The sequence below is a fragment of the Arachis hypogaea genome, chromosome 13 (assembly GCF_003086295.3).
Source record: "Arachis hypogaea cultivar Tifrunner chromosome 13, arahy.Tifrunner.gnm2.J5K5, whole genome shotgun sequence".
Taxonomy (NCBI): Eukaryota; Viridiplantae; Streptophyta; class Magnoliopsida; order Fabales; family Fabaceae; genus Arachis; species Arachis hypogaea.
The window spans coordinates 27,640,688-27,775,774 of NC_092048.1; the positions used below are offsets into that span (position 1 = coordinate 27,640,688).

The 135,087-nt window shown below is 34.7% G+C and overlaps 12 protein-coding genes, 3 long non-coding RNA genes and 1 other non-coding gene across 21 annotated transcripts; 9 read left to right on the forward strand and 7 right to left on the reverse strand.

Annotated features, from left to right (window-relative positions):
- Positions 1-4,644: 4,644 nt before the first annotated feature.
- LOC112733174 (protein FAR1-RELATED SEQUENCE 9-like) lies at positions 4,645-5,640 on the reverse strand. The gene has a single exon (XM_025782044.1). The coding sequence runs from the start codon at positions 5,638-5,640 to the stop codon at positions 4,645-4,647; it is 996 nt and encodes a 331-aa protein (XP_025637829.1).
- A 13,970-nt stretch (positions 5,641-19,610) lies between these two features.
- Positions 19,611-19,718, reverse strand: LOC112739481 (small nucleolar RNA R71). Its single transcript, XR_003170418.1, has one exon. It is a non-coding gene; the product is annotated as a small nucleolar RNA R71 (small nucleolar RNA).
- Positions 19,719-26,597: 6,879 nt separating this feature from the next.
- Positions 26,598-30,022, forward strand: LOC140177514 (uncharacterized). Its single transcript, XM_072210632.1, has 2 exons — positions 26,598-26,822; positions 29,618-30,022. The coding sequence occupies exons 1-2, from the start codon at positions 26,598-26,600 to the stop codon at positions 30,020-30,022; spliced, it is 630 nt and encodes a 209-aa protein (XP_072066733.1).
- Positions 30,023-38,835: 8,813 nt separating this feature from the next.
- LOC112737828 (formin-like protein 5) lies at positions 38,836-45,469 on the forward strand. 2 transcript variants are annotated; one of them, XM_025787957.3, is made up of 7 exons: positions 38,836-39,807; positions 40,806-41,580; positions 41,667-42,459; positions 42,548-42,750; positions 43,199-43,434; positions 44,258-45,092; positions 45,196-45,469. In XM_025787957.3, exons 1-6 carry the CDS (start codon positions 39,643-39,645, stop codon positions 45,074-45,076), a joined length of 2,991 nt encoding a protein of 996 aa, XP_025643742.1. In that variant the 5' UTR covers positions 38,836-39,642; the 3' UTR covers positions 45,077-45,092; positions 45,196-45,469. The 2 variants fall into 2 exon arrangements, with proteins under 2 accessions (XP_025643742.1, XP_025643743.1); XM_025787958.3 differs by having other exon boundaries at positions 45,276-45,469.
- Positions 45,470-48,407: 2,938 nt separating this feature from the next.
- LOC112737829 (uncharacterized) lies at positions 48,408-49,474 on the reverse strand. The gene is made up of 3 exons (XR_011869513.1): positions 49,321-49,474; positions 48,955-49,021; positions 48,408-48,856 (listed from the first exon to the last, which is right to left on the reverse strand). It is a non-coding gene; the product is annotated as an uncharacterized lncRNA (long non-coding RNA).
- A 1,408-nt stretch (positions 49,475-50,882) lies between these two features.
- LOC112735839 (probable CCR4-associated factor 1 homolog 11) lies at positions 50,883-52,386 on the forward strand. The gene is made up of 2 exons (XM_072210633.1): positions 50,883-51,286; positions 51,390-52,386. Exon 2 carries the CDS (start codon positions 51,397-51,399, stop codon positions 52,384-52,386), a length of 990 nt encoding a protein of 329 aa, XP_072066734.1. The 5' UTR covers positions 50,883-51,286; positions 51,390-51,396.
- Positions 52,387-52,964: 578 nt separating this feature from the next.
- Positions 52,965-57,367, reverse strand: LOC112737832 (uncharacterized). Of its 2 annotated transcripts, none has more exons than XM_025787962.3 (7): positions 56,774-57,367; positions 56,608-56,684; positions 56,195-56,262; positions 55,151-55,236; positions 54,689-54,846; positions 53,627-54,504; positions 52,965-53,502 (listed from the first exon to the last, which is right to left on the reverse strand). In XM_025787962.3, the coding sequence occupies exons 1-6, from the start codon at positions 56,883-56,885 to the stop codon at positions 54,493-54,495; spliced, it is 513 nt and encodes a 170-aa protein (XP_025643747.1). In that variant the 5' UTR covers positions 56,886-57,367; the 3' UTR covers positions 52,965-53,502; positions 53,627-54,492. The 2 variants fall into 2 exon arrangements, with proteins under 2 accessions (XP_025643747.1, XP_025643745.1); XM_025787960.3 differs by having other exon boundaries at positions 53,627-54,589.
- Positions 57,141-57,953, forward strand: LOC140177900 (uncharacterized). Its single transcript, XR_011869514.1, has 2 exons — positions 57,141-57,276; positions 57,360-57,953. It is a non-coding gene; the product is annotated as an uncharacterized lncRNA (long non-coding RNA).
- A 1,410-nt stretch (positions 57,954-59,363) lies between these two features.
- On the forward strand, positions 59,364-60,327 carry LOC114924968 (probable CCR4-associated factor 1 homolog 11). Its single transcript, XM_029291211.1, has 2 exons — positions 59,364-59,796; positions 59,897-60,327. Exons 1-2 carry the CDS (start codon positions 59,364-59,366, stop codon positions 60,325-60,327), a joined length of 864 nt encoding a protein of 287 aa, XP_029147044.1.
- A 1,047-nt stretch (positions 60,328-61,374) lies between these two features.
- On the reverse strand, positions 61,375-62,593 carry LOC112737834 (probable histone H2A.1). Its single transcript, XM_025787964.2, has 2 exons — positions 62,295-62,593; positions 61,375-61,798 (listed from the first exon to the last, which is right to left on the reverse strand). Exons 1-2 carry the CDS (start codon positions 62,481-62,483, stop codon positions 61,583-61,585), a joined length of 405 nt encoding a protein of 134 aa, XP_025643749.1. The 5' UTR covers positions 62,484-62,593; the 3' UTR covers positions 61,375-61,582.
- Positions 62,594-71,221: 8,628 nt separating this feature from the next.
- Positions 71,222-76,596, forward strand: LOC112737835 (uncharacterized). Of its 2 annotated transcripts, XR_003812999.2 has the most exons (4): positions 71,222-71,778; positions 74,398-74,959; positions 75,058-75,133; positions 75,232-76,596. It is a non-coding gene; the product is annotated as an uncharacterized lncRNA (long non-coding RNA). The 2 variants fall into 2 exon arrangements; XR_003812998.2 differs by having other exon boundaries at positions 71,222-74,959.
- Positions 76,597-78,909: 2,313 nt separating this feature from the next.
- On the forward strand, positions 78,910-80,333 carry LOC112733181 (protein MAIN-LIKE 1-like). The gene is made up of 2 exons (XM_025782052.2): positions 78,910-79,343; positions 79,449-80,333. Exons 1-2 carry the CDS (start codon positions 79,260-79,262, stop codon positions 80,208-80,210), a joined length of 846 nt encoding a protein of 281 aa, XP_025637837.1. The 5' UTR covers positions 78,910-79,259; the 3' UTR covers positions 80,211-80,333.
- A 7,187-nt stretch (positions 80,334-87,520) lies between these two features.
- Positions 87,521-87,895, forward strand: LOC114924969 (uncharacterized mitochondrial protein AtMg00820-like). The gene has a single exon (XM_029291212.1). It carries the CDS (start codon positions 87,521-87,523, stop codon positions 87,893-87,895), a length of 375 nt encoding a protein of 124 aa, XP_029147045.1.
- A 3,887-nt stretch (positions 87,896-91,782) lies between these two features.
- LOC112735841 (sugar carrier protein C-like) lies at positions 91,783-93,510 on the forward strand. The gene has a single exon (XM_025785315.2). It carries the CDS (start codon positions 91,783-91,785, stop codon positions 93,331-93,333), a length of 1,551 nt encoding a protein of 516 aa, XP_025641100.1. The 3' UTR covers positions 93,334-93,510.
- A 746-nt stretch (positions 93,511-94,256) lies between these two features.
- LOC112737836 (exosome complex component RRP41-like) lies at positions 94,257-99,435 on the reverse strand. 3 transcript variants are annotated; one of them, XR_003169105.3, is made up of 9 exons: positions 98,916-99,435; positions 98,278-98,356; positions 98,052-98,154; positions 97,842-97,962; positions 97,049-97,137; positions 96,709-96,858; positions 96,438-96,530; positions 94,696-94,746; positions 94,257-94,528 (listed from the first exon to the last, which is right to left on the reverse strand). XR_003169105.3 is itself a non-coding variant. In XM_025787965.3 (8 exons), the coding sequence occupies exons 1-7, from the start codon at positions 99,046-99,048 to the stop codon at positions 96,441-96,443; spliced, it is 765 nt and encodes a 254-aa protein (XP_025643750.1). In that variant the 5' UTR covers positions 99,049-99,434; the 3' UTR covers positions 94,257-94,528; positions 96,438-96,440. The 3 variants fall into 3 exon arrangements, 2 of the variants coding, with proteins under 2 accessions (XP_025643750.1, XP_025643751.1); XM_025787965.3 differs by lacking the exon at positions 94,696-94,746 and having other exon boundaries at positions 98,916-99,434; XM_025787966.3 differs by lacking the exons at positions 94,257-94,528; positions 94,696-94,746 and adding an exon at positions 95,865-96,133 and having other exon boundaries at positions 98,916-99,434.
- Positions 99,436-121,651: 22,216 nt separating this feature from the next.
- On the reverse strand, positions 121,652-122,864 carry LOC112737837 (probable histone H2A.1). The gene is made up of 2 exons (XM_025787967.2): positions 122,556-122,864; positions 121,652-122,072 (listed from the first exon to the last, which is right to left on the reverse strand). The coding sequence occupies exons 1-2, from the start codon at positions 122,742-122,744 to the stop codon at positions 121,857-121,859; spliced, it is 405 nt and encodes a 134-aa protein (XP_025643752.1). The 5' UTR covers positions 122,745-122,864; the 3' UTR covers positions 121,652-121,856.
- Positions 122,865-135,087: the final 12,223 nt, after the last annotated feature.

Sequence of the window (135,087 nt, forward strand, 5' to 3'; positions counted from 1 at the left end):
AAAAAATTACCGTTCAATCCCAGGTGGAATTAGAAAGCCAAAGATCGAGTCTAAATCATCCAATAAATCCAAGGCGTCTTATGCACTGAGCCAATCCACAAGTGGCTATAGAAGACCTGTTTATTTATTTTCTATTACGGACATAATTATCACTTAGACACCAATCTTTAATTATCTAGTCTCTTATGAGTACTGCTAATTAACCATATAGTTGTGTATTGCTAATACTTTTGTGTCAAACATTCATAGTCAATGCATTGTAAATTTATGTCAACTCCAACCATGCATCTTTTGGAAGATCAGATAAAGGCCTGTGCATATGCATTTTCAGCCTCACTGGATCCATTGTAAGATAATATGATATTATATTTGTTGTCACCGAATGAGGACCAATCTAATGTGTTTTTGGTTGTTAACTGATACAGGGAAGAACTTGTGGTAACAGATACAATTAGAGCAACTAGATCAGACTTTGAACATTTCATACCTGACAGACCCATTACTGATAAGGTACACAAATAATCTATTCATTAATTTACATTTGATTTTTCGCACAAACGAGTACTATATTTGGATTATGGTTCAGATTCTTGAATTAGCAGCATTGAGATGCACTGATGACCAATCTGATGTAAGTTTCAAGACAATGTGGCAACTTTCACCGAGATTTGTGGTATGTTATATAACCCCTAATAAGATAATTTTACTGATTATAAGTTATAAATGTAACGCTGATATAGAACCATGCTTTATCATGCACTAACAGTTATATTGGTTTGTATTAATGAATTGGTGGATGTCTTCAGCAAGATAAATTTAAAGAAGAAGATGGAACATTATATTTATAAATTTATGCAACCTACTTCTGATTTAAAATTTGTAAGATTTTTTTTGGATATTCGTGGTTGGATGTAGTTTTTCATCATTAACAAACATAACTCACGGGCAAATTTTATAGTCTAGATATATGTTCCTATTCAAGAGGGTGACCACTGGTATCTAATGGTAATTTCGATTTGCGATCGCACAATCTATCACTTGGATACCCATTTTAATGATGACAGAATTCACCATCGTGAACGTGTTATCAAGGCACTAGTAAGGATTTGAAATAATTTTACTAAGCTTATCTACTGATATTTTGTTTTTATTATCTAACTAGTTAAATGAAATTAGGCAAACGTACTGGAGCAAGTCATCAAGTTGAACTTTTACAAAGACGATGGCATTTAAGAGTATAATAAACAATTTTATGACTACAAAATTACAAGGCCAGAAGATATACCTCAATGTAGTTCAAGCTTGAACTCTGCAACTTGGGTGATGAAGTGGATGGATATGACTTTTGAGTTTAAACCAAATGGTAACAATAAGGTGCGCATTTATAAAACAACTCTCTAATATTTACTTACCATTTTTTGAACTAATTTATAGTGAATAAATTGCAACTTGAGGATCACAATATTCGCATGATAACTGCTGTGCATTTACTCCAGAGTCGGATCAACCATAAGAAGTCACAAATTATAGCGTCGGCCAATGAGTTTTCGAATATGCACACAAACCATGAGATGTAAAGATTATAGTAGTAATCTAGATAAAACTTAATACTTTGGTTATTGCCTATTTATTTGTTATGTTTGGTGGGTGTACTTCTTTAGTTATTTTTCAATGACTTCTTAAATAGATATTTATCGTTTTGTGGCTTTTACAATTTTTCTCTATTTCTATGCACTATATAGATATTTTAGTTTAAAAAAATCATATTATTTTGATGAAGTAATGTTATTTTTATTTATTATTTCAGCAACAATGGCATACAAATATTATGTCTTGTGAATTATATTTTATTTTATGTAATTAATTTATGTAAAAAAAATTTCAGATCTTTTTATTTATTTGCATTCTATTTTGTAGTTTTCATTTGATCAAGATTTGACCTCTCTATTTTCATTAAATTTTATATATATTGCTAATAGAAAAATAAATCTAGATAACAGTGACCATAAAAACAAAAGATCATGATTACTATATATTGCAGTGTAAAAAGAGATACTTTCTTAAAAGTCAGAGTATCCATTTTTAGGTAATTTATTTCGAATCATCAAAGTCTTCGTTTCTATACCATTGCCCACTCAACAATGCTACCCATTGACCATGAGTGGGAATAGATTGCAATTGCAATATATTTATATTCTTAATGTGAACACTTCGTGGCCCATGAATTATCTTCAATCAAAATATACAAACATGATTAATAATATATATTTTAAATAAGCATGTTCATGGAAGGTCAAAATTCAAAACCCAATTAATAAGCTTTTAATTTGCAATAATGGTAATGAATACGTACACGCCGCAGAAAATCAGTTTGGTTCGGTTCGGTTCGATTTTTTCAATCATTTGGAAAATGTAAAATTCTATCCATTCTGACCTAATAAAATTAAGCCATAATACGAACATATGAATCATAGTATGAAAAACTTAAGCTGTAAAGAAATTGACTAAATCATAGCAATAAGAATAAGGATGGTGGAAAGCAACAACTATTATCAATCAATCACTACTTCTATAATGTATATATATCAGGTGATTTAAAACTCTGTCTTCCAAAAATTAAAACAATATAAATTAGAACACTAAATCACAAATTCAAATTAGATAATGAACCTGACTCAGAAAAACCAAGAAGCAATAAGAAAAGCAAAAAGGGACTGAATCAGAAATAGAACCAAAATGAATAAAAAATACAACCAAACTAATTTAAAAAATTTTTATGTGGTGCACCAATTCCACAAATTCTTCCACTTTCACCTTCTCCTTTCCTGTATTATCATTGAGTAAACAAAAAGTTCAGAATCAACTCTAAGTCAAAATTACCCTAAATCAAAACAGAACAAAAAGTTCTGAATTAAAAAACAAAATCAGAATCAACAACTCAACCATAGAATCAAGAACAAGCCAACCAAGTGTTACTACAAATTAGAATCAATAAGACTGAACCAAAACTAAATAAAATAGAATCAGAACAAAAAAAAAAAAACAAAACCTGAGGCTTAGGGAAGAACTTTCTATGTCAGAGACTTCCTTTGAGCTTGAACATTGAACATTGAATAATGAATAGTTAACAACAGAACAACAATCAGAGCAAGTTCAGTAAATCAACAATAACTAAATGAACCATAATCAGAAGCAATTTCAGTAAATCAACAAGAATTAAATTAAACAATGAAGAACAATCAGCAACAAATATACATTGAAATTATACATTGAACAACAAAACAAAATTAATACCAATTACAAATACTTTGAAGGTAGAACAGAAATTATTCAAACAAAAGCGTAAATTCAAACAAATTAAAAATTATTAACCATTACTAGAAATACAAACAAAAATACACTAAACGTAGAAGTTAGAACATAAATTATTCAAACAAAAGTAGAAATTCAAACAAAATAAAATTATTAACAATTACCGAAAATTTGAACAATAATACACTGCTTATAGAACAGAAATCATTCAAATTAATCCCTGAACGTCGCTACTGGGTGGCTGGGAGTGGCTGGGTTCACCGGTTTGCGCTAATGGGAGGGGTTGAACGTCGCTTTTGGGTGGCTGGTCCGGCGATGCTGGGAGGCGTTGGGTTTGCTGGTTCGTGCTGCTAGGAGAGGCTGAATGTCGTTGCTGGGTGGCTGGTCCAGCGCTCCTGGGAGGCGCTGATGGGAGGAGCTGGGAGGCGCTGATGGGAGGAGCTAGGAGGCGCTGGTTCGGCGGAATTAGGAGGGGCTGCGAGGCGTTGGGAGGGGCTGTGGTAATGGGGCTTATGTGAGAGTGTGGCTGCGCTAGGTTAGGAGTCAGGAATGTTAGGGGATTAGGTTATCTGATGAGTGATGGGGGTGGGGTGGGGTAATGGTCTAATAGTTTTTTTGGGTTTTCTATTTGACCGGTTCGGTTCGGTTCAAGTTTTTAGTGGCAAAACCGAAAATCGAACCGAACCGCAAAAAATAGCAAAACATAATTTTTTCGGTTTTGTTCGGTTTTCGGTTTTTTTTATTCGATTAGTCGGTTTTGTTCGGTCTGGATCGGTTTTGAACACCCCTAGTCAATGAGAGACATGGTGAAAAAAAAAAGTTTAAGTGATAACACTTTTTTTTCGTATTTAAATTACTTTTAGTCAGAGGGAAGGAAGAGGCCGCGGAGGTGCCGACAACAACAGACGGCGCCGGTAGAACCCTAATTTACAGACTTTGAAGATTTGCTTTTCTGATTCTGATTCTGAATGAGGAACGAAGGGGGGAGGGAGTTAGGGGAAGGGGGGTTGACGTGTTACGCGTTTGGTGTTGTTTTTAATCAAACCGGCGTCCTTTTTAAGAACCGATCGGATATCACGGTCCGGTCAAACCGGCCGATTTAACAGTTTTCAACGGTTTTAAATACTGGACCAGACCATTTACATTGCCGATTTGACCGATTTTTTTACCCTTTTCGCAAACCGATCTTTAGTTGACAATTATTTCATCTAAAAAGCATACGCACGACTATTGGAAGAATATATACAATTTCATTAATATAGTGCAAAAAAATAAATAAATACAAATATGGAACTGATTCATTCCGCAAAAATATTAAGTATATGGAGGTGGCTAACTATCACTATCTAACTCAGCCGTCGGTTCTGGATATATGTCGCCATCATCCGAACCATTAGCTTCATCTTCAATAACGTTGTTGTCAATGTCCTTTTGCCAAGGACATGTTGTCTTCTTATGTCCTTCCATTTGACAAACACTACAATGTTGCAGCTTTTTCCTAAATGGTTGTCCTGAGCCTACACCGCTTTGATGCACATACGGATTGCTACTTTTAGCTACACCTGACTGAGGTTGATTAGTGCCTTCGTCTGCAGCCTTGTAAGATGAGTACAATCCCATAATTAGGTCACGTGTCTCTTCATATCTCTCTGGTACTTTAGCAGTAACAACAGCCAATTGTTTAGAAAATTTCATCAAGGCACTTTGACGACTAATAACAACAGCATCCCTAGTGAACCCACTTGGATCATTGAGTGCTGATTTAACCTTTTTTGTCCATCTATCCAATACTAATGACCGGAGAATCTCACAAATGTCTCTGTCAACCAGAACTTTCACAATATGTTCACAGGGAATTCCAAATGACTCCATTCTTAAACAGGTACACATGAAGATCATTTTTTCTTGACAAAAATCAACGGTCCACATAAAATCGGGCCTCCCATGCTTACACATAATGTACTTTATGCAATCATCGTTATTCTCTATGTTTAGCACCCGCATTGATCCAGCTCTAGAGAAAAATGGCTGAAAGAAAAGAAATATCTCATGAGTGTATAACTCAGCAGCATATCTCTCTAGCAGCTCTATACAAGTCTGCATGACGGACACCCCACGTGTAGATTCATAATCAGCATTAAATTCTTTAAAGCGCAAGTGTGCAACACACCTTTGAAAATGCTCTACAAAACTTTTCAAATCATACCGCGACCCCACATACCTTGCCACAACTGAGTGTAAACCTTCACATCTTGAGGTAGTTCTAAAGCCAGCAAAGAATTTTCCTCTTATATATGCAGTAGCCCACATATGCTTCGCTTCGTACATGTTGATCACCCACGGCTTATCCTCAAGGCCAAATTATTCAATAAGCTGAACCCAGTTACGCTTAAACACGGGAATCTCGTAGTCTCCCAACATGATTTTTCTGAATTTAGATGTAAACGATGGATTTTCAACATTGCTAGTTGCATTTCGAATAAGGTGCCAAGCGCATAATCTATGTCTGACTTCGGGAAATACATCTCTTACTACATTCCTAATCGCCATGGCCCATCAGTTATTATTGAGGTCGGGGTCTTGCCCTTCATTGCAAACATGAGCTGACGCAGGAGCCAAATATATGTATCAGTAGTTTCGTCCACAATTAACGCAGCAGCAAAAACAATTGTTTGGTTGTGGTGGTTAACCCCGCTGAATATGACTAATGGACAACTATACTTGTTCTTCTTGTACGTAGCATCAAAAGCAATAACATCCCCGAAGAGTCGGTAGTCTAGTTGGCTAATCCCATCAAACCAGAACAAGTTACGTAACAAACCTCTTGAATCATGACATGCCTTGAAATATAATTGTGGATCCTTCAACCGCATAGCCTCCAACTTCTTCAACACTCGTGCTACATCACTAGGAATTTGACGCCTTTGCCGAGCAATCTCATTGTACATATCTCTGGGACCATAGCCAACAAATTCATACCCGCCTGCTTGACTAGCTAGTAGACCAAATATCTGTGAAGTGCTAATCCCTGACTTTAGCATGTTCATCATTTGCATAATATCTGCCTCTGACATTTTTCTGTGGGTAGGCAACATAGCACTGAATTGTGTATCCAACAGATCATGGTTGTGTTCGTAAGAGAAATAAAAGATATGCCACCTTCCAGTTTCTGGTACAAATTTAACATCCATTCGAGCTTCACATCCAGTTCTTTTTCACTAAATTTTAAAGTTGTAATGTCTTGCACGGAGTCAACCGCATAAGCAGCTTCAAGGATATCTTCTGACTGATCAGATTCAGAAAAATACGCTCCCTCAGTAAATTCATCTCCGAAATCTTGTTCGAATTCATTCTGTTCATCCATCATATCTTGGTCACTTACTAGCTCTTCTTGTTGGTTAAAGTCATCGTCCTCCTGGTATTGCACATTCATCTCAGTGTCCGTAAATATACCTGACATCTTAAAAATGTCCAATTAAAAAAAAATCAGTACACTCCGTCTTATAACATTACATAAAATAGATAGATTCTAATATTGCTAGCAGGGACGGATCCAGAGATTTTAATATGGAGGTGCCAATTTTTATATAATTTTTTTAATCTATAAAATAATTAACAAATAGTTATTGGAGTTAGTTTTTTAACAGATTTATTAAGATACATATAATTATAATTTTTTTCCACAATTTTATTTTTAATATGATAATTACATAAATAAAATATAACAATATCAATTGTACATTATAAATTTATAAAATACCATATAATTTATAACGAGATTTGCTAAAAATTATCCCATATCTTATTAATTAAAATTCATTCTTTCAAAAGTTTTAAAAAATTTGAAAATAAATTATAAATTATTAATTATTTGAAAGACATGGTACCCTTATAGAATATAAGATATACGATATCTTTATAAAATTTTTCTTTTACCAATGTAAATTTAGAAGAAGAATTAATATTTTTTACAAGAAAATAATATCTACAGTACATAATATGATTACCAAAATATAACTACTTAAGTTATTATTAATATAAAAATATGAATGTTAAATATATTAATATAAAAAAACAAATGATTTTTTTTAAAAAAATAAATATAAAAATTATTATATAAAAACTAATTTGAAAGGTACAAAGACTTGAGGGTATGATATTAAATTAGTTAGGTAAAAATATTAGTGAATTAAACAATTAAGACATAGATCTATTACATAGTGAAAAATAATACATATAAAACTATTAAATTACATAATATTTTTTTATTTTTTAAATATAAATCTTATATATAAGTATAGTTTCTTAAAATTTTGGGGAGTCCAGGCCACTACTCGTCCCCTCTAGGTCCGTCCCTGATTGCTAGCTAATTAATAATAAAAAATAATAACATCTATTTATTTTTTTAGTATTTCTCAATGTCTGTGAATTAATAAAAAATAAAAAAATATTTTTTCATTACACAATTAATTTTATGAATAAAGTATCGAAACGAATAATTGCAAAATTAGAGATTCTATTCACTGACCTCGATTTTGTAATCAAAACGATAGATTGTTTTCTGAACACTACAATGAAAAAAAATTATTGGACCTTTGCTGATTGCTGCAACGGTGATTGTCAATTAACGATGAACAAATAGTGGATATTAAATAGACGGATAAAAAATGAAAAAAAAATGGATATTGAGTAGATGGATGTTTAAAAGAAAAACAATGAAATTTTTTATAATCAAAGAGAATAATACACTATTTCAATGGTGGGATTGAATAATTGGTGATGGATTATTCACCAATTTATAATGTTTTTTTTTTTTGAAAGGAAAAGCTCAACACAACAAGTGGAGCATAGAATAACAACCAGACACAATTATAAAAAGGAGTACGTTATAAAAATACTAAATAATCCCCGCTGTCATCTTCGGCATTGCCATCAACAACAGTAGGGATCCACACCTATCCACTCCTTGTAGTGTATGGAGGACTGGTAGATGATCTCTTTAACCCCTTTTCCTTTATTCTGAAAAATCCGTCTATTCCTTTCCAACCAAACGTTCCAGATAATGGTACAGAAACATACCATCCACCTCTTGCGCTCCTGTTTACTAGTTGATAACTCAGTCCAACTTTGAAAATGCTCCTTTAGCGTTCCCGGGCACGACCAAGGTCTTTCAACAAGAGAGAGCCAAGCACACCACACCTGCCAGGAGAATCCACAACCAAGAAATAAGTGATATCCAGATTCAATACTTTCATTACACAGCACACAGACAGTATCCTCCTGGTTAATCACTCCCAGTCGACTCAGCCTCTCCTTCGTATTAACCCTTCCAGTCAGGACAAACCATATGAACAATTCAACTCTAGATGGGACTAAACCTTTCCAAACTGTCCTAGTAAAGCTGTAGCTCGCTATATCCTCTGGAAGCATTTCCACCTGCATAGCCTGCACAAAGGAGTTAGTAGAAAATACACCTTGTTTATCAAATTTCCACACAACTCTGTCCTCCCTCCCATATACTAAATTAACCAGTCTTAATGTTTCATGCAACTGGTTGACTAAGTCCAACTCCCATTGGAATAGCACTCGCCTCCATTGGAAGTTCCATCTCCACTCTAACCCGTCCCAGAACCCACAATCCCCTATGACGGATCCTCTTTGGTTTGAAACTGAGAAAAGCCTTGGAAAAAGATCTTTCAGGGTCCCACCACGTAACCATAGATCCTCCCAGAACCGAGTTCCTCTTCCGTCCCCAATCTCCATAGACAGTCCGTTGATCATTTTCTGTTTCAGTCGTTGATCCTTGAACTGTAACTGGCATATATCCTTCCATGGCCCCCCTCGGGTAGGTAGCACCTGAGATGACAGCATCACCTTGGGGTTGAGGTTGTTACATGAGCATACTACCTTCTTCCATAAGGGGCAATCCTCCCTCGAAAACCGCCACCACCACTTAAAGAGCAGGGCTGTGTTACGCACCATGGCATCACCAACACCTAGCCCTCCGAACTTTTTGGGGGTCTGAACCACCTCCCACCTAACCATGGCCATACCAAGTCTACCATCCTCCTTACTCCATAGGAACCTTCTCTGTAGGGAGATCAGTTTTTCGGCAACAGTCTTTGGCATCTTATACAAACTCAAATAATAGACTGGCAGGCTATTCAAAACAGACTTAATCAGTACCAGCTTACCAGCTTTACTTAGGGTCTTGGACTTCCACATGCTCAGTTTCTGCTCCACCTTGTCTATAATGGGCTTCCAAGTCTTCACCAATCTCGGGTTCGCTCCTAACTGGATCCCCAAGTATTTCACCGGAAGGGAGTCCACCTTACAGCCCAGCACTCGAGACATACGTTGTATCCACTGACCGTCACAATTTACAGGAATCAGGCTAGACTTATCAAAATTAATAGTCAGACCTGACATGAGCTCAAAGCAACGCAAGATCCTCTTGTAGTTCTTTATGGTTTCTTCTTCCGGTGGACAGAACAGGACAGTATCATCCGCAAACTGAAGATGTGACAGCTCGACATGATCTCTACCCACCAATAACGGCGAAAGTCGCCCATTTCTCACCGCCTCCCTGAACATCCGATGCATGACTTCAGCAACCAGAACAAATAGGAATGGAGACAATGGATCCCCCTGTCGCAAGCCTCTTTCCATCTTGAATGGCTTTGATGGCGAACCATTTATCAACACTGACATACTGCTCGTACTTACGCACTCCATAATCCAATTCCTCCACCTTTGGCCAAACCCCATCTTTTGCAGCACAAGATCCACAAAGCTCCATCTGACTTTATCATATGCTTTCTGGAAATCTAGCTTTATTATTACCCCTTCCTTCTTTGTCGCTTTCATCCATTGAACAGTTTCGCAAGCAATAAGGGCCCCGTCATGAATCTTACGTCCTTTGATAAAGGCACTCTGAGTCTCACCAACCAGTCGTGGCATGATTGCTCGATTGAATATTAAGGAAAAGATTAGATTAGAGTATCTAAATCAAAATAAAACCTTAATAAAGGAAGATAGAATTTTAAAGATAAGATAGATGAATAACAAGATAATTTCTAAAAACGATAACAAGATTGAAATAGGCGTAATACATCGCGTTCTAATCGATTGAATTCTCATGCCAATCGATTGATATGGAATTCACATACACAACCAATCGATTGAATTTGGCAAATTCATATTGTTTGGGTAAATTCAATTGATTGAGTAACAAAAGCAATCGATTGTTTTGGTGAGACCCCAGGTTGTTTTCAAGCATTCAATCGATTGGAGATTATAAACAATCGATTGAATTACAAAAATTCACTTTTTATTCATCGTTCAATCGATTGGGTCATATGACCAATCGATTGATTTATGCGAAAACCATGCTACCTTGCAATTTTCAATCGATTGTTTTGTGATAAACTATAATCCAATCGATTGAGTTATAATTCAATCGATTATTTTGATAATCCAATTGATTGGTTTTCAAGGAAACACGATTTTATGGTTCATCACGAACGTCATGAATCAAATATAAACTTTTAATCCATTCGAATGGCCAAAAGCTTTATTACGATCAATGGAAGATCTAATTCGTTATTGTTTTTGTTTTTGATTATTAACAAACATAATAAATGATTGATAAAATAATAATTTATAAAATAAAAAACAGTTTTTATAATTAAATAAAAATATATAGAGTTAATTTGTAATTAAAATTAGTTAAAAGACTATGTAGCAGTTGTTAAAAAAATTTTAAAAATATATTTTATTATGGGACCATCGAATCCTTAGCCTACTAGGAGCTCATGTTTACTATCTGTTTTCAGTTGAAGCGTACATTTGTATTGATATTGGTACTTAAGAACACATTTATCTAATCTCTTTTAGAAGTTGCATGTAATGAATTTATTAATCATTAAGAGAATTCGACGAGTGTATATATTTTTTTTTAAAATGTTATTTGTATATTAATATTAGCTATTAAAATTAATTATTATGTATTTATGTATAAATATATGTATAATTTAATTTATTTTTAATATATATTTTATATTTTAATGTATATTCTATATTAATAGTTGATTTTAATAGTTGATAAAATATACATTTAGCATGATTGATTTTTTTATAGGTTATAACATATATATACTATAGAGTATTAATTATTAAAGAAATAAATTACTAGAAATCTTAGACTATTATCTTATTTATCATATATACTAATTATTAGACTCTCAAATCTAATCATGCATAGTCACATTTAAAATTTAAAGTATATGAATCAATTATTTTATTTAACTTATTATAAGAATTTGAATATTCAACTCATTTTGACAAAGATATAAGCTTTACCACGAAAAAGTAGGCACTGGATTCGATGGTCCCAAAATGTTTGGACCATTAAATGGTCTTATAACAAAACATGTTTTTTAAGTTTTTTTTAACAATTGTTAAATAGTCATTTTCTAATTTTAATTACAAATTAACCCCATATATTTTATTTAATTATAAAAAATATTTTTATTTTATAAATTATTATTTTATCATTCATCTATTATGTTTATTAACAATCAAAATAAAAAACAATAACGAATTAGATCTTCCATTAATCGTAATAAACTTTTTGGCCATTTCAATCGATTAAAAGTTTATATTTGATCCGTGACGTTCGTCCAGGGCTGTGAAATCGTGTTTCTTTGAAAATCAATCGATTGGATTATCAAAACAATCGATTGAATTTCAGGTTTCCCATAACTCAATCGATTAGACTACAAGTTATCACAAAACAATCGATTGAAAATTGTAAGGCAGCATAGTTTTCGCAAAAATCAATCGATTGGTCATATTACCCAATCGATTGAACGATGACTAAAATGTTAGTTTTTTAAAATTCAATCGATTGCTTATACTACCCAATCGATTGAAATTCAGTCTCGATTGGTCATATTACCAATAGATTGAAATCATCAAAGCAATCTGTTTTAGTTAATTCAATCGATTGGTTCTGTTATTCCCTCAATAAATTCATCTCCAAAATCTTGTTCAGATTAATATTATTTATCCATCATATCTTGGTCACATATTAGCTCTTTTTGTTGGTTAATGTCATCGTCCTCATAGTATTATTCATCCATCTCAATGTCCGTAAATATACCTGACATCTTCAAAATTTACCAATGAAAAAATTCCAGTACACTTCCTATAATACTAAAATCATTTTTACTTATTATTTAAAAAAATATCATTTTCCAAAATTCCATTTTTCAACTTTAATTTTTCAAATACGATTTTTTTTTTATTTAGGGCGAGTTAGCCGCACTTTATATCTTTTTATAGAGTTTGTCTAACCCCGGCGAATGTCACTCGAATTTTTTTCAAAACCATCAAAACTCAAAATTTTAAGCCATTATCATCGTCTAGTACGTAGGAGTACACAAAAATATACCGATAACAAGCATGACTTTTTCAACATTAACGGCAACAATTATCATCGTTTCCAGAAATATACAGATACACGGGAATAAGACATATTTAACCAGGATTTTTTCTCATTATAAATTAAAAAAAAACCTATTATTCTTCCAATATTCTTGTGTACTCTATGTACTCTGGAGACGATGATAATGGTTGTCCTTGTCTATTGTGAAGTTTAAGAACTTGAGTTAGCCATTTTTTTTAGAACTTGAAGTGAAGTTCGTCGGGGTTAGACAAACTCTATAAAAATTATAGTGCGACAAACTTGCTTTGCATAAAAAAACTCGTATTTGGAAAATTAAAGTTAAAAATGGGATTTTTGAAAATAATAATTTACTGAGGGGGTTAGAGAACCAATCGATTGAATTAACTAAACCCAAATTGCTTTGATGATTTCAATCGATTGGGTAATATGACCAATCGATTGAATAAGAAAAATCTCATATGCCTTGCAAAATTCAATCGATTGTGTATCAATTTCAATCGATTGAAGTTTGGGAAGCCTGAATTTCAATCGATTGGTTTGTGCATTCAATCGATTGAATTTTTAACAAAAATGATTTTTCCAACTCAATACGTATGTAATTGGATCAATGATAAAATTATAATCGATTAAGATTGTAAAATATTTATTATCATTAATGGAAGATCTAATTTATTATTGTTTCAGTTTTTTATTCTCAATAAACATGATAGATAAATGATAAAAAAAATAATTTATACAATAAAAAATAAATTTTATAATTAAATAATATATAAAGGATTAATTTATAATTAAAATTAAATAAGGACTATTTAATAGTTATTAAAAAACTTAAAAAAATATATTTTATTATAAAACCATTTAATGGTCCAAACGTTCTGGGACCATCGAATCCTTTGCCGAAAAAGTATAATATTCTTCCGTTTGACCAATATTGATTGGGTTTTATTATTTAAAAAATAATTTTAAAAATATCTCTCGAGTTAAACAACCATAGCGATAAATTACAATCTAAAAATAATTTAGCATAAAACAAATTACTCTGGTTGACAAACTATACTGAATCGGAAGTGAATTCTAGATTATAATGTGTCTAACACTCACACAATCACATAATCAATCGTTCTTGCAACATTAATTAAACAAGTGTACAAAGTATAGTACATATACAATACAACATTATAATGATGAGGCCTGATACACATATAAGTTTTTTTTGGCTTACAAGTTTTATAAGTTGGCACAAGCCTAACAAAAAATACGCATTATACTCCCACATTCAAGAGTAAATAAACGCACGTTATTCAACCACTTCCTGTTTCCAAAGCGCGCTACTCACCATGCATTATAAACGACTCTTCTTCTTCTTCCTCCATGAAAACGAGTTTCTTGCCAAATTTAAAGATAATGGAACTTCAAAAATACACCCAAACGATTACAGAAATACACTCAAACGATTACAGAAATACACCCAAAGGATTACAGAAATACACCCAAACAGTTACAGGAATTCACCCAAACGATTATAGAAATACACGCAAAGGATTACAGAAATACACCCAAAGGATTACAAAAACTACACCCAAAGGATTTAAGAAATACACCCAAAATTCGTTGAAGTATACCTTATGCATAATTCAGAACTCTTTCTCTTTCTCTTTCTCCTCCTCATCTTCTGCTGCTTCTTCTTCTTCAAAAACGATTTCAGAGCTTGATGTCAAAAAACAATGGAAAATCGAGAATAACGAAGAAAGAAAACAGAGAGAAAAGCACGTAAATGAAGAAGGAGAAAGAGAAGGTAAGAAACAAAAGAAAAGAAGAAGAAGAAGAAGAAGAAGAAGAAGAAGAAGAAGAAGAAGAAGAAGAAGAAGAAGAAGAAGAAGAGGAAGAAGAACGTGCAGCAAGAAGAAGAAGAAGGTGCAGTGAAAACGTGCAGTAACGGTTGAAGAAGGAGAAAGAGAAGGCAAGAAACGAAAGAAAAGAAGAAGAAGAAGAGGAAGAGGAAGAAGAACGGCCAGCAAGAAGAAGAAGAAGGTGCAGTGAAAACGTGCAGTAATGGTTGAAGAAGGAGAAAGAGAAGGCAAAAAACGAAAGAAAAGAAGAAAAAGAAGAAGAAGAGGAAGAGGAAGAAGAATGTGTGCAAGAAGAAGAAAAAGATGCACTTGTAAAGACTTGTATAAAAAAACGATTGTATGTGGAGAATTTCTCTATAATGACACGAATACTCCTAGTGTTCCTTTAATGCTATTATGTGTTTATTGATTTTCGTTATGTCTTGTAATTTGACGTCAAAACGATATCATCTAGTCTGAATGAGCAAAGATAAATAAATTTTTATTTGATAATGATAACATGATTAACGATATAGATGATGGAAAGGTCTCATTATCTCATAAAAAAATAAGATCAGAATTTAAAATCTCCTTTTTAAAAAATAGCATTATCTGCTCATGTTCTGATCTAATACTATAGTCAAGACCTAAGTAAGCTAAAAAAGGCCCAATCTAAAGGTTGCTTTTACCGCTTACCCGGTTCGACCTAAGCTGGCAGATAACACTTATTCAAATAAGTAACTGTCCCCCTAAAATTTCTCGCCCACTTCTAGAAGAGATATGTCAAAAACCCTAAGATAAAGGGACGGTTATCCACCTTCATAAGTGGAACTACTCTAACGGTGGTTATTGGATCATCACCTATAAATACCCTGACATTCTCAGGTAAACCTAAGTCCAATACACTCTAAACCTGCTTCATCCTTTGCTGACTTAGGCATCGGAGTGTCTTTGCAGGTACCACCCCCCATATCTTCACATACGCAACTCGGACGGCGGCTCACAGATATAAAGCAAGTCGGAGACCACCCCACTCTAAAGTTTTGGTCTTTCATTCAAGCCCAATCCATCTATTTCAGGTTACCCCTGATGAACGGATAATTTATACACTTTTTGGCACTATTTTTATATAGTTTTTAGTATGTTTTAGTTAGTTTTTATTATATTTTTATTAGTTTTTATTTAAAAATCATATTTCTGGACTTTACTATGAGTTTGTGTGTTTTTCTGTGATTTCAGGTATTTTCTGGCTAAAATTGAGGGACTTGAGCAAAAATCTGATTCAGAGGCTGAAAAAGGACTGCAGATGCTGTTGGATTCTGACCTCCCTACACTTGAAGTAGATTTTCTGGAGATGCAGAAGCCCAATTGATGCACTCTCAATTGCGTTGGAAAGTAGACATCCTGAGCTTTCCAGAAATATATAATAGTTTATACTTTGTTTGAGATTTGATGGCCCAAACTAGCGTTCCAAGTCAGCATAAAAATTCTGGCGTAAAACGCCCAAACTGGCACCAGAATTGGAGTTAAACTCCCAAACTGGAACCAGAGCTGGCGTTTAACTCCAAGAGAAGCCTATGCACGAAAATGCTTCAATGCTCAGCCCAAGCAAACACCAAGTGGGCCCCGAAAGTAGATTTCTACGCCATTTACTCATTTCTGTAAACCCTAGACTACTAGTTCTCTATAAATAGGACCTTTTACTATTGTATTTTGATCGAAGAATCTTTGATTAGTCTTATGCTATCTTAGACCATGGGGGCTGGCCTCACGGCCATGCCTAGACCTTGTTCTTATGTATTTTCCACGGTGGAGTTTCTACACACCATAGATTAAGGTGTGGAGCTCTGCTGTTCCTCATGAATTAATGCAAAGTACTACTGTTTTTCTATTCAATTCATGCGTATTCTTGTTCTAAGATATTCATTCGCACCCAAGAACATGATGAATGTGATGATCAAGTGACACTCATCACCATTCTCACCTTATGAACGCGTGCCTGACAAACACTTCCGTTCTACATGAAAACAAGCTTGAATGCATATCTCTTGGATATCTAATATAGGGGACCGAGTCCGAGATATTAGAGTCTTCGTGGTATAAGCTAGATCAATTGGCAACATTCTTGAGATCCGGAACGTCTAAACATTGTCTGTGATATTCTGAGTAGGATCTGGAATGGGATGACTGTGACGAGCTTCAAACTCGCGAGTGCTGGGCGTAGTGACAGACGCAAAAGGATCAATGGATCCTATTCCTGCATAAGTGAGAACCGACAGATGATTAGTCGTGCGGTGACAGCGCAATTTGGACCATTTTCACTGAGAGAACGGATGGTAACCATTGACAACGGTGATCCTCCAACATACAGCTTGCTATGGAAAGGAGTATGAATGATTGGATGAAAGCAATAGGAAAGCAGAGGTTCAGGAGGAACAAAGCATCTTCATACGCTTATCTGAAATTCCTACCAATGAATTGCATAAGTATCTCTATCCTATTTTATGTTTTATTTATCTTTTAATTATCAATTCTCCATAACCATATGAATCCTCCTGAATGAGATTTACAAGATGACCATAGCTTGCTTCGAGCCGACAATCTCCGTGGGATCGACCCTTACTCACGTAAGGTATTACTTGGACGACCCAGTGCATTTGCTGGTCAGCTGCACGGAGTTCTGTGAAAAGTGTGCGATCACGATTTTGTGTACCAAGTTTTTGGCGCCATTGCCAGGGATGTTTCGAGTTTGGACAACTGACGGTTCATCTTGTTGCTTAGATTGGGTAATTTTATTTTATGTTTAAGCTTTTTTATTTTTTCGAAAAATTCAAAAAAATGTATTTTTCCTTCAAAATTTTTAAGAATGAATTCTAGAGTTTCATGATGATCTGTTGAAGTCTGGCTGGCTGTGAAGCCATGTCTAATCTCTTGGATCGAGGTTTCAACTTATCATCACAATAGCTTGTCTTGCTGTTGAATGTAATGATCTGCTAAAGCTTGGCTGGCCATTGGCCATATCTAGTGTTTTGGACTGAAGCTTTCACTGAAAGCTTGGCTGGCTAGTGAGCCATGTCTAATTCCTGGACCGGAGTTTTAGACTAACATTGCATGATTCCTGGAATTCTCATTAAGAATTTTGAATTCCCTATTTTCTTTTTCCAAATAATTTTCGAAAAATACCAAAAAAAAATTTAATAAAATCATAAAAATAAAAAATAGTTTGTGTTTCTTGTTTGAGTCTAGTGTCAATTTCTAAGTTTGGTGTCTTGCATATTTTTAATTTCCTTGCATTTTTCGAAAACATATGCATGTATTCTTCATGATCTTCAAGTTGTTCTTGATGACTTCCTTGCTCTTATCTTTAAATTCTCTTGTTTAGTGTCTTTTGTTGTTTCTCACATGCATTCTCAATTTGTTAGTGTCTCTAATATGAAAATTTCTAAGTTTGGTGTCTTGCATGCATTGTTTATTTGATCTTAGTTTTCCATGATTAGTTTCATTTTGTTGTTTCTCATCATTAAAAATTCAAAAAAAATTTCAAAATTATGTCTTTTCAAAGTCAATAATACAGAGAATTGAAGATTCAGAACATACAGCAGAAGAATCACAGAGAAAAAGCTGGGCGTTCAAAACGCCCAATGAGGAAGGAAAACTGGCGTTTAAACGCCAGCCAGGGTACTTGGCTGGGCGTTAAATGCCCAAAAAGGTAGTATTTTGGGCGTTAAACGCCAGAATGGATACCATTTTGGGCGTTTAACGCCAGGACAGCACAAGGGAGGTAAGTTAATTTTTAATTCAAATCTTTTTCAAATTTTCATAATTTTTCAAAATTAAATCTTTTTCAAATCATATCTTTTCAATCATATCTTTTTCAAAATCAAATCTTTTCCATTTTTTCCTCACTATTTTCGAAATCCTTGCTAACAATTAATGATTTGATTCAAAAATTTCAAGTTTGTTACTTTCTTGTTAAGAAAGGTTTAATATTTGAATCATATCTTTTAAATTTCTTGTTAGCCAAGTCATTAATTTTAAAAATCAAATTTTTTTAAATTATTTTTCAATCATATCCTCTCAATCATATCTTCTCAACCACATCTTTTTCAAAATAATTTTCAATCATATCTTTTTAATTTCTAAGTTCAAATCTTTTTCAAAATCACTTTCTCAATTTTTATTTTTTGAAAACTATCAACCATTTTTTCAAAATTTTTTTTAATTATTTCAAAATCTTTTTAAATTTATTTTTGAAAATTCTCTCCCCCCTTTTCACCTCCTTCTATTTAAAGACTAACACTCCTCCTCTATTAGCAATTCAAACTCTCTCCCGTTGTAAGTTCGAATTCTCCTCTCTACCTCCTCCTTCTATTCTTCCTTTCTTCTGACACCTCAAGGAATCTCTATACTGTGATATAGAGGATTCCATACTTTCTTGTTCTCTTCTCTTTCATATGAGCATGAACAAAGACAAAGGAATTCTTGTTGAAGCTGATCCTGAACCTGAAAAGACCTTGAAGAGAAGAAAGCTAAGAGAAGCTAAAGCACAACTCTCTGGAAATGACCTAACAGAAATTTTCGAAAAAGAAGAAGACATGGCAACCGAAAATAACAACAATGCCAATAATGCAAGGAAAGTGCTTGGTGACTTTACTGCACCTACTCCCGATTTCTATGGGAGAAGCATCTCTATTCCTGCCATCGGAGCAAACAACTTTGAGCTTAAGCCTCAATTGGTTTCTCTGATGCAACAGAATTGCAAGTTTCATGGACTTCCATTGGAAGATCCTCATCAGTTTTTGGCTGAATTCTTGCAAATCTGTGACACTGTTAAGACCAATGGAGTTGATCCCGAGGTCTACAAGCTTATGCTTTTTTCCTTTGCTATAAGAGACAGAGCTAGAATATGGTTGGACTCACAACCTAAAGAAAGCCTGAACTCTTGGGAAAAGATGATGAATGCCTTCTTGGCAAAGTTCTTTCCACCTCAAAAACTGAGTAAGCTTAGAGTGGAAGTCCAAACCTTCAGACAGAAGGAAGGTGAATCCCTCTATGAAGCTTGGGAAAGATACAAGAAACTGATCAGAAGGTGTCCTTCTGACATGCTTTCAGAGTGGAGCATCATAGGTATCTTCTATGATGGTCTGTCTGAACTGTCCAAGATGTCATTGGACAGCTCTGCTGGAGGATCTCTTCATCTGAAGAAGACGCCTGCAGAAGCTCAGGAACTCATTGAAATGGTTGCAAATAACCAATTCATGTACACTTCTGAAAGAAATCCTGTGAACAATGGGACAACTCAGAAGAAAGGAGTTCTTGAAATTGATACTCTGAATACTATATTGGCTCAGAATAAAATATTGACTCAACAAGTCAATATGATTTCTCAAAGTCTGTCTGGAATGCAAGCTACAACAGGCAGTACTAAAGAAGCTTCCTCTAAAGAAGAAGCTTATGATACTGAGAACCCAGCAATGGAAGAAGTGAATTACATGGGAGAACCCTATGAAAACACCTATAATCCTTTATGGAGAAATCATCCAAATCTCTCATGGAAGGACCAACAGAGGCCTCAACAAGGCTTCAACAACAATAATGGTGGAAGAAATAGGTTTAGCAATAGCAAGCCTTTTCCATCATCTTCTCAGCAACAGACAGAGAATTCTAAGCAGAGCCACTCTGACTTAGCAACCATAATCTCTGATCTAACTAAGACCACTCAAAGTTTCATGACTGAAACAAGGTCCTCCATTAGAAATTTGGAGGCACAAGTGGGTAAGCTAAGTAAGAGAATTACTGAAACTCCTCCTATTACTCTCCCAAGCAATACAGAAGAGAATCCAAAGAGAGAGTGCAAGGCCATAAACACGTCCCACATGGCCGAATGCATAGAGGAAGGAAAGGCAGTGATTTCCACTAAGGAAGACCTTAATGGACGTCCACTAGCCTCCAAGGAGTTCCCTAATGAGGAACCATGGGAATCTGAGGCTCATACAGAGACCATAGAGATTTCATTCAATCTGCTTCTGCCATTCATGAGCTCTGATGAGTATTCTTCCTCTGACGAGGATGAAGATGTTACTGAAGAGCAAGTTGCTAAGTACCTTGGAGCAATCATGAAGCTAAATGCCAAGTTATTTGGTAATGAGACTTGGGAGGATGAACCCCCCTTGCTCACTAAAGAACTGGATGACTTGACTAGGCAAACATTACCTCAGAAGAAACCGGATCCCAAAAAGTTTTCAATACCTTGTACCATAGGCACCATGACCTTTGAGAAGGCTCTGTGTGACTTAGGGTCAAGTATAAACCTCATGCCACTCTCTGTAATGGAGAAACTAGGGATCCTTGAGGTGCAAGCTGCAAGAATCTCACTAGAAATGGCAGACAATTTAAGGAAACAGGCTTATGGACTGGTAGAGGATGTTCTGGTGAAGGTTGAAGGCCACTACATCCCTGTTGACTTCATAATCATTAACACTGGGAAGAGTATGGATGAATCCATCATCCTTGGCAGACTCTTTCTAGCCACAGCAAAAGCTGTGATTAATGTTGACAGAGGAGAATTGGTCCTTCAAGTGAATGAGGACTACCTTGTGTTTAAGGCTCAAGGATCTCCCTCTGTAACAATGGAGAGGAAGCATGAAAAGCTTCTCTCAATGCAGAGTCAAACAAAGCCCCCACATTCAACCTCTAAGTTTGGTGTTGGGAGGCCATCATCATGCTCTGATTCTCTGTGAGGCTCTCTAAGAGCTCACTGTCAAGCTATTGACATTAAAGAAGCGCTTGTTGGGAGGCAACCCAATTTTATTTAATTATATCTATTTATTTTCTATTGTTATTTTATGTTTTCTCTAGGTTGATGATCATGTGGAGTCACAAAAACAATTGAAAAAGCAAAAACAGAATGAAAAATAGCATTAGAAATAGCACACCCTGGAGGAGGAACTTACTGGCGTTTAAACGCCAGTAAGGGTAGCAGAATGGGCGTTAAACGACCAATCTGGCACCATTCTGGGTGTTTAACGCCAGAAATGGGCACCAGACTGGCATTTAACGCCAGAAAGGGGGCACAGAGCTGGCGTTTAACGTCAGAAAAGGGAGAAAAGCTGGCGTTTAACGCCAGAAAGGGAAGAAAAGCTGGCGTTAAACGCCAGAAATGGGTAGCAACCTGGCGTTTAACGCCAGGATTGGCACTCAAAGGGGCGTTTACACGCCAACATGGTGCAGGGATGAGAAATCCTTGACACCTCAGGATCTGTGGACCCCACAGAATCCCCACTACCTTAACTCTCTCTCTCCTCTTCACACCTTTCTATAACTCTCTTCCCCATACACCCTTAACCAATCACCTCAATACCCCTTCCCCAAAAACCCCTCACCTATCAAATCCTACCCTCTTCTCCATAATCTCTTCACCAACCCACATACATCCTTCATTAAACCCCACCTACCTCACCATTCAAATTCAAACCACTTCCCTCCCAAACCCACCCACACATGGCCGAAACCCATCTCTCTCCACTCCTATATAAACCCCTCTTCACTCCCTCATTTCCACATATCACAAACACTACTTCTCACCCTTGGCCGAACCACTAAACCCCCTCCATCTCCTCTATTTCTTCTTCTTCTTCTACTCTTTTCTTCCTTCTTTTGCTCGAGGACGAGCAACCATTCTAAGTTTGGTGTGGGAAAAGCTAAAGCTTTTTATTTTTCTATAACCATTTATGGCACCAAAGGCCGGAAAAATCTCTAGAAAGAGGAAAGGAAAGGCAATTGCTTCCACCTCCGAGTCATGCGAGATGGAGAGATTCATCTCAAAGGTGCATCAAGAACTTCTATGAAGTTGTGGCAAAGAAGAGGGTGATCCCCAAGGTCCCCTTCAAGCTCAAAAAGAGTGAATATTTGGAGATCTGACATGAGATTTGAAGAAGAGGTTGGGAAATTCTCACCAACCCCATTCAACAAGTCAGAATCTTAATAGTTCAAGAGTTCTATGCTAATGCATGGATCACCAAAAACCATGATCAAAGTGTGAACCCGGACCCAAAGAATTGGCTTACAATGGTCCGTGAAAAATACTTAGATTTTAGTCCGGAAAATGTGAGGTTAGCAATCAACTTGCCAATGATGCAAGGAGATGCACGCTCCTACACTAGAAGGGTCAACTTTGATCAAAGGTTGGACCAAGTCCTCATAGACATTTGTGAGGAGGGCACTCAATGGAGGAGAGATTCAAGAGGGAAGCCGGTTCAACTAAGAAGGCATAACCTCAAGCCAGTGGCTAGGGGATGGTTGGAGTTCATCCAACGCTCAATCATTCCTACTAGCAACCGGTCTAAAGTTACTGTAGACCGGGCTATCATGATACATAGCATCATGATTGGAGAGGAAGTAGAAGTTCATGAGGTTATATCCCTAGAACTCTACAAGGTGGCGGGTCCTCTACTTTGGCAAGGTTAGCCTTCCCTCATCTCATTTGTCACCTCTGCAATTCAGCTGGAATTGACATAAAGGATGACATCCTCATTGATGAGGACAAGCCCATCACTAAGAAAAGGATGGAGCAAACAAGAGAGCCCACTCATGGACCTCAACAAGAGCATGAGGAAATTCCTCATCATGAAATCCCTGAGATACCTCAAGGGATGCACTTTCCTCCACAAAACTATTGGGAGCAAATTAACACCTCCCTAGGAGAATTAAGTTCCAATATGGGACAACTAAGGGTGGAGCACCAAGAGCATTCCATCCTCCTCCATGAAATTAGAGAAGACCAAAGAGCCATGAGGGAGGAGTAACAAAGGCAAGGAAGATACATTGAGGAGCTTAAACACTCCATAAGATCTTCAAGAGGAAGAACAAGCCTCCATCACTAAGGTGGACCCGTTCTTTAATTTCCTTGTTCTTATTTTTCTGTTTTTCGAAAATTATGCTTTATGTTTTATTTATGTTTGTGTCTTATTACATGATCACTAGTGTCTAAGTGTCTATGCCTTAAAGTTATGAATGTCCTATGAATCATTCACCTTTCTTAAATGAAAAATGTCTTAATTGAAAAAGAAAAAGAAGTACATGAATTTCGAATTTTAAAATAGTTTAATTATTTTGATGTGGTGGCAATACTTTTATTTTCTGAATGTATGCTTGAACAATGCATATTTTTGAATTTGTTTTTTATGAATGTTAAATTTGTTGGCTCTTGAAAGAATAATGAAAAAGGAGACATGTTATTGATGATCTAAAAAATCATAAAATTGATTCTCAAAGCAAGAAAAAGCAGTGAAAAGCAAAGCTTGCAGAAAAAAATGGTGAAAAAGAAAAAAAGAAAAAGCAAGCAGAAAAAGCCAATAGCCCTTTAAACCAAAAGACAAAGGTAAAAAGGACCCAAGGCTTTGAGCATTAATGGATAGGAGGGCCCACAGGAATAAGATCCTGGCCTAAGCGGCTAAACCAAGCTGTCCCTAACCATGTGCTTGTGGCGTGAAGGTGTCAAGTGAAAAGCTTGAGACTGAGCGGTTAATGTCATGGTCCAAAACAAAAAGAGTGTGCTTAAGAGCTCTGGACACCTCTAATTGGGGACTCTAGCAAAGCTGAGTCACAATCTGAAAAGGTTCACCCAGTTATGTGTCTGTGGCATTTATGTATCTGGTGGTAATACTGGAAAACAAAATGCTTAGGGTCACGGCCAAGACTCATAAAGTAACTGTGTTCAAGAATAAACATACTTAACTAGGAGAATCAATAACACTATCTGAATTCTGAGTTCCTATAGATGTCAAAACTGTTCAGAAGCAAAAAGCTAAAAGCCCCGCTCATCTAATTAAGACTGATCTTCATAGATGTTTTCGGAATTTATTATATATTCTTTTATTTTTATCCTATTTTGTTTTTAGTTGCTTGGGGACAAGCAACAATTTAAGTTTGGTGTTGTGATGAGCGGATAATTTATACGCTTTTTAGCACTGTTTTTATATAGTTTTTAGTATGTTTTAGTTAGTTTTTATTATATTTTTATTAGTTTTTATTCAAAAATCACATTTATGGACTTTACTATGAGTTTGTGTGTTTTTCTATGATTTCAGGTATTTTCTGGCTGAAATTGAGGGACTTGAGCAAAAATCTGATTCAGAGGCTGAAAAAGAACTATAGATGCTGTTGGATTCTGACCTTCCTGCACTCGAAGTAGATTTTATGGAGCTACAGAAGCCCAATTGACACGCTCTCAATTGCGTTGGAAAGTAGACATCCTGGGCTTTCCAACAATATATAATAGTTTATCATTTGCTCGAGATTTAATGGCCCAAACTAGCGTTCTAAGTCAGCATAAAAATTATGGCGTAAAACGCCCAAACTGGCACCAGAGCTGGCGTTTAACTCCAAGAGAAGCCTATGCACGAAAATGCTTCAATGCTCAGTCCAAGCACACACCAAGTGGGCCCTGGAAGTGGATTTCTACGTCATTTACCCATTTCTGTAAACCCTAGGCTACTAGTTCTCTATAAATAGGATCTTTTACTATTGTATTTTTATCAAAGAATCTTTGATTAGTCTTATGCTATCTTAGACCATAGGGGATGGCCTCACGGCCATGCCTAGACCTTGTTCTTATGTATTTTCCACAGTGGAGTTTCTACACACCATAGATTAAGGTGTGGAGCTCTGCTGTTCCTCATGAATTAATACAAAGTACTACTGTTTTTCTATTCAATTCATGCGTATTCTTGTTCTAAGATATTCATTAGCACCCAAGAATGTGATGATCAAGTGACACTCATCACCATTCTCACCTTATGAATGCGTGCCTGACAAACACTTCCGTTCTACATGAAAACAAGCTTGAATGCATATCTTTTGGATATCTAATACAGGGGACCAAGTCCGAGATATTAGAGTCTTCGTGGTATAAGCTAGATCAATTGGCAGCATTCTTGAGATCCGAAACGTCTAAACCTTGTATGTGGTATTCTGAGTAAGATCTGGGATGGGATGATTGTGACGAGCTTCAAACTCGCGAGTGCTGGGCGTAGTGATAGATGCAAAAGGATCAATGGATCCTATTTTGGCATAAGTGAGAACCGACAGATGATTAGCCGTGCGGTGACAGCGCATTTTGGACCATTTTCACTGAGAGAACGGACAGTAGCCATTGACAACGGTGATCCTCCAACATACAGCTTGCCATGGAAAGGAGTATGAATGATTGGATGAAGGCAATAGGAAAGCAGAGGTTCAGGAGGAACAAAGCATCTTCATACGCTTATCTGAAATTCCTACCAATGAATTGCATAAGTATCTCTATCCTATTTTATGTTTTATTTATCTTTTAATTATCAATTCTCCATAACCATTTGAATCCGCCTGACTGAGATTTACAAGATGACCATAGCTTGCTTCGAGCCGACAATCTCCGTGGGATCGACCCTTACTCACGTAAGGTATTACTTGGACGACCCAATGCACTTGCTGGTCAGCTGCACGGAGTTGTGTGAAAAGTGTGCGATCACAATTTTGTGTACCAACCCCCGTAACATTGGCGCCGTTGCCGGGGACCCGGAAGATCAACTCATCATGGCGGACGACCAGAACGACAACGGACATATTGCAGTGGAGTCTGAACAAGAGCATCAAGATGCAGTCAACAATGACAGAGCCATAATATCTCTGCAAGGAGCGGATAGACAACATAGAGAAGGTCCATCAGGTGTGCAAGACTCAAAAAGAATCTCCTCTGAAGTGCACGAACCAGAGAAGGAGGGACAACCTCACTCCGCTGATCTCATGGTGCTGGGCGGCTAGAACAACTGGAACAAGAACTGGAACGACAGTGAGAAGCGGAGAGAAACCTAAGGAGAGAGGTTGAACGACGAAAAGAGATTGAAGAAAAGCTCTTAAGATTAGAATCCAATCTTCGAGGTAGGAGCTCTCGCGTTGACCGAGAAGATACCCCATTGGGGGTAGAAGATCTGTTCACTGAAGACATCATGAGGGCAAAAGTTCCAAAGAACTTCAAAAGCCCTGACATGGATCTGTACGACGGGACTATCGACTCGAAACACCACCTCAGAAACTTTAAGAGTCGGATGTATTTAGCCGACGCCTCTGATGCTACCCGCTGCAAAGCCTTTCCAACGACTTTGACAAAGGCGGCGATGAAGTGGTTCGATAGCCTCCCCCCAGGTCGGTCACCAGCTTCGAAGACCTCTCGCGTAAGTTCCTTATGCGGTTTTCAATCTAGAAAGATAAAGTTAAGCATGCACCTAGCCTATTAGGAGTAAAATAGGAGGTTAGAGAACCCTTGAGAGATTACATGGAGAGGTTCAATAAAGCATGCTTGGAAATTCAAGATCTGCCCACAAAAGCAGTAATCATGGGCCTAGTAAATGGACCCCGAGAAGGACCCTTCTCTCAGTCCATCTCTAAAAGGCATCCGACTTCTTGGAGTGATGTACAAGAAAGAGCCGAAAAGTACATCAACATGGAGGAGAACGCCAGATTATGTGAGCCAAGATGGCGATTCGGGCATCCTCATCTATCAAGAAAAAAGGAGAGGGAGCCCAAGAAGAAAGAGGAAGTCGGGCCTGAAAGGCCCAGAAGATATCATTCTTACACTGCCCTATGAGTTTTCGTAGTTGACATTTACAGGGAAATTTGCCACACTGAAAAGCTACCTCCCCCTCGGCCTATTAAAAGCAAGAAGGGGGGAGTCGTATCGAATATTTTGAATATCACAAATTATATGGGCACTCTACCAATGATTGTTACGACTTAAAAAATATAATAGAACAATTGGCGCCGTCTGTGGGGAGCGAGTAAAATAATTCCTACTCCCCTCATATTCATAAAACTTGAATTACATTCAAATTTTTTAACCAATTTCAACAATCTTATTTAAGATTTTATTTAATACATTTTATCAAATTTTAGTCTAACGTATCATATTATTTCACATGTCATAATCGATCAATGAATCAATCCGAAAACAAACTCCGCTTTCAACCAATCCGGAAAAAAAAACTCGGTTTTCAATCAATCCAAGTACAAACTCACATATCAATTTTGCTAACTTTTTCAAAGTTCACTACTTACACAAATAAAATTATATATTTTATTCACATATATTTTTGCATTTATATTTTGTGTAACTAATATTTACTGATTTATTAGTTATATTCAAACCTCAATATATGCTCTATACAATAATGACATATAACAATCATGTCAATTGAATTTTTATTTCATTATGTGCTATATTCTTATTGCTTAATGATTTCATTTATACAATTAAATGAAGGTAATAATGAGTTCAAATCTTAAAATTGGATTTCATCAAAAATCAATTGTATATCAATTGTATATAACTGTTATACTATTCACTTTATGCTATCTTATTGCTTTATTATCAAATTAAAGCATGTCCTACAAAACAAAATTCAGGTATTCACATTTGGCATGCATGACATTCATATATGTCGTCTTCTTCTCTACAATTATCAACTTTCAAGGTATATTTTTTTTTACTTTGAACTATTTTACTTTTACAATATATATTATTTAATATATGTTGCGACTTTATACCTATTCATTTTCTCAATTTATCTTATTCATGTCAGATCTTCACTATAAATTGTAAATATTCAATAACTAATTGCTTTGAGCGAGAAATTTATCAATAAGTTGTTGTGGGCCGGAAAAATTTCTAAGACAATTAACCATTATATCTTCGGATCATACAATCGATTCTGTCAATGGATATCTATCTCTGAACTTTTCAGTTCACATATAATCAAATGCTAAAATTGTTCTTAAGCAGAAAAGTATCCCCCACACAACTATCTTGATTGAATGACTCTTATCACTCAATTATTTTTTGAATAAGTGCCGACATAATAACCCGACTAAGCTTGGGGCTCACCATATCATTATTCACTTATCTTTAAATCGAGTTATAAATCATTTTACTTTCTAAGCTTAGCCTGGATTATTTGATCGGCAGACAAAGCTTGGGGACTATAACCCGTCACCTTATAACTCGGTCTTTATTGTGCATTATAAGTTATAACTCGGCCTTAATTATCATTCATTCTGTAACCAACACCTTCATTACCTACTTAATGACCATTATTCTGACTTAATGATCAACGGTCATACCATCACTCTATTCATCAACTCTATGCCTATAAAAGGCACCAATTTCTATATACACTGGACATTCTAGATAGATTTTAGATACATTCTAGATATATTCTATATACATTCTATATTCATAGAATTATTCTTATACCTCTTAAACATTTAGTGACTTGAGCGTCGGAGTATCTTTTGCAGGTATTCACCCCATTGTTCACTCCTTGCCGACGTATAACTCATCCCAACGAGAAGCTTGAAGACATTCATCGACGGACGAGCTATACACCGGCCAAACTCAGCAAGAACAGTAATTTTTTTATTTTTTATTATTAATATATTATATGATACCCTGGAGAAAGGAGATCTATCAGATACACCTATACTTTTGCACATATCTATAAATAGTAGGATTGCTATTATTTATGACGAAACTAAAAAAATAATAGAATTCAAAAATTTAATTAAATCACGATGCTTTCAGTAGGTAATACATCAATGCAAAGACATTTTACAGAGATGATGATAACATATAGCAATATTACTAACATAGTCAGTAATAATGGTAATATAATGTAGTTTGCTTTTGAATCTAAGGATATATTAATTTTTTTATAATATAAAATAATTGATGTATTATCTCTAATGATTATAGGGACAAGTACATCTAATTCAAATTTAGATACTAAAGAATTAGAAGAAGTGTGCATGGCTGAAAAAGGAAGACACCTAAGACAAAAAAATATTTTTAAAGGAATTGGCTATAAATCTTTCAAAATTTTTTGAAGAAGTTGAGGATATTATTGAAAACACAACTGTATTAGATAATTCTATACAAATTGAATACCTAGCCATATTCGATGTTCGACTTTTTCAGAATAAGCTAATAGAGGAGGAGTTAGCATATAACATAAATGAGTTGACTCATACATACTTGTATACGGAACAAAAGATGACTCATGAGCAAAGGTTAGTATTCGATGAGATACTCAATGCTGTTATTACAGACTCTGGTGGTTTTTACTTCTTTTATGGACATGGTGGGTGTGATAACACATTTATTTGGAATGGACTTTCTTCTGCTATTCGATCTAGAGAAAAGATTGTTTTAAATGTCGCATCCAGTGAAATTGCATCTTTACTCCTACCTGGTGGCAGAACGACTAATTCTAGGTTTTTAATACTCATTACAATTACTGATGAATCTACTTGTAACATCAAGAATGGAAGTTTGAAGGCTGAGCTGCTCATCCAAAGTAGCTTAATATATAATTTGGGATGAATCTCCAATGCTCAATAAAATGTGCTTTGAAGCACTTGATCGGACGCTCAGGGATCTTATGTCAGTTACCGATCAACGTAAGACACATCAACTATTTGGTGGTAAGGTTGTTGTTCTAGGAGATGATTTCAGACAGATACTTCCGGTGATTCCGAAAGGGAGTAGACACGATATATTGTCATCAGCTATTAACTCATCCCATATGTGATCATTTTGTAAGGTTCTGAAACTGCATACGAACATGAGGGTTCGAATGTCTTCTTCATATCAAGATGAAGGTGAAATGAATAGATTTGTTAATTGGATACTTGATGTTGGAAATAAAAATTTTAGTTCTGTTGTTGGTGATGAATCAGAAGTTGAAGTTAGTAAGATACTAGGTTGTCGATAATTTTTTATTAGCCTTTTGATATAAAGTTTAGTATAAAATTAACATGCTATTATTGCAGTTATATATATTCTTATTTTTCATGTCTTCCTCCTTATGGTTCAAAAATATTATAAACTTCAAACTCATCCAATTGCATTTTACTTTGAATAAAGATAAAATACCATATTCAGTACATTTATTATATAATGAAGATGATAGTGTTATACTAAACTCGAAAATTTATGATTATAAAATATTATTTTCGATTTAAAATGTCAAATTTAAATATAAGCTCGTGCATCACACGGATTTAACATTAGTATATTATTAAATCTCAATCCTCTAATCTCGCTTAACAACATTATCTTATATACGAGTGTAAGTTAGGGTTAGAGATATCTGTTTTACAGGATATATTGGGCCTAGCTGGCGTTTCATTTGGGCCTCTTCCTATTTTTTTGTTTTATACCTTCTTAAAAGTATTTTTCTGGCATGTCTTTAATTTTTTTATTGTTATGATAGTTTTATACTTACACTTTGTTTGGTATAAAGGAATTTGTGAGGAAAGAAAAGGAGAAGATGAAAACCGATGGAAAACTTATTTTTTCCCTGTTTGGATTAGCAGGGAACTTGCATGGAAAATAAAAAAGCCTACGTGGGGCCCAGTTAAAATTTTTCTGCCCAAACTTACCAAGAAAACTGGGATGAAAGTGTAAAAATGTGTAAAAGTATATATATACCCTTTCATTAATAACAAATCAAAATCCCTAATTCTTCTGAAAAGGAAAACACGTATCTCCATCTTCCCTGTTTCCCCGTCATCTTCAACAGCGACGCCAGAGCTTTCTAACGCTGTCGGCATCGCTGCAGCAGCTTCATCATCTTCGGGACAGCTCCACCGCATCTTCATTCCTGCATCCTCAAGCCAAAGGTGCGTTCTTTTTCTGTTGTAGTCGTAGTTTTTTCCAAAAATGAAATGCAAAAATCATCACAGCACATATTTTGTATTCTTCTTTTGTTTTTCAACTGAGATGTTGTTCTGATTTTAGGTTCTATGTATGATTCTAATTTTTATAGTCGAAAATTAATTCATGCATTCTTCATTGTTTTCGATTGGGTCTTTCATCCTAATTCAAAAACCCAACTGCATTCAACCTTATATTTCACTGCCAGTTTATGTTTGGTCCACAAAGAAATAATTTTAATGCATTAGAAGTTGATAAAAAATATTAATTTAAAATATTAATTAATTTTAGTAACAAATACTAACCATGTCATATTTCTCATATTTTGTTCAGTATTATAATTCACATTAGTGTGCTAGTAATAACAGAGTAATAGCTTAATACAGTAAGTATATCACAAGATGAAGATCATAATGTCTTCCTTTTTAAATATGATTTTTGATAATATTATACAACTAAAGTAACTAAGTCCAAAGTTAGGGGAGGTTCTTATCCAATTCAGTTTTATGCTCTAATTGTCACAAGAACTGCATCATAATAATTTACTATTGGATAAATACACAAGTTCTTTTAAATCTCATGGAGTGGTTCAAATATGAAAGAAAATGTTTCACCAGTGATTATGAACTCTATCTACATCATGATTAATAATGCTATGAAAAGTGGGTGTCTGAAAAATAAGTAAAAAATGCCAAAAGTTATACCTCTTGAGTGTTGTTGTATATTTAAATAATTTAAAATGAATCTTAATTAATTTACTTTAATGAAAGATTGGTGGTGAAAAATTTATGACAAATGACCGATATTTTACATGGTAGATATTAAAGTGGTGATAAGATAAAAGTTGCTTCTTCTAATTTATTTGTCAATTGTTTATGTCATAGGAAGAATTTCTATCAGTATCATTTATACATGTTTGTTTTCTAAATTTTCTTTTTTATTTGTTTCCCTTTTTGTATTGATTTGATTTTTTAATTATATGCTTAAATTGCAACCAAGTGTAGTGGTAAAAAGCTAATTATTTATTGGTCAAAAAGCAATTGCTAGATTATTATACCTGAGAGTGCAACTACATCAGTAGTGTTGAGTCCCTGTGCAAAGAGTGCTTGAAGTTGATCCAAGGTCATTGAAGAACTTGGAAGCTTTTGTGCTAAGGTTATATTTGCTGTTAAACTATCTCCTCCCTAATTGAACTTTCTCACTAGTACCTTGAGCCTTTAATAAACACATATCTACATATTTGTATCATGTCCACGCATGTGATTATCATGTTTATGTAGTATATGTACTTATTAATTTTGATCCGTTTAATAAATACCTCATGACATAATTAATATAAATATATTTGCGCGTACAAACTTGTACAAAAAAAATAATAATTTTAATAATAAGTAAATAGAGTTTTTATAGTTTAGGACAAAAATAACATGATTTCTTCTGCATTGGTTAAATTAGTTTATGACCATATTATTAAATACTTTCAGTTGCTAAGTCCACTAATTTTTTGAATAGAAAAATGTTGAAAAAATAATTTATCATGATCAACTCCTTGTGTTAAGTAATTTATATTTGTTGTGTATGCTTGTGCAGGAATCGTAATACTTGAAGATGTTTGTGAATGAATATTCTACTTAGTACAAATAGAAATAGATCATGTGTTAATATCTTTAACTGAAAAAAAAAATTTCTTCTTTGGAAATAGATGTGTATATATGGCTCTAGTTATGTGGAATTAATTTTTTTGGAAGTGGGCATATAATGATGATGTTTAATATGAAGTATTACCTTTTTTAAAAATTGGTGTGTGTGGTTAAAGTACTACTCTCCTGGAGACCTGTTCTTTGTTATTTTTTTGGTGTTTTATTATATGTTTATAAGAATTGTATATGGTTTTTCGTTGCTTGTAGTAAGAAAAAAATGCTAGCAACTTTTAACTATTTTATTTTTTTAAAGACGATTTAGTGACATTTTTCTTGCAATATAGTTTAAGAAATTAATGACGTAACCTATGTGTAATTTTTATTATTCTTTTACACAGTTATTACATGTATTTGTTTGGAAAACAAATATATATTTTTTCTTTTATCACGTTTAAAATTTTAAAAAAATATTTGAAAGATTTTTCTTATTAAAAAAATTTAAATACATTAATAAAGTATCATTTATTTTTAAATATGTAAGGGTAATAAGGTAATTTTACACTATTATAATTTTCTCTCTTCCTACTTTTCTTCTTATCCAAACAAGAGAAAATTTTTTTCTTATTTTCTTTCCATTCATTTTCTCTACATCCAAATAATATGCAAAGAAATCTAATTTTCCTTTCATTTTCTTTCCTCTCATTTTCTTTCCTCCCATTTTCTTTCCTCTCTTTTTCCATCAAACATCCAAACAAAGTGTTAGAACCGGGATCATAATAATATTCAAAAGTTTAAAGTTGTTCCAAAAATAAAAAAATACCTATATACCAAAAATAAAAAATAAAAAATAAAAGAAAATAAAAAATACCTATATATTCAAAGTTCAAACTATTTATATAACATATCCAATCTAAATTAAATATATACTATAAAGATGTACACTAGAAAAATATATATACTATAAAGATATTTGTGTTCAAAATACAAAAAGAATAACAATATTATTAAACTAATAAATATTATATAATAATTCTTTTAACTATATAATAAATTATAGAAAAAAAGATAAATTAGTCCCTGAACTTTTATTTCGTGGACAACTTCGTCTCTTAGGATTTAAAAATACAAAAACGCCCCTCACTAAAACGCATGACGAATGGGTCTTTCCGTACAAAATACTCCCTCAGAGATAATGGAGACAGCTTGTGGCACTTATTTTGCGTTGACAGGAGACCACTACCGTAACGTTGTATAGGTGTAAAGGTCGATTGATGTTAGAGACAAATTCGTTCCTAGATGAAAAAATGACGTCGTTTTGCTTATGTGCCCTATGTCTTCAAATTGAATCCAGTCGCCATTGCCGTTGTAGTTTCTGCGAAAGCTTGCGAGTGGTGGTATATCCCAGTGTAAATGTGAAGTGTATACTATATTGTACAAATTGAGGACGGTGACAAACCCCAATAGATTGTTCTTTGGATGTCCATTCTTTAAGGTAAGTTGACGATTTTGTTTTATTGAGTTTGATTATACAGATTTTTTTTATATGATTTTTGTTTTGATGATGAACATGCAGATGAAAATTTTCAGTCATTGCAAGTTCTTCTTATGGCTGGATGACCATGTTGCAATTATAGGAGCCAAAGACAAATTTATGACTAAGAATGATGTTGATGATATGAAAATGTATCTTGGGAAGAAAATAGTAGAATAGAGACTAACTGATTTGGAGAAGAAGCTATTGCATCTAGAGAGAAAGAAAAATGTTAATGTATATTGGGTTGTTGTTGTAGTGGTTAGTGTAATTTTTGCTTCCATTATTGTCAAAATCGGTTGAAAAGTGAAAAAGTAGATAAGAAAAAATGCTGTAATAAGGTATGGGATTAGTTACCATGAGTTGTATTTTTTTCAGACAAAAGTAATGTATTAAACAATGTTATATTTAGCAAAGTGATGAAAAATGTAGATGAAGCTATTGTCCTAAGCAAGTTAATGGCATAATCTGCAGAGATATGATTAAATAAGTAAAGCATATATTAATCTCATGAAAGAGATGTTAATGTTATAAAAGAAGTCTAAACATGTAGTTTGCCAAAATAAAGCATAACTTAAGCCTGCGAATCATACAATCACATTGTTTCCAAAAATAGTTGCTTGATAAATCACACTATTTTCAAAAAGATGTTAATGTCATAATTGAAGTCTAAACATGTAGTGTTAACTACTAGGCTTGTTGAGTCCTGGAGTGAGGATGAACTTAAACAGCCGTTGAGTTGCTTTGCCTTCTGATGTCAAAGTCTGTGAAGAGGCTCCTGATGTAGTTGGTTGTTGTGGAGAGGGTGGATGCTATTCAGGCTGGGTAAGTGGTCCAGATGGAGAGGGTTTGATTGTCACAGGCTTTCTCTTTATGGATTGTTTAAGTCTAAATGGCTTAGGAGTTGGCCGTGATGGAGACTGGGCTGGCGGCCTAAATGGTGCTTGCGAAGGCCTTGATGGTGTCACAAACACTACTACTAATGGTCCAGATGCTTGCTCAGACATTGGGACAGAGGTTGTATTCGGATTACCCTGCAGCAAGTTTAAAAGAATTGTGAATGTCTCGAAAACAACAAATAAAAGCCAACAAAGTCTATGAGAGGATAACTCATTAGCAAACAAATAGTCAGTAGAATGCTATTCAACATGAGGAGGGTTGGTTGCATCAGGGTTACTCTGCTCCCCAGTCTGAAATGCCATTTAGCGTTAAGAGTCTTAATGAAGCATATAATAAATTTTGACGTATAAATCCCTAATGAATTACTGTTAAGACATATAAAATCTTAAGTATATTTTAAATCGACAACTAAACCATTTAAGTTATTATCGGGAGGACAGTAACATCCCTGAGTAACTATGAACTACCTCTGTCTGGGGAGCTGACTGTGACAATAGAAGCACCACAAGTGAGAGGCATTCATTGGCATTCTTCTTTGACTTTCAGTTTGGGTTAGATGGGCCCCTTTGCACGTCTTGTAGTTATGTCCCCTCTCACCGCACTTGCTACACGTGACATAGAAACTCCTCTTTAACTTGTCACCATCAATGACAGCCTCAACTGGATCTTTCTGTCTGTTATGGACCTTGGGACGACCAATTGGCCTTTTTAATAGGGGTGGAGCAGGTCTAGTAAACTCAGACCTTATCCAGTATTCCTCACTGGTTACTAGCTAGATGAAGTGTTTGTAAGTCTTTTTAATAGACTCCATACATAGCCATGGATGCGCATAATCCTCAGGGTTATCATGTCTTTTTTTTTAACTGCAACTATAGCATGAATGCACGGTATTTCTTTACATCAAGACAAAAACAAGACAACAATAAAATGGCATAAGCAATGAACCAATCAAAAAGACATATAAACATGAAAATTCACAAGTGTGCTCATTTCTATAAGTCTTGACTTGGAAGCATTGTAATTGCTTATTGTAAGACAAGTGGGAAATTCAAGGACACTCTTCATCCTTGCAACCAATCCTAACTCTTTCTCTGTCATTCTTAATCTAAGCCAACTCCCTGGCTTCAGTAATAAAGGTATCCTTTACAACCTCTTTGAACCTCTCAATTGTAACAAATCTTGTTCCAAGTTCAAATCTTCCTTCTCCGAAACTATACTGGCCATTGAACTTAGGCCAATGATGTTTGTTTACCTCATCCTCAGATGAAATGGGTGTATACAACTCTTCAGATTCATACTCCCAAACAATGTCATCATCATCTGTATCTACATCACTGATATAGTCTAGAAGTGCTCGCCTTACAACCCTAGTTCCATTGGGCTCTCCTGCAGGCTTAGCTCTATTGGGCTGTCTTACAGGCCCACCTGTGTCGGACTCATGAGTAGGGCCATTCTTTCTTGCATTAGACTTTGTTCTCTGAGACACACGTCTTGCTTGTTTTTTGGATTGTTTCTTAGGCTGAGTCGTTCTCTTAGACCTCTCAGGCACTTGTTTCCTCTTTCCTTTGCCAGCTATAGTCCTACTGACACCATCTTCACCACTCTCACTGTTAGTTTCATAACCGAGAGGTGGAGGTGCATACAGCTCATCCTCTGCACTCTCATAACTATCATGCTCAGTCGACGACTGATCCAATTCCTCCACTTCAATTCGAATGATATCTTCTTCTACCTCAGCATTTTCCTTACCAGCACCCTCTGCAAGCCCAGGATCATCAATAGGATGATCGAAAAATATATAAAACTCATCAATGTCTTTGTTTTTCATCTTAGCTTGCCGCATCTGGTTGATTATTGCATCTCCCCTTAGTACATGCAGCCCTGACTCTATATCCTTACTCTTTGGATCCTACCAGTATGCCTCCTTGTATGCTTGATATCCAGTCTTTTGAACAATGTTATCAAATCACCGAAATTTACAAAATCCAAGTCCATCGGTGAGAACCTCTCAACTTTATCATGTAGATAAACTAACTCACCAGTAGGAACCCTTGAAAAGTAACCTCCATGATGAAAAATAGGAACCACAAAAATATTGTCCATCTGCAATGTTGTTCGTCACAAAATACTCAGATAGTGAACACCGAACCAAACTTATCTACCAGGATTAGTCCTAAACATCATTAAATCAGCACCTACCTAAACCCTAAACCCTACATAACCCATCTTTCATGTCCCTCACTAACTACATTACTCAGAAACCTCAACTAACGATATGCATAGCAAATAATGTTAGAAAGCACAAATAAAATGAGTTTCGCAATAAAAGTACTTATTACTAGTATACACGACACCTAAACTACACCTACGAAGCTTTACTAGTGCAACCTTCCACAAAAACGAAGAAATGGAAAAGATCAATTGTTGTGTTTTTTGGAGGAAAAAGATCATACATATGTATGCTAGGGTATCAGGTAATTGTGTGGGGTTCATATGGGCTTCTTTGAAATTATGTTTAAATGCAAGGACCACAATCAATGTGCTAAAACGGTGTCGTTTTAAGTGATAGAGACCTATTTGTCCTAGACCTTTTTCACAACGGACACACAAAGCTTCTTCAACGATACCATTTCGACACATAGGCATATAGCATGCCAAATAAGTGCCACATATGTTGTCTTTGTTACCTCTGAGGGAGTATTTTGCACGGAAGAACTATCTGTCATGCGTTTTGAACAGTGAAAGACGTTTTTATATTTTTAAATCTTAAGGAACGAATTTGTTCACAAAATAAAAATTCAAAAACCAATTTGTTCTTTTTTCTAAATTATATTTATTTTTAAAATATTAATATAATATATTTAGTTTAAAATAAATATATATAAAAAATTAAAAGACAGAATATATTTACTTTTTAAATAAAAAAATTTAAAAATTAAGATATAATTATTTTTAAGATAAAATAATTTTATATATTATTTTATTATAATTTAATTATTTCAACCAAATAAATAATTAAATTGATTAAATTTTTAAACCAATAAATCAATAATTAAAATAGCTCATAATCCATTCGGTTTTTATAACCTTGATATAAAAAAAAAAGGCAAGGATTGTCTACCTATGAGATTATGAGAAGTAGGCGATGACCTAAAAAATAACATTTGAAATTGAAACAAGAAATAGCATAAATTATTTTTAATATAGAAATGATCATAATGTTTTAATTGAATATTAATATTTAAAATATATTATAGTATTATAAATATATTACAAAAGATAGCATATTGGGTATTAATATTCCATTTATAAAATTTATCTATTTATAATTACACTAAATAATCTTATTTTCAACAAAAATATCAATATTTTTTTATATAAAAAAAAAAAATTAGCCAAGAAATAGCATACCCATGAGAAGAAGAGTCGAGGTAGAATAGTAGTAGCCAGCATCCAGAATCATACTCATATAGTCATATTACCTACTTTTACACCCTGAAGGACGGCTCTTTTACGCGTCTCGTCCGACTACCCTCTTGCTCTTAAGAAACTTCTTTAGACTTTAATGAGCATTCATTCTCAATATTCTTTACCATTTCTACACCTTTTCTCTTTCCCTTAAAAAATATATATATAAAAAAAAGGAGGGGGAGAAAAGGAAAACACGACATTTTCACCGTCAACGTTTCACGGTCAACAATTTTTTGGTCTTTTGAGCTGCTTCTCTTTTGGATCCTGTCATAAAACTCCTTCTTCTTGAATCTCTCAAAAGTTTGAGTTGGTATTAGCAACGAACACTTGCTTGCAACGGTTTTGTTGGGATTGTTTTGATTCTGCTACAGTTTCTCATTGTAGACGCTTTTGCCTCCGTTTCATTTATTTATTTCTGGTGAGGTTTTGATTGAAGTTCTGAATCAAAATAAGTTGAAAATTTTTGGAGAGGCAAATTCCGATTTAAAAAAAAAAAAAAAAAGAAGACGACAAGATTGGGATTTTGCTTATTTATCATTGTGCTTGATCTAGGAACTCTTGTTTTGGTCCAAGACCCTTGGTGGTGCTGGTAATTTTGGGGGTGAAGAGTTGAACTGCGTTGGCAGTGGCTAGTGAAGAATTATTGTTATTTTTTGTAATTATTATTTTGGGCTATTTATGGTTGAAGAAGGTGCAGTAGTGTTGTGCCCTTGATGAAATGAGAAGCATATCAAGCGCTTGGAATGGGAAGTCAGAGATATATGGTTGCCGCCGCAGCGACAGTTAGCTTTTGTGTACTTTTGGTTCTTCTTGTTGTAGGAACAGTTAACTTTATAGATAAGAAGGGAACACAAGGTGTTATTAGACAATTGCTTGATCCAGCATCTGAATTGCTAGATGACAACACGGTGAGATTTTATTTTTGGTTAACATATATATTTAGAATTTTGAAGCGGACACAGCATATTTCCGAAATTTTGAGGTTTTCAGTGGTTCATGTGTTTCTTACCTTGATTGTATTAACCCTGTCTATTTTGTTAGTTTGACAATTCGAATTATGATGTTAGCTGTTAAGAGTTGACATCAATTTGGGGCGGCATGACTCTGCTGCTTTGTCCTAAGTGAATTGCCAATGATAGTCTCTGATTAACCTGATCACGGTTTCATTCTCATATAGGCAGCTACAATCTATGCCTAAATCTGTGATTGCTTCGCAAAGCGGGAAGTTACATTTTGAGTGGATTTTGGGGGCTAGAGCCGCTAGAAACTGCACCAAACTCTGCTTACTCCTTTTGCGGACTATAATATCAATCTCAAAATCATTAATCAGTAATATCTATCAAGTAGACGCCATCTAGTACCTTTCCTGTTCACCGAGCTAAATATAAGTTCACACTTTTAATCCAAAACTAAGCAGCTTGGTATCTAGTAAAGATTGTACTGTTAAATCTTTATATTCTGCATAACTCTTTCCTGTGTGGCCATGTGTGGGAAAGTGTTCAAGAACAGAAAAGAGAACAAGAGTTTTCATTTCTCACTATTTTCCTGCACATCGTTGATTTCTGTTATCAAAGTGAATCACCTTGGCATTCTTGTTGTAGCTTTCGCTTGTATTCCTAGATATTAGTTGTAGAGTCTAGTCTTCCAAGTCTCTTGAGGAGCACCAGAGGTCATACATTTTCAATGTTTAACTTTGTGATACGATTGATTGACTTTTTTAACTTTCTAAATTCTCATGTAAAATGTTTTGTTAAGGTCACGCATCAGTAAATGACTCGGCTTTGGTTGCTTTATGATTATTTATTAGATTTGTGAATGTAGAAAGGTTATGATATGTGTTCAACTTCAATTGTTGCTATTTGCTATGATGACTTGAACTAAAACTTGTTATGTTTAATTACTGCAGGCAAAGGTACTATTAACAAAAAATGTAATTCATTTAAATAAAGAGGCAGAAGATCTCCATCTATGCGTTCGACAAGAATTGCCTGTTAACTTCAATACAATTGGTTCAGATATTCGACCATTAACACAAGCAGACATAAAAAATTTGATTAATCTTTGCCATTATCATTTCAAGGAAAAGTGCGTCTATTGTTTGAGAAAAAATAATCTTCTATTACTGCCATCGAGGGAAGATGATGATGATTCCAAGATTTGGCATGCTGCATATAGGGGACTGCATTTTTCTGGATCTAGTGCTTCCAGACAAAACTCGGGTCGAGTTTTGCTTCAGCAGATATCAGAAGCACCTAGTCCAGGACCTGCTGTTGGATCACCAACACCAAGTCTTGCACCATCCCCTGGACCCAATTTAGCACCCTCATCCGGACCTAGTCCAGCACCATCCCCTGGACCTGGTCTGGCCCCATCTTCTGCTCCGGTACCTGTTGATTCTAGACCTCTGCATCCTCCTTTGTCACCATTTTTTCCTAAACTGACACCACCAACAACATCAAATGCAGATGTTTCTGCTCCTCCATCATCGGACGCTAATAAAACCGAAGATAAGCATAGTAATAAGAAAACAGTTGTTATTGCTGTAGTTATAACTGCACTGGTGACATTGATAGGAGCAGCACTGCTCTTTATGTTCTGTGGTCGGTTTTCGAAGATTGGCCAAGGTAGAAAAAATGATGAGAGGCCACTTCTCAGCTTGAGCATGAGTGACTACTCTGTTGGTGTGTATCATATTCATACTGGCATTCATTTATTTATTTTTAAAGAATTGTACTAATCTTGGCGAAATTGATTTTTTATCTCACAGGTCCTTCCAGTTATGGATTTGGAAATTCAATGAAAGGGGAGAAACTTGGGTTCCAATCATCAAGTAATAATTTGGTTGACAACAAGAAGCCCCAGGTTCAAGAAAGTCAATCAATAGGAGCTTTTAGTGCTGCTTTGGGATCACCATTTGAAGTAAAAACTCATTCCCAGTGGACAGGAACCATGCCTTCTGGAATGCCTCCTTTAAAGCCTCCACCTGGCAAGCTGAATCCTCTCCCCCCTGAGCCTCCTTCGTTTAGGCCTTCCGGTAATGCTGCTGCTGCCGCTGCCCCTGCCCCTGCCCCTGCCCTGGCTACTCATGGACCACAACAGGTTGGTGTTGGTGGTGCTCCACGTCCTGGACCTCCACCACCACCACACCCAGCACCAGTTGGTGCCCAACATTCTCCTCCCTTCCCACCACCCCCAGCATTGGCTGCTGCCAGAGCTCATCCTCCACCACCACCTCCTGCACCAGTTGGGGCCAGACCTAGTCCTCCACCACCACTGCCCCCTGCATCAACAGGTGCGAAACCTAGTCCTCCTCCACCGCCCCCAGCTCCAGCTGGTGCCAAACCTGGTCCTCGCCCTCCGCCACCTCCGAAGGGTGGTATACCTCCTCCTCGCCCACCTCCAATCGGGGCTAGCAAACCAAAAGCTACAGAGAACGTTGAAGCTGGCACAAGTGAAGCTGATGCTCCTAAAGCCAAGCTAAAGCCATTTTTCTGGGATAAGGTTCAAGCCAACTCTGATCAATCAATGGTTTGGAATCAAATCAAGTCTGGATCATTCCAGTAAGAAATTAATCCAAAGGCTTTTTTTGTTGGACAAAGATAGTAGTTTATCACTAGCTGGTAATATTTCTGATGAAAAAAATTGCAGGTTTAATGAGGAGATGATAGAAACACTTTTTGGTTATAACGCTGTGGATAAAAACAATGGTCAACGAGGGAAAGAGTCTTCCGCCCAAGACCCTTCACCTCAGTATATCCAGATCATTGACAAGAAGAAAGCACAGAATTTATTAATTCTGTTGCGAGCATTGAACGTGACAATGGAAGAAGTATGTGATGCACTTTATGAAGGTGATTTTCTTGGTCCTTCAATTTTTTGTAAGAAACTGTTGATTATTGTGATAGTAATATTAGATTTTGTAGGGAACACAAGTTACACAAAACCTTGCATGGTCACACTGCTGCCCTAAAACATTATAGACAACCCGTATCATGTTGATTATTTGAATCTAGCACCGTTTTGCTGCACTTGGGGAGCATAGATTGTGGTAGTGCTGTTGTTAGGTTTTATTATTGTTCTGAAATTATTTGATTTATGCTATCATGGTTGAGTATGGAGGAGCATAGATCGTGGTAGTCTTTGTTAGTGTACAGACAACTGTTTTCTGAACAAGTGAATTGATCACTTTCTGATGCTTGCTTGGTAAATCATGATGAAATCTGTTTATCATATAGAAATGTTCACTTGTCTCTGGTTCCACTTGTATAATAGCTTTGAAATTTGTCTTTGGTTTGATAGGAAATGAGCTGCCTGCTGAGTTCCTCCAAACCTTGCTGAAGATGGCACCGACGACTGATGAACAACTTAAGCTTAGACTTTTTACTGGTGAGCTATCTCAACTTGGCCCTGCTGATCAGTTCTTGAAAGCGATGGTTGACATTCCATTTGCTTTCAAGCGAATGGAAGCACTTCTTTTCATGAGTACACTTAAAGAGGAGCTCAATTCTACTATCGAGTCTTTTGCAGTTCTAGAGGTACAATATCTAAATCATGATCATGGCATTAAAATTTTGTAGTTTTGAAGTGTTTGATTTTCCCAAATAAGATGATAAACTGATTTGAGAGGGAATATCACCCCAATAAACATGATATATTGTTATATTGTAGAAAACTATGGTGCTGTTTAGTTCATGTAGCAAACTCCACCTAGTAAGACAAGGCTTAGTTGTTAAGGTCGTTGTGTTGTATCATCAAGATATATCATTCTGTCAATCTTAGATTAGACTGGCAAAAGTAACAATGTAAACTTTGAGTAACTGGGATAGTGAGTCCTTAAACTGACTCATTTATGTCCTACATATTTTTATTTCTATAATCCAGTTGTTGAATTATTAGTTAATATGCTGATTATTTTTCTTTCAGTGGTTAGACCTATAATTTGTGGGCATTAATTAGTTCATAGTTTCACATTTTCAAGTACATTTTTCTCCCCTTCATATGAAATACTCATGCAGTACAAAATAAAGTCTGATAACTTCGTACGCAATTTTTATCATTTTTTGAGTATGTTTCCAGTTACTAATCCCATAAAGAATATGCATCCTTTAAAATGTGGTATCTAGGAGATATAAACTTTTAGTGTTCTGTTTAACTATATCAAGTTAGAAGTTAGGAGTTAGATTTATGCTGTGTGTGAATTATACAGAGACATAAACAAGAGTGTGTTCTGCGATTGCCACGCACTCACTAACCCGGCTGTTTCTCAAATTGATGCCCTCACATCTGGTTCTTTTGTGTGACCCCTTCCTTTCTTGTCCTGAAATCTGATTCTTCTTGCACCTTCATCCGATATGTCAGGTTGCTTGTAAGGAACTAAGAAACAGCCGGCTGTTCCTCAAGCTTCTTGAAGCTGTTCTCAAAACTGGCAACCGTATGAATGATGGAACATTCCGTGGTGGTGCACAAGCATTTAAGCTTGATACACTCCTGAAACTATCTGATGTAAAAGGAACAGATGGCAAGACCACACTCTTACACTTTGTGGTTCAAGAGATTATCCGTTCTGAAGGCATAAAAGCTGCCAGGCTGGCAAATGTGAGTGATCTTAAAGATAGTGAAACTGGAGATCGCTACCGTGACATTGGCCTTCAGGTGGTTTCGCACTTGAGTAGCGAACTTGAGAATGTCAAGAGAGCAGCAATTCTAGATGCTGACACCTTAACTGGAACTACTGCCAAACTTGGCCATGGTCTCATGAAAACCAAAGAGTTGTTAAACAAAGATCTGAAGAATGTGGAGGAAGATAGAGGGTTTAGTGACACAATTAGACGTTTCGTGCAGAATGCTGAGACTGATGTCGTGAGACTTCTGGAAGAAGAGAAGAGAGTCATGGCTCTGGTAAAGAGCACTGGTGATTACTTTCATGGGAAGGCCGGCAAGGACGAAGGCTTACGGTTGTTTGTAATAGTAAGAGACTTCTTAATAATGGTGGACAAGGCATGCAAGCAGGTGAGAGATGCACAGAAGAAGCCTGCGAAATCTCAAAAACAAGAGACATCTCAAGGATCATCTTCCTCAGAGACTCGTCCGCCACCTTCTGATTTTCGTCAGCGGCTCTTTCCAGCAATTGCTGAAAGGAGGATAGGTGACAGTAGTTCGGATGAAGAGAGTCCATAGATTCAAGTTGGAAGCGGTACTGAAACTATATTCCTTACTAACATGCCCTTAGATAGCATAGCATAATTAAGATTTGAACTTAGAGTCGTGGATTTTTTTTTTTTTACTTAAATTTGCAGATGGATGATTGAATGTGTTTCTTCATTGATCGTGGAAGTGGCTTGGTACTAACAATCCTCGAACAAATATTTCTGTACAGACTTGTCTGGAGGCTGGAGCTTTCACGAAGCAATGTTGTTATAAGAAATATCTTTTGTACTATCTTTATTGTTGTATCCCATTTAGAATTTGATTCCTACTTTGAGTCATTTCTAGAGCAGCAGTTGTAAAATATTGATTTTAACATTCTTTCCCCCTCAATATTCTTTATTCAATTTACTTTATGTTGATGTATATTTATGTCGTGAAAGAGTTTAATGTGTAGCACTTTACATTCTTTTTTCTGCCTTGAGAAATAATTTCTAACCATCTAGGAAAAAGGTTTCATCTTTATTAGTCATAGAGTGAAGTTTAGGCTTAATTTAACATGAGCCAGTTAAAGTATAATATGGATTTCTAACCCTCCGAAAGTGTAATATGTATACTATATTAATTAAAGAATTACATGCACTTTATAGACTAAATTTTTATAATGGTTTTTGAGATTTATAGTCTTTAGCAGTTTAGTTTTTTAGATTCAAAATTTATTATTCTGGTTTCTGAAATTCAGCTACAGGTACTATATGGTCCTTTGAACTTGAACCGAATAATGAGCTAGTTTTGACTTATCACACTAGACACAGGACTAAATGATGTTTCGTTTTGGAACTTAAACAAGGCAAAAACGATATCGTTTTAGAGAATGAGGAGATAAAATAATGTGTATCATGTAATTTTTTTTTTTTGTCTTTTTATTTTTGTCTTATTTAAACAAAATGAAATGACACCGTTTAACCCTATATCCATCGCGACAAATTAGAGGCAACTTAGTACTTTCTTTGCTAACTCAAGTAAATAATATGGTACTCAAAATTGGATCTTGAAAATCAGTATAATGATTTTTGAATTTGAAAGACTAAAATGGTAAAAACCTTGAATTTAACATCTAGAGCAACTAGAAAAATGCAACAGTATTCGTTATTGTTATTTAGTAGAAGGAAAACATAACAAAGGTATCAGATATTTGAGAGGTCTGGCAACATTTTAGGTGAAAGAAACTATGCTTGTATTGCACTAATGTCCACCAGGGTCCCATTTGTTGAAGAACAACTACTTCTCTGAGAGTTTATCACAACTATGCAGGACGGTGACTAACATTCACAAAACTCAAAATTGGCATGTACTTACCAAAAACTAGAGTCGTCTGTATTACTGTAGGGCACATATTACTGTACGATTACGATGCGTGCTCCGAATGGAAGAGGGTTCCCGGAGCAGTGAGCTTAGTACCGAAGCCTTTAATTGACGGCTGCTAAGGAGGCAGTCTTGGTCGACCATCCTGAGTGTGACACTTCATTCCCGGCTTTGGTTTTGACCACATAAGATTGGGCTTCCAATTTCATAGGCGCTGATAACTCTGGTCTGAACACCATCGGGGCTAGAAAACCTTTACCACGAGTGGCTTGCCATAGAGGCTGGAGTTGTCTGCTTTGTGTATCGACTTGTCTTGATCCGCTGAGTTTCCTTCCAAAAGTCGATTACCATTCTGACTATATCAGCCGTCTTTGGGTCCCCGAAAGTGAATTCCCACTTTCTTAGACCATGCGTCATGGGGATGATGAACTCTAATGACCCCAACCCCAGCTGCCGCCGAAGCATTGCTGGTGCATAACTGATGCCGCCCCAAAGCCCTAATAATAATATGACCCAGGGGTAATCCCCGCAACGGTACAGGATTGGTACTTGTGCCAGCCATGGTGCTCTCCAGACTATTTGATCATCAGTCAAGTTTTGGAAGAAAGAAATCCATTGTGCTTTGCCCATGGTTTTATCCCGAAATGAATAGGTTTAGCCTTCTTCGTACAGAACATTAAATCTACGAGGGGGAGGAATTTCTCATACTCGAAAGAGAAAGAATAGTATAAGAAGGGGACGCATCAGGAGGGGCTGGTGCACGTTAATCAGAACTTGCTAAAATAAATATTTATTAGCTGAAGTGACATCCCTATCAGATAATATATAATAGTAATACATAGTAATCGGCTGGGCTACTTTCCCCATGAATGGAACCCAGGTCGGCCACAACTCCTATCAAAAATCATAAGCAACTCCGCGGCTATTATGCCACCCCCAGATTTAGCATGGTGCGAAATTCCATTTCTGGGAACCCTTATTTTGGGACGCGGGATAGACCCCCGAGCCTGAGGCGTAACCAAACTTCGGCACCGCTGTGGTAAGGATCCCGAATTAATGAGAAAACTATCAAATCCTGTCATTTAAATCTGCGCACAGGTCGCTCCATAAACGAGAAAGGGCTTTTTTTGGGGTAAGCCCTTTGCTTTGACGAGATGTAGCTTTGCTTTCCCTTCAAGGCGAAATATGGAGTCACAGAGCCATTCATTCTCCCTCATAATTTAGGCTGCGAGCTCATGCCCAAATTGACGAGGAGATGTACGGAATGAGGATTTCCACTATCCATTATCTAAAGCAACTTTAACTTGATAAATATTAATTAAACATTTTCTGACGCTTTTGAATTTTAATATGGAGGCATAGCTGGTGCTAGATGCTGATATGGGGAGGAGGGGTGCTTAACATTGGGGTGGTGTCAGAAAAAATAGAACTTGGACCGTGGACGCAATTCGGACCGTGTGAGTTCCTGCTGGCAAAGCGGACCGTTCAATTTGTTGTTACTCCTATCCACGTGTCGTTGTCCAGGTGCACCCGGTGCCTATTTAACACAGCCAACCTCCTCTATTGCATGCGTACCCAGGAATTTCATTTTCTCTTTCTTCCCCAGCCAGCTTCGAAGCCTTCATCTTCTTCCTCCCTCAACCATTTCTATTTCATCTGTTTGAACTAAAAAACTCAAATGTCAAAGAAATCGCAGGGTCCGATTTGTTCAATGAGAAATTACAGGGTCCGATTTCCATTATGTGAGTTTCATCTCCTTTAAGCAAAACGGACCATCCGATTTGCATATAAATTTTTGGAAACAAAGAACACGGAGAGTCCGATTTCTCCATACCAACTCTGATAAAAAAGCTGTCCCACATAACGGTGTAAAACTTCCATCTTCCATAATCCTGCAAAACACCTACACCCCCTCCATAACCAAAAAAATCAGCCATTTTCTTAATACAGTACTACACGTGAACAAATTAAAACACCCAAAAGAAAATTTCATGAGATAAAAGCAAGCTACCAAAATTGTTATTTCGTAGCAGTACAGGCTCAACCGAACAAAATTTTTCTTACAATAATGAAGAATCCTAATTTCTAACTATTTTATACAACACTCGGCAATATGATCTTTGCTATATACAAAGAATTGTGATCTATGTAAAATATATCAATAAAGAAAAAGGACAATTTTAAATTCTAATTACATACAAATATGAATGGGACTAGGTTTTATTCCATAATTGCTTCAATAAACCCTCCATTGATTCAATCTTTTGACTGAGTTCTTTAGCAATGGTAAGTTGCTGCCCAGAAAACTCTGAAATACCAAAATCGCTGATTAAGGCATTGATCTTTTCCTGTGAATCTGCAACTGCTTCCTCGAACAAAGTTAATGTCGGTTCCATCGTCGATTTGTGCAAACTTTTGTTTACCAGCTTCGGTGATGGACAAAATCCTCTATTGTAAGCACGATAATGCAAACGGAAAAAAATCTTCAATAATATTTATACCAAGGGTCCCAAATTAATTATAAGCACGACCTGAAACATAATTACCTCCCAGCTTTCATTTGTGGTATACAGCAACAAATTGCGTATGGTGACAGATGCCATAGGCGGTGCCCTACAGCCAGAGATATAGGGATAATTATGGATAAGTTTCGGATAAATTTAACATAGTTTTTCGGTCAAAGAGGACTAACAGTCCATCAAGTTTATCTGTCAAGCTACCCCATAAAAACATGCACTATCATTAAACTCTATTGCAATGAATGCAGACCAAATACTGCACTAATGACCAAACCCAGCAAAGAAGATATAAATATTGATTTCAATTCAGTTTATTGATACATGACAATGACTGCAGAGCATAAATAAACTAAAGTAGATAACCAATTCAGAATACTGGTAAGAAGAACTTACCATGCTGCTCCCCCATGAGTTTCAAGTAATAAATTAACTGTTTGAAGAGACACTTGATGGCGTGATTCTGCATACAATAGTATAAAAAACTTACTAGTTAAAGAGAAAAAAACATCGCTCTACAACAAGATTTCTCAGAAACTTTCAGCAAGATACAAAAATGGGGTAGTGGGGCTGATAAATAAAATAGATTGATACTTTTGTCTTTTGAATTCCTGATCTCATTTAGCGAAATAAAATAGACTCTTATTTTAAATTATATTTATTAATTAATATATATTAAAAAATTAATCTTTTTTATTTCACAATTTAGATAGTGGTGTCAAAATTATACACTTTAAAAATTTAGAGAAACCATCCATAAATTTCTTGCAATGAAATTAAATTTAAGAAATAGAATAATAATCACTCAAATATTTTTACACAATCGTTTTTAATAATAGAATAGATCAAATAATTATATTTATATTAAATTAAACCAAAACAAATCAAGTTTAGTAACTATAAAATCTAAAGGGGGCCACTTAGATAACGATGTCAAAAATGTCTTTTTTTTAAAGTTGTTTTTTAAAAATTAAAATTTGACATATATAATCAATTAAATTGTATTATTTTTATTAAAATTAGACTAGACAAATTAGTTTAGTAAAAAAATTAATAAATTAAATTTTAAATCGATATAAATTAATATTTTTTATAAAAAATTACTACAATATCCCTATTATAAAACATAACTAAAATATCTCTAATATATATATATATATATATATATATTAATTTTGAAAACTTTAAATTCTAACCCTATAACGATAGAGAAGAAAAGGGCTAGAATTTAAAATTCTCAAAATTAATATATATAATAAGAGTATTTTAGTCATTTTATATAATAAGGGTATTGTAGTCATTTTTTTTATAAAAAATAATATTAATTTAGATCGATTCAAAATTTGATTTACTATTTTCGATCAAATTAATATGTCTGATCTAATTTTGACAAAAATAACATAATTTAAGTTATTATATGTGTTAAATTTTAATTATTAAAAAATATTTTTTTTAGGTTTTCTGTATCTTTTTGGAGCATCCCAAATCTAAAAGATTCAGTTTACAATTAATAAATTTGAATATTTATTGTTGTCATTGTTTACGTTAAACAATTGGACCTTGATGTAGTGTAATATACATTATATTAGTTTTTATTTTTGGAACTATTTTTGTCATAATTGACTCTAGTTACTGGACCATTAGTTTGTCTCTTTATTTCTAGACTTTTTAAGTCAACCACTCGGGGTAACATGAGTTTTCAAGTCCTGATTTGAATCTTGAATTTCATAAGATGTATGTTCAATATTATTCATTCATTCATTCATTAAATTCATATTAAATCCTATATCTTCCTTGCGAATGTTTGATTTCTCAATTAAGTATGGGTTTATAATTAAGATTGCGCGTATAAGAGGTTAGGATTTAATTATTAAGTGATGTGTTGCAGATTTATTTTATATATATTTTTTTTTCAAAGTAAAAGTATATATATTCCCCTATAAATCATACATATCTTTGACACAGGACGTAGGTAAACACTAAAGACTAAAAAACCAAAACGCACCCTCTAATCTATCTTCACAATTGGTTGTCTTTGAATTGATTATCAAATTTTAGTTTTCAATATTTCACGCACGTACAAAATCCTAAATAACTAGTAGAAGACAGCACCTAAACAACAACGTCCACACCTGCATGAAAGGTTCTTTGCTCCCTCTCCCGGTTCCAGTTTGAAGCACAAACAGGAAACAGCTATATATCAAGTTTCATTCTTTCTTCATCAAACATAACATTGTTGAAGATCATCTCATTCCTACCCTTCCGCACATACCACATCACCGCAAGAAACTCCTTTTCTTACTCATGCCCCTGTCCACTCAAGCCTCAAAGCATTCCTTAGAGGAACCCGCCCAAAGAAAAGGTACTGCACCGTTTCCAATTCACTCATAAGCAGCACACAATTTGCATTCCTTTGTTCTATCTTTTCTTTCAGTTTCTAAGAATTTAACAGAGTTGCTTTCTAGGAAGAGCATGACGACCATGTATACAAGAATGACGATCGATGATGAACGAGAACGACTTCAACAACCACGGAGAGTTTTTCTGATGGCACCGCCCATGGTTGTTGGTTTTCCGCCATTTTATCGTGCTGTTCAGCCAAGGTTTGTGGAGCGACTGCCGCTTCTAGAGCCTAGTCCCAATAGTTCGGTTGTCATTAGGCAAGTGTGGGCTGCCAATGCTGATTCCGAGTTCCAAATCATAAGCAGCCTGATTGACAAATATCGATTTGTCTCCGTTGACACTGAATTCCCCGGCGTAGTCATCCTGCCCCGCAACAAGAACTACCGGAATCTTATCCCAGAGGAAACTTACCAAGTCATGAAGGCCAACGTGGATGCCCTCAAAATCATTCAGCTTGGACTCACTCTGTCAGACCAGCACGGCAACCTCCCTGACCTAGGAACCAACAACAGAACTCACTACATCTGGCAGTTCAATTTCCGAGACTTCAACCTCATGCGTGACATCCACGCAAAGGACTCTGTGGCACTCCTACGCAGCCAGGGCATCGACTTTGCACGCAATGCAGTGGCTGGAGTTTCTTCGGTGCATTTTGCGAAGTTGGCAGCAGCATCTGGGCTGCTGTTCAACAAAGCACTTACATGGGTCACATTCCATGGTGCTTATGATATTGGATATTTGGTGAAAATTCTGACGTGGGGTGTTCTTCCAACAAGCTTGGAGGAGTTCTTGGTGCTTGTAAAAGAGCTGTTTGGGGGAAATGCTTATGATGTGAAGCATGTGATGAGGTTCTGCAATCGCCTCTATGGCGGTTTGGAGAAGGTGGCTGACACACTTCACGTGGACCGAGTTGCTGGGAAGTGTCATCAGGCCGGGTCTGACAGCTTGCTCACCTGCCACATCTTTCACAAGATTAGAGAAATTTATTTTTTGGCTAATGAGGATGGGTTTAGGGAATATGTTAATGTATTTTTTGGGTTAGAAATTGCAAAAAGTTAATACTCTTAAGTTGAAAGAAATTATCATACATTAGATTATTCATGTAACAACATTTTGTCTGTGAATTATAAAGTAGTATCAACAGATTATTTTTTGGATATGACAATTGTTTTACAACACTTGAATTGGCTGTTTTATAACACTTCAATGGTTGTTTCATGGTTCTGTCTTCGAATTTGTTCTCCAGTGACCATGTTTATATTTGAGTTTAGAAACAGCTTTTAACAGATTTTCAATATTATTTGCCTTTGATTATTATTTGCCTTTGAAGTTTTAGCAAACATGTTAATCTTATTATTGGCTTCATCATCTTAGTGAGACTCAGTGAAGGAAAGCAGTATTACAGCATATTCTTTACTCTTTACGGTGACACAAAACTCAAAATTGGCATGTACTTGCCAAAAACTAGAATCCTCTGTATTATTGTAGGGCACATATTCACACAATATAACTGAACACAATGAACATGCTATCCATTATCTAAAGCAATTTTAACTTGATAAATATTAATTAAACATTTCCTGAATACAGTATTACACATGAACAAGTTAAAACACCCAAAAGAAAATTTCATGAGATAAAGGCAAGCTACCAAAATTGTTATTTCGCAGCAGTATAAGCTCAACCGAACAAAATTTTTCTTACAATAATGAAGAGTCCTAATTTCTAACTATTTTATACAACACTCAGCAATATGATCTTCTTTGCTATATACAAAATGAATTGTGACTTATGTAAAATATATTAATAAAGAAAAAGTACAATCATAAATTCTAATTACATACAAATATGAATGGGTCTTAAGTTTTATTCCGTAATTGCTTCAATAAACCCTCCATTGATTCAATCTTTTGACTGAGTTCTTTAGCAATGGTAAGTTGCTGCCCAGAGGACTCTGAAATACCCTGAACATTCTTTGGGCTGCTTTTTGTAATTACTTGTAAACTTTGGAAAGTTGTGTGTCAACACCTCTCTTCTCTACTTACATTTTCTGGGCTAGATATCCACCACCTTTCAGCCATCTCTTGTGCCCCTTCAATTCTATGGTTATATCCACATTATCTGGCTTCTTCAATTTTGGAAAACTGGTTTCTTTCCCTTTGCTCAAACTTCCAACTGGCATAAAATTGACTAATAAGCAAACAATTTATAAAAACAAACACAAAACATGAACAAAGATGAAATCACAACATATAGCAAATATATTGGCTATGAAAAATCAGGTAACACTGTTTCATACCATCTTCTGAATTATCAACATCGGGAGGTGTTGTCTTGAAAATTGTTGCCAATAGTCCTGCTTGTAACTTTTCTAAGCCTTTACAAAGACCCTTCCCACGACCACCATCAGGACCAATTATTCCAAATCGATGTAGGAGGACTTCAGCATAGTTCATTCCCCACCAAGACGAATACCAGATACAGAAGCTGAGCCGTTCAAACAATGAGACTCTGTATCTTGTTCCCCCAATGGTATGACATGTACCATGTTTACATCCAGAAAAGGGATTGAAGGAGCATTTCAGTTCGTGTGGTGGACAAAATAACAATAACACCACCAAAGGTTCTATGAGTGGCACTAATGAACAAATCATTTCCAACAAACTACACTAGAGGCATTCCCTCGACATTCAATGGTGAAGACTCAAGAAATCGAAGTTGAAGGTCTTTAACTGCCAAACTTGCAGCACTGTCACTTCGCTAGAAGATTTGCTCTTAATGACCTCCAATTGTTTACTTTTTCCAGCCACTGCTATTTTCTCACCAACTCTCCCAAAATACACGTAAAAAGACAGAAACAGAAATTTATTAAAGTAATCAGGGATGCAAGAGAATTGTGAAGTGCAGGTGGGCCAGTACATGCTTCCAGAGATAAAGTAATCTGGGCTGCTTTGGCACTCCACTTTCTCTGGCTAGCATCAATTGGTTGACCTTCCTAAAGACAGAAACAAGCAGGATCCTTATCCAGTTTCAGTATTCTTAGTTTCATTGAGGGTGAATCTATATATGAGAAGTCTTCAATATGAAGGTTTGGACTATATTATCTGTGTTGCATTTAGAAATATCCAACTGGGCCTTGTCCACTCAGAGTGAAGAAAAGAGAGTTTACTGAGGAATCTGGTAAAATATCACCAGAATTGACAACAATTCTATCAGCTAAGAAAAAAGATATTCTAAGGCAAGCTTCTTCCTGAAGATGAATCTGGAAAATAATGAAAGATCAATAAAGAACATAATCTATGACCGTAGCAAATATATAGGCATAGCAGGCAAGTTACTTGTTGAAATAAATTGCACATACCATAAGAGGCTGACAGTTAATAACAGTTTGAGAAGCAAAAAATGGTGGAAGTGGAGAAGGCACAATCTGAAGGGAATGGAGGCAGATTAGAGGAGTTCCCTCAATCAATTGCCACTGTTGTTCTCCAAGTGGATATATTGGATGGCAAAAGCTTCTAGCTACAAGAGGGAGAAAATAAGATTGAATAAATTTAATCAAGCAAGGAATATATGCATGAGTTTAGGCATCATTTGTGACAGGCACAATGGTGTCATTTGATCCTTGTAGTAATCCCCATTTAGTAGGACAAGGTTTTGTTGTTGTTGTTGTCGTTGTTATCGTTAATGCGAAGGTATGTTATATTAAATAAATGTTATGCCATCATTGTCTAACTTTTTCAATAAATTTACAACACATTACTGGACAACACCGAAACAAAATTATCCTTATTAGTATTGCAAAATTAAATTAATAAAGCATTACCAAATTCTGGCACATGAAAAGACTCTCTTTTAACAGAATGCATAGATGGCTGCACTAACGTACATGGCAGGTGTGAAAACTTGTCACTGCATTTCAAGAAACATATACAATTCAGTAATAGTGAAAACTATTTCAACAGTCAGCATGGAAAATCGAAACCATCATTATGACTATAGCAGACTAAAAAAACCAGGTAGGGCACATTGCTAATAGTTTGCTTTCTTGTTTCCCACTCTAAATGAAATTATTTGCTCAAGAGCCAACCAAGGATATCTAACAACAAAAGTTATAGGTGCCACACAGGCCACCACCCATTCCCAATATTTTTCACATTGGCTAATATGTTTTTCCTTTTCTTTTTCGTTTTTTTCCTTGTTAAAGGAAGAAATATTAATGTCAGGGAAGAAGGATAATGCAAACAAGGAGGAGGACAAGAGATCCTCAATACAAAGATTAGCATGACAAAATATTCTTTAGAACAATAAAAACTTTCCAATCTCTCCAAGATGCACCAAGTAGAAGCAAGACACCCAACCCTGTCCCAGATGGCTTAAAGATATTTTTAATATCTATAAGTCATTTTGGCCTTTGTCCCTCAATCTTTTCTTTCTTTGGGTCTGAGTTTTGTTCCAACATTATGTTTTTGGTCTCTATTATTAGACCAGCACCATTCAGCGGTGATATTATAAAATCCAAAAGAAGGTATATAAAATATTTACAAGGACCCCAAAAAGAAACTTCCAATATATGTAAGGACTAAATATTGGAGAGTTTAGACTTACAATGATCAAAGTTTAGAACAGCAGGACTAAGAACTAAATATTGGAAAAGCCTGCTGACAAACGCCAAGACATGTTTTTTGAGGGACTAAAACCAAAACACCCTATATTAATTTAAATCCTTTTAGATTAGTTTGTATATATTTTCCACTCAAAGTCCTATTAACACCGATAAACAATACCAAAGACCCATGAGCAAAACAAGATTAGTTAATTACTTAATCCTTTCAATAGTAGTTATTCGGGCAGAGCATATAACACAAACCTTAAACATAGATCTGCAATGGTAATCCTGGTCAAACTACTGTCATTTTCTCCCTCCGAAAGACTTGCCTGCAAGTAAAATATATAAACAATTAATTGTTCTCCAGGGGATGCCAGAAATATTATGGCACATCAAAGGACCAATAGGCACAGCAACTTGCCAATGCAGAGAGAACTAGATAAACATTTTTCATTAATGTATTTAAAATCAGCAAATGCTGAATAAGATCATCCAAGATAAACATGTAGAGGGAGTTTCTCATCTCTGGAATATGAATACTGAGATAATAACTAAAGATTTTTAACCTCATCAAGCCAAATTGAAATACATTTTCCAAATTTACTGTGTAATACTTCCAGCATAAATCTGAAACTGATTTTCTCAAAGGTGGGAAAAGTTAAGGCAATTGAAACCTGGGCCTTCAAATTTACATCTCCCCTGTTTAGACAGACAGATAATCCTGTCATAAAGCGGAGAAGTGCACAAAGTCCTGCACACATGATATATTAACTCATACAACATTTGTGGCACTTGTATCAATTCAATATGGATACATGTAAAAAGTGTCCTTTTAATTACCTGGCTCACTTAATGCAGGGCAAAGAACTTCTGTGATGTCCAACTGAAACTCAAGCCCAAGTGGACTGTTGGAGACTGTTCTCTTAATTGTGATCTGGGGGATAGCAAACATAATAACATATCATGAGTCAAGAATCTTGGCCTTTTAGAAGAAAGTAGATTACAATAATTAGAGGAATTGTATATATGCTTCTCCCGATATTCCTTCCATCTGATTGTTTGTGCTGCATCTCTCCGCAACCCTGCCTACCCTGCTATTTACCAAACAAATCAGGCACCACTACTGCACTTGGTAACCTTTCTCAATTAGTATTTATTTGAAAATTTTTATTTTTACTATAATATAAAGCTGTGTGTGTGATGTAGTTTCTTTTTCCCCTTTTCCTTTGCTTCGAAGTAGCTTTAGCTTGCTCTCTTTGAATCCCCATCCTCACCCAAACGGCTCATTCTCTCTTCTTCTGTGTGTTTTGCTCTTCTAGGCTTTCTCTCTTGTGCTTCATAAGGTAACCATCCAGCTCTTGTCTTTTCCACAAGCATTCAATGTCATTTCAGTTAAGTTTCTCACACACTGTCCTCTGCACTGCAGATTCTGCTGGAATCTCTAGGCTCATTGTTTGTGAAGTGAAGAAGAGAAAATAGGAGAGGAGATCAGAGGAGTAGGATATCGTCCCGAGGGGCGGGGCCCTCCTCGGAGGCGCCACAGAGGCGGATCATGCGGACACAGACGGCGGAGAACCTCGGGGAGTCGATATTCGACAGTGAGGCGGTGCCCTCCTCTCTTGTGGAGATAGCTCCCATCCTCCGTGTTTCCAATGAGGTCGAAAAGACGCAACCCATGGTTGCTTATCTCTGTATGTTACTCCACTACTCCCTACTCCATCTTCCATGAAATCGGATGGAAGTCCACAGTCAGTGGCAATGAGGAACATTCAAATTGAACATGCACATCAGACAAATGATTTCTATTTGCAACAAACTATTAATCCATATCCTAAACTAGTATCTCTTCATAGATCTTTATTTTTATGATGCATAAGGATCTCTCAACAATCAACAGCAACAATGTTAAAGTTGAAAGGCTGGAGAAAGATAGAAAAATGTGGAGTCCAGCTAAGGCATGAAGTGAATCAATTCAAATTTCCCAACTCTGTTAAACAATAGTTTTCTGTCTTCATTTTCATTTTCAATTGTGTACATCCATTATAAAGTTTAACAACTACAAGCATCAGATAACTAGTAAAATACTAATGGTAGATGTTACTCAGCCACACATAACAACATAATCTTAGTAATGATAGTGTCAAACCTTATCAGCAAAACCATAACCACTACCCTTTGAAGAGGCACTTGATGGCGTGATGCTGCATACAATAGTATAAAAAACTTACTAGCTAAAGAGAAAAAAGCATCACTCTACAACAAGATTTCTCAGAAACTTTCAGCAAGATACAAAAAATGGGCTAGTGGGGATGATAAATAAAATAGATTGATACTTTTGTCTTTTGAGTTCTTGAATCTCATTTAGTGAAATAAAATAGACTCTTATTTTAAATTATATTTATTAATTAGTATATATTAAAAAAAAACTTATCTTCTTTTTATTTTACAATTTAGATGATGGCGTCAAAATCATACACTTTAAAAATTAGGAGAAGCCATACACAAATTTTTTGCAGTAAAAATAAATCTTTATGTTAACTTAAATTTAATAAATGGAATAATAATCACTCAAATATTTTTTTTACAATCGTTTTTAATAATAGAATAGATCAAATAATTATATTTGTGTTAAATTAAATGAGAACAAATCAAATCTAGTAACTATAAAATCTAAAAAGAAATCAATTTACAATTAATAAATCTAAATATTTAATATTGTCATTGATCACAGTAAACAATTGACCTTGGTGCAGTCTGAAGTGTAATGTACATTACATTAGTTTTTATTTTTGGAACTATTGTTATTCTAATTGACTCTAGTTAACTGGACCATTAATTGATCACCTACACGGCTACACTTTCCTTAAATGAATACAGCGTTCCAGGCGCATAGCAAAATCCTAAACAAGAACTAGTAGAACTGTAAAAGGCAGCACCTAAAGAAACCATAGGAACAGAAAATCAAAAACTTAAATTCATCATTGAATAACTTAGAAACTTAGTACTCCTCCCATGGACTCTAAACATTCCTCAACCAGTTGTGGCGCCACACCTGCATCTGTTCTTCTTTGCTCCCTCTCCCGGTTCCAGTTTGAAGCACAAACAGGAAACAGCTATATCAAGATTCAAGTGTCATTCTTTCTTCATCAAACCTAACATTGTTGAAAATCATCTCATTCCTACCCTTCCACACAAACCACATCACCGCAAGAAACTCCTTTTCTTACTCATACCACTATCTACCCAAGCGTCAAAGCATTCCTTAGAGGAACCCTGCCAAAGAAAAGGTAGTGCACGGTTTCCAGTTCACCCATACACAGCACACAATTTGCATTCCTTTGTTCTATCTTTTTTTTTCGGTTTCTAAGAATTTAACAGAGTTGCTTTCCAGGGTTAAGTTACAAAGAGCATGATGACCATATATACAAGAATGACGAGGATCGATGATGAACGAGAAGTGATGCCACCGAGAGTTTTTCTGATGCCACCACCCATGGTTATTGGTTTTCCACCATTTTATCACGCTGCTCAGCCAAGGTTTGTGGAACGGCTGCCCCTTCTAGAACCTAGTCCCAACAGTTCGGTTGTGATCAGGCAAGTGTGGGCTGCCAACGCTGATTCTGAGTTCCAAATCATAAGCAGCCTGATTGACAAATATCGATTTGTCTCCATTGACACTGAATTCCCCGGTGTAGTCATCCTGCCCCGCAACAAGAATTACCGGAATCTTGTCCCAGAAGAAACTTACCAAGTCATGAAGGCCAATGTGGACGCACTCAAAATCATTCAGCTTGGACTCACTCTGTCAGACGAGCACGGCAACCTCCCTGACCTAGAAACCAACAACATAACTCACTACATCTGTCAGTTCAATTTCCGAGACTTCAACCTCATGCGTGACATCCACGCAAAGGACTCTGGCAGTGTTACGCAGCCAGGGCATCGACTTTGCATGCAATGCAGTGGCTGGAGTTTCTTCGGTGCATTTTGCAAAGTTGGCAGCAGCATCCGGGCTGCTGTTCAACAAAGCACTGACATGGGTCACATTCCATGGTGCTTATGATATCGGATATTTGGTGAAAATTCTGACGTGGGGTGTTCTTCCAACAAGCTTGGAGGAGTTCTTGGTGCTTGTAAAAGAGCTGTTTGGGGGAAATGCTTATGATGTGAAGCATGTGATGAGGTACTGCAATGGCCTCTATGGCGGTTTGGAGAAGGTGGCTGACACACTTCAAGTGGACCGAGTTGTTGGGAAGTGCCATCAGGTTGGATCGGACAGCTTGCTCACCTGCCACACCTTTCACAAGATTAGAGGAACTTATTTTTTAACTAATGATAATGGGTTTAGGAAATATGTTAATGTATTTTTTGGGTTGGAAATTGCTAAAGCTTAATACTCTTAAGTTGAAAGAAATTATCATCATTAAATTATTCATTTAACAACATTTTGTCTATGAATTACAAAGTTGATACTACTGGTTTTTTTTTCTATGACAATTGTTTATAGCACTTGAATTGGTTGTTTTTTGGATATGACAAAGTTCTTTTATAACACTTCAATGGTTGTTTCATGGTTGTCTTTGACTCTCTTCTACGGTGACCAAGTTTATATTTAAGTTTACAAACAGCTTTCAATAGACTTTCATTATTATTTGCCTTTGAATTTTTAGCAAACATGTTAAGATTTTATTATTGGCTTCATCATCTTATGAGAGTTACTAAAGGAGTGCAGTATTACAGCATATTTATTTTTTAACGTGAGTTGCAGGTCCTCAATGTCAAGAACCCAATAGTTACTGCCATTTTCAATAACAAATGAGGGAGTTGTCAATGTTAATCCATACTCCTTAACTGAATGACATAGCTCAACAACACATAAGAGAGCTCCCAGTCATAAAGCATCCTCCAGGGTCCGACGCACTTACTCCCAAATCAGAAATTGGCCTGTCTTGATCATTGAAAAATTGCAGCCTATAACAATCTTGCTCACTAAGCATAAAAACCTAAATAGTTGCATATTCTCGAGAATCAACAAACCACTATTTAAAGACACTGGTGTAACCCTGAAATATATTCCACACACGTGTTCCTCTTTGTGCAAAACAAGACTGCTTTCGCCACAAAATAAGACATCAATTTGGTGGTTAGGTCCTAAGTCAAAGATAGGAAGCTCATTTCAAAGAAAGGCGCTTGGAGCATGTCCTGAGCTGAGCTTTGTCCAACTCTTGTTCTTTGACACAAAAAAAAAAAAAAAAGCAATAAATAAACATCACAACCACAATGGCTCCCAGATAAACCTTACATACGATAGTGTAAGCACACTCCAAGATGTGAAATCGATAGTGGTTATTTCACTGCAACTTCAAGGATGAAGCTAACACTAGATAGTGGTTCGTAAGTAACAAGTGACAATATTTATGGTAAAGTTTAAGACTGCCACATAAGAATTTAAAATTTTCAACAATCTATTATCAAATTGAAACATGTGAGAGATGATAAATATTCACATACCTACCAAAAATCTAACTACATGCTACAACTAATGAAACCACCACCAGGAATATGCCTTAAAATCCTATTTTAAAGTAAAAATAAGTGGAACATAGAACTTAATCTTTTAAGCAATAACACAATGCAACAAAAATGTTTCTAAGAATCATCATCGCCAGCAGCCTTGGACGAGGTTCCGGTCTTCTTAGGAAGCAAGAGGTTGTGAATGTTGGGCATCACACCACCGTTGGCAATTGTTACATCTCCAAGAAGCTTGCTTAACTCTTCGTCATTTCTAACCGCCAATTGAATGTGACGTGGCACAATTCTGGTCTTCTTGTTATCTCTCGCAGCGTTCCCAGCTAACTCAAGAACCTGAAAATGCCATAATAATATTAACAACTTCAGAAACACAAATATACATAAAATTCGAGCTCAGTCCTAAATCAGAAACATTAAGCCTAATTTAAAAGTAAACTTAATATTTAACATTAAGCCTAAATCTGTAACTATACAACATTGTTTATAATTTATAAATAAAAAAAGGACGTTATTTTAGCCCAAAAAATTGACAACTAAAAAATATCCTACACGTTAAACATTGCAGAGAAGAAAATGTCTTAACCCCCAATTAGAATATTAACATTGAATCATGAAACCCTAGATTCAACATCGAAGATGCAAACACATTAAATAAAAGGAAAAACCCGATCAGGAAGAATTGAAAGGATAAAAATCTACAATTCTTAAATTCATATCAACGGAAATCCAATATACTGGAAATTTCGAGAAATCTCAAAACCCTAGAAATTAACAAAAAGGAAAGCAAAGAGATTAAGGAATAATTGAAACCAAGCAAAGGCAAAATTACCTCGGCGGCTAGGTATTCAAGGACGGCGGCGAGGTAAACGGGGGCGCCGGCACCGACCCGTTCGGCGTATTTTCCAGCCTTCAGGAAACGGGCAATACGACCAACGGGGAATTGAAGACCGGCCTTGCTGCTCCGAGAGGTGGCCTTCTTGGCGTTGCCAGATCCTAATGTTTTGCCTCGACCCGCCATTGACGAATGTTTAATGCTTCGGTTTAACGGAGAGAGAGTGATCCTTTGAGCGGTTAGCGAGAGAATATTAATGGATGAATGAAGGCTCAGGCGGTTGCAACATTTATATATAGCATGTTGTGTGCGACTGAACTTGTGGCCAATCAAATTGAACGACGCGGATCGTGCTTTTTCACTGTCAGATGGGTGCAACGTGGACGGTCGGGATAGGGTTGGAATCATAGATCCGTGTTATGACTTATGACTTACGTTCGTTTTGGGCAGTGACTGAATTGACGAAAATGCCGCCAAACTTTTAAATTTTTTTCTTAGAAGGTGAAAGTTTGAAATTTTTTTTAAAAAAATATAAAATAATCACTCAAATCAATCCTAAAAATTTTAAAATTAATATGATACAGATATGGATGTTCATTCAATTAATGAAATGTGACTTTGATTTATTATATGGACAGATTAATTTTTGGCAAATTCTAAGGTATAAATTCAAAAAATTATCTAAATATATAGATTTTTCGTGTATAATTTAGATAGGAAGACATATATTATTCTGTTATTTCTGTATTTGTTAAGTAAAACAGTTGTCATTATGATGAGTATCAAAAATAGCATAAATTTATTTTCACTAATTAAAAATAATGTAATGTAATGTGATGTGAATTATCTTATTAAATTTCGTTGAGATTGTTGTCTTTTTGGACAAATAATGTATATCTTTTAATGTTAATTATTTTTTTATTAGATTTTTTTTATCTGGCTTTTGTTTAAGATTAAAAAACGGTTATTATAAATAAATTATAAAAAAGTTTTATGATCAAATAATAAAAAAAAATGACATATAATATTTTTTTTGTTAGTCAAATTACTTTGTCTAACTTTAAATATTTAAACAAAAAGTTACCAATTTAATTATTTTTATTTTATTTTTTAAAAAATAATTAATTTAATATGTTTAATTATTTTTTTATTTGACCAATTCGACCTGACCTAATCGAATAAGGTAGGCTACTTGACCTGACTACTTGACCCGTTGCGAATAGAGTAGAGATAGGTTCGGGTTTGCTTGTGGGTATGATTGGGTGTACCCTACCTTATTTTATCTGCACCAATAAAAGAAGTACGAGTTGAATCCATAACCTCTCTCATATAATAGCTTAGAGTAAATGAGTAACCACTAAGCTAGTTAGTTAAATTAGTAATTTAAACCATTTGTATATTTATAAAATTAACATAAAATAAAAATAAAATTCATATATCATTCAAAAATCTTAAGACCTAAGTGTCGTTTCTTAAGAACCTGATGATTATGGTATTTGAAATTTTATGTTGGATTTTTTTAAGATTTTATTATTATTAATTTTAATTTAAACTTTATTTTTTATTTTTTATTTTATTAATATGTATAAGATTTGGAATGATTGAAATTTATATTTGCTTGAAAAAATTTAATTTTTTTGTTGGCAGGATAAAATAGGGTTTAGAACTTTAGGGTGCGAGTAGAGTTGGAGTTGAGAGATTCTCGATCCACAAGTAAAATAGAGTAAAATTTTTAAAAAGTTTTCAACCTGCAGATAGAATTAAGATAGAGTCCAAACCCTTGTTTAATCTACTCATTGTCAGTCCTATATGGGATTAATACTTTGGCAAAAATACACTAAAATAAATTTTGTTAAACATCAATATATTTATAATTTGAAATACCCAAAAAAATATTTATAATTTAAAAACTAAAATATTATATATATATATATATATATATATATAAACTAATAATTTTACTTATATTTATAATAATTACGTATAAAAGTTAAAATAAAGAATATGAATTAGAATTTGTTACGGATTCGGCCCACGGATCCTATACCCGGAACGGTCCCCGAACCCGATTACCCGGGTCCGACCCGCTTCGCCCTTTCAGAAGGCCCGAAACCGACCCACTAGAGCTCCTAACCAACTTTCGAATTCAAACGTCGGCTTTTTTATCTAAATACGTATGAAAAAATGATTTATTCCCTAAATACGCATGGTTTGAAATTGTGCTCAAAATACGCACATCCATTTCATCTCTGCCGACCACGAAATGGATTCTAACTCCATTTCACAAGAAGCACCCACGAAATGGACCTGGTGTATGTCAGAAAACAACTCAAGCCCACCTTCCACGAAATGGAACATATCACAGGGGCATCCACGAAATGGCCAAGCCGTCCCTGGCACAAACGAATTGGTGGACATTAGCTGAGCTAACAACGAAATGCTTTTATATACTATGTTCTTATAATAAGCGAGTTTAATTATTTTTAGAAGGCACTTCAATATATAGAAGAGAAAAAAATTATTTGCTAGTATTTTAGCCATTTATCAGTTAAAGCAGTAATAAAAAGTCATCTTAATTTTAATTATATTTTTCAAGTAATATCAAAATTTCTGTAATTATAGTCATCTTAATTTGTAGTGTTTGTTACTATAAAATAATAGAGCAATTTACGTAAATAAAATGTTTGGATTCTAATTTTATGCAAATACAACTTTTGAAATATGAAGATGCAAATGCATCTTTTTATATGACAAATGTTGTTGATTTTTTTTATAGTGCTCTAATTTTTCAAGTATTTTATTAATTTTTATGATATTTTTATTATTTTTTGTTAATATAACTTTTTTTTTATCTTTTACTACATTATATTTATGTTGTGTATGAAATTTTTTATTTGATTTTATTCATATGAATTTTATTTATTTTTTATTGTATTTTTTTCATATGATATATGTTGTTGGTTTTATGAAATTTTTCTTATTTTTTATCTGTATAATTTTTTTTATTTCTTTGATGTACTCTATAAAAAAGACAAAATAAATAAAAAATTAATCATAAGTAACAATATAGCCATAAATAATGAAAATTTATAGTTTAAAATAATACTAAATTAAAGAATACTGACAGTGCTAGAAAAATTATAGAATATTTTATTTTTGTTTAAAATTATAAAATTGATAGTACTCTCTTTCATATTTTTATTTTTTATTATATTTATTTTACTATGATAAATATTTTTATATATTATCTAAACATATAAATTTAATTGGATATTCGTGAAAAAAATTTTACACTTTCATGCATCAAAATTAAATTTTTAAATATATATATATATATATATATATATATATATATATATATATTCCATTGTTCTTCCAAGTTTGATGTCTATTATCTGTTTGTTTTGATTCATATTCAGTTCTAATATCTCACTCCTCTATTTTGTGGATGCCCCCTGTGATATGTTTCATTTTGTGGAAGGCGGGCTTGAGTTGCTCTCTGACACGCAGCAGGCCCATTTCGTGGGCGCTTCTTGTGAAATGGAGTAAGAAACCATTTTGTGGTCGACAGAAGTGAAATGGGTATGCGTATTTTGAGCAGAATTTTAAACCATGCGCATTTAGGGAATAAATCATTTTTCCATGCGTATTTAGGTAAAAAAGCCTTCAAACGTCTCCCTTATCTTAGCCAAATAAGATAAGATAAGATATTCACCATCACCTATAAATAGAGGATCCAACTCTCTCCAGGTATTCATTCATTTCTCACACCTTCTACCTCTTAGATCCATTATGACTTGAGCGTCGGAGTGTCTTTGCAGGTACCACCCCCTTGCTCCAGTCAAATAATCCGGCATCTGCTTCAACCCGCAAGTTCTCGATCCATCTCTCAACCCGTACCAGAGACATCTTGTACAAAATTCAATTAAAAAGTTAATTTTTTTCAACTAATTTCAATCAATATCAGCCATTTTTTTTAAAATTATATTATTTATCTTAAAAGTTAAACCCTTAAGTCTCTAAAAAAATTGAGAATTTTATAATTAAAAAATAATTAATGTTAGATAACTAAAAATTAATTTTTTATTATTTAATATATAAATAATATTATTTTATCTCAACCAATTTTTGAAGATAAAAATAATAATTTTATTTATATTTAAAAAACTAAGCATCAGTTTAGTAATTAATTAATTGACTATTTTAAAAAGAACATTATCACTATTTTTTATTTTTTTTAAGTTTTGATACTAAATTAAATTTAATGCGATATATATAATTGCATATTAAATTTAACAAAATATTTTTTTAACATAATTCTCAAAAAAATAATTTATAATTTAATATAAAAACAAAGATAATATAGTAATAAAATCAAATATATTCATTTATATATAATTATTATTAATTTTTTATTACTCAGGAGGCAAGTGTTCTCTCTCTCTCTAATCTAAGTCTGTTCCTTTATATAATTATTATTAATTTTTCATTACTTAGGAGGCAAGTGTCCTCTCTCTCTCTAATCTAGGTCTGTCCCTTGTTAGTGGATTTTGTTTTTTCGAGTCACAAACGAAGAGGATTGGTCTAATCTAAAATTCTATTCGATCAGGGCTAAATTTTGATTAGTATATGAATTGAAATAAGAATTTAAATCTACTTCTAATTGATAATGCAACATTGTTCATTTTTATGGCCATAGTCTAATATTAGTTGACTGTAGTAGTTTAATTTTGAATTTAAGATTATCTGAATAAAATTACTATTCCTAGTCATAAAAAAAGTAGTGTTAATTAATTCACGAGAATTATCCACATCAATGTTTAAGAATTTCTTTTTTAAATATTTTAGTTTTCAATAAATTTTGATTATTAAATTATTCTTTAAATTTTTATTTTGTTATAAAATTAATCTTTATTTTAAATTATTTATTTATATAGAAATTCATAATTTTATTAAATAACAACCGAAATTAGTTTGATAAATTTTAAAAAATTACATCATAATTAATTTTTTTGACAAAATAAAATTAAATATTAGTAATTGACATATAATAATTAAAATTTGTTGATTTAAATATTAGTAACCGACTAACTGACATAGTAATTCAAATTCAACTTTTTTTTAACATCGAAATGGTCAAATAAAAAATAATTAAGCATATTGAATCAATTAATTTTTTAAAAATAAAATAAAAATAATTAAATTTGTACCTTTTTGTTTTAAAGTTAGACAAACGAAGTTTGATCAACAATAAAAAAATATTATATGTCATTTTTTTTATTATCTGATCATAAAACATTTTTTTATGATTTATTTATAATAACCGTTTTTTAATCTTAAAAGAAAGCCAGATAAAAAAGATCTTAAGAAAAAATATATAATTAACATCATCGGACATACATTTTTTTGTCCAAAAAACCAATAATCTCAACGAAATTTAACAAGGTAATTAACATCACATCACATTATATTATTTCTAATTAGTGGAAACAAATTTATGCTATTTTTGATACTCATCATAATAACAACTGCTTCACCTGATAAATACAAAAATAGCAGAGCAATACGTACTCCTATCTAAATGAGACACTAAAAATCTATACATATAGACAATCTGAATCTATACCTTAAAATTTACCTTAATTTTTTTATGATAAGAGAATGAAACTTCCAAGTTCAACTGAACTTAAATAAAATTAAAAAATAAATATTATGCGTGTATAAATTGTGAGGAGGTCTCAGACAAAAGATATACAACAAAAATATTCTTCTTTTTTTTTATATATATGCTACAATAAACTATCTCTCTTTCTCTAAGTCTAAGCTGCAACATATATAATATTAGTAAATATATATTATTCACTTTTATTATATTGAGATAATTATATTAATGAAAATTAATATTAAAGTTTTCTATTTATATTTTTTATTTTATATTTATTTTCTCTTCTTTATTTATTTATTTTACAACAAAAATTGGATATTTTAAAATATTCTATTTTAATCTCTAGTTTTTTTTTGTCATACATAATAATCTTTTCTCTATTTTCTGGCGTAACTCACTAACGAAGAATGCTAAGTTGGCACATAAATTCGCACACGTGACAGTTAAGTATCGACGTGTTCAAAAGGATAAAACAGTCCATGAATTTGTATGAAGCGCTACGTTTAACACCCACTAGTTTCCTCTATATCAACGAAATTAAATTCGAAAAGACACCAAACTCCACAATTCACTCGTTTTTACATAAAAACCTTATACCACTACAACCTTATCTCCCTCTATATCATTTTGTGCGAAATAATAAGGATATGATGCTGTATATTAATGGAAAAGTGCACAAGTTTTCCAAAATGGATATTGACTTGCTGTGTTTCTTTAATTTAAAAACCATGTTCAAAAGACTTAGGTATCATGATTACAAAGCTATGTACTAGTTTGATTCTACGGCTTCTGACCTCAAATTTGAACAAAATACTATGGAGATGCTGAGATCAATGAGTTACGAGCATACAAAGAAAAAAACAAGAAGACTCTAAAATTTTATTTGTACTTTGATCACCAAATAATGTTATCTCTACTTGATGATGAAGAGTTTGATTTTGATGGTGATCAATCCAACAGTTCTTCTAGTGATGCTGACTATGAGATCATAGAGGATGAGTCGTATAGACCCCTAAGATTAGTGATGATAGTAGTGAAGATGAATGTGTGGTGATGAAAAAAAGATTATTAGGAGTGAAAAAAAAACAAAAACTCAATGAAATGTGTTAAGGAAGTTAAATAAAGAATTTAAAAGTAGCACCACAATAAGGAAGATTCCATTGAGTAGCAAGAAGGTTGGCGGGCCAACATATGTGAATGTGAGGAATAAAGATGGGCCAATAGGTTATGGCCCAAGTGGTGTTGTTAGGCTTAGTGTTGTTGCCAGGCCTATTAGTGTCGTAGGGCCTACAAATACAACAATAAAATCTGCTGGTGTTGATGGACCACATTTTGGAGCCGCTGGTATTAATGTTGATGAAAATAATGAAGAAGATGAGGAGTGCGATGAGGAGGTAGAGGAACCAGCATCAATGAGGGGGCTGGGTTTGGTAAAGTTTATTTTGAGTTGGGGATGGAATTTTCAACCATTGAAACATTCAAGAATACTTTGAAGGACCATGTTATATATGAAGGGAGAAATAAGATACATAGAGAATGACCAAAGAAGAATCAGGTGTGATTGTAAGCATGTTGTTGTGAGGATTAAGAAATCCAGGAAGTCAAAGAAACAAAAGGAAAAAAATGTGAAAGATGCAAGTGGAAAGGATACAAATGAGGAGAATGAAGTTGAAGAGAATGTGAATGTGAAGGACAAAATCATTCTTATATCGAAGTACATCATTTGATAAAGTCATTCTTATATATTTTATGAACGAATTTTTATCTAACTTAAATTTTGATAATATGATTTTAACCTAAAAGAAATATTTCAATCGTATCTGAATACCTACCTTTTTCTCATTATTTGATAATGTGATTTTTATTTTTTTATTTATACGGTTCTATTTAGTAAGAAATGGTCAAATTCAATCAATAACTAAAAAAAATTTACCAAAATATATATTTGCTGACTATTAAATATTTTTATTTTTTTCTAAATTTATCCTATTTCTTATTTAATTTGTTTATTATTACATAATAAACTAACTAATTTTATCTAATAAATATTAATCATATCACAAGACGTAATTTATTCTTTATTTTAGAGAAAATTGAATAAAATTTATCTTATTATTATTATTATTAAAAATGTCATACATAGTTGCATATGTATCTTCTTGTAAATATCGGAACTGATTTCTGTTTCGACATTCTCTTTGGTTAATAATAATAATAATAATAACAATTCTGCTACATTATCAACAGTGGTCTTGTCAACTTTTATTGGGATGGACCCAAAACTCATTTCATTCAAAAAGCCACATTCTCAATTAGGCAAATGCTAGCGTATAGATGTTAAATTTTTTCTACATATAGATAACAGGTGTCAAACTTATAATACAATTTGTTACAATGCACAGAAATCAAAGACAACATTTTTTATAGCATTGGGACCCACACATTCAAAAATTTATTTTGTAAAAAAGAGTTAGAGTAGCGAATCAAGACATTTAGATATTTATAGTATTAGTTAGTTATTTAATAATAAAGATTTTGAAGTAATTTAACATACTTTAATTAGATGATTATAAAAAGATGTCATGTGTCTTTTTTAATGTTTTTTTTGCTATTAATATTAGTTTTTTTGCTATAATAATAATAATAATAATAATAATAATAATAATAATAATAATAATAATAGGTAATTACTCAAAGACAAGTTTATTTAATTTATCAAATATGAATGAAGTTATTAGTGTTTTTTAGTTTTTAATTTTTTATTAAAAATTAATTGAGATAATATATAAAGTATTAAATAGTTTTTTTTTTAAATTAGTTAAGATAGTATACTTATATATCGTTTATTTATTTTTTTTTATGTAATATTATTATACATATTAAACTAGTATAAAGTGATTTCGTAGATAATTTCCAGACATAATTTTAATTATTTTTTTAGTATAAATACATGTACATTAAAATGTTTAATTAGTTATTTTTGTTAGAAATTATATAACTTTTAAAAGTGATTTCATTATTTTAAAAAAATATTTGTGCCTCTATCAAGTGATTTTTTTTAAAGGAATGTTTTTATTAATTAATTATTAAAGAAATAAAAAATAATGACAATAAAAACATAAATAAAATTTAAAAATATTTATTTTTTTTTACTAATCTTAGTGATTAATTTTTGTTAGCTGATAATTAACAATAAGCAAAGTTAAATATGGCGCCAAGAAAAACAAATTTTTAAGAATGTGGATTTTATTAGTCACGGTAACAATTCACATACCCCAGCACTCTAAAATCTTGATACCTATATATTTATACATATAAAAAAAATTTAACATCTACACACTAGCATTCGCCTCCCAATTAACTTAAGTTAATCCTAATGTCACGAATTTACTATTGTAAACCTAATTTCCCTTTACCCACATCTTGTTACTGTGCAGCCACTCCCCCCTCCCTCTCCACTTTCAGCGCCGCACAACCCATCCTCGTTGCAGTCTTCAACGGTCGTCACCATCAACGGGAGTCAACGCCGCCGGAAAACCAAACAACGCCACTCGTGAGTACCTTTCCGCAGTCGCCCAAGCGTCGCCGCCTCTACTGCATGTTTGAAGACGCGTCCAATCGTCCGGCTTCCAACCCGATGCCGCCTCCTTGCTTCGCCTTAACACATGCCACGACTGAACTCTTCCGGCGTCGTGGAGTCACTAGCAAGCCCGTTGCTAATCGGCCTCTACATCCCCTCCCACCGCCGCTACCTGTCTCGCGTCCGAGCCCACCGCGCAGCGTGTCTTCCCTCCGGTGCTGACGCTGCACTAACAGGTAAGTGGTTCTTCAAGATTTCCATTAATTGCTGGTACTGGGTTTCATTTGTCAGTATTTCATAGGGTTTAAGATTGACACAACATGGTTCCTTGAGTGTGTGGATTCTTTTAGAAAAGGAAAAAAGGTGAATTAATTCGTATGTGTCTATATGTCCGGGTTGAAAATGATTTGAATGTGGTCAACGTATAATTGGGTCATGATCATTTCTGGTCGTTACCGCACTGTAAATTAGGAGTGATATTTTGTATTGCTGAGTTAAAAGGAAAATGAAAAATAGTAGTTTTAATCGCAGCTATTGAACGTTACTTCAGATGTGTCTTCAGAGTGATGGAGTGTGATGATTTGTATTGCTGAGTAAGAGCTAATTTTCATAGATCGTTCCTTGATTCAACTAATATGTATGATTATCACTGATTAGTGTTTGTTTTGATACGTTAGGTGTTATTGATGTGAATATGGTTAATGGATGTTGCTTTCAAATGATTACATGTAGAAATCTAATTAATCATTCGAACTTTGATTGTGTTGATTAAGCAAAAATTAGTAGTTGGATGTTGAAAATTTTTATTCCTTAGTTGATATTTAGTTTATGGACTTTCACAAAATATATCACTTTCTAATAATTTTCAACTTTGTTTTCATTCCTGGCCTGTGTGCTTTACCAGTCTCGGATGATATGCACCATTTGATCCATCAGATTAATTTGAAGGAGGAGGATTATATCTTTGGATCTAACTTTGGTGGGATTTTAATACACTTGTTGAAACTAGTATCCCAGTAATAAAGTCTGGTGAAATTTCATCCTCAAGATCATTTTGGACTTCATTGATACTAGGGGTGTTATCGGTTCGGTTTGGTTCGATTTTGGATCAAAAACCAACCGAACCGAATCGAACCAAAAACGGTTTAGTTCGGTCGGTTTTCGGTTTTAAATCCTAACTAATAGAAAATTAATCTTAGTAAAATGATGTTCAAAACAATCAATAAATTAAAATAATATTACATTACATTCAAATTCAACACAATTTCAACTCATTCCAACAACTAAACATAAAACAAACACATTTGTTAAGTCTAAAATTTCCATTTCAATGTATTACTAACCACTTCTGTGGTTCAGTTCGGTTCGGTTCGGTTTCTGTCGAGCCAATCGAAAACCGAACCAAACCGATCGGTTTACATCGGAAAAAAACCAAAAAAACCAAATTTTTTCGGTTTTTATTCAGTTGTTGTAAATTTCGGTTCGGTTTTGCGATAAATTTCGGTTTGGTTCGATAACTTACACCCCTAATTGATACCATTAAAATTACTTTTCATTTAAAGGTTAAACTGGTCTAAATAATCTTTAGTCTGGTGTTTATAAATTAAAGTGGTTAAGCTAAAACATTATTTTATAATCTAAATAATCTTGTTGGAATTAGTATTCTAGTAATAATCTTTGGCTTTCAGTTTAAATAACTTGGTTTTGGTTTAAATTCTATTTTTATTTATTCAAAATAAGAAGCTAAAATTTTAGAGATTTTCAATGAATTTAAAGAAATGAGATAGGTTATTCTACCCTAAAGTCTTGAGACTCTACTGAAAAATTTTGTCACCAAATTCTGATTTAGAATGAACAATTTTTCATGACTTTTGAAAGAAAATTACAATTGATATGATTTTGAAAGGTTTGGAATTTTCAAAAAATGTTACCAAAGAAATGGATTTTGGTTTTAAAGGAAATTGATTTGAGAAATTGGAAATTAATGATGAGTAATGAAGGACTTGTTGGTTATTGAAAGAGTGTGTAGGACACTATATCCCTGGTGTAGCAGATCTTCTGCTGCAAGAGTGTGCCCGACACTATATCCGTGGGTTATGTGAGGTCGGAGGCAGATTATCCCACTCACATCCTTTCGAAATTATAAGAGTATGTGCGGACATTATATCTTTGGACCATGTGCCGGGCACAATATCCCTGGGGGTACCTATTTTATTCGTGACCGAATGGCAACATTCTCATGGGAATCTGTCGGGTTGACAATTGAACCGACAATGTGATATCACAGCCAGTAGGATAGACATTCATCATATGCATCTATGTGACATTGTTTTGATGTGCATATTGTAATTGGTTTACCTATGTGAATAATTATGTTTAATTACTAATTGCTATACTTGATGTAACTGCTTATATTGTGTTTGAACCTCTTTACTTGTGTATTTTGACTGAAATTGGTTGAATTATGATGGATTGGATGCTGATTGAGTTGTTTGGGTCTGATGCCATGATTGGTTTGTGTTTGATGTCTAGTTCTGTATGAAAAATCAAATTGGTTTAGTATAGACTTAAGATACCTATGATTGAAATAGGTTGGTCATTCATATTGTTTAGAAAATTTTTTAAGATTTTACAAGAAAGGACAAAGGTTTTGGATTTTGAGGAATTAACTAAGTTCTCTTTTAAAGAGGATTTTTTTGGATTTTTGAATGTAAACATTCGGTTTTTGAAAAGATACATAAGGCGAGCAACGATCACTGTACTCTGAAAACAGTTTTATTTTACGTCTCTTATTATAGCAATTCTGTAACCCTATAGTGAGAACCAGCGAGGACGATGTTCTCACTCCCCTACAGATTTTCCCTTTTTCAGGACATGGACGAAGAAGTTATGAAGACTTTATTTCTAGTTTTGTTATACGATATTTTTGTATTGTTTTAGATGTTATATTTTTTTCTCGCCTTTATCTTTACCAATTTTGTAAGAAGGATAGGATTTATGATATGTAAAGTTTGTATATTGATACTATATGTATATATGTATTCTTTGTAAGTATGTATATATATGTTTTCAACAAAAAAGTCTTTCGAAAGGTTATGCGAGTTTTAAGTTTTAAACAAGCTCCTATTTTAGTATTAAATATAATTAGAGTCGTCGTAATATCCAAGCTATTAGAGTGACGCAGGCGGAAGCATAACATTCTGATAGTGACGGTATTATAAGATGCATATGTGGTACCACAATATCTCGTGACTCTGTTGCTCTATTTAACCCTTATTATTGAATTCCGGTTAAATTTTGAATGTGTTTTAAGGGAAGGCTCATTGAAGACATCGCAAAGGTGGTCATCCCCACTTATAAGCCCAATAAAAAAGGCCTGCCTTGCACATATGCCTCTATTTCAATACAACCAAATAGGTGAGTCCCCCTCAAATTCTTGCAATATCTTAGTTGGTAAGTTTCATTGAGATGCATACCAGTTCTCCTAATACAGCCTGTTGTTTCCATTCACATAGTTTTGATTGTGGTGTATACGCCATAAAATTCATGGAGTACTGGATCGACAGTGGGAATCTGAATGACTGGAATTATGTGAGCTTCCAAATTCTATAGCTAACTAACTAATTATTTAAACACACATCACTTTCTGTTCTTAAATGCAGTGATTCAACATTGATTTTCACATGCAGGACACCATCAAATAATATAGGTTGGAAATAATGCTTGACATCTTTCTATGTCATAAAAATTTAGCCATTGGAGATGCTTTGAATGCCGCCGGAACCAACCAATGAACAAACGTAAGGATGTTAGGACACTATTCACAGCACCTAGCACAAAGAGCATGCTTCAGCGAGTTGTAGGTAAGGATGGAAAAAGGTCAGGCAGTCTCCCAGGGGCCTGTAGCCTGGCCTGTGTTTGACTTGGCCTGGCCTGACCTGTTATAAAATAGGCACATGTTCAGACTCTTATAAAAGCCTTATTATGTTAATAGGCCAGGTCCAAACTCACTAATTAGTCTTATTGGCCTGTCAGGCCTGCCTGGGCCTGTTAATACATAATTACATATATAAATAATTTTTTATTATTAACAAAATTATGAGATATTTTAAATACTTTAAAATTTAAAATTTTTTTATAAATATTAAATATAACATATTACATATAAATATGTTTATTGAAAAATAAATTTTTTAAATATTATTTTTATTTTTGTAAAAAAAAATTATTAGGCCTTTTAACAGGCTTCAGGTCAGGCTAGACTGAATAACATGTCAGGTTTAGTACTTTAAAAAAAGTCTAAAGCAGGCTGCAGGCCAGACTCAGGCTAATTGACTACATGATAGGGCAGGCCTGTTAAGAGCAAAGCCTGGCCTGGCCTGACCTGTTTCCACCCCTAGCTGCAGGATTACTAAAGAAAAAGCCCATCAAAAGGAGCTAAACTTGCAAAAAAAAGAGATGTCTATTACATTTTTGTTTACCTAGGCCAGGGATACACTCACATGTTTATCTATGTTTTGTTGGGACTTGATATTTTTCTCGTCTTACACACATTAACTGTATGTTTTGGATTCTTATGTTGTTAGTGTTTACTTGTTCTATGAACCTTGTTGAGCTTTGTTGGTCAATTCAACGAGAATGCATGTAATGTGGATGTGAATCTTGTCTTTTAGATATTGGTTTGTCTTTTTTGGCACATGATTGCGACGTTTTGAAGTATTTTTATTTTCAGTGGTGAAACATGTTGAGGTTTCAAGGTATTATTTTTGGATGTGTCTACTTATGTTAGTCATGTATTAGTCATGTATTGTTCGTAGGAGTCGAGAAATAATGGAATTGTCTTCTGATGGAAGTGTCTTGATATGGATGTGTCTACTTATGTTAGTTGCATTACCAAATCAAGTTTATCTTGAAACTTGATGTGTCTCATATAGGATTACGTTGACTCCTAGAGAATTGGTGTATGTAATACTTAAAAGATAGTAAAAATTCTACCAAGGTTGTGGTGGAGATTGGATGTAGGTTGCATTGCACAAGGCAACTGAATCAGGATATATGGTTGTGTCACCTTCTTCTTCTTTGCTTTAGTTCTGTTTTTTCTAGTTTTTATGAGACAAAACAAAATTTTCTCCTGCATAATCTGCTGTGCAGACCAAACAAAAGCCAAGATTAATTTTTGGTTTTACGGCTTAACTAATCAAAGTTAAAGAAGGCCATAGATTCGACCCCCTCTCTCTAAGCCTTTTGGAACCTTCAGTGCGCAATACCGTTTAATCGGTACATGTCTCCCTCATTTCCTACCATCTTTCACCAAAACTGCTTATCCCCTTGCCCTGCCTGGCACTACCGCAAACTTCTCCCTCCGCCGCCCACCGACGCTTCCGCCACAACGATTTGTAGCTGCCGTTGCCGTCCTCTGCCTCGGGCTGCGCCATGCACTGGTACCCACTTGCCCCTGCCTTGCTCTGCCGTTGACTCCAAGGATTCTTCTTCCTCCTTTGCTGTGGACCGTCTTCTTCCTTAACTTTCCTTCCTTCCAAGACTTTCCTCGCCGTCAATGGAGGTTCTCTTTGGCAAATGTTGCTCATGGGAAGCTATTGAGAGTTTGATTATATGCATAAATCGTCACAGCCTATTATGCATTAGCTTATTGCACATAAATTGTAGTAGGATGTTGTGTATTGTGGATGCACATAAATCATCCTACCCTAATGTATTTTAGGGTAAAAACGTGTAAACCTACTTACCTTAGGACAATTTATGTTCATTTTGGGAAGCTCAGTACATTGGGACGATTTATGTGCACTTTTTTTAAGACTTCCATGCATAAATCATCCTAAGGTGTAGCGTTTAATATATTATCTAATATATATAGTCTTGGGACGATTTATATATTAATAAGAATAGGAGATTCATATTTTAAACATTGGTTTAAGAAAATATGGTAATATTGAGCTCTCTTTATATAAAAAAGCTATTTTTTCTATTATGAATGAATTAGCGTTGATTTAGATTGGCATTAGATTTAGAAATCCTTAAAAATATAAGTTTTGTAAGTAGACCAAAGAATAATACATAACTTTATATTTTCTTTTTGTTTTATGTATGAGTTGAAATATGAATATCATATTTTTTTTAATAAAATTATAATTATCATCTTATAAAAAATTATTAATCTCATAAAGTGTATGTGAATCATACATTTCTTTTTTTGCATTCCTTCACGTGTTTTCTCTTTTTTGTTTTATTTTTTATTATTGTTGTTGCGATTTTTTTATTTCTTCTCTTCTTTATGATATTATTGCAATATTTTTATTATTATTTTTTGTTTGATGTTTTTTTTTTATTTTTATTCTTATTTAAAAAAAGAAAAATTATAAAAAGAAAAAACAAAAAAGAGAAGAAGAAGAAAAAAAAGATGATGATAACGATAAGGCGAGGAAAAGAAAAATTTTGAATTGTCTAAATTTATCAGAAAAATAACACCGATATTTTTTAAGCTTGACATAAGAAATTTTTGAATTTTGATACCAAAATTTTTTAACAATGACAAAAAATTCTTAACTACTTAAAAATTATTAAAAACAAAATTTGCACCGAAATTTTTTTAAAATATCATTAAAACTTCTCAAGCATAGTACCAAAATTTCTCCCAACATATCTTATTCTTCTACTTTTTCTTTATGTTTTGTCTTCTTTTTTTTTTTTTATCTCCAAACATGTTCTTCTCCTTGTTTTTATGTTTTGTTATTGGTACAAATATTTTTTTGGTATCTTCTTATGTTTTACTTCAAAAATAGAGAATTTTATTAAAACAAAATTATTCTAAAATTGAATTGTATACTCCTAAGTCCTAAACAATAAATTGTCTTAAAATATGACAGGGAGATAAATTCAAATGTGTTTATTATGGTAACATTTTTATGTTTTATATAACAAATTTCTAGGATTTTTTTCTTTTATAAAATAAAATAAATAATTATTTCTCCAGAAAAGATTTTCCATCTTTATTTTCAGGAATACGATTTTTTTTGGGATTAAGAGTAAGTTCGCCCCCCGGCGAACTCTATGATGAGTTCGACAGACTATATATACTAGTGGGACCATTTTGGTTTGTCGCTTTCTTCATCAATTCTTTCTTTCAAATTTTCTCTTTTACTTTTTTTGTGCCTTTTCGACATTTGTGAAGTTTAGTGCGAGCGACTTTCTCAGTTCCAGGTTAGTAAATAATAGTCTATTTTTTTTATGTTAACTAGAATTATTTGGTTTACTGTTTACATGTTAGATAAAATTGTTAGGTATAGATCGTTTGTTAGTTAGAATAACAGATTTATTGTTTACATGTTAGTTAGTTAGACGTACTTTATAGTGTTGTTATGTTAGGTATATTATTTTATGTCGCCATTTTTTAGTATAGTGGGTGTCTATCAACATATTAAAGAATATAGAAAAGTATATTATCAGATAATTTAGTCAGAGGTATTAGATAGCGTTGTGAATTAGAAGGTAATTAATCGAATAATCAATTAGGTTAAGTAAGATAAGAAAGAAACGTGAGCAATAAAATTTAGGGTTGAGTTAGTTATAAATTAATTAGTTACATGACGACGTCATTTAGATAGAGTAAGCTTAAAATTAGTAGGTTTATAAGCTATTTTTCATTTATTTTATTTTTAATAATATAGTATGTGATTTTATTTTACTAGATTGTGTTTCGATGGAGCATCAGTTATTGGGTTATGAGCATGAGATGTATAGATTGGATCACGCTGAGCACATCGCTGGGAGGCTTGATCGAGTGGTATGATTTTTTAACCTTTTTTTATTGTATTGAATAAAAAGTGAACTTGCTATTGTATTTATTCACTGTACCATTTTTTATTAAAAAAAATTTTCTGTTTCGTAGGCGCCTCGGATCTTGCGCACCAGACAGAACTTGATGACACGGCCGCCAAAGCAGATTAGGCCATATCTGAGACGAGCCGGGTTTGAGTACGTCGCATATATGGTCGAGTTTGAGCATGATTGGTCGCTTGCCTCGGCGTTGATAGAGAGGTGGAGGCCTGAGTCCCACACATTTCATTTACCGTGCGGAGAGATGACTATCACCCTGCAGGACGTGGCCTATCAGTTGGGCCTTAGGATTGACGGTGATCCTGTTAGTGGATGTATAGATGGGTGGGAGCAACACTACCAGGGATGGACCATTGAGGTGTTATGTGAGCAAATACTAGGTGTTGTTCCCAGCCCAGAGGACAGGCAGTCACAGACGAAGTGGACTGTGAAGCTTACTTGGTTCCACAACACAGTTTGTGGAGAGGTAGAGCAAGATGCCAAAGAGGATCGGTTGATGAGGTATACGAGAGGATACATCATGTCGTTGATAGGTGGTATCCTCTTCTCCGATGCATCTGACTCTCAGGTGCATATCAGGTGGCTTCCCCTGCTGGAGGACCTTGATGCGTGTGGCAGGTTGTCGTGGAGTTCGGCTGTGTTGGCATGGCTGTACCGCCAGATGTGCCAGGCCACGGAGCATGGTCAGCGCAACTTGGGAGGATGCGTCAGCTTGATGCTTTCTTGGGCCTACCACCGTATTCCGTTAGTACGGCCCGATGGGTTTGATGCTCGTCGCTTTTCCCTGGTCATCAGCATACTGTGCCCACTGTGACCGTGGCATTTCTTCAAGCCAGTTTGTAATAGCTACGTTTTTTCCCCTCAGACGGCCATAATAATGAGCGAACTCATGATGCGACTTCGAGTACGCTGCATTAATAAGAACCTTCTTCAAGTCTTTGTTCTTGGGTCATGAAATTCGCTGCAATGTGTCTTGTACAAAATGCTTGGAAGGCATGCGGCGGTTTCCATAAACTCCCTTCGGCATTTAGTGCTTCATCAATGGACTTGTGTTTGTCTGAAATCACTAACACCCCTGGTTGTGGTGTAACATGCTCCCGTAAGTACGAAAGAAAGAACAACCACGCCTCCTTTGTCTCACCCTCAACAACTGCGAATGCAACGAGCAGAATGTTTGCATTCCCGTCTTGCGCTATGGCCATCAAAAAAGTTCCACCGTATTTACCATATAGGTGGGTGCCATCAATAGAGATAAGTGGCTTGCAATGCTTGAAGGCCTCAACACACGGTGGAAACGTCCAAAAGACCCGATGAAACATCACAGTGTCGGTGGAGGTAGGCCAAGGCTATGTCACTAGTTGCACCCAAGTACCTAAATGGACATACATTACTCAGCTTTTTGTACATGGCTGAATTATTTAATAGCGAATAAATAAACCGAAAATAAATCTTACCTGGCAAGTACATCTGTATAGCGAATAACCACCGAGGAAGCTCGTTGTATGACTCCTCCCAATCGTCATATATTCTAGTGATGACTCTCTGTTTTGCAAGCCAAACCTTTCTGTACGACACCTTGTAACCAAAGTGATTCTCCACACCTCCTTGTAAAACCCTGATGCTGATTGTCGGATCGGCCTTGACCATCGTGATAATGTGTTGTGCAATCACTTTTGAATCCAACCTACGATGATCTTGCCCCATCAAAGTTTGCATGCAAGTATGAGGACCAGTGTATCTCCTAACCTCCCACCTTTCTTGCTTTCGGCGATATGATATAAGTATGCTTCAATTACAACCGGGTCCAAACTGGATACATCGTGCATTGTACCTCCAATGGTCACTCTCTACTATTTTGTACTTCACACCCCTCCTGATGCTGTACTGCTTAACTGCCAACATGACTGCTTCCTTGTTCCCAAATTGTTGTCTAGCCTCAAACTCGTTGCTTAGGTCTTCTTCAGTACCTCCTTGGGTAAACGACCAATACGAAGTCATTGCATCGAGATTCAACCTAGTGAAATGATCCGGCCGGTCATATGGTCGAGAAATGGCAGGCTGTGTCAGAGCAATCTGTGTGTCACCATAGTAGTTCATCTCCTCTTCCTCGTCACCATCATCAGGGATTTCGGGTGGTTCTTCGTCAGCATCGTCTCCATCATCGAGGTTGACTTCATACTGCTCCATCATCGGATCTCTAATAGCAGAACTGTCATGACTTTCAAGACCGTCATCCATTAAGTCAACGTTACGAACTTCAACATTAGACCCCTCCTGACTACCCTGAGATGACATATTTCGGTCCACCATCGTCCTTCTGATAGTTCTTCTAACAACGCCACTCGTCAGACTATCATCGACAGTATCTGCAGATGATCCTCGGCCACCAAACTCAACAAGAAACACGTATAATTCCAACAGATGAATATTAGTCCATCGGTTGTGCCACGACCTTATAAGCCGTACGTCCTCGTCGTCGCGCAACTGGTACCTAATTCAAAACAATAGAAATATCGCTCACAACGATGATCTGATAAATACACTAGCAACAGAGACAAAGACAACACAAACGTAACATACCTTTTATAAAACAAGTTGCCATCTAACTCGATCGGATATCTGTAGTAAATTTTTTCACCCTTTTAGACTCCTGTTGTCCGAGGGCATGCAATATCAAATTCTTCAAAGCTGTTAAACTGTTGATTTTCGGTGTCATATACGTAATTATCGGTTGGCCCGATCTAAAGATAATTGAACCTTTTTCATCATAAACTATTTCACCATCGCAATGAATGGATAACAATGGATTTTCTGACATCGTAGCAACAATGCCAATAGTGAGGAAGAAAGTAATTAGAAAAATTGTGGCTGCTTGATCTCCAATAGGCCTGCTTTTATCTCCGAACTCATCATAGAGTTCGCCGGGAGGTGCGGTGAACTTGCTCTTAATCGCAAAAAAAGAAAAAAAATCGTATTCCTAAAAATAAAGATGAAAAATATTTTCTGAGAAAATAATTATTTATTTTATTTTATAAAGGAACAAAAATTCCAAATTTCAATGTCATTTCTATTTTATTTTGTTTTATATAAAAAATTTCGGGGTCATTTCTCTTCTTTTTCATCTTTATCGTGATTTTTTGTATTCTACTTTTCTTTCTTATTCTTCTCCTTCATAAAACATTTTTAAAATACACAAATAAATAAACAAACAAAGAAGATAAAAAAAATAAGAAAAAAATATAAGAAAAAGAAGGAAACAATACTAATCTTGACAATAATGATAAAGATAATGATGATGATGATGAATGAAGAGGAGAAAGAAGAGGAAGAGGAGGAGAAAATAAGAGAGGAAGAAATAATCAACTAAAAAAAGAAGGAATGATGAAGAGAAAGAAAAAAAAAAAAAGAAAAAGAAAACAAACAAAGAAAAAAAAACGCATATATATTATGATTTGGTTATATAAAATGCTTTATTGTTTAGAATCACTGGTACACTTAATTGAAAAAAAATGATATTAGTGGATTAACATAATAATAATGTTGTTGTCGGATATATAATTTATATGATAGTAAATAGACCTCCCAATTTATGAAAGACTTAATAATATTATAGTCAAAAATTTTTCAAAGCATTGTAAATCAATAGGTCAAAGTTAACCTAAATTTAACATCATATTATCTCACTTTAAATTGATAATAAATTAATATATTTTTAAAAAACTAATAACAATTACTATGGGATAATACGGTAAGATTCAATATGGGTTATTACTATAGTCTATTTAAAAGAGTAAACCAAGCTCCTTAACTTCATGCAAGTGCTAGCCTTCGTCATACATGCTTTGTACTCGTTGTTTTAGTTGAATTTATTTTTTAATTATACTTTATTTTAGTTTGATTCTTTGTTTTAGTAGGACTCTATATTTGCATTCGCTCATTATTTCACTTGCATTCGTTGTAAAATGTAACTATTTATTACTCGTGTCCTAAATTCCTGTAGCATGCTATCATTTATCACAAAGTTCAACTAAATGAGTGCAGAGTGCCACGATTTAGATTTAGTATATATTTAGATAATGATTATCTCTGCTATTTACGATTTACTACTCTAATAACTTTACCTACTGAATCGTTGTGAGATGATTTATATAAAATTTAAATCATTATAATTTACACACAATAAAATAAAAAAAAATTGTAATAAATTTATGACATTTAGGTAATATTAAGGTCAATTCATTTTATTTAGGTGATCCTTTTTTTAAGATTTAATTTTCATACACAAGTATAAAAAAAATTTATACAAATATCAAATTATAAAAGTAAAATATATGAAATAATTATTTAAATGCATGAATTTAAAGATAAATACAATATTCAATGTATCAAATTAAACTATTATTTAATTTACTTTTACAAATATTTGATTTTATGAAAAAGAAAACTTAGCTTCACTCATAGATAGTTTATTATTTTTAAATTAAATCATTTTCAATTTAAATAGGTAAAAAATAGTGATAATTATTTAAGTTGTTCTGTCAGGTTTTTTATTAGCTCCTCTGTTATTTAAATTTTTAACTTATATATCCCATCTTTATACATTATCTTTATATTGATTACACTTTAATGTCTTCTAATTTATATCTTTTAATTTTTATCTAAAACTTCATCATCTCTATCTTAATCTTATATTCCATCTTTTTTTAGAGAGTTAACATTGTTCAAATTAGGACAAAAAAATTTTATTTTAAACAAAAGATAAATAAATTTAACAAAATTACAGTAATATCATCTCATCTCATTTAACAATAAAAATTAAATATAATAAAAGAAAAAATTCGGCAAAATAGTCTATTGCACCATAATTTGTGCTTCCTCACTAGGGAAAATAACACAGCTGAAGATCAGTTTTCAAAAGTGTATCAATCATATTCTTCTATAGCCAGAAGAGATGTAAATAATATCTGATAAGAACAAGGCATTAGGCAACAGTAGTGGAGGAAGGCGTCATCACAAAAGAAAAAATAGCAGAGAGACGGATGGAAAAGGAAGAAAGTGGAGACAATAGAGCATAAAATAGTTCTTTAGTAGGGTGTTGATCTCTATTTTGTTAAAATTTAAGATACTTTGTGTATGTTTGAGGAGTCTATTCTATATTTATTTATTTAATATTTTCAATTAACTATTGTATTATTTTTGCTTTAACATCCTATTAAACTCTTAAAAAACTGTTCTAAACAAAATTATTTAAATTGGCAGCTCGTGTTTTTGTTGTAGATTAAAGAATGTGACCGACTAAAAAAAATTTATATTTTACGAGTTTATTTTTAAAATAAAAATTTTGTCCATTCAAGAATCAAGACAATCTGATGGATGGCTAATGTTCGGTTTTGAAATCGTTTTGTCTTTGACAACGGACAACCCAATGAACATTAAAAAATTAGCAAATTTTTATTGAAATTAAACTAAACTTGCCTCAAAACTAGTTTTTCAATGATATTTCATAAGATCATTTAACAAACAAAAAATATATTGAAAAAAAAAAGTGCTTATGGCGAGTCTCAAATCGTATGCAATAAGATGGATATAGATATATGGTGGCCATGTGTGTATATACATGGTTATTGAGAGATGAATTACATAAGATGAAAATAATAAAGAGATTGAAGAATTTATCTCCAAACTATAGTTTATGTTGTTGCTCCACTACACATTGAAGTAACAAAAGAACACTTTGAAAGAACTAGCATTGTCCACAAATTTAGAAAGAGATAATTTATCATTGTTGTTAAACTCAGCAGTAATGTATGTTGCTTCTTTGATTTTTTTATCTGAAATCGGTGTGTATTCTGTTTTTGATAGACTTGTCTTAATCATTATTGAATTTTTTCATAAAATTGTATACTGCAAGGTACTTTTGCCCGTAGAAGTGGAAACCCTCATCATCATAAGTGATCTTTAATATGGCCAAAGCCTCAAGTTCATTGGAAAGAGCAGAGAAGGGATCAATCCATCTTCTACTCCAACTACTGCTCTCTTTCTTTGAATCCACGTTGATTCGGTGCTTTAAGAATGCTGCCATTAACTTCGCTTCTCTACAAGAGTTGTTGTAATCATTATTAAACCACTCTTCCACCTTAGCCCATGACAACAATAAAGACGTCTCACGGTCCACAAATTCTTTTATTTTCCTATTCTTTCACAATTTTATTATGGTATCAGAGCTCTTCTTGAGCTCTGCTGACATCCATGGATCAAGGAGAAAGGGCACACCAGCAACTTCATCCGGAGCCTCTTTTCGACCTTTCGTCATCCCAACACTTTTCTTTCATGGCACTTCCTTTCAATGAAGAAGCTCGTCCTTCAAATCAACTTGAGTTTTTGCCAAGTCCAATTACTCATTATCTTTGTTCTTTCAATACCTTTTCTACTGTTAACAATTCTTCAAATCGAGATTCATTCTTGAATACTTGGATCATTGATTCTGGTGCCACAGATCATATTGCATCAAATTTATCTTGGTTTATTTCTTACACACAAATTTCTCCTATTATTGTTCATTTTCCAAATGGTTCTCGAACTACTGTTTCTTATAAAGGCATCGTTCAGTTTTCACCATCCTTGGTTCTTCATGATGTTCTTTATTTACCTCACTTCAACTTTAATATTATCTCTGTTTCAAAAATTACTTCAGCACTCATATGTGAACTCACTTTTTCACCTTCTTCTTGCACTCTACAGAGCAACAATTTGGGGACGATTGATTTGGCCAGAATGAGAGAGGGATTATATGTCTTTGAACCCAATTTCGGTAAAAATTTATCTACTACACACTCCATAAATTCCATCCAATCTCCACCCATTACACCTTCCAATATATGGCATTTTCGTTTAGGACACCTTTCTGGGCAAAGACTTAATCATTTACATAAACAATTTCCTTTTATCTCTATGCATCATGACGAGGCTTGTGACATTTGTCATATTTCTAAACAAAAGAAACTTTCATTTTCTCAAAGTTTTAACAAAGCCAATGCAAGTTTTGATTTATTACACTTTGATATTTGGGGTCCGTTTCGACAAAATTCTATTCATAATCATAAATATTTTTTTACTATTGTTGATGATTTTAGCCGCTTTACATGGGTTACTTTATTAAAATCAAAAGGAGAAGTGCAAAATCAAATAAAAAATTTTATTACTTTAATTGAAACACAATTCAACTCCAAAGTCAAAACTATTCGTTCCGATAATGGACCAGAATTTATTTTACCTGATTTTTATGCTTCAAAGGGCATTATTCATCAACGTAGTTGTGTTGAAACTCCTCAACAAAATGGAAGGGTAGAACGCAAGCATCAACATATTTTGAATATAGCTCGTGCTCTTATGTTTCAATCTAATTTACCATCATCTTTTTGGTCTTATGCTGTTAGACATGCTGTTTATTTACTTAATAGAGTTCCATCATTCGCAATTAATTTTAAAACACCATTTGAGATTTTGTTCAATCATCCACCAAATTATCATGACCTTAAAGTTTTTGGATGCTTATGTTTTGTTTCTACAAAAATGGCAAATAGATCAAAATTTGATCCAAGAGCTAAAAAGGCTGTATTTATTGGCTTTCAACCTGGTTTTAAAGGATATATTATTTATGATTTAGAAGATAAAAGAATTGAGATTTCTAGAAACGTAATTTTTTATGAAATGATCTTGCCCTTAGTCACAAAAAATGTCCAATTCCAGACACTCAGCCCAACATTGCCAAACACACCTTCTCAAAAACAAGATTCAGTTAGTCTTCCAGTTGAACCCTCACCTATACCCATTGACCCAACTCCACCTAGTCCTTTATTTTCTCCAACAACCTCTCCTTCTTCCTCACTATCATTTCCTAACCAAGTTGAACCCATGACCACCGAATCACTTTCAACACTAGACACTAGTCCACCATCACCTTCTCATCCCCCGTCACCTTCTTCACCACCTGAGCAACCTTATCCTCGTCATTCCGACCGGTCTCACTGACCTCCAGCATATCTCTCTGATTACTTGTGTAACTCCTCTCTCATCTCTACAAATCAATCTCCCTCAAAGTGCAAGTATCCTTTATCTTCAGTCATGTCTTTTTCTTCTCTTTCATCTTCACATAAAAAGTTTATTTTATCTCTACATTCTGACATTGAGCCAAAGTCTTTTAAGGACGCCAATCAACACTCTAATTGGCGTAGTGCTATGAAAGATGAGTTGGATGCTCTTGAGATGAACAAAACTTGGCGTCTTGTTGATTGCCCTGCAGGGGTTAAGCCGGTTGGCTGTAAATGGGTCTATCGCATCAAACGCAAGCCTGATGGTTCAGTTGATCGATATAAAGCACGCCTTGTGGCTAAAGGGTTCACTCAAACTGAAGGTGTTGATTTCTTGAAAACTTTCTCCCCTGTTGTCAAGCCTGCCACCATCAGATTAGTTTTGGCATTGGCCTCTATGAAGCATTAGCCTATACATCAGTTGGATGTCAATAATGCTTTCTTACATGGGGATCTTTCTGAAGATGTTTATATGACTCTGCCACCTGGATTTATATCTCCTCAACCGAATCAATGCTGTAAGCTACTAAAGTCACTGTATGGTTTACGACAATCTAGTCGTATGTGGTATGACAAACTTTCTCATCTTTTGCTATCTCATGGATATCAGCAGACCTCATTTGATTATAGTTTATTTGTCAAATTCATTGGTGATCAAATTTCTATCCTTTTAGTCTATGTTGACGACATTGTTCTCACTGGTAATTCCATTTCTGAACTTGCTGCCATTAAGTCTATTTTGCACCAACACTTTCGATTTAAAGACTTGGGCCCATTAAAATATTTTTTGGGTATTGAGGTTGCTCAATCAAAGAAGGAAATTTGCTTATCTCAGAGAAAATATTGTCTTGATCTTTTGGAAGATTCTGGTTTATTAGGTGCTAAACCTGCCTCTGTTCCAATGGATAGTACCACAAGACTATATCAAGACAAAAGTCCCCTGCTATCCGACCCTTTTGTATATCGTCGTTTGGTTGGCCGTCTTATCTATCTCACCACTACTCGACCGGACATCATGTATACCACTCAACAATTAAGTAAATTCATGGCATCTCCTACTGAATCTCATCTTCAAGCTGCCAAGCATGTGTTACGATATCTGAAAACTAGTCCCGGCAAAGGACTTTTCTTTCCAAGGGAATCAGAAATTCAGCTTCTCGGCTTCAGTGACTCTGATTGGGCCGGATGTCCTGACACTCGGCGATCTTTAACAGGTTATTGTTTCTTCTTAGGCAGTTCTTTAATCTCTTGGAAGACCAAGAAACAAACCAATGTTGCCCGCTCATCCACGAAAGCAGAATATCGTGCACTTGCCAACACAACTTGTGAACTTCAATGGATACTAAATGTGTTACAATTTTTACGCATCTCTCCTATTTGCCCACCAGTTTTATATTGTGATAATCAGAGTGCTCTTCATATTACTGCTAACCCGGTTTTTCATGAACGGACCAAACATTTAGAGGTTGATTGTCACTTGGTTCGACAAAAAGCTCAAGCTGGAGTGATGAAACTTCTCCCAATTCCCTCCTCTGGGCAACTAGCTGACATCTTCACCAAGCCTTTGTCTCCTCAACCCTTCCATCTTAATCTGAATAAGCTTAGTGTTCTTGACATCTTTCATCCTCCAGCTTGCGGGGGCGTATTAAACCACTCTTCCACCTTAGCCCATGACAACAATAAAGACGTTTCACGGCCCACAAATTCAGCCCAACAGAATTTATTGTTGTCATGGGCTAAGGTGAAAGAGTGATTTAATAATCATCATCATTTGGATTTTTTTTTTTTTGTCTTTTTTAAACTCTGCTTGTAGCTTCCCTTCATAGATGTTGGATGGCAATGCATCTTCATTCTTTCTAGCCAATTTAAAGATGAAAAAATTTTGGTAACCAAACTTAGGGAACCAAAATTAGCCAAAACCTTCTATTTTTAATTTTATTTAATGAGATGAAAAAAAATTAATTATGATCCTTTCACGCGCCTATTTATTTTACTGCAATATTTATTGTATATAAAAACATTAAGTGCATATATTAAATAGCATATTATAAGCACATACTTTATCAATTTACATTTTTATTAAATGAATATACATAATTTATATTTATGGTATTTAATTTATATTATAATAACAAAAACACATTTTTTATTTATTATGTAACATCTATATATTCAGACACATAATTTTTATAATTAATATATTTTTACAATTAATATTATGCAATTCTAAACTATATTTTATTATATATTTCAAATTATTTCACATATGCATTAATAAATCATGATTCAAAATATTTTAATTTTTTTTGAGACATTATACATTTAAATCAACAACAATTTTTTAAATCACGGTCTTTGATTGATAATTTAAAAATTTGTTTTATATTTTTCAAAGTGAAATTATTTATTCTGATTTACATATATTTTTAAATTTTACTATAATTAAATTTAAAAAAAGAATGTCAAATACTTAAATTAATTTATTCAATTAACATATTTATTTATAACATCCATAAGTTCATACACATAACATTCATAGTTAGGTAAGGTACACATAACATCCATAATTTCGTACTCATAACATTCATAATTTCATATATATAATATCCATAGTTAACAAATTTTTACAATTAATATTACTAAATTTTAAACCATGTGTCTTGTTATATATTTTAAATTATCTTACATGTGCACCAAAGGGTGGCTCATTTTTTTTTCATATTGGAGTGATGAATGTGTTGTGCTGAGTTATGTTACTATGGTGGTGCTTAACATCAATGTGGGGCAGAATTTTCAGACATGCTAAGCTCACAAAACGGACCATGCGAATTGCATGAGAAGAAAAATAATAGGGACAAATCGGATGGTCCGATTTGCATAGAAGAAAATTCGAATTTTGGATGTAGCAAATCGGACCGTCCGTTCTGTTTTTATTTTTCAATGCGGACCATCCGATTTGTAATGGAGATTTCGGACCGTCCGATTTGTCCTTACCTAATCCCACACCGTTGTAAAGCTCACACGCTCTCCATATACAGGTCCTACCCCAATCCCTTCTCCATAATAAAAATAAAAAGCGCCAAAGGGTCATAATTTTAATATTTTTTATTTACTATTCATATGTATGCTTATTTATTAATTTTAATATGACGAGTTAATAATTATTTTTAAAATTTTATTTCTTAATTTTTTTATATTTTATTTTTTATTTTTTATTTTATAATAGTCTATATGTAAAATATGAGTTGTATAACATAAGTTGTTAAATTCTCTAATTTAACATCCATAATTTTATAGTATAATATTTATAATTTTATATACATGATATCCATAATCAATAAATTGGTGTTAATTTATTATTATTTATTATTTTATTTTATAGGTCATAAACCAACAATTTTGGATGTTTATAATTTTCAATAAATAAAAAGCGATAAAATTTAAGATGTTTTTATTTTTTATAAAATGTGTTCAAGTGATTTGAGATTTTTAAAAAATAAAAAATATAAGAATTTAAAATTTTTATTTGGGAGAAAAAAATTATAAAATTCTAAATGCATGTAACAATAATGAAGAAAAAATTTTTAGAATTTGATTCACATTAAATTTGGAATTAATTTTTAGTATAATTAAATAAGAAAAGATAATTAATTATAAAAAAAATTAACAAAAAAAATTAATTTTGTCAATTAAATTAGGAGAGTAATTTATACTCTCTTATAAACACAAATATTATGAATCATACATATTGTCTATAATATTTAACTATGTAACATTACTCTTTAAAAATTTACTTTTTCCTTCACTTAGCTTCTTAATTAGTATTATCTTTCTTTAATAAATTAACAGTGGGTTCGTTTGATGTTAACCTCTATATATGATAGTGTTTCAAAATTTTTAATAGGATAAAACACATTTAACCATCTTTTATCTTTTTTTAAAATTAAATTTTGATTTATTATTAGATAACTTGACTTTTGTTTTTTTGTTTTATTTAAATTTAATTTAATATTATCTATCTATATATAGATATAGATATAGATAAATTTCATTTTAAAAAGATAAGATTTATTTTAAACTGCCTATTAATTTAATATTTAAAACAGTTTCAGAAGATATATAAATATTGTAGTCTTTGTTTGTTTCTCTGGTTTGATCTCAACTCAACTACAAACCAAACCTTAGTCCTTTCTTTTCTCTTCCCTTCTCTTCTCTTAGTCATATCTCTCCCTCATCATCAGTGATTCTTTTTCTCTTCTCCCTTGTTTCCATTCCATTAACCGATTAAATATAACAATGGCCGGTGGACTCATTGGAAAGGGGTCTGGCAATGGAAAGCAATATCCGGGAAAACTCACTTTCCGGGTTTTTGTGACGTGCATGGTTGCTGCATTTGGAGGACTAATTTTTGGATATGATCTTGGCATCTCAGGTGGAGTTACATCGATGGATCCTTTTTTGAAGAAATTTTTCCCAGACGTGTATGCAAAGGAGATGAACATGAAGCCATCTGACAATCAGTATTGCAGATTTGACAGCCAGGTTTTGACACTCTTTACATCCTCCCTGTATCTGGCTGCTCTCGTGGCATCACTCTGTGCGTCTTCCATCACTCGAATCTTTGGAAGGCGTCTTACCATGTTGTCCGGCGGTATTCTGTTCCTCGTTGGTGCCGGTTTCAATGCCTTTGCTCAGAAAGTGTGGATGCTCATTGTTGGTCGCATGTTGCTTGGCTTCGGAATTGGATGTGCCAATCAGTCTGTTCCAATCTATGTGTCGGAGGTTGCTCCTTACAAATACAGAGGAGCCCTTAACATGATGTTCCAATTGGCCATCACCATTGGAATCTTTGTGGCCAACGTCCTCAACTATTTCTTCGCCAAGTTGAAGAACGGTGAAGGCTGGCGCTACAGCTTGGGTTTCGCGGCTGTCCCCGCCGTCATGATCATCATCGGCGCAATCTTTCTCCCCGACTCGCCGAGCTCCTTGATTGAGCGTGGCAAAGATGAGAAAGCCAAGCAAGAGCTGATTAAGATTAGAGGAACCAGTGACGTGGACGAAGAGTTCAAGGACCTTGTTGAGGCGAGTGAATCGTCCATGGCAGTGAAACACCCATGGGCCACTCTGTTGAAGAGGCATTATAGGCCTCAGCTCGTGATGGCCATAGCCATTCCTTTCTTCCAGCAACTCACTGGCATGAACGTCATTACTTTCTATGCTCCTGTTTTGTTTAGAACCATTGGTTTTGGCAGCAACGCTTCTCTTATGTCTTCCATGATCACCGGTGGGTTTAATGCGCTTGCTACCTTTGTTTCAATTTTTACCGTTGACAAAGTTGGAAGGCGCAAGCTCTTTCTTGAAGGCGGTGCTCAGATGTTTATCTGTCAGATTGTGATAACCGCCGCGATAGCAAGTAAATTTGGAGTGGATGGAAACCCCGGAATCTTGCCAAAATGGTATGCGTTCCTTGTGGTGGGATTTATATGCATCTATGTGATGGGATTTGCATGGTCATGGGGTCCTCTTGGATGGTTGGTTCCTAGCGAGATATTTCCCCTTGAAGTCAGATCTGCAGCTCAGAGTATTAATGTGTCGGTCAATATGATTTTCACATTTGCAATTGCTCAAGTATTCACCTCCATGCTCTGCCACATGAAATTTGGCCTCTTCATCTTCTTTGCTTTCTTTGTTTTGGTCATGAGCGGTTTTATTCATAAGTTTCTTCCGGAGACTAAGGGAGTTCCCATCGAAGAGATGTCTGTTGTATGGCAAAACCATTCTTATTGGAAGAAATTTGTCAAGTCTGCAAGCGAAGAAGCTAATGCCAAGGTGGATAACTCATGTTGATTAGATCCTTCAAGACCGTTTCCATTTTAATTAGGAACCAAAAGTAATTTAGACTTTATTGTTTTTTTAAGGTTTTTTTTTTCTATTTTAGTAAACAATTCAATTTCGTCGAATACATTTTTTTGTTCTTCAAATTTTAATAGTTTTACTTAATGTGATTATTAAATGTTCTTCTCACGCAACTTTATATCTTAATTTGTTGTTTACTTTTCAGCGCTAGCGAGAATCAATAACTAAAAAAAATATAAATTTTTTATCTTAATTTGTTTGATGCTATTTTAAAAAACGTATCACATTATCTATATATGATGCAATATTACTAGTAGCTTGTTTGTTCAAAAACAACCATGAATGTCAGAGGCTCTGGAATTGCAGCTAAGAGACATTAACATGGTGAGTTGAGTCATTTATTTATGAAAATTGGGTTTTGTTTCTAGTAATGGGGAGAGGAGTCCTGATGGATATATGGTTAGATATGAATATGATTTATGATTTGACACTATGATGTTATAGCCAACTTCACTTATTGTGATACTAGCTTTAATTATAAATGTGATTTATGAAAGAATTAGGTTATTTACAAGAACAAGATTGAGATTCGGTGTTGCTATTTGCTACTACTAGTATTTATCTTTGAGCCAGTTGGTTTACCATTGTAGAAGTTCTTCAATTAAGGGAAACGGAAGAATATTAATCAAGAATCTAGTAATCAAGCAAGTTGTCATAAAATTTTTACTCATGCTATGTTTCAATATGCCAAATTCATAGTTTCCTACCATTTATGTTATTAGCAAGTTGCTATTCCCATCTATATTAATGCTTTATATGAAATTATGACAATATACCGTTTTAGTTGTTTTGAAAACCTTGTTGAATCAGATTTCGCATTTGTTTTGTTTGTAACTAGGTAAAGAAGAGAAGAATTTTCCAAAACACCCAATCTAATTTCAAGAATTCAATGTCAACAAACTAGCCAATCTAATTCATTCATATACTTGCTTTTATAACATGTTCACAAATACAAACAAATGCTCCTACTACAATTTAAAACTCAACACTATAACTTAATATGTAGTTCATTTTGCTTCCAAGAGTTTCTGTGATGCATAAGCTATGTATCCACTAGCTTTCTCACTTGTATATCTTTAGCTTCCTCGGCTTTCTCACTGATGTGATGATAGTATATGTAGCAGATCTGTTCAGCAAAAGAGAGGAAATAAATTGAACCTATCAATGAACTAGTAGCAAATTCAAACAGCAAGGGTAGATTTTGATTTTCAACTTTTCACCAGTTAATATATAGTTTAAAAGATGAAAAGTAACAGTTAATACATAGTTAAGAAGTCAAGCAAGTAAACATACGCTTGCCTAAGCTCTGGATTTTTCCACAGCATACTCTTGACAAGCCCTCAACTTGAAGAAGAAATATACATTGTCATTGTAAGTGAAATTCTATATCATCATTTAATTTTAATGAAAGGTAATATCAAATAAATTGAATGCTGCAGACATGCTTTATACAAATTAGAGAACTTCAATTCTAATCCAAAACAGCTTGAAGTTTGATCGTAGGATATCAGCAAAAGAGAATCAAAAGCATCATAGTTAAATAGAACACAAGTAAAAGAATACAAAAGCATAATAGTTAAATTGAGTTGATTAAATTCAAGTTCAGCTACAAAATTGTAATGAAACAAAATTATCTTTTTTTTAGCACTCAGTGACATAATCACAAATATCTGGCAGAGTAAACGAATTGCAAGCAATAAGAATATCAACTGCAAGCAATTTTGGTTCTTGAAAAACAATGAAAAGCAGCAGACACATGACTAGGTTATGTGCTCCAAAACTCAATCACCAATTCACCATCTAACCTTCATTTTCTCCCCTTAAATTTCAAACACCACAAACTCGAGCACTCACTGTGGAAAACAACTTTTCAACTTGTGACTTTATGCAAACTTAACATGAGTTCTAATGCACGTGTTTTGTGACACACACGATTGCATAAAATATTAGCCTTTCAACATGTTCAATTCAGATAGTACCAAGTTAGTTAGTACCTCAAAATCAATACTATGAAAGTAATCTTCGAAAAAGAACTAGCTGGCAGGATCAAAATGCGTTTGATGACATTTTAAAGCCTAAAAATGAAACTATATGAGGTTATCTTTATTTGTTTGTTTGTTTTTTGTTTTCGGTGATGCTTTATTTGCTTGTTTGTTTATTTCTCGAGTTGATTCTTCGAGAAAATTTTAATTAGAGCAAACCCAATATTATACGATGTGGTCCAATGTATTTTAAAGATTAATTTTAAAACCAACTATACAAAGTAGAATATACATTTTCAAAAAAGAAATGATACTTGCATCTTTTCACATGTTTTTTTCTTTTACAATTTAAAAAATATTATCTTCTTTTACCCTTTATTAATCACTTCTAATATCAAAAGTGAAATATATACAAAATAAATATATACAAAAATAATGCATAATATTCTCCTCGTCAAAACAAACTAAGAAAACAACAACTCCAAAACTTAAATATTAGAGTTCATTACTATTTCAGAGTTCAATTGAAAATCCAAAGGCTGAACGCATGTTTCAGAAATAATAACACCAACTTCAAGTTATATTTACATAAACCTAGCCAAAATCATTTTGCTCCACAAGATGTCATTCGTGGCAATAAGCTACATTAATTTGCACATCAAGGTAAAATGGCTATTGCAAGCTTTGTTCCTTTAAGAATAAGAGTAGAACATAATCATCATCGTACTTCGTGTCAACATACCATCCATCTGTCATTTAATGATAGAATATAATGATAGCTATGTCCAAGAGATATTTCTCCAAGAATTGTAGGAATAATCTTTTATATTTGACAAGCTCATAAGCACAAAACTGCAGGACATGCAAGGCATCTAATCCTAATTCCCCCCTTCAACCAAAAAATTATAATAATTCTCATACACCTTTAAGATTGGATGGGAAATGCATAAAAAAGAAATAAGAAAGAAAGAAAAAAGCGGATAAAAAAAGAAAGAAAAAACAAAACAATTTAACAGCACATCTTGTGACTTTTGTGCTAAAATTGGAACTCACATTCTATTCCTGAGAATCAGAAGCAGCTTCTTTCAAACATGACCTCATAATCTTTGCAAGCTTTGCACAAGCGTCGAGGCAAAGTTGCATTCCCTGCATGCGAGAAACTAGAATGTCACTGATAGTTTGTTCTGTTGCAATTAATAATTATGTTAATATAAGTTTCTCTCACTAGAGCCTAAACAAAACAGCAATGCATCAATCCTCAGAACAGGAAACCTACGCATTTGCTAAGTATTGTTCTTCAGAACAATAACATAAATAGGCATACCTCGTTAATCTTTGGGGTGGACCATTCCCCAGTAACTGTAAGTTGAGTAATTTCATAGCGAGAAGGCATGCACGTAATCATCAAGCTTCCATCTTGGGAATTTTCCTCCTCAAAAATAGGATCAATGACAAGATTCTTACTGAGACAGGACTGCAATCATTGAAAAAAATAAAGAAACGTGTGATTTTGGGGCTAATCAAAACTAAGTAAAGATTGCAGAAGATCAAGTTCGATAGTAAATCAAAATTTCAAGACAAAGTTTATAATAGACACAGCTTAACCACCAATGAAGAAGGTATAAACGCATTCAGAAGACTGCAAATGTGAGAAAGATTCATACCACAGAAACTGATGCAACGAGATCATACATCATTATTCCAGCATCAGCCAGGGCAAGGCTAGCACATGATATGACAACTGGGAGATCACCTTCATAAATAATAATAATATTGATCATTCAAAATCGGCAAACAGAACATATTTTGTCCAATCATAATTAAATTACATCTCTGATGCCTTCAAAGTTTAAAATAGGATCATTCATCACAATTTTCTTATCATACAAATCAAAGATTTGTGCTTATGAAAGCTGCATCCCAAGAGAACAAGAACCTGAGTACAATAACAGATTGAGCCAGTAAATAACTAAATACTAACGTTTTATGTGTCCACAAGTAAATGGTAAATTGTATAAAACACAAGACATGGTAACCATATGCACACAGCAGTCTTAATTGAAGAAAACTTGCACTATATTAATCACTATGGAAGACAGTATAGTAGGCATATGCCATCAATTTCCATATCTACTTGAGTAATTAAGGCCTCACACAGAAGAGCTTCTGATTGAAAAAAGTGGTTCAACTATAAGAAATGACATCTTTTCCCACACAAGTCACAAGGTGTCTCCACACGTAAGTGTGGGGCTAAGCTAATCCTTCTGAGGCATCTGACATATTTTGGCCTCTGATAGTGAAATTCAAACCTTGGTTCTGAAAGAACAATTAACGTAACTTCATTTTTATATTGCTTTTAGGTAACTTATTCAGAAAATCATCATCCTTAATTTCTAACCATTGAATACAACATCTCTTATCAAGCAAACAGAAATACATTATGAAATGAAAGCTTACCGCCGCCAGATTCCAACACCAAAGCAAAAACATCCACAGTGGTCTTGGGGAAAGATTCTAATATTATTGCACCCTCCAAAGCTTTATGAAGCATTGCAGTGTATTCTTTGTGATCTGAACCCTAACTTTGTGAGATTTAAGATATTAAATGCTTAATAGCAATATATGCAACAAAGGGAAAAACAAATTCCTATAATTTTTTTAAAATACCTGTCCACGAACTGGACTTGCAAACGTTGTATAGCTAACATTGCAATTTAAACGCCCTATATCACTGTACATCATTGCCTTCTTGCTCTCTCTAGGCCCGAATCTGAAGAGCAAAATGCAAATAATAAATCCATGTTACATGAAGGAACAAACAAGAGCTGCGGAAAAAAACACCACAGCAAGCTGATTTAGTAATTAACACAATCCAATTAAGAGAATTACTCACACAGCTACAATGACCTTGGTATTTCCAAATTCTGCATAGGCTGATCCTGATGCAGCATTCACAGCACCAGTCCTGAAAACTGCAACATGCAAGCATTTTCCCATTAGGTGGAATCAGCTACATTAATCTTCCGATGCACATTAAACAATGCTTCAAATGAGATATCGAAAAGATGAAAACCAAGCAAAAGATTCTGAAGAGACATACATTATCAAATTTCAAATTTCCAAAAACTCAGAAGTCTACATTGGCAGTTAAGTAGTTTACCATAAGCTCAAGTGAGTGCATCTCATATATTTATTTACAAATTGTTTCTGCTCCACTACCAGCACACACCATTCTTTATGATAATATAATGTTCACTTTAATCATACCATAATCAACACTTCAATTAGTCACCAAAAAAAAAAAAACACTTCAATTATTCAACATGACACACAATACAATATAATACAATACAATACACCTTACAATTCAGCATGTATCCATTGTAAAAGAATATCATTAAACATTTTCAGTTACACCTAAAAAAGAAAACAAAAGATTATTACCGAAACATGATCTCAAAGACTAAGGTTTGGATTGAAATAATAATAATAATTAAAAAATAAACGGAAATGGAAGGTGGGAGGGGTTACAAGCAGGTCTGCACTGGTGGAAGCCGCGGCCATCAGGTCGGACCCAGTCTTCTTGGAAAAGGGAAGTTTTCTTCTTCTGAGTAGTCGGAGACGGCGAGTACGTCGCCGGAGCGCTTCCGCCTTTGCCGGCCATTGTCTCCAAACGGCGGTGACCAGTGCAGTGAAAAGTCAGAACGCAAAAACACGAACACGCACACAAACTGTTTGCTGTTTTGTTTCTTTTTCCCTTTTGCCTTTTCCGTTTCTTTTTTCACAAAATAAAAAAAAAAGGTAAAAAATCAGCGAACACGGGGAAGAGGAGCGCGACAGAGCAGATGCGCTCCGACGAGAAGCAAACGAACGACAGCGATGCCGATGGGAGGAGTGGGAGCTTGGTGGCGACGTGAGGGTTCTCTGACAACACCGGCGGCGACGGGACCCTATGGCCGACGTGAGCAGTTCGGTGATGGAGAAGGTGGGGGTGAGTGGCTGCTACTCCTGCTAGGGCTACTAGTCTTCTCGGTTCTCTCAGGTGAGAGTGGATTACTAAAATTTCTTTTTTTAATATTAAAACGCCGTCGTTTTCGGAGCACCATCGGACCGGCCATACCCTTGAAAACCGGACCAATTTTTGCGGTTCATCAATTAACTCCGATTCAACCGGTTTCTTCCCTGGTTTTTTGCTAAACAATTTTACTTCAACCTGCCAATCTAGTTCGGTTTTAAGAATTATGACAAAAAGCAAAAATGAGTCAAATGACTATTAAGTATTAAATTCAACTTCGAACCCATAAATATTTTTTAGTTTTTTTAATGAATAATGTAGCAATAGGTATTCATTGTATTCTCATAATATATAAATTTATCTTTTATACTATAAATTTTTTTTTAAAAAAATGTATCATTTAATTTTTAATATACTGTTAATGTAAAACAATTTTATAAATGTGTCAAATTGTGTAATGTTATATAGATAAAAATAATTATCTTTTATACTAAACATGTAAATAGTCATAAAAAATAAATGTTATTAGATGAGTATATAAAATATTTTATATTGATAGTGCATTACAATTAAATTCTATAAAACATAATAAAACATTTTTTATAGTTCTCAAAATAAGGGGGAAAAAAAGTTATTTTCATAATCTTTTACCATCTGTTGTCTTTGTTCATGGAATTGTATTTGTATGAACATAAGAATCTTGATATCTTGATAGCGCAACAAAACCAAGTTGTAGCATATTCATGGAAATTTACTTCTAGCTAGGTTCTAAATACATACATACAAACTACCTAAGCTAGCTACCATGAGAATACAAATTCTACAACTATACAAGGTCTTGTTTATGATTCTGTCTAAACTTCTTATATATCTCCCTTACGCAGCGTTTGTTTTGAGGTATTGAGATAGAGACTGAGGCTCCGTTTGGTTAATGTCCATGTCCATCAGAGACATGGACATGGTGGTACGTGTACACCGTTTGTTTGCTGAGACATAAAATTTTAAAAGACACGGTTACACACAGATACACATAAAAGACATGTATTTAGTGTATCTCTTTCAAGCTGTGACACTAAGACACAACCCATGAGACACAGATTTTTCCAATTCTATCCCTAATTATTTTTTAAAATTCCAACCATTTTCCTTTATCTTTAACACTTGAGTTGTTTTAGTTTGGGGATAAAATAGACTTTTGAATTAAATACATGTGTCTTGTGTATTATCACCAAACATGTTATAAAATTTGTGTATTTTTGTGTTCATGTGTATTTGTGTCTTTGTGTCTATGTCTCTATTTTTTTGAGACAACAACCAAACACTGCCTGAGAGACTGAGAGACTGAGACTCAATATCATGTTTGTTGGTTCAGAGACTGGTACTAAAATTTCAGTCTCTGACTCCAAAATTTCAGTATTTCAGTACTTCCAAAAAGTAGGGACACAGGGGACTTAAATTTTTAGAGATAGAGACTGAAACTTTAATAACATTTTATATCTAAAATACCCTCATTTCAATTAATTGATTCCAATTTTATCATTTGTGCAAATTAAATTAGAGTTTTATTCTTGTTTCAATTTCTGTCTTTCATTTTGCACCAAAAAGAATACTGAAATTTATTTCAATCTCAGTCTCTTAGTCTCTGTCTCTCAGTCTTAGTCTTTCCATCTCTGTCTCTTCACCAAACACTACCTTATAGAACTCACTTGTTCTCCTCACCAAAACAAGTGAAGCAAAAGCTGTTGGGAACAAGGAGTATGACCACAATCCAATTAATTATGTATCAAATAATTTGTTATTGTTATTATATTAAAATGTTAATATAATAAGGTTCTTGATTAAATTTAGAGATTTATCATTGTGATAGTGATCATAATATTGAGAGATAAATCTTTTATAATTTAATCTAAATTGTTCTTGGTTATAGGATTATTAAAAAAAAGACATTAATAATCCGGAAAGATCAATATATATATATATATATATATATATATATATATATATATATATATATATATATATATATATATATATATATATATATGGATGAATATTAATAGTTCTCATTTATTAAATTATATATATAGATGGTGTATATAGAGATATGACCATTGAACTGACTCACTCTGAGAATTCCTAATGGTTATAATTATCGTATATTTGTCAATAGGATATTCTCAAGATGAGCATAGTAATAGAGTTTCCTTTGACCTGCGACTGTCATAGTAATTAATAATGTATTTATTATACTTTGATTTCGGACACCTAATATCCTAGGGTGCTAGTTGAATGGATATTGGGTATGATTTAAATACTTGTAGAATTAATGATTAGTCAATAAGGAATCCGTCAACTCTCGGTAAAGAGTTTGAGCTCTATAATTATAATGACTGAAATGAATAAAACATTGGCCAAGGGGATTGAATGAATAACGAAATGAGTTTCTTAGGTCATTCACAGTTCATTATAATAATGGTAACAAGTTAGAGTTTGACAATTAAAACCATACTCTAAGGGTTAACCAAGAGTTGGAAAGATGGAAGGAATTATACTTTGTTCTTCTGAGGTTCTTAGTAAAAATATATTACTTCATACTATCGGGTCGTTGAGGAGTGTTGCTAGACACCTTGATTAGTAAATTTAGTATGACTAATTTACTACCCACTTAATATTGAACCTATGGGGTCACACACTAACGAGTGTTCTAATCTTTGTTATGGAATTATTTAATTATTATTTTGATTTGATCAAATAAATAATTATATTAATTCAAATGGAATATTATTATATTCTTTGCTAGCACCAAGAATATAATAATAATATGATAATTGAGAATATTAAATGAGATTTGAGAATAATAAGTTATTCTATTTTTTAATTTGGATGAGATCTTAACTGATTCTGTTTTAAATTGAGTTATGATATGATTTATAAATTTGATGGATTCAGATTTAGAATTTCAAAATATGATTTAAATTTGAATTGAGATTCAAATTTAAAATTAATAATACATCTCAAGGAGAAAAAGAGTTGCAAAGAGTTGCAAGAGATTTCTCAATTCAGATCAGATATCCATTGGTTAAAGAGTTGACAACAAAGGTTGGTCTCGGTGTGGATACGCATAGTGCCTTCGTACCATCAAAGGAGAAAAAGATTTTTTACTAGCGTACTCAAGTATTTAGATCTGATCTATACATATATTACATTATTGGAATAAAATTTAAGCACAAAATAGATCTTTAGGATTACCTTCTTTTCTTCCGCTGCGTGTTATGAACACATGGTAATCCTTCAGTGGTATCAGAGCTTTGGCTTTTTGTGTTTAAATTTTTATTCCTATTATCTTAAAGTTTGTGAATTAATAGGATTAATTCAAATTATTTTTAAGCATGTGATGTATTTATTTCCATTGAAATAGTTTTCTAATAAATTAATAGTTAATTTATTTTAATTAGTTAATTGTGATTAAATTATCATTCTTTTAATATAAAAGTTATATTTATAATCAAATATTTTGTTTAATTTTATATATTAAATTTTATCGTGATTTTGGTCACAATAAAAAGAATAAGATACAAAATATCTTTTGTTTGTTTCTTATATATATAAGTGTATATATAAAGGTCAAATTTGATTTGATAATTTTTTAAGGCTAAACATTAGTACATGAACAATCAAATTTTGATTTGATTGATGTGTTTTGAACACTATAATATTAAAACTTAGTTTTTCTAATATTCTTGATTATAAAGAGCGGCCTGACAACCAGGAGTTTTATTTTCAAGATAATAATCAGTATATACATTTGATGTATTAGGGATTTAATTTTATATTTTGCCTAGACAATCTGGGAGTATAAAATTTAATCTATAAGTACTGATGAAAAATTCTCTAACAATAGAGATAAATCCTAAAAGTTAGGAGATTGTCAAACAAATAAATTTATCTCTTGTTTACAATGAGCTATCTGACAACCAGGACACTTATACTCAAAGATAGAATTTATTTATGCATATGATGATGTATAAGGAGAATTAATTTTATGCTTGAACCTAGACTACCTAGGGGTATAAAATATAATTCAGTTAAGTAATTGTCTGACAACCAGATAATTATTTGGGATTATAATTGTATGAGATACAATTTAATCATATTTATTTGGAATAAGAATGAGTAATAACTTAACAACCAAGATACTTATTCGTGATTCTAAATAATTTTGCCAGAAATATATATTATTTCTTGTTTACTTTCATATATTAGATTTTTAAATATGTCCACCTTTTGTGTGCCATACTTAAAAGTAATATATTAAGTACAATTTGAGAATTGTATTTCCAAAGAGTTATCATTGAGATGATAATCCTACTGAAATAATATCCTCTAATAAAATTGGTAATGTACTTGTGAAGTAATTGAAATATTGCTTTACTGCAATATGGGTTGTTTTGACAACTATGAGTTCCAATTTTAAAGGCATATACCCACTATTTATTATTGAACATCTTGAGAAGATGTATGGTGCCCCAGTAAGATAGTATGATTATCAAAGATTTTATTTAAACTAGTGGGAGTATTGGGTAATATATTTTGAATTAAACAACTTTAGAAGTTGGAATGCCATTAGACAATTGGCTTTAGCGAGAATTGTTCTTGCAAGTATTTTTGGAGATTTATTTTGTTACAAACAATTTATAATTGGCCTTAATATGATTAAGATTTGTGATCTTTTTAGAAAAATTCAATATGAGTATTGAGGATGCAAATCAAAATTGCTCTTAAGAGTTGGTTTGACCAATAATAAAGATATTGAGTATTTTTATTATAAGAGCTTAAAGTAAAATCTCTAATATCTAATTGATATTTTATTGAATAGAGAATATGAGATTCTCTTAATGTACAAATATTAGTACTCTATGTACCCTATCATGTTTAAAAACATGAAATTTGATTTAGTTGAGTATCACTGTTTGTTAAATATTTAGACTACATTTTAGAAATGTTGCTAAATTAACAAATTTTTCACTAAATCAGTTTTCACCTATACAAGATATAAAAAATGGCATAAGTCAAAACTCAAGAACATTAGAGTATAGAGATGTCTTATATATGTTAAGAGATTACACAACAATATAATTAATATTAGGTTCGATAAATAAGATTTATTGGTTACCATAAAGAAATAATGAGTATTATATCTATCATCCTTCTTAAGACAAAGTGTTTGTGATAAGAGGTTGAATTCTTTTTAGAAAAGAAATTCCTCCCTAAAGGAAGATAGGGTGAACAAACAGAGGATATACTTTTTCCTGAAAGTATAAAATATTTGATCGTCAAACTAATTTTTTGAAAAAAGTAGCCTATTTGTATAATGATACAATTCTATAAAAATAGATCTAATGGTTACTTAGATTTTTTTATAATCATGTTGAATAAGGGTTGTCCTTAAAATAAAATTATGCACTATTGTAGAGAGAGATTTCATGTTTTGAGAAAACGTGATATTTATTATGCACTAGGTGTATTTTACAAAAAAAAAGTCAAGCACATATGCTCAAGAGCTAAGGTATTTAAGGTCAAAAGAGTTTTGATAAACACAAATGTGCATTAAAAAATTATACACATGATTGATTGGCTCTAGTGCAAGTGGGAGATTATTGAGATAATAGTATGCCCAAGATCCAATCTATCATAATTGGCTCTCGTGCAAGTGGGAGATTGTTGGGAATAAGGAGTATGACCACAATCCAATCAATCATGTATCAAATAATTTGTTATTGTTATTATATTAAAATGTTAATATAATAAGGTCCTTGATTAAATTTAGAGATTTATCATTGTGATAGTAATCATAATATTGAGAGATAAATTTTTTATAATTTAATCTAAATTGTTCTTGGTCATAGGATTATTAAAAAAAGGACATTAATAATCCGAAAAGATCAATATATATATAATGGTCTTCATTGGATGAATATTAATAGTTCTCATTTATTAAATTATATATATAGATGGTGCATATAGAGATATGACCATTGAACTGACTCACTCTGAGAATTTCTAATGGTTATAATTACCGTATATTTGTCAATAGGATATTCTCAAGATGAGCATAGTAATAGAGTTTCCTTTGACTTATGGCTGTCATAGTAATTAACAATGTATTTATTATACTTTGATTCCGGACACCTAATACCCTAAGGTGCTAGTTGAATGGATATTGGGTATGATTTAAATACTTGTAAAATTAATAATTAGTCAATAAGGAATTCGTCAACTCTCGGTAAAGAGTTTGAGCTCTATGATTATAATGACTGAGATGAATAAAACCTTGGCCAAGGGGATTGAATGAATGAAGAAATGAGTTTTTTAGGTCATTTACAGTTCATTATAATAATGGTAACAAGTTAGAGTTTGACAATTAAAACCATACTCTAAGGGTTAACCAAGAGTTGGAAAGATGGAAGGAATTATACTTTGTTCTTCTGATATTCTTAGTAAAAATATATTACTTCATACTATCGGGTCGTTGAGGAGTGTTGCTAGACGCCAACTTTGATTAGTAAATTTAGTATGACTAATTTACTACCCGCTTAGTATTGAACCTATGGGTCACACACTAACGAGTGTTCTAATATTTGTTATAGAATTATTTAATTATTATTTTGATTTGATCAAATAAATAATTATATTAATTCAAATGGAATATTATTATATTCTTTGCTAGTACCAAGAATATAATAATAATATGATAATTGAAAATATTAAATAAGATTTGATAATAATAAGTTATTCTATTTTTTAATTTGGATGAGATCCTAACTGATTCTGTTTCAAATTGGGTTATGATATGATTTATAAATTTGATGGATTCAGATTTAAAATTTCAAGATATGATTTAAATTTGAATTGAGATTCAAATTTAAAATTAATAACAAATCTCATTATATATATATGCCAAGAGTAGAAGAAAGGTGAGAGAATAACAAGAGTTTTATTCCTTTACCTCTACACACGTAAACGTATGTGAGCCTGATTCTTGGAAAAGAATTTTATGGCGTGCAAAGAGTTGCAAGAGACTTCTCAATTTAGATCAGATATCTATTGGTCAAAGAGTTGACAGGAAAGGTTGGTCTCGGTGTGGATACGCATAGCGCCTTCGTACCATCGAAGGAGAAAAAGATTTTTTACTAGCGTATTCAGCTATTTAGATCTGATCTATACATATTACATTATTGGACTAAAAATTAAGCACAAAATAGATCTTTAGTATTACTTTCTTTTCTTTCGCTGCGTGTTATCAACACATGGTCAAAAGCACCAAAGAGAGCATGATAGTAGCAAAAATGACAAAAGTGAAAATATAACAATTCATTCTAATGCATACTAATTCTCCCACCTCCTCATTCAAACTAACACTATGATCAATTTTTTTGAGTTGGTTCTTAGTTTCTGCATCATATAAAGCCCCACCAACCAAAACATTCATCACATAAGAACATATAGGGCTCCCTAGGTGCCAATAATTCAGCAATGCACCATAGTGTTTCAGGGCAAAAATCTCAGATATTGTGGCTGAAATCAATGGAATTTGGGCACCAAAGCAGAATCCAATTATGAAACTTGCTATGTATAGTCCATTGTCATTGTGAAGCACAATTGCCACATGACCAATCATTGAGACGAATAGAGAAATTGTTACCAACCATGGCCTTGGTAACTTGTAAAGTCCTAACAATGTCTCAGATGCAAAACCAGAAAAAACTCTCCCAAAAAAATTCCATACACTTACTAGAGATACAAAATACTGAGCTGTAATTTTTTAGTACCCTAAAGATTCACCAAGCTGTCCAAGGTTGTCAATTGCTGCCAAATTAGCACCAAGCCCACATGCTGAAACAAAGAATATCAGAAACATGTCAACACTTAAAAGTGCTTGTAAGATTGTGTGGTCTCCTCCTCTTTCAGGCTTATTTAGTATGCTTTTAAAACAAGTATACATTGTTGTTGATGTTGCTGGCTCTGCCTTATTTTTATTATTGTTGTTATTATTATAATTCTCTTGATTCTCAATGATGACATTGAGATTCTCACTCTCAGCAAGTTTCCATAAGAATAGATCCTCTCTTATGGCAGCAGAGAGGCAGGACAAGCAAAAACAAAAAGATTATGTTGGGAATAATACACTATTTTTCCTTGAGAAAATACTTTTCACAGAGAAATAAAATAGATATAATCACAACATAAGAATTTTAACGTGGAAAATCCCAATTACTGGAGAAAAAAACCACGGCCGTTGTCAAATGACAACCAAAGAATATCACTATGTGAAAATTGTTACAACACATAGACTTCTTTCTCTCTAACACCGGCACCCCAGTACACCCACACTCTCAAAGCAAATATTTAACTACACCTCACAACACTCTCTAATCAAAGAGTATAGAGGAAAAGAAAAGTCAAATACAAGCTTTAAGTGTTTCCGACTGGTGCAAAAAATATGGAGAACTTAGCCTCATATTTATAGCCTAAGCCACCCACTCCATTTGCTATCCTAAGCAATGTGGGACTAATTCAACCAAATCCTAACAATTTCCACCTTGATTGAAATAGTCACACATCTTCAGCTTTCATAGTCAACACCGACAATTCTTTGCTACCATTTTCTATACCGACAATCATAGTTCAGAGAACTATCATACTCCACCATGAAAGTATACTCACTTGGAATTAGACCACTCCAAACAGTTCGCCTTGGTACAGATCGAAACCTTGCTGAAAATTCATGGTGCAACTTCCAAATTGGCTTTTCCTGTAAGTTCTTCAGTCATCGACATAACTCCGCCACACACCTTACATCTCAATGCCAACCAATGCCCGTGTGCAATTGTGGACCCGATTGCCACAACTTATCCTTATCCATGGCAGTGCGGCAATACCATGAGGATACTTCTTGTCTTCTAGAGAACATCATCTTCATACCAGAGATCTTCTCCTTCAACGCCTTATGCAAACCTGATTGTATCAACACATCCTTGACTTGTATTTGCCACAAGGCAAAATTGATTCTTCCATCAAATTTCTCTATTTCAAGCTTCACAGCACTTGAATATCCTGACATTGTTGCAACCGTATACTGGAATAGTATAACTCAACTGTAGACCGTGCACTAGGAAGGGTCCCCAGGAAAGAGAGGTGGCTCACAATGGACACACTTAAATACCAAGTCTTTCCTTAGCCAAAACCTTTCCCAACTGCACTCTCACAGTGTCACACTACCTTCCAGCAACAACAACAGCAACCAAAGATCAACCTCAAGCCACAGGACAAAATTCTTTTCTGATGTGAAAGGTCAGACTAGGCTGCAACCACAGAGCATAATAAGAATAAATCCCACCGAACCGAAGCTCTAATACCACCTGTTGGGAATAATACACCATTCTCCCTTGAGAAAATACCTTTCACAGAGAAATAAAATAGACACAATCACAACACAAGAATTTTAACGTGAAAAACTCCAATTACTGGAGAAAAAAACCACGGCCGTTGTCAAATGACAACTAAAGAATATCACTATGTGAAAATTGTTACAACACATAGACTTCTTTCTCTCTAACACCGGCACCCCAGTACACCCACACTCTCAAAGCAAATATTTAACTACACCTCACAACACTCTCTAATCAAAGAGTATAGAGGAAAAGAAAAGTCAGATACAAGCTTTAAGTGTTTTCGACTGGTGCAAAAAATATGGAGAACTTAGCCTCATATTTATAGCCTAGGCCACCCACTCCATTTGCTATCCTAAGCAATGTGGGACTAATTCAACCAAATCCTAACAGATTAGAAATGCACTCAAATGATATGCAAACTTTGAATGATGACATTTAAACAACTGAGCAATGGTGATACCAAGATGAAAGTTGTAAAGGCAGTGGCTATGTAAAAGAAATGAAAAAAAGGGTCTTGTGTCATTCAATTGTGTTCAAGATTCTGATCTGATTGCAAAAATTACTTGATGGTGCGATGTCTTGTGATCGTTTTCTCCAAGTTTGTCTCCAATTGGATTGAAAGGTCTTTGTTAAAAGAAATTCGCAGGAATTGATGTAAGAATGTTGGGTTGAGTGTTGGTAGAGAGATTGTTATTGACAATTGAATTGTCAGAATCATCATTGGAGGAAGCCATGGATCTTTAGCCTTAAGCTCTTGATACCATGAAAGCTTTCTAACAGAATTGAAAAGAAAGAAAGAAGGAAAACAGAAAAGAGGAAGAGAAGCAAAATTTGAAAACTGAAAAATGAGAGATTTCTTGTATTCTAAAGTGACTAAATAGAAAATGAAATTACGCATTACTTCTCTAAGGCTTTGTTTGGATATAGAAAAGAAAATGGAACGAAAGAAAATGAGTGGAAAGAAAATAGAAGGAAAAATAGAGTTATTTGTATGTTGTTTGGATTAAGAGAAAATGGATGGAAAGAAAATAAAGAGAAAATTTTCTTTTGTTTGGATGGAAAGAAAAGTGAGAAGAAAGAAAATCATAATAGTATAAAATTACATTAATACCTTTATATATATTATATGTAAATTATAATTTATTAATGATAAGGGGTAAATGTGTAATTTTATTCATATTGCCTCGTTTCTCTTTGTTACGGTGGGTAACTGGAGATTAATGGGCTGGATGGCGTTGGTTGGCCCAAACGTATGAAGGAGGAGGCTTTCAAGTGGGTCTGCAACTCGGTGCCCTCCGTCCGACCTGTACGTGTGAAAGAATGAGGGGTGGTACCTGCAAAGACACTCCGATGCCTAAGTCAGCAAGGGTGTTAGCAGGTCTAGAGAGTATTGAGACTTAGAGATACCTGAGGGGTGTCAGTGTATTTATAGTGGTGAACCAATAACCACCGTTGGGGTAGTGCCACCTTTCTAGGGTGTTAACCGTCCCTTTATCTTAGGGAAGTTAAGATATGGCTCGTGAAGTGGTTAGAGAGATTCTAGGGGCAGTTACTCATTCAAATGAGTGCTTATCTGCCAGTTAACCCTCGTTTCCGACTTCTTTAGAGCAAGTCGTGATGAGTACCGACTTCGTAGTGGCTGATCTGGTGAAAGGTGAGGTCAACCCTTTGGGTTGGGCCTTTTTACTTGGATCCTGGGCCTTAATCGTTGGGCCAAAGTATGAACAGTGCCCCTACTCGAGCCCAATTTCTCTTTAAGATTTGGGTTCGAGTATACTACTCGGGGTTATAACTGACTTGTTGGGGGACCGACGTGATGTTCTGAAACCGACGTGACTTTTCGTGACCTTTTGGTTCTGACAGTTACGTCTAATCAAGCGTCGTGTCCGTTAGGGATGTGCGTAGGGATTGATGGTCTTGGTAACGGTGCATTTTCATTAATGACTGCCCCGTTTTTACCATTGTGCCCCTAACATACTTATAAATACTTTCCCTCTCTTTCATTGTTTCGTTTCTGCGATTTTTCAAATTTCCCCTTCATTCGTTCGTGCTGCATTTTTGCATCTTCGAAGGTTTTCATTTTCTCCAACCCTCATTTTCGGATAAAGGTTAGTTCTTTTTGTAACATGCTTTCCTATTTGCATGCCTTTATTTTGTAGATAGGTTGGTTTGTAGACTTCAGTTCCGTATTCCCTCCTTTAGAGACCGTGTTTTTTATTTTCCTTTTCTTTTTCCCTTGTAGGTTTTTTGTTACCTTTTTAAGAAAAAGAAATGGCTTCCGTAGATATCCTTTCTCAGTGGATTGATGTCACGGTCCTAGGGGAGGAACCCTCGGTCGATACTGACTTTATCACCAACCTTCGCACTCACCACAGAATTTGTACTTCTGAGGAGGACGAGCCGAAGTATGAGTTGGTAGTCCCGGGTCCTGAAGACCGGGTTTGCTTTGGGAGGGTCAATGAGGCGGCCCCTCATTTTTTCTTTATGTATGAGTGTATGATCATCCGTTTGGGTGTTTTTCTTCCTTTTTCAAACTTTGAGATATCTGTTTTGCATCACTGTCGAGTTGCCCCTACCCAGCATCACCCCAACTCTTGGAGTTTTTTGAAAATTTATCAATTTATTAGCCAAGCTTTGGAGTTCCCGACTTCTTTGAAGATTTTTTTCTATCTCTTCCATATGACCAAACCCTTCAGTGGGCTAAACAATAAGCAACAGTGGGTGTCTTTCCGAGCCATACAGGGTCGGAGAGTTTTTACCCTTTTTGACGAATCCTTCCATGATTTTAAAAATTATTTTTTCAAAGTTCAAGCTGTAGAGGGTCACCACCCCTTTTTCCTGGATGATAATTCTTCTCCCCGCTTCCCTTTGTACTGGCTGGAGGCCTCCCCCTGCGAGAAATATGGTCTGGATGACCTGGATGAGGTAGAAGCGGCCATTGTGGGGTTCCTCCGAGAAGTATGGGGGAGGGCCCCATACTTAGACACTAAAAAGTTTCTCCAGGAGTCTCCGACCTTTGTCCAGGCACAGCTAGGTAGCTTTTACTTGTTTGTTAGATTACCGACTTGCCTGATTGACCTTTCCGACTTGTCTTAACCTATTATCTATTGTTTTTTCAGAGATGGCGAAGACAAACGCGCAGGAGTCTTATCAGAGAGTCCAAGAGGCTAAAGCAAGGTCTTGCGCCCGGACTGGTGGCTCCAGGGCGGTTATCTCTCCTCCTCCTCCTCCTCGGAACGTTGGGACTCCCTCTCAGCTCATTGTGATTTCTTCTTCAGCTTTCTTTCAGCCGCCCCCTCCGCCCGATCTTCTCCTGAGCCAGAGAAGAAGAAGCGCAAGACTTTAGAGTCTGGCTCTTCTGGTGAGGTTAAGGCGGATGCTCTTGCATTCGTCCGAAAGAACATCTATCCCCATGCTCGTATAAGCATGGATGATGTTTCTGTTCGGCGCCACCTTACCACTCTGGTTGAGGAGAGCCTCAAGGCGGCGGGAGTTTGTGGCAAACTCTTAGATATTTTTGAGAAGGCTCCTCTCAGCTCTTTAGGGATGACCTCGAGGGTCGAGGAGCTGGAAGGAAGGCTTCTTTTATATCAAGAGCAGGAGAGGGAGTTGAAGGAGGAAGTCGCCAAGTTGAAGGAGGAGAGGGATAGCCTCCGGGAGAAGGAGAGGAAATTGCAAGCCCAATGCAACATGGAGGTGGGCTTGAGGAAGACAGCACAAGACAGCTACCAAAGTTTATTTAACGATCTTGTGTCTGTGAAAAATGAGCTGCTGAATTCTCAGAGGGCCTATACCGAGTTGGAGGACTCTATTGCTGATGGGGCTGAGGAGGCTTGGAGGATCTTTAGGGAACAGGTCGGAGTCATTGCTCCTGGCCTGGACCTTTCCCCTTTAGATCCTGATAAAGTTGTCATTGATGGTGCCATTGTGGATCCCCCTGTCCCCGAGATTATTTCCGAGTTAGAATTGAAGACTCGGGGGCAGAGAATTATAGAGTCCCCTCCTCGCCCTAAGGACGCTCCGAGTTCTTCTACAGTTCCTCTGACTTCCTCTTCGTCTCCTATGGATACCTCTCTTCCTGGTCCTGGTGGCGCTCCTCCTGCCTCTGGTGGTGGTGATCTGTCTACTCCTCTTGCAAAAAAGTAATTTGTTGGCTATTTGGGGGCCCGGCCTGTGGGTGCCCTCTTTTTTAAACTCTTTATTTATTTTTGGGTAGTGTTTGAACAATTTTTTGGCCTTTTAAGGCCGTAAACAAAACACTTTATAATACCCTTTTCAATAAGGGTTTACGTTAAAAAATAAATACCCCTTTTTTGGATAAGGGTTTAAGTTACCTTATGCGTGCATGCTTTTCTGATTGCAATTTTTTTTCGAATTCCCCTTGATCTTTTCTGAAAAAACCTTTTCTTTGGCTTGCCTGCCTTTCTGAACCTTTTTGTTTTAAGGATCTTTAGGACAGCCTTTTAATCTTTTCTTGGGTTTTTTCCTACCTCTCTTTTGTTATTCCTAGTACTCAATTTCGTTTCATTGAGTTTTTATGACTTAGGTTATTTTTGCGATTCGTTTTCTTTTTCTACTCGGTTCTTTATTTCGACTTATGAGTCGGAATGTTTCCGAGTTCCTTACGATCAACTTTTATAACCTCTTTACACCGACTTGTACCTCGTCGTTTTATCCTGACGACCATCTAGGTCGGTCATGGAATTTTCACGTTTTGTCGAGCTTAAGTCGGCGCGTTTCGTAGAAAGAGAAAGCAACAAAGGAATTTTAGAGATATTTGTAAGCTAAAAAGATCTTTATTAATTGGGGAGGTACTTCATTGCTACTAAGGGTTTTGACAGTCTATTTCCCTTAGTCCCTACTATGATGCCTCGTTAAAAACCTTTCTCCAGAAAAAACCCTTTGGTTTTGGGAAAAAATCATGAAGTTGGGAAAAAAGTACATCAGGGAGTAGAGTTCGCTTTTAGCTATAGTACCTTTTCATATTACAAGCATGCCACGACTTTGGTAACTCGGTGCCGTCCAAGTCGGTCACTTTATAATAGCCTTTTCCTAAGACCTCATTGATTTTGTATGGTCCTTTCCAATTTGCAGCGAGCTTTCCTTCCCCTGATTTGTTGACTCCAATGTCATTTCTGATCAAGACCAAGTCACATGGGGTGAATGCTCTTCGAATGAATTTTTTGTTGTATCTTGTAGTCATCATTTGTTTCAACGCTGCTTCTCTTATCTGGGCTTCTTCTCGGATCTCGGGAAGCAAGTCGAGCTCCTCTTTATGCCCCTGTATATTTCCGATCTCGTCCTGGAGAATCACTCTTGGGCTTTGTTCGTTGACTTCTATTGGGATCATGGCTTCTACGCCATAAACTAGTCGGAAGGGTGTTTCTCCAGTGGCGGATTGGGGGGTTGTCCTGTAAGCCCATAGCACTTGTGGGAGCTCTTCGACCCAGGCTCCTTTTGCATATTGTAATCTTTTCTTCAGCCCTGCCAGTATGACTTTGTTGGCTGCCTCGGCTTGCCCATTGGCTTGCGGGTGTTCCACCGAGGTGAACTGGTGTTTGATCTTCATACTGGCTACTAGGTTTCTAAAGGTAGAGTCAGTGAATTGGGTTCCATTATCTGTAGTAATGGAATGAGGTATCCCATACCTTGTGATGATATTTTTGTAGAGGAACCTCCGACTTCTTTGTGCGGTGATGGTGGCCAATGGTTCTGCTTCTATCCACTTTGTGAAATAATCTATTCCCACGATCAGGTATCTGACTTGTCCTGGCGCCTGGGGAAAAGGTCCTAACAAATTCATTCCCCATTTTGCAAAAGGCCATGGAGAAGTGATACTGATGAGATCCTCCGGGGGAGCCACATGGAAATTTGCATGCATCTGGCATGGTTGGCACTTTTTCACAAATTCCGTGGCATCTTTCTGCAAGGTCGGCCAGTAGAATCCAGCTCGGATCACTTTCCTGGCTAGTGACCTTGCTCCGAGGTGATTTCCGCAGATCCTACTGTGGACTTCTTCCAACACTTCGGTGGTTCTTGAGGTCGGTACACACTTTAATAATGGTGTTGATATCCCCCTTCTGTAGAGGATATTTCTCACCAAAGTGTAATGTTGTGCTTCCCTTCGGATCTTCTTAGCCTTTTTCTCCTCCTTGGGGAGGATGTCGAATTTCATGTATTCGACCAAGGAGTTCATCCAACCGAGGTTTAATCCGACTACCTCAAGGACCTCTTGTTTGTCTTTTTCTTTTACTACGGAGGGTTTCTGGAGAGTTTCCTGGATCAGGCTTCTGTTATTCCCTCCTGGCTTGGTACTTGCCAACTTGGATAGGGCGTCTGCTCTGCTATTTAGATCCCGAGTTATGTGTTTGACCTTGGTTTCTGCAAAGCGCCCAAGATGTTCCAGAGTTTTTTCCAAGTACCTTTTCATATTTGGGTCCTTTGCCTGATACTCTCCACTTATCTGGGAGGTCACCACTTGCGAGTCGCTGTATATCATCACTTTTGTAGCACCGACTTCTTCCGCCAGCTTCAATCCAGCAATCAAGGCTTCATACTCTGCCTGATTATTTGAAGCTGGGAATTCAAATTTGAGGGAGACCTCTATCTGGGTTCCTCTTTCATCCACCAGTATTATGCCTGCACCGCTTCCTGTTTTGTTTGAGGATCCATCTACATAGAGTTCCCATGTAGTTGGTTTCTCCTCTTGGTCTCCTGCATATTCTGCGATGAAGTCGGTGAGGCACTGGGCTTTAATCGCCGTCCGAGTTTCATACTTCAAGTCGAACTCGGAGAGCTCTATTGCCCATTGAACCATTCTCCCTGCAACATCCGTCTTTTGGAGGATTTGCTTCATGGGTTGGTTCGTGCGGACTCTTATTGTGTGAGCTTGAAAGTAAGGTCGTAGCCTTCGTGAGGCTACCACTAAGGAGTAGGCAAACTTCTCTAGTTTGTGGTACCTTAGCTCAGGGCCTTGTAGAACTTTGCTGATGAAATATACTGGGTGCTGTCCTACCTCGTCCTCTCTTATCAGGGCCGACGAGACGGCCTTGTCTGCTACAGATAAGTATAGGACGAGGTCTTCCCCAGCTGTAGGTCGGGTCAGAATAGGAGGTTGGCTCAAGAATCTTTTGAACTCGTGGAACGCCTCCTCGCATTCAGGAGTCCATTCGAATTGACATCCCTTTCTCAATAAAGAGAACAGTGGAAGGGATTTTAGTGCTGACCCTGCCAAGAATCTGGAGAGGGCTGCAAGTCGGCCATTCAGCTGCCGGACCTCTCTTAAGCAAGTCGGGCTTTTCATCTCCAGGATAGCTCTACACTTGTCGGGATTAGCTTCAATCCCTCTTTGTGTTAGCATAAACCCTAGGAATTTTCCTGCCTCTACCGCGAAGGCACACTTTGCGGGATTTAGTCTCATCCCGGTAACCTTATGGTGTCGAAGACTTGTGAGAGGTCTGCCAAGAGGTTGACTTCTTTCTTGGTCTTTACTAGCATGTCGTCGACGTATACTTCCATTAGGCTCCCAAGGTGAGAGGCAAACACCCTATTCATCAGCCTCTGGTATGTGGCTCCTCCGTTTTTCAATCCAAACGGCATGACCACGTAGCAAAAATTAGCTCTGGGCGTGATGAATGATGTTTTCTCCTGGTCTGGCTCATACATCGGGATTTGGTTATACCCCGAGTAGGCGTCCATGAATGACAAGTATTGATACCCCGAGCTGGAGTCTACCAGGGTGTCAATACTTGGCAGTGGATAAGGGTCCTTGGGACAGGCCTTATTTAAGTCGGTATAGTCGACACACATTCTCCATTTACCATTTTGTTTTTTGACTAGCACTACATTGGCTAGCCATGTTGGGTACTTGACTTCTCTAATGAAGCCGGCTTCTAAGAGCGCTTGTACTTGCTCTTCTACTATTAGGGCTCGTTCTGGGCTGAGCTTGCGTCTTCTTTGTTGTACAGGTCGGGACCCCGGGTAAACCGAGAGCTTATGGGACATGAGCTCGGGGTCTATCCCAGGCATGTCGGAGGCCTTCCAGGCGAAGAGATCAGAGTTATCTCTTAGGAGCTTAGTCAACCCTTGTTTTAGGGTTTCCCCTAGGTTGGCCCCTATGTGAGAATTTTTTCCCTCCTCTTCGCCGACCTGTATCTCCTCGGTTTTTCCTCCCGGTTGTGGACGCAGCTCCTCTTTGGCCCTTGCGCCTCCGAGCTCTACTGTGTGAACTTCTCTGCCTTTTCCTCTCAGGTTTAGGCTTTCATTGTAGCATTTCCTTGCCAATTTCTGATCTCCCCTTACCGTTGCTATCCCCGCTAAGATCGGGAATTTCATACAAAGGTGAGGAGTGGATACCACCGCTCCGAGTCGATTAAGGGTAGCTCTGCTAATTAAAGCATTATATGCTGACCCTACATCGATGACTATGAAGTCTATGCTCAGAGTTTTTGATTTTTCCCCTTTTCCAAAAGTGGTGTGGAGGGGCAAAAATCCTAGTGGCTTTATTGGCGTGTCGCCTAGTCCGTATAAGGTGTCGGGGTAGGCTCTTAATTCTTTCTTATCCAACCCTAGTTTGTCGAAAGCGGGCTTAAAAAGAATGTCCGCTGAGCTTCCTTGGTCTACTAGGGTTCTGTGGAGATGAGCATTTGCTAGGATCATAGTTATTACCACTGGATCATCGTGTCCAGGGATTATTCCTTGCCCATCTTCTTTTGTGAATGAAATGGTTGGGAGGTCGGATGACTCTCCTCCGACCTAGTAGACTCTCTTGAGGTGTCTTTTGCGAGAGGATTTGGTGAGTCCCCCTCCCGCGAACCCCCTGAGATCATATGGATATGTCTCTCCGGAGTCTGCGGTGGTGGGTCTCTTCTATCCATATCATCTCGCTTTCTCTTCCCATGACTGTCCGACCTTTCTATGAGATATCTGTCAAGCCGACCTTCTCTAGCCAGCTTTTCTATTACATTTTTAAGGTCGTAGCAGTCGTTTGTGGAGTGACCATATATCTTATGGTACTCACAGTAGTCGTTGCGGCTCCCCCCTTTTTTATTTTTAATGGGTCTGGGGGGTGGCAGCCTTTTCGTATTACAAATCTCTCTGTATACATCCACTATGGAGACTTTTAGAGGAGTATAAGAGTGATATTTTCTTGGTCTATCGAGACCGAGTTCTTCCTTCTTCTTAGTTTCCCTCTCCCTTTCTTTTGTTGAGGGAGGGTGCCCAGGTCGCCAGCTCAGGTCTCTCAACTTAGCATTTTCCTCCATGTTGATGTACTTTTCAGCTCTTTCCTGTACATCACTTAGAGAGATGGGGTGTCTTTTGGATATGGACTGTGAGAAGGGACCTTCTCTAAGCCCATTGACTAACCCCATTATGACTGCCTCTGTTGGCAGGTCTTGAATCTCTAAACATGCTTTGTTGAACCTTTCCATATAGGCTCGTAAGGATTCTCCGACCTCCTGCTTTATTCCCAGGAGGCTTGGTGCATGTTTTACTTTGTCTTTCTGGATAGAGAACCTCATCAAGAACTTCCTTGAGAGGTCTTCAAAACTGGTAACCGACCTCGGGGGGAGGCTGTCGAACCACTTCATCGCCGCTTTCGACAAGGTTGTCGGAAAAGCTTTGCATCGCGTAGCATCAGAAGCGTCAGCCAGATACATCCGACTTTTAAAATTGCTCAAATGATGCTTCGGATCGGTGGTTCCGTCGTAGAGGTCCATATCGGGGCTTCTAAAGTTTCTCGGAACTTTTGCCCTCATTATGTCCTCGCAAAAGGGATCTTCCCCCCTAGGGGCGACTCTTCTCTACCATCACGGGAGTTCTAACCTTTGAGGGAGGATTCTAACTTTAAGAGTTTTCTTTCTAACTCTTTTCGTCGCTCCATCTCCTCTTTTAGGTTCTTTTCGGTTTCCTTTTGTCGCTCCCGTTCCTGTTCTAACTGTTCGAGACGACTGTGGACTAGCCCCATGAGCTCAGTTGCATGGGATGGTCCCTCTTTCTCTGATTCGCGTCCTTCTGAAGAATTCACCTTCGGATTTTTTATTCCGGAGGTGCCTTCCCTGTGTTGGTCATTGGCTTCCTGGTGAAGGGTCAAGTCTGCCTCATTGTTTCCGGTGTTCAGATTCTCTTGTTCAGAATCTGTCTCTACATGACCCTCCTCAGGGGATCTATCTGCCATCACTGATTGATCTCTCGGGTCCCCGGCAACGGCGCTAATGTTACGGTGGGTAACCGGAGATTAATGGGCTGGATGGCGTTGGTTGGCCCAAACGTATGAAGGAGGAGGCTTTCAAGTGGGTCTGCAACTCGGTGCCCTCCGTCCGACCTGTACGTGTGAAAGAATGGGGGGTGGTACCTGCAAAGACACTCTGATGCCTAAGTCAGCAAGGGTGTTAGCAGGTCTAGAGAGTATTGGGACTTAGAGATACCTGAGGGGTGTCAGTGTATTTATAGTGGTGAACCAATAACCACCGTTAGGGTAGTGCCACTTTTCTAGGGTGTTAACCATCCCTTTATCTTAGGGAAGTTAAGATATGGCTCGTGAAGTGGTTAGAGAGATTTTAGGGGCAGTTACTCATTCAAATGAGTGCTTATCTGTCAGCTAACCCTCGTTCCCGACTTCTTTAGAGCAAGTCGTGACGAGTACCGACTTCGTAGTGGCTGATCTGGTGAAAGGTGAGGTCAACCCTTTGGGTTGGGCCTTTTTACTTGGATCCTGGGCCTTAATCATTGGGCTAGGGTATGAACACTCTTTATTTTCTTCTCATTTGTGGAGAGAAAATAATTTAATGGGTCCCACACTATTTTTTTCTTTCCTCTCTATTTTCTCTTCTCATCCAAACAACAAAAAATTTACTTTTCCATTCATTTTCTTTCCTCCCATTTTCTTTCCCTTCAAAATCCCTCCATCCAAACAATGTGCAAGTCTGGCGCACAACCCATATATATACGTAGAGTAAGACTCAGACTTAGCCAATGCTAACTGAAAGCCAACAACCAAAAATATCTAAGTCAACTAACACTATCCTTTACACTTTACAGGGGTGTCCAGTATTCGTTTCACCAACGATATTGGGAAAAATCTCAAGGTGGATATAGGTCATGGCAGTGTGTCCAGAAGAGGTGCTCAATAGATTATTGAAAAAATGCATAACAGATTGGCCAGTTGAAAGGGCCATTTGTTGAACAAAGTCAGGCGGAATTTTTTAATTAAATCAGTTATTTCTTCCATTCCCATCTATCAGACGCAAATTTGTCTTCTTCCATCTTATGTTCGTGACAAAATTAATTCTATCATCCGTCAATTTTAATTGAAAGGAGAAAAGAATGATGAAGGGCTTCCTCTTCTTAAATGGGAAATTAAACCTTGGTCTCTCCAAAGAAAGCTGGAGCTCTTGGCATTGGAGATGCTAATTGTGCTAATATTGTTATCGTTAGGAAATTGGTTTGGCAAATTTTAAATCATCTGGAAAAGCTATGGGTCCAGTAACTGACGAATAACTATTTACACAATTGTACAAGTTTGGAGCTGATTATTCCCAGAAATGCATCTAATTGCTGGAGTATTAATACTAAGGGTTTTTCCTTGTGCATAGGACCTTTAACTCAATCTCTCTGGCATGACTCTTGGATGCCCCAAAATAGAATCGGTGATGACATCCCTTACATACACATATCTAACATTGATTTTTCTATTAATCATGTCTAGAACAATTTAGCTTAGCATTTGGATAATCTGGCCACCCCAATTACCAGGGAGGTGAAAGAAAAATTCTAGTTTCAATCCTTCTACTCAGATGGCTCCCAACCCGGTTGGAGGTGGAACGTAGCCTCATCGAAACAGTATTCTAATAGATATGGTTAATAGTGGATTTTGGAGCGTAAATTTGTGGAATCACAATGCTAATTGGAATTGGATTTGGCAAACTAACATTCCAGAAAAAATCAAATTACTGGTTTGGCTGTCTCCATGAAGTCCTACCTTCTGATGCTCTTCGGCCATAGCTGAAGGCTCTGTCTCAAACTTCTATCCCAGATGTAAGAAGCCAGAAACGGTCTTACACCGTCTTATTCAGTGTAATAAGGCGCAAGAAATTTGGGGATTTCTAGACCCTGAAGTTATTCGTAGGGCGACATGATGTAATAGTGCGAACTAGTTCCGGGGGCTCATGAAGGGCGAGGAGTTGCTCTTTTTGCAGGAATTTGGTGATTTTGGTGCCAAAGAAACCAATAGATCTTCAACCCCTCTCATGAATGTAATGAATGCCAAAGTGGCGCTTAATGCAAAAACCATTTCCGAGCAGTGTAACCTCAACAACCTCCGATCTCTTTATCAAATTCAGAACCAAGGAAGAATTTGGAATTCTACCCCCTCCATGTATCGTTAAAATTAACTGTAATGCTACCGTGTTTCCTTCGCAAAACATAGTCGACTTTGGGCGTCTGAGGGATTGAGGGGAATATAGGTTAAGGATTATTCTGCTCCGTTCCTTCTTGTTTAGAGGAATCTTGTACTTACTTGGAAATGGTTTCAAAACCGTTATATGTGAAACAGATTCCATACACGTGTTCCTCTCTGCAAAACCAGCCTGCTTTCGCCACAAACTAAGACATCAATTTGGTGGTTATGATCCAAGAGAGCTTAAGTCAAATATAGGAAGCTCATTCCTATATAGACATCAATCCAAGATCTGAAAGAGACTGTTTTTTCACTGGAACATCACGGATGAAGCTAACACTAGATAGTGGTGGTTTGTCAGTAACAAGTGACAAGTTTATGGTAAAGTTTAAGGCTGCCCACATAAGAATTTAAAGTTTTCAACAATCTATTATCAAATTGAAACATGTGAGAGATGATGAATATTCACATAACTACCAAAAATCTAACTACATGCTACAACTAATGAAACAACCACCAGGAATATGGCATAAAATCCTATTTAAAAGTAATAAGGGGAAAATAGAACTTAATCTTTTAAGGAACAGCACAATGTGACAAAAAAGTTTCTAAGAATCATCATCGCCAGCAGCCTTGGACGAAGTTCCGGTCTTCTTAGGAAGCAAGAGGTTGTGGATGTTGGGCATCACACCACCGTTGGCAATTGTGACATCTCCAAGAAGCTTGCTTAACTCTTCGTCATTTCTAACCGCCAATTGAATGTGACGTGGCACAATTCTAGTCTTCTTATTATCTCTCGCAGCGTTGCCAGCTAACTCAAGAACCTGAAAATGCCATAATAACATCTAACAACTTCAGAAACCCAAATATTCATAAATTCGAGCTCAGCCCTAAATCTGAAACATTAAGCCTAATTATAACAACTTTTAGTTGACCAACATGGTTTAAAATATAAAAAAAAATGACCTCGACTTAGCCCAAAAAAATTGACTCTCTAACGTTACTTTTCAGAAAAAAAATCCTACACGCTAAACATTGCCTAAAAGGAAATGTCTTAACCCCAATTAGAAGATTAACATTGAATCATGAAACCCTAGATTCAACATCGAAGTTGCAAATACATATGAAAAATCAAAGGAAAAACCCGATCAGGAAAGAATTGAAAAGATGAAAATCTGCAATATTTAAATTCATAGCAACGGAAATCCAAACTACTGGAAATTTCGACAAATCTCAAAACCCTAGAAATTAACAAGGTAAGCCAAGAAATTAAAGACTTAATTGAAACCAAGCAAAGGCAAAATTACCTCGGCGGCTAGGTATTCAAGGACGGCGGCGAGGTAAACGGGGGCGCCGGCACCGACACGTTCGGCGTATTTTCCAGCCTTCAGGAACCGGGCAATACGACCAACGGGGAATTGAAGACCGGCCTTGCTGCTCCGAGAGGTGGCCTTCTTGGCGTTGCCAGATCCTAATGTTTTGCCTCGACCCGCCATTAACGAAGGTTTGATGCTTTGGTTTAACGGAAAGAGAGTGATCCTTTGAGCGGTTAGCGAGAGAGAATATTAGTGGATGAATGAAGGTTTAGGCGGTTGCGACATTTATATATAGCACGTTGTGTGCGACTGAAGTTGTGGCCAATCAAATTGAATGACGCGGATCGTGCTTTTACACTATCAGATGGGTGCAATGTGGACGGTTGAGATAGGGTTTGGGAAGTGACTGAATTGACGAAAATGCCGCCAGACTTTTAATCTTTTTTTTCTTAAAAGGTAAAAAGTTTGAAATCTTTTTCTAAAAAAATATATTTTCTTTGAATAAATTATCTAAATATTCAATCAACAGGTAGTGTTTGTTTTGAAATAGTAAGACAATCTAAGGGACTGAAATTTAATATCATATTTTTTAATTTAGATATTGGTACTAATATTTTTGTCTTTATCTCCAAAATTTTAATATTTTAATACCTCCAAAAAGTGAAGACACAGGGGACTAAAATTTTTAAAGATAGAGACTAAAATTTTAATAATATTTTATACTTAAAATACTCTTATTTTAATTAATTAATTCTAATTTTATTTTTTTTGTAAATTAAATTAGAGTTTCATTTTTATTTCAATTTCTATCTTTCATCTTGTACCAAACAAAATACTAAAATTTATTTTAATCTTTGTCTTACTATCGGTCTTAATGTTTTCTATTTCTCTCTCCACCAATCGCTTTAATGTACTAATCAGTTGTCAATTTTTTGAAATTACTAATTTATATTTACCTTCTCTTAAAAGACAGCGAGTAACAGGAGCAAAAATAATAATAGGAGATAGTTGTAGTAGTGTACACAATTTTTTGGATCGTCTTTTATGACTACCACTGTTAGTACTACGTTCTTAGACATTACCAAGATCTACTAGTGTTTTGTGCTATTCATGGGTGGCGTTTACGTTAGTTTTGGTCGTAATGTACGGACACTAATACGGATACGAAATACGATTAGATACAGAATATAAAAACACATAAATTTAAAATTTTTATATGACATAGATACAATATATATATATATATATATATATATATATATATAAATAAAGTATTTTTTAGATAAATTATAATCATGTTTTAGTATTTTATTGATATTAAAATATAAATTAATTTTTTAATTATATAAAATATTTAAAATATATTTTATTTTAATAATTAATAATATATACTTTTTTTAAACTTATTTCAAAAATATATATTAAGAATAAGGTTAGACATGTTGAGATGCTGATACCTGATGGCATTTAGGTGTGTCTAAATGTGTCCAGAAAAAATTTTTTTTATCTTTTTATTAAGACACGTTTTGGACACAAAAAATACGCGTGTCGATCGAGTGTCAATAAATATTGTATCTGAAATGTGTTCAACATGCAAACACGACAAATCAAAGAAGTGTATGTGCTTTATATGTTTTTCATATATTTTGTCCAACACAATTAAAATTTTCTATTTGTAAAAAAACTGTTAGCTTATTATTGTAATATTAATATTGTAACTCTTTTTAATTACAGTATTGTTATACATTTAAGTTTTGTTGGCAACTAAATTTAATTAAATTGATCTAATTTTAACAAAAATTAATTATATTAATAAGAGTGTGAATACATATTCTAATATCCTACTAACGCAAACGTAAATACTAACTAAATATACAAAAAAAAAAATTATCTCTATGTTATTATCCCAAAATTTAATCTAAAAATTGTTACCCTTTTTGTGAAACTCATACGTGTAGTCCTTAAAAATCTCCAACAAAAAATTCACCATAAAAGACATACAAATATATAGTTCATTTAGCTGCAAACATGAATTAGTTAGTTAAATAATATATTTAGAATGTCTATAATTGATTAGTATGTTTTCTGAAATTTATAATACATGATGCAGTGGAATTAAACTTTTCTCTTATGGACAACTATTGAAAAATCTAAAGATTAGAATGTTAGTTATTTCATGAAATTAATAATTTATGTATTTTTAGTCAATAATTTTTAATCTAAATTTATAACTTTTAATTTTTGAACCGTTAAATTAGAATGGAATTAAAATATTTTTTATGATGATTAGAATTAAGGACACAAATTTTAAATATTACTGTCGAAAAATTTGTTTAAGATCATGTATTATTCTCCTAAGCTTGCAATTAACTTCTTATTAGCGCTTAAAATAAAATTTTTGGGTTGTCTCATATAGTCATATAAACATCTTCCAAATCTCCATTAAAGAACACTATTTTCATTCATTTGATGCAATTTTATGTTAAAGTACATTGCCAATGTCATAATGATGCGGAAAGAATCTTTTTTGGAAATTATATAGTTAGCTCTTTCCCTTTAGGTAAACCTTTTGGCAATAAGTTGAGTCCTGTAGTGCTTAATATTGCCTGATGAATCCTTTTTTGTCTTAAAGATCCCTTTACAGCTAATGGCATTTTTCCGATCAAGCAATTTTACAATATTCCAAACTTGGTTATCTGCCATAAATTTTATTTCATCTTTCATAGCATCTAGCCCTAAATTGAAATTACAATTTTTTATTGCTTGTGAAAACATTGTCGGATTTTTTTCATCACAAACATCATAGTCAGACTCAACAAGATACACTACATAATCACTAGAAATTGCAGGTTTTATTACTAGTTGATCTTTGTTATATTGCATCATCAACCTCTTGTAAAGATAGTCGCATAATAGGTTCTCTCTCTTTTTGAGATTGCTCTTGAATAATATTTTCATTATAAAGAGTTTGATCATCCACCAATGATCTACTAGAACATTATCTTCATGATGTGAAACATCAGTAATAGATTATTCTACATTGACCCTATCTGTATGGACATTGTATTAAACAATCAGTCTTGTATATGGAAAAGTTTGACAAATATTATCATTTTCAACAACCTTAAGAGAACGATTTTTTCCACTTTTTATACCATGGTCTAAAAATTTTGTAACAGTCCAGACCACCCGCTAGCACGATATTGTCCGCTTTGGCACACAAGGCCTCACGGTTTTGCCTTTGACGATAGGAATGATAGCCAAAGCCTCCCACACTCACTCGTCAAAACGCGTCATACTAGGGAGAGGTATCCACACCCTTATAAGGCATGCTTCGTTCCCCTCTCCAACCGATGTGGGCCTTACAATCCACCCCCTAAGGGAGCCCAGCGCCCTCGCTGGCACATCGATCCGGGTTCCGGCTCTAATACCATCTGTAACAGTCCAGACCACCCGCTAGCATGACGCGTTTTGACGAGTGAATGTGGGGAGTTTTGAAAAATAAAGAAAAATTGAAGTTGCTAAGCATACTTCTCACTATATCCAGCAAAAGAAAATTGGAGTTGCTAAAGAAAATTGGAACTCTATTTATTATTATCATTATTATTATGGTGATTATACAATTTTGACAACACATAAAAATATTGTTAAAATAATTTTTAAAAATACTTTTCTATTTAAAAAATTAAAGCAAAAAGTTGTAAAAATGTAAAAAGAAATGATACTTTAAAATTGTTAGTACAGTAAATCAATAAAATAAAAGATTATTTTGTTTTGTCTTGTATCGATCCGAAAGTAATAGAGATAAGAGAAAAGGATAATATAGCCATATATGTTAGTTCAATTTTTATGTATAATAAGACTTATATATAGTGTCTACCATAAATTATGATGCAATTTTTACTATAATTAAATAGATTACAATCCCCAATACAATAAATTATCTTAATTCATTCGAGTTAAATCCCAAATAAATTAGTCCCTGAGATTTATGAAATGCATGGATTTAGTCCCTAACTTTCCAATTGCACTATTTATATACTCGAGATTAGCAAAATGCACCAAGTTGGTCCCTTTCGAATTTTCCGTTCAACTGGCTTCCCGACGCGAGTGACCTGGCAAATGATTACCACGCTGCAGTGTCTAACGGTTACATGATATGCCAATTGAAAGTGTTTAACCCAATTTGGTCCCTGATCCTCTTTTTAACCCTAACTGCAGAAGTAGCGCATCACTCCTTCTTCCTCTTCCCTGCCCATTTTCGTCGCCGTTGCTGCGCTGGTTGGAACGATGGTTGGACGTGCAAATGAAGGAGACGAGATTTCTATTCGATCAACGACAAGGACGCCAAGTCGGAGCAGAGTCTCGCGAGTGCCAGAGCAGTGTGGGTGTGAAAAACATCCTGTGCTCCGATGGTCTGAAACGGATACCCACCCAAATAAGTCCTTCTTTGGATGCCCGAATTACAATGTGAGTATTTTCTTAAGATTTATTGTTGAGTATTTTTATGCTAACTCTTAAATTTGCTACTCGTAGAGTAGTGGAAAAAGATGGTGTGGATTTTTTTTATGGACAGACATTGTAGAAGATGATAATGGAAATTTGGAAGACGCTACAGCATACAACAACGAAGAAGTGAGCGTCAGTCTTGCTTTGAGGATTGACAATTTGGAGGCTGAATTAAGGACCTAGAAATTGATAATACAAATGTTAGGATTACTGGTTTTTTTCTTGTTAGTTGTTATTTTAGTTGTGATGGTAAAAATATAAAAACAGTGTTTGAAAGTATTTGTTAATGAATGTATGAGAATTCCTTGGTTTATTGGTGTGTTCTATGTATATAGATTTTACAAAAATAAAATCCAAAGTGAATGAATAGAACAAGTAAACTAATAATAGCAGTTTTTGATTATAAATAACACATTGTCAATGTAACACACTGTCAATGGACCACATAATGATAAACACCATAATACAGCCACCAAATTCTGAAACAAGAAGATCTCCAAGTTTAAACTCTTGTAAAGTATTTACTACCAAAAAAAATAAACTATACAGTCTGGTTATGTGCTATTCTTGAATGGAAGTAACAAAAAAAAAAAGAACCAATGCCCAAATCCCATATATAATCAAACATCAACAGCTAGTATCAAGTGTTTTTCTTCCTTGGTGCCTTAAACCCTGGTGTTGGAACAAACTTTAAAAAATTTGCTAACCTAAAAGATGTTGCTACACTTGCTCCTTGTATGGGATCAACAGAAACAGTTACTAGTGGTGGTGAGTTCCTCCTTTTGGTTGGTAATTTATGTGGCCCTTTTGTTGTTGGTAGTGGTGGTGCCTAAGTAAAATGAGAAAATTAGTTTGAGTTAGTGAGAATAGGGGAGCTATGACAAAGAAGTAAAAAATAAAAGTCTTGGAAAATTTTACCTCATCTTGTGTTTCACCATAGTTTGGTTGGGATAACTCAACCTCTACAGCTTAGGGTGCAACCACTGGTGGTGGAAGGTTGTCTGTAACACCTGCATCAGAAGGAACTTCAGCTACTTGTGGTACCTCGTTGGCAGTGTTGCTTGCTTCAGCTGCAGGTGTACTCCTAATAGGAGTAGCTTTGGCCTTGGAAGCTGCCACAGCAGCCGCTGCAGCTGCAAGAGCAGCAACAACCTCATCAGCTCTCTTCTATTTACATTCCCTCTTAGTGTGACCCTTTACTCCACAATATGTGCATGTGAATGGTTTCAGCTGTCTCTTTAGAGTAAAAATTTGCTTAACTTTCTTATTTCCATTAGTACCTTCATCAGTGTCCTTTCTTCTTTTGGTCGTGAATTTTCTTGGTTTTAGCTTAAGTTTGGAGCTTGTGACTGATTGTAGACTGATTTTTTCAACATGGATTAGCTTGGGAGAGGATTGATGTGATGTTCATAGGTCTTATTGTATGATTCCATTGTGACCAAGGAGTGACATAAATCCTCTAGTCTCTTGTTTACCCGTGCAAGAGCAGCACATGCATAAACTTAGGAAATGCTTACAATAAATTAATTAAAAGCCAGTTCAACTCCAAACCAACTCACGTAATAATTCAAGTAAAGCCACTTATATTGAAACTGAAAATAAAGTTATTGTAAAGGTAAAAAATATAACCTGTTAACATTTAGAACTGGCAGGTGCAAAGTCTTTTGCCAAGGTCAACAATCATGTTTGTTGGGTGTCCATGGATCTCAAATTTTTCATAGTCTTCATCTCTAGTCCATATAGGGACCTAGTTCTTTGATTCTTTTCTAACTGGCTCTGAATAACAGGAGGAAGTTTTTCGACATGGTTGTTCGACTTTACCTTGTTCTTTGCAATGGACCTCATAACAAACATCCTTACCTCTTCAAGCAATGTGATGATTGGCTTGCTCCTAGCCTCCTTGATCTGTGCATTGAAAACCTCACATGCATTGTTGCATATATTATCCAGCTTTGGCCTGTGGCTAAATTGAGACTTTGTCCATGAATGCCTAGGCCACTTGTTAAGGTATATCCATGCTTCCTCACTCACTCTCTTGATCTTGTCCATGTTGTCCATAAAATCTTGGAATGTGGTTGACCTAGCAGCATCCCAAAGGAGTCTCCTCAGCTCAAGATCCTTTCATTGTTTGTTGAAATTTCGCCACTGGTACCATACACAGAAACGATGATGGACCTGTGACATGACCTCTTCCACAACCAAGCCCTGCACATGACAGATAGATATAGTAGAACAAGATATTCATACCAGTTTGAAATTGTTATGCTAATTTCATACCATGTATGTTAGACTGAACAAGATATTCATACCATCAACCAGTTTATACCATCTATGCTAATTTTATACCATCTATGCTAATTTCATAACATCAATCATTTTGAAATATTCATACCAACTAAGATAGAGAAACATCCATTGCAACCAGTTTATACATTAAACAGAGAAACATTTTGTCTATAACAGATAGCTCCATTTTCAATATTTAGTCTACAATATATAATATATAACCAGTTACTTTCTGCATATCAGAAATGAAACACCACCCGTTAGCCTTATAGTCTCCTAAATCATTGTGGAGTAGCTCTAGAAACCATTTCCAGTTCTCTTTGTTTTCAACATTCACTATAGCCTAAGCAATCACATATATGTGATGATTTGTATCTTACGCCACAGCTGATAATATCTGTCCACCAATTTGTGTCTTCAAAAATGCACCGTCGAGTCCAATTAATGGTCGACAGACTGCTTTAAACCGTTCTTGCAACCACTCAAGCGGATATACATCTTGTCAAACATAACTTGTCCGTCAGGTAGTGGAGTAACCGCAATCCTTACAGTGGATCCCGGATTGGTTTTCAGCAGCGTTTCAACATAATCCCTTAACAAGGAATACTGTGTCTTCTCATCCCCGTAGACAACATTCCTTGCATCGGCCAAGGCTCGGGTGATTGAATTTCTATGCAGTATCAAATCACACTTTGACCTAAAGTACATTGCAATCTCACATTGCTTGAAATTCGGGTACCTTCTAACCTTTTAACCAACTTACTAGCCAATCATGCTCTGTTTGCAGCCATGTTAGAATTTTCTCTTGGACATGTATGGTCATCATAAAAAGTCTTGATTTGCCAGCAACAATCCTCATGATCCCTTGAGGCATACACAACTCATGAGCACCCTTCCACCTGGCACACTGCCCTGCACCTGACATTATCATTATTTACAAACTTAATCCACCTACCCTCTTGTATGGTAAACTCTCGCACAGCATCCCTGAACTCTTGTTTGGTATTAAAATTCATGCCCACTTGAAGTTTCAGCTCACCAAATCTCTGGCCCTCTTGGAAGATGAAAAATTCATCTGAATCCCCATCAGATTCCAATTCATCCTCCGAATTAGGAGGACTCTTCATCTCCTCTGAGTGCCACGAGTTGGCACCATTAGATTCTGCACTCGGATCGAGAGCATCATACAAAATTCCTTCTCCTGGAGTTCCTAGAAAACCAAGGTTCACCTTTACATCTGATAAGTCTTCAATAATTGCATCATCAGCTTGCATAATAGTGTCTTTATACATCTTCTCCTTTTCTTTAGCCATGACTGATGTCTTTTGAACCTTCTTGACTTCTTTCTTAATTGGTTTTGAAATTGTTGTAACCAATTCATTATCATTATTAGAGCTGGCCTCCTGCACTAGGACATAAGAGTCATCCTCTGAACTCTCATCATCACTTGTTGATTCATTTGTAGTTAAATCCACATGAAGAGTTTGCTTTTATTTGTTAGCACTCCAACATCCCTTTGTCTGAGATCTTGTAATTCTTTTGGGTGGGTTAAATTTGGGCTTGGATTTGGAAGTGAACTTGGACTTGAGCTTTGATTGAGTTTTGTTGGGCTTCAGATTCTGCTTGACAATGAGAGTTGGGTTGGACTTCCTATTGGATTTTGGGTTGGGTTTTATAATGGCATTTGGGGTTCTCAAGATCACCCATGGACTTGGTATCATCATTGATAGGATTTGTGGTGGAAGTTTTAGCAATATACTTGTTTGGGATGGAATTTGGAGTATCGAAAATTGGGTTTGCAGTTGGATTGTTTGGGATGGGGATTAGAGTAGGCGGAATTGGGTTTGCATTTGATTTGTCATCTGAAATTTCATTTAAGGTATCCTCATGGCCATGGGTGTTCTTGTTAGTCTTCAAGTCACTATCAGAAACCTCTTGTGCTTCATAATCCAGACACAGAATAGCTTCTTTCCCCTCCAACAGTTCAGGTGTGGAAACTCCATGTTCGAAATAAACATCCATTACTTCATCATTTCTCTGTGCATGGAAGCACATCTCCCTTAATTCATCATCAGTGGTCAGAGTTCTCAATCCAACCTCCAAGCTCCTGTCCAAAACCAGCCACCAGCACTCAACTACCTTGTCATACCCCAACTCTTTAAAATAGTTTCTGTGTATCCTCATCTAAATCTCCTAAGCAAATTCTATTGTCAGGTGAGTAAACCAATCTTCCATCAACATTCTTCTTAAACGTTCCACCATGATAGAACATGATATCCAACAATTTTTTTATCTGCATAAAAAAAAACTATAACATATAATGTATAGAATCAGCAAACCACAACAAAACCCAAAATTGTTTATAAACAGCTACTTCATTAACATTGCCATTATAGAACAACCCTTATTTCCTGTTTGAAAACAGAGCATTCTGAAAACTCCTACCCACACCACCCAGTGCAAAAAATCCTAGATAATAATATAGCATTGATGGTTTTTCATCAACCTACACGAAATTTCCAAGTAAAATCCATAATGATGGATATCTTAACACTATAGAAGACAGAACAAGAATATTTTATATACTGCATGTCTACCTCTGTGACAGGGTATTTCACGCAGAAACTTTGCTCCTTCCTTCACTAATTTTGAGCCAACGATGACCAAATTTTTCTGAATTCGAAATTGCTTCACTCCGAAAACCCTCACCAAGACTCCCAAATGCAAGAGTTTGGAGCTTTCAGTTTGAAGAAGATGAAGAAGACGAAGTGATCTCTTTGAATATGGGGAGTTTGAATGTTTTATAACTCCTTCCTAGTGAAACGACATCGTCTTGTTATGGGTTTAGCACCAAAACCTAATACGATAACGTTTCCTATTGTCCAGCATGACAATCATTTGGCAGGTCACTCGCACAGAAAGCCAGTTGAACGGAAAATTCGAGAAGAACTAACTTAGTGCATTTTTTTCAATCTCAAAGATATAAATAGTAATTTTATACAATCTCATTATTTAAGAATAGTTTAATTTGCAAATAAATCTTTTTCTATCCTATAATTATTAATAATGGTTGGGGTGCTGCACCTATTCCATGATATTGGCAGCAATGTGATTTTTGTTCATAAATACAAGTACTATCTCACTTAGTTTATTGACTCATTCCAAGTATAATTACGTGATAAACTATAGATTAGAGAGTTTGAAGCTTATCATATGCTTCGTTATATTTAATTTGCTACTCACATGATAATATGAAATAATAAAGTTTTATCATTAAACAAAAACTGTGCAAACAAAACGAGTACTTACATTACATTATAAAGAGCTTTTATCATACAAATTAAGCTAGCTATATAAAAAAAATACTTGTACCCTCAAAGCTTCTCTCTACAGTATAAATGAATGAAGTAGTTAAAATATATATATAAACATTGAAACTAGCTGCTACCAAGTACTCATAGTAGAGTACACAATAGTAAAATAAAGTATATATGAACAAATTGAAGAAGTTAGTCTTTCTTAATCATTCTTATTGTTTGGAGAGATATAATCTGTAACAAAATATGTCAAGTTCAATACAAAACTAAGGCGGGATTATGTAAACTAAATGCTATCTCTTAATTAACATTTATCTAAAATCTAATGTGTACAATAATAACAAATATATATCAGTTAAGATAGTAATTTTTTTATAATATGAATATTATAATTACTAACAAGTACTCATAACAGAGTACACAATAATACAACAAAGTATATATTATAGTCAAGATAGAAAATACTTTTTGAAAAATACTACAATATAAACATCCACACTACAAATAAGTACATGGCAAATTCTAAAAATGTTTCATAAGGTAAAAAAATATTGAAACAAACAATCAAATCAAATCGACAAATGACAAGTATTCAAAATAATTTTGACCAAAAATAATTCAAATGACTTTGACATTTCAAGCCTTCACTTTTTATATTTCTTTAATAGTTAAAATCTTTTTTATTTTCTCTGATGGGGTTTTAATAACTTTTTACTATATAATTTAACTAAAATATTTAACGTTATTATATACATTATAATATATATTCGACGAGTTAATGATAATACCATGTTATATCATCGTCCAAGAACGAATAAAAGCATTCGTCAAGATACCTAGTCGTTACATTAGACATATTTTGGGGTTGGTTGTTAACAATTTAATTGAAAACTTTTGAAAAGGGAATGTTCTAATATTTCGAGAGAGAAGGTAAAGAAAATTAAGAGAAATAACAAATCAAAAGAAAATTTATCGTATTTTTTAATATTTCAAAAAATGGACAAACAATATAAGATCAGTACAAAGATTTTAGTTCACGCAACATTTGAGGGCATCTGTCAAAGTATCAGGATTAGTAGTCAACTCTTAATTTCAAGTGTGGTTGACATAGTTGATCCAATACTTCCTCCAAACTATCCATTGCCCGTCCCTTATTTGTAAATTGTACCAAGTAATATGACGATTATGAGTGTTTGAATAATAAAGTGTCTACAATCATTTAATCTCATTATATAAAACAAATTAAATAATAATAATAATAATAATAATAATAATAATAATAATAATAATGATGATGATGATGATGATGGTAAAAAATTATAGCATATTTAAAAGGAGTATTATAGAGTACTAAAGAGTACTACAAAAAATACTATATAAAAATATACTAAAAAAAAATCAAAAAAATTAAACATATTTAAAAAGATAATATTATAACTAAATGTTATATTTTGTCTAGTAATTATCTATTTAAAAAATAATTTTAGATAAATAATTTTAAATTTCCTTTGAATTGTTTTAAATTGTCGTCGAAAAAATTGAACGAAGGAATTCTCCCTACCATCCAATACTTTAAAGACGAAAATTCTACATATTTTTGTTACAAAAACTACGACAAGAATATTCACACTTCATATGAGAATGAAACAAGAGATTACATAGGATCTCAAAAGGGCTTCTCTCGCAAATTTGTATTAGGATTGGTGAATCTTCACCATTCAAACCATACTCATGATATTGTTACTGATTACAATTTAGTAACAAGTAATAGCAATAGATATTTAGGCGAAAACATTGAATCAAAGGTCCAAAAGGACAACCATCAACAATTAAAAAAATTAATAAGTACCATAAAAAATTAACAAAATTATTTTAGAAGAATTTATTCAAATTGATTAAAAAACTAATAATAATAATAATAATAATAATAATAAATTATAACATATTTTAAAAGAGTACCAAGGAGTACGACAAAAAACATACTAAAAAATATTAAAAAATTAAACATATTTAAAAAGATAACATTATATTAAATATATATATTTTTTAGTAATTTCTATCTAAACAATAATTTTAGATAAATAATTTTGAATTTCAAATTATTTTAAACCTCAAATAAAATTGGACTCTAAATAATTATCTATCTAAAATTACTTGAGATTCAACTTTATTTGAAATGTAAAATTACTTGAGGTTCAACTTTAATTGAGGTTTAAAATCATACAAAATAACTTGGATTTTTTTTGTTATATAAACAAGATTAATTTCAATTAATTAGGAAAGCTTCTACATGCGCACTTTAAAAATTCTAATCACATACATACATAGAAATAAAAGTTAATAATATATAAATTTGCAAAAAACAGAGATTCCATATCCACTTTTTCATTTTTAAATTTCATTTTGGTAAA

Coding starts and splice junctions, on each gene's coding strand:
- LOC112733174 (XM_025782044.1), bottom strand. CDS start 5,640: ATGTACGAAGCGAAGCATATGTGGGCTACTGCATATATAAGAGGAAAA.
- LOC140177514 (XM_072210632.1), top strand. CDS start 26,598: ATGAGGGCAAAAGTTCCAAAGAACTTCAAAAGCCCTGACATGGATCTG. Junction 26,823..29,617: donor CAGCTTCGAAGACCTCTCGC/GTAAGTTCCTTA, acceptor CGACTTTTTCAG/AATAAGCTAATAGAGGAGGA.
- LOC112737828 (XM_025787957.3), top strand. CDS start 39,643: ATGGGAAGTCAGAGATATATGGTTGCCGCCGCAGCGACAGTTAGCTTT. Junction 39,808..40,805: donor AATTGCTAGATGACAACACG/GTGAGATTTTAT, acceptor TAATTACTGCAG/GCAAAGGTACTATTAACAAA. Junction 41,581..41,666: donor CATGAGTGACTACTCTGTTG/GTGTGTATCATA, acceptor TTTATCTCACAG/GTCCTTCCAGTTATGGATTT.
- LOC112735839 (XM_072210633.1), top strand. CDS start 51,397: ATGACGACCATGTATACAAGAATGACGATCGATGATGAACGAGAACGA.
- LOC112737832 (XM_025787960.3), bottom strand. CDS start 56,885: ATGTTTGCTATCCCCCAGATCACAATTAAGAGAACAGTCTCCAACAGT. Junction 55,237..56,194: donor ATTGCAGATCTATGTTTAAG/GTTTGTGTTATA, acceptor CTTGAAATGCAG/TGACAAGTTTTCACACCTGC. Junction 54,847..55,150: donor TTTTCATGTGCCAGAATTTG/GTAATGCTTTAT, acceptor TCCCTCTTGTAG/CTAGAAGCTTTTGCCATCCA.
- LOC114924968 (XM_029291211.1), top strand. CDS start 59,364: ATGACGAGGATCGATGATGAACGAGAAGTGATGCCACCGAGAGTTTTT. Junction 59,797..59,896: donor CAACATAACTCACTACATCT/GTCAGTTCAATT, acceptor CATGCAATGCAG/TGGCTGGAGTTTCTTCGGTG.
- LOC112737834 (XM_025787964.2), bottom strand. CDS start 62,483: ATGGCGGGTCGAGGCAAAACATTAGGATCTGGCAACGCCAAGAAGGCC. Junction 61,799..62,294: donor TTGAATACCTAGCCGCCGAG/GTAATTTTGCCT, acceptor TGGCATTTTCAG/GTTCTTGAGTTAGCTGGGAA.
- LOC112733181 (XM_025782052.2), top strand. CDS start 79,260: ATGGAGCATCAGTTATTGGGTTATGAGCATGAGATGTATAGATTGGAT. Junction 79,344..79,448: donor CTGGGAGGCTTGATCGAGTG/GTATGATTTTTT, acceptor TCTGTTTCGTAG/GCGCCTCGGATCTTGCGCAC.
- LOC114924969 (XM_029291212.1), top strand. CDS start 87,521: ATGTCTTTTTCTTCTCTTTCATCTTCACATAAAAAGTTTATTTTATCT.
- LOC112735841 (XM_025785315.2), top strand. CDS start 91,783: ATGGCCGGTGGACTCATTGGAAAGGGGTCTGGCAATGGAAAGCAATAT.
- LOC112737836 (XM_025787965.3), bottom strand. CDS start 99,048: ATGGCCGGCAAAGGCGGAAGCGCTCCGGCGACGTACTCGCCGTCTCCG. Junction 98,357..98,915: donor CCACCAGTGCAGACCTGCTT/GTAACCCCTCCC, acceptor TGCATGTTGCAG/TTTTCAGGACTGGTGCTGTG. Junction 97,963..98,051: donor CAAGTCCAGTTCGTGGACAG/GTATTTTAAAAA, acceptor TCACAAAGTTAG/GGTTCAGATCACAAAGAATA.
- LOC112737837 (XM_025787967.2), bottom strand. CDS start 122,744: ATGGCGGGTCGAGGCAAAACATTAGGATCTGGCAACGCCAAGAAGGCC. Junction 122,073..122,555: donor TTGAATACCTAGCCGCCGAG/GTAATTTTGCCT, acceptor TGGCATTTTCAG/GTTCTTGAGTTAGCTGGCAA.